This window comes from Mus musculus, chromosome 2 (genome assembly GCF_000001635.26).
Source record: "Mus musculus strain C57BL/6J chromosome 2, GRCm38.p6 C57BL/6J".
NCBI lineage: Eukaryota > Metazoa > Chordata > Mammalia > Rodentia > Muridae > Mus > Mus musculus.
Genome location: NC_000068.7, coordinates 155361584 through 155474349, shown reverse-complemented (window position 1 = coordinate 155474349; position 112766 = coordinate 155361584). Strand labels below are relative to the sequence as shown.

The following is a 112766-nucleotide window of genomic DNA, read 5'->3' as shown; positions in this document are numbered from 1 at the left end:
AGAGGCCAGTGGCCCGCCCACACTTGTTCACTCAACAATTACATTTTGTGAGCACCTACTGAGTCTGCTAAGGTGGTGGTGGGACAGAGTAGGAAACTATTTATAAGAGAATAATAAAGGTATTCTTTATCGCCACTGTTCTTGGATCCTATGTTAATAATGGCAATAATAGCCCGATGTGTCAAATGCTTTCCAAGTCTTTCCCCCCATTTCTTCTGCGCCGGGAAATACTGTTATCGCCATAGTTGGGATGATCAAACTGAGGCATGGAGCATTAACGTACCCAGCATACACATCCATCCGCTGGGACTGCGCTGAACGTCTAACCAGACCGAGATCGGACCCAGCACCGGAGCTCGCACGCTCGCTCGCTCGCTCGCTCGCTCTCAGGCTCGCGCGCTCCACCTTGCGCGCCAGGGGACGCCCGATCACGTGGGCAGGGGCCCCGCCCCTCCGGCCCGCCCCGCCCCCGCCGCGCTCCCTCCCTCTCTCCTTCCCTCCCCCTCCCTCCCCGGCCCGGTCCGGCCCATCCCCCCCCTCCCCACCGGCTCCCTGAGGCCCTGCCGGGTCGGGCTGCGGGCGGCCGGGCGCCGACGGCCGGACAGACGGGCACACGCGAGGACGGGCGGACAGACGCGCCGAGGGCGCTGGCACGCACGGCCCGGGCCGGCGCTGCGAGGCCCGCCCGGGAGGGCCGGGGCCGCGCTCAGGTGAGGCGACGGCGACGCTGGCCCGTAAGGGGTGGGCCTGCCGGGCGTCCCGGGCCGGGCCCGGTTGGCTTCGTGGGGAGGAGGCGCCGCCCGGGCCCGGCGCGCGAAGATGGCGCCGGGCGGCCGTGCAGCTCGGCCCGAGTGCGGCCCGGGCCCGCAGCCGCCCCACCCGCCGCCGCGCTCGTGTCCCCGTCGCCATGTTGGGGAGCGGGCCCGGGGCCTGCGGGCGGGGCGCGGGCGGGAGCGGCGGGGTGGCGGTGGGGAGGGTGCGGGGCGCGGGGTCGAGGCACTGCGGGAGTGCAGGGTGGCCGGGGTACTGAGCCGGGTGGCGCTCTGGCCGAGCGGCGGGCTGCATCGGGGTGTGAGGTTGGGGTTAGGAGCGCGGATAAAAAGACCCCGGGAGCGAACGGGACCCGCGTTGGGGTTGGTGGGCTGAGGGGGTGGTGGGTGGTGGAGTTGGGTTAGGCCGTGCGCAGTGCTCCGAGCCCCCGGAATCATACCCAGGGGCAGGGGAGGCGGCTTGGGGGCCGAGTCCTGGCTGTCAGAGCTCGAATAGTTCTTTGCATGCACAGGAGGTGATTGCTTAGAAAAGGGGGTTGCGAACGCTAGGATCAGAGTGGGGTACTGACGCGGGAATCAGTCTGGAAAGGTCCTGGCTCTGAATGGCCAGCCTTTATGACTCCCAAGGGTCTCAGGACCTATGAGCCCCGAGGAGCCTGAGGAGTCCGGTTGGAGGCAGCAACAGGAAAAGGGAAGAACTTGATGAGGAAAGAAAGGGTGGCGGGGGTTGGATGTAGGAGCTGGGCAGACAGCAGAAGGTACAGAGTGGAACTGGTTAGGAAAGGAGAGAACCTCTAGCAACTTAAGCAGTTGTCTTTAAAAGGAGGGACCCGACTGTTAGGGGGCGGTGACCCAAAGTGTCTTTCCTGGAAGGGGACAGGCGCTGCTTAAAGAGCAGGGTCACCTGAAGAGGTCATCTGAAAGGTCTTGTTGAAACCAGTTAGAAAGGTGAAGCATGAGTATGGAAAAACTACTGTGCTTTGGATATCGTGTCATGCTTTCAGATCAAGTAGTGATTTTAGCCTGAGACCTAAAAGGCAGCAGCTGTCTGCCCAAGACAGGTCATGTTGGTGAATGGGGCTCCTGGATGGGGCCTACTACTTCCTCAGTAACATGTTTCCTCAAAGAATCTTACTAAGCCAAAAGATACCATATATTAGAGAGCCTTTAAGTTTTGTTTGAGCACGTTTGTCAGTACACAGGCAGAGTGGGATACAAAAACTATAGATAATCGATTATTGGCTATTTCCTAGATCTCCATTGGTACAAAAAAGCATCAACAAAGAAACTCTTTGTAGAGTTAAAAGATGGTAATTGCACAGCAAAGAACACGAAAAGCCTACAAGAAAAAAAAAAAAGAATGATGATACAGACCTAGGCTCTCCATCATGTTCTCTTTGAGTTGTGTTATAGGGAATTCAAAGTTTAAATGGACCAGAAGATCAATCACCCAATGATATATAGTTGACTTTTAATGTCCCTGAGTTTTGCATCTACAGCTTCAACGAATCACAAATTGAAAACATTTCATTTTTAAAAATTACATCTGTGCTAAATATACCTTTTTTTCCTTGTCGTTCCACCCTAAACTAGACAGACAGCTTAATAACTGTTTACATGACATCTATATTGTATTGGGTGTTACAGGTATAGGGGATATACAAATATTATACCACTTCAGAAAATGATTTTGATATCTTAGGGGGTCCAGGAATCCATTGTCAATGAATATAGAAGGAATGACAGTACAGAGCCCTACATAGTCAAAAGTTTTAGAAGCCAGGTGCAGTGGCTCACATCTATAATTTCTGCACAGGAGGCTGAGGCAGGAGACTGCTTTCAAGGCTGTGTCTCAGGAGGAAAACAAAAAGACTTTCAGGGGTTAGTGATGTAGTAATGGTACAGTATCTGCCTAGCATACAACATAAGGTCCAAGCACAAAAAGGACTTTTAGCCAAAAGAACTTGTAAGGATTTTAAATGCCTTAGGTATATTCAACAGCAACTTTTCTGAGCCTTCCCAACGCAGAGGTCTGGTCTTATGTGTGCCATGTCCCCTGTAGCATCTAGTGAACCATATGGACCTTTCTCAAAATAATATTTTTAATTGTACAAAATAAAGTACATTGGATTACAAAGAAAAGCAATTACATTATAATAGTTACTAAATATAAAAATGATCTATGCTGATGTATCTGCATATATAGCTTTCTGTGACTGTGGTGGTGCGGATGAACCTCAGGCCCTTGCTCAGTCTGGGTTACCACTGCTGTACCCTTGCACTAGATGGGTGTGTATATAGTATGTGAGTATGTGTGCATGCGTGTGGAGACCAGAGGTTGGCTTTGGTGTCTTACTTGATTGCTTCTCTGCTTTATTATTTTTGTTTTTACCTTGACATTTTATTCTCTGTTCTCTAGTTATTTGTGTATGTGGGTGAATGTGAGGGCATACGTGTGGAAATATGAGGACAGCTTGTGGGAATCACTTCTCTCCACCTATGTCAGTCTGCCAGACCGAACTCAGGTCATCAGATGTGACATCTAGTGCCTTTAACCACTGAGCTGTGTTACAGTCCTAACTACTTTATTTTCTGAGACAGGGCCTCTCACTAACCCTCTATCCTATTGATCCAGGTAGGCTCAGTAGCCAAGGAGCTTTAGGAACCTGCCAGTCTCTACCCTCCAGCAGTGGGTTACAGATGGGCACACTGCCTTTGTTAGGACTAGGATTCCAAACTCAGGTCTTTATGACCTGTGGGACAAGCATTTTACCACCTGAGCCGTCCGTCTTTCAAGTCTTATATATAGTCTGTTACCAGCACATTAAGAAGTACTTAATTTCAGAGACAATAAAGTTGAGAACAGTATATATGCAGGTATGATCAGAGACAAGACAAGGAAGGTTGGTAAAAGACTCGACTGAGGAATTTAGCCTGACTCTTCCTCACCTGAGGATGGGGCAGTCAAGATTTTTCAGAGGGCGAGTATATAATGAGGTTTAATTTTTAGGAGATGAATGAATGCTCCCCCCCCCCCCCGTGTGTGTGTGTGTGTGTGTGTGTGTGTGTGTGTGAGAGAGAGAGAGAGAGAGAGAGAGAGCACACACACATGTGTGCTCATACTTGTACAACCCAGAGTTCAGTCTCTGTTGTTTTTCTTAGGCACTGTTCAGTTTGGCATGCAGCCATCTGTCTGTCTATTAGTTGGTCTATCTATCACTCTGTCCATTTATTAGCAGGGTCTCCTGATGGCCTGGAATTTGTCAAACAGGGTAGGTTAGCTGGTCAGTAAGCACAAGTTTACTGCTTGTCTGTCTCTTCAGCACTGAGATTTCAACTGTGCACCAAAATACCTGTGTGTGTGTGTGTGTGTGTGTGTGTGTGTGTGTTTTACTTTGTTTTGATTCCTGGGATGGAACAAAGCTCCCCATGCCTGGGAGACAAGCACTTTACAAACGGAGCTATCTTCCAAACACAAAAAAATGTTCTTTTCAGATATGGAGGATAGACTGAAGAGAAAGGAAAGAAACAATAAGGGCCAAAATTAAGGTTCAGAGAGAAGATACTGAGCAGAATTAGCTATTTCAGGTGTTGATAACTGGTACTGTGAGTGATAAGGGAGTATTTTATACTATAATTTGAATGATGACTGTCAAAAACATTTCCCCCCCCCCAGTGAAATAAAGATGAATAGAAAATTGTCACAGATAATAAGTTAGAGGGTTTTTGTTTTGTTATTGTTGTAGGTTTTTGTTGTTGTTTTCATTTTTGTATTTTACCATTCCAAAGTTGTTAAATGAAGTATAGTTTTTGGTTAGAAATTAGAGGTGTCAGCTGACATAAAAGGTAGTGGTAGGATGCAAAGAGTAATCCTAGAGTGTAGGAGTCACAGTTTCCTATCTTAGGGAACACCAAACTAGCTCATAGGTTAAATCTTGTCGACCAACCTGGGTTTTGTAAACAATGTTTCATTGAAGCACAACCACACTGATTTACATAGTATCCATGGCTGTAAGTGCTTCCAGTTGCAGAATTGAGCAGTTCTTACAGAGAATTTGTATCAGCTCACAAAGTTGAAAATACTCTTTTGCAAATGTTTGTTAACCCCTGATCTATTTTGGATGCATTAGTTGTTCAGCCTTTACTTTGCTGTCCAATTTCTACACCACGGAGAATTGCCATCTTACCTTTGCTCTTCTGGCTGGATTCCCCTTCCACCCTGTGTACCTGCAATATGATAAAGACCCCTGGCTACTTTATATTGATCAGTGATAGCAAACTGACTGTCTTGGAATCTGCTGAGTGGGTTAACTGAGGTAGTCTCAGGTTTGTACAGTTTATACCTGGCTGGGGCTTGTTCTGTTAGATTATATGTTTCTGTTGGATTATTTTTAAAAATATTTCTTTATATATTCATTTTAAAGATAAAGCTGAGGCACAAAGTTACATAAATCTCTCCCAGGTCAGTTAGTAAACAGGAAAGCTGAAATTAGGAACCCAGATCCCACCAAGAAGCTTACAGTTTGCAAGCGGGTGCTGGTCAGTATTGGGTATTGAGAGAAGTGATTATACCTAAATGAAATAATAAAATTGCGCCTAATCGTAGTAGAGTTGCTAAAAGGATTAAATTAACTCATGTAACACAGAATAGTGCCTGGCACTTACAAAATGTTCAATAAATGTTAACTGCTATTTATAGCCACTGTTCACGTCTCACTCCCCAGCACCTGGCACAAAGTGGGGATTCACTATAGTTCACTAAATTGTCACACATATTTGGCTCTCGGATTGAGTCAGAATGATTGAGACCTAGGATGAGATGCTTGGAAGGAATTGCTTGTTTAGGGCTCCTTAACTCCCAAATTCCTCACTTTCGCAGTAATTTTGTAGCAGAGGATACAAACTAGCCACCTGTGGCTGGCTTTGACCTGCACACATATTTTGTTTGGCTCATGCAATAATTTTAATGTCTTTAAAGTTTTACACAAACCCCTGAATTTCTGACTTGTCTTGAAAACCTGGAAGATCTGTCAACACTAAGCTCATATTCTTTCATAGAAAAACTCAGCAATACTTGTAGGCAGGTGTATTTTCTAGTTCTTCATGGTCTGCAGTATTTAGTTTTATGCTTCTATAGACATTTGAGTTTCTGATTCTTTCTTTTTTGGATTTTGAATATTGTCTCCTAAACTAAGATATAGCAAATGGGATAAGGTCAGAATCACTAAAAGTAGACATGGATTTGTGGACAGGCCAAATACTAAAATATATTCAAGAGAATGAGTTTGAACACAGTGAATAAAATGAGAATTTAATTTATAAGATGAGGTAAAATTCAGTTCAATTCTGTGGATATTTAGGCATCTACTATTTTTGGGTGCTGTGCTATATTAGAAATTACCACACTGGTGATAGAAAACTTGATAGCCAGCTTTAAAAAATATTGCAAAACAGAGGTCTTTGTACTTATGATATGTCTTAATAGTTCCACACGAGAGAGGAAGGAGGAGTGCATTCTTTGAACATTTTACTACCTGCCATGCACGCCACAAACTGGCCAGAACTGTAGAGTCTGTAGGACACCAGGATGATTATGTGTGATAAGTGTCTGTAGTGTGTTAAGGAATATCAAGAATGGTGAGGATCTTAACTCTTTTTTTTTAAAAGATCTCTTTATTTATTTTATTTATATGAATACTGTAGCTGTACAGATGGTTGTGAGCCTTCACGTAGTTGTTGGAAATTGAATAGGACACATATTTTGCTTGTTCTAGTCAACGCCTCTCTCTCTGTTTGGCTCCGCTCACTCAGTCCCTGCTCGCTCCGGCCCAAAGATTTATTTATTAGTATACATAAGTACACGGTAGCTGTCTTCAGACGCACCAGAAGAGGGTGTCAGATCTCATTACAGGTGGTTGTGAGCCACCATGTGTTGAGCTACTCAACAGTAGCTCAACAAGTAAGTGTGCAATCCTGTTCTTGCAGAGTGTGAGGACCTGAGTTCGATTTCCAGCACCCACATTAGGCAACTTCCAACTGCCTATAACTCCATTTCCAGGAGATCTGACAGCCCTCTGAGCTCCTTAAGCATGCATACATAAACCAATAGTAACTAGTAAAATATTTTTTAAATTAATAAATGTCTAGAGAGATTTGAACTCAGGACCATCAGAAGAGCAGTCTCTTACCTGCTGAGCCATCTCCCAGCCCGATCTTAATTCTTGAAGATGATACTACTATACAGACTGATGCATCATGAGTATAGTGGTGTGTGCTTAGCAAATAGTAAAGAGTCCAGTTTGTGACACAGCTTAATAGATAAAGGCACTTGCCACCCAAGTTTGATGGCCAGAACTCTGCCTTAAAGTAGGAGAAAACTGACTTAATAAAGTTTTCCTTTGACACATGCACCCTAACAAATAAAAATAAGAGTCTAGTTTGTCTGGAAACCAGGTAGTTACACAGTGTTTTTGGAGATAAGGCTCAAAATGAAGAGTGAATGGAAGCAATAGTGATAGATAAACTTCTCCGAGCAGTACTAGTGCTCAGGGTTTGCTGCACAAGTGCTGAGCACTTCACAAGTAGTTTGCTTTTTTCTCTTCTCTTCTCTTCTCTTCTCTTCTCTTCTCTTCTCTTCTCTTCTCTTCTCTTCTCTTCTCTTCTCTTTCTCTCTTTCTCTCTTTCTCTCTTTCTCTCTTTCTCTCTTTCTCTCTTTCTCTCTTTCTCTCTTTCTCTCTTTCTCTCTCTCTCTCTCTCTTTCTTTCTTTCTTTCTTTCTTCTGATTTTTATAATAACTTGAAGAAACTTTTGGTTTTTAAAAATCACTTTTTATAGACTAAGCAAGAAATATAGGTAATAGTTGATAATAAATTTGCATTCAGGCAGTCTAGTTGCAAAGCCTGCCTTCCTAATTTGTGCATTGTATGCTAATGAACCATGGAAGACTGTTCTGGTTGTGTTTGTTGTTTTGTTTTGAAATATCTTCTCTCTGGGCCAGGTTAGTGTTGAATTTGAGATACTCCTGACTTCCTCCAGAGTGCTGGGATTGCAGGTTTATGCCACACACCTGGTTCATGGAAGACTTTGTTCTATTTCTTCTTGTTTCAGGCTGCGGAGTTTGATTTGATTGACTAAACAGTGGGAAGCCATCAAAGGTTTTAGTGTTGCAATGAAAACTGTAGGATGAGAAGCCCTTTTGTGAAGTACTGGACCAATGCAGGGAGAAAGAGAAGTGATGGAGCTGGGTTGTTCCCTGCCTGCTCTTTAGATTGGATGCTTCTTGAGGGCTGGGCCAAGTGTTGCTCCTACATTCTGCCTTTGTCTCCATTGTCTACCTATTGTGTAATCTAGCATATTTATTTACTATTAATTTTCTTTATCTTTTTCTATTTTATTCTAAAAATATATATGGTGGGTGTCTAGGAGTTAATTAATAAATCGCTAGACCTGGAACAGTAGCTCAACAAGTAAGTGTGCAATCCTGTTCTTGCAGAGTGTGAGGACCTGAGTTTGATTTCCAGCACCCACATTAGGCAACTTCCAACTTCCTATAACTCCATTTCCAGGAGATCTGACAGCCCTCTGAGCTCCTTAAGCATGCATACATAAACCAATAGTAACTAGTAAAATATTTTTTAAATTAATAAATGTCTAGAGGCTTATATGAATTAATACAGAAAGGGAATAAAACCCTTTGATGGAGTAATGGCAGCCATACAGTTTGATAAGCTAAATTTTATATACAAATCAGAACACATAATTAACTTGGGAGGGATTTTCTATTCTGTATCATTTAGAATAGGAGTAATCAGTTAATATTATTGATTAACTTGGGTCAGTTAGTAATACTAATGATCACCAAATTTAAAGGGCACTTAAGCTATAAATCGGTATTTATGTTCTGCAGATATCAATGTCTAACTTCAATATTCTCAGTATGCACACAAAAAGTTCTCATTAGCCAGCTCATTTACTAATACTAAACTTGTTGAATGTATATTCCATGGTGCCCATTTATTTACATGTTTTTAAGATCAAACAGACATCTCATGGGAAGAAATAGTGATGAATTTGTGTATCAGATTCCTTTTTGGGAAGTTATTCTTTGGGTTAAGTATCTTCCAATATTATTAATTTTTTAAATTATATTTGGTTATGAATTTTGTTATGCTTGTGTGTATGTGGAGGTCAGAGGATAACTTGTAGGAGTCTATTTTCTCCTTTTACCGTATGGCTCAAAAGGATTAAACTTAAGTCATCAGGCTCGGCAGCAAGTGCCTTTTCCTGCTGAGTATCTCACAAGGTCCTTTTCCATATTTATTTAATGTTTTATGAAAGTAACTCCATGGCCTTCCTATAAAATATAGACTTAAAGACTTTTTTAAAGATTTATTTACTTATTTTATGTATTGAGTACACTGTAGACACTTCTTCAGACATTCCAGAAGAAGGCATTGGATCCCATTACAGATGGTTGTGAGCCACCGTATATGGATGCTGGGAATTGAACTCAGAGACTCTAGAAGAACAGCCAATGCTCTTAACTGCTGAGCCATCTCCAGCCCCAGACTTGAAGAACTTTAAACAGTTGGAGAAATTCCAAAGCACCATTGTTTTCTACCGATTGCCAGCAATGCTGGGAAGATTTTAGGTGAACTGCATTTTAGTAGACTAAGAGAAAATCAAGGCTAGGTAGGGGCCATGCACATGCCTGTAATCTCAATATTCAGGAGCTGAAGGCAGAAGGATTTCTATTTCCTACCCAGTCTGGCCTAGATAGTGAGAAGAGAGTAAGGCAAATTAAGTACTTCCCACAGAATGTATTTTTAAACATCCCTTTAGTGCCCATTGTGGAATTAGCTAAGAGCAATAGGTGTGCATATCAATATTATATGAATTTACATAACAAGTGGCTATGAATGTTTCCTATGATATAGTGTCTTTGGAACTGGATATGTAATTCAGTATTAGAGTGGTTGTTTCAAATGCTCAAGGGCCTGGCTTGGGTCCCCAGCACCAAAAAAAACAAATATGGATTTTCAGTAGAAAAATTTTGTGGTATATTTAACTTGTCAACATATGTGGAGATGATATATTCAGAACTATTCAGATGAAAATAAGCGTGTTGGGGCAGGGATTGTGACTAGTAGTCAGTCTATAATGAATGCACACCAGGTGTTGAGATACACACACAGTTAATGAGTATGTTTAGGCTTCAGTTTCCATGGAGGATTTATTTCAGATCCTCTTGGATACCAAAACTCATAGATGCTCAAGTTCCCTATATAAAATGTCTCATTTGCATATCTTTAGATTATTTATAATATGTAATACAATATAAATACTATGTAGTTAGTTATACTGTATTGTTTAAGAGTAATAAAAAGAATGAATACATATGCATTTTTCTGCTTACTTTTTTGAATAATTTATTTTATGTTCATTGGAGTTTTGCCTACATGTATGAAAGTGACAAAAGTCTCAGACAGGTCTGAGCTGCCATGTGGGAGCTAGGAATCGAACCCCACATCCTCTGGAAGAACAGCCAGTGTTCTTAGCCGCTGAGCCATCTCTCTAGGCCTCTACCATTTTAATGCTGCATCCTCAGGTACAGAGGACCATCAATAGTTTCTGCCTTCAATAAAAAGTTCATCTAGCAAGGTCCTGTGAACATAAAAGGAGGGGAGAGAATCACAGCACTTAATAGAATAGAGCTAAAGAAGTACCACAAGTTTGAAGCTATTCTGGACCACATGGTGAGTTCTGGTTCAACTGGACTGCATTACAAGACCCTTTCTTGATATCAAACAACACAGGTGTGTGGGAATTCAGAAAATTAGATCACATTTTGGAAAGTTAAAAGAGAAAGTTTTATGAAAAAGGTGGCATATTGGTTTTCTTGGGCTTCAATTACAGAGAAGCAAATGCAGTGACCTAAAATACCTAAAGTTTATTCTCTTATAGTTCTGGAGGCTGAAACCTAGGCTAGACTCTGAATGCCAACAAGGCATGGTTCCTCAGAGTTTGGTACAATCCTGCCTTTTTACCTCAGCCTCAAATGCCAGGATTGGAGGCTTATGCTACCCTTCCCACCTTACATCAGTTTTTGGTGCTGTTTGTTCCCACCACAATATTCTAGTTTCTTCCTTTGTTGACATGTGGAAGTATCCCAGTGTCTCTATGACCAAGTGTCCTTAAAAAGATAAGAATCATTGGATTAGAGCCTCCTCATCCTAACTAGTTTTCTATTTCAAATTAATCCCCTTTTTGAGAATAAAGGCTTAAGTGGATCTGAGGACACAATTACTCTTTGTTTTGTTTTGTTTTGTTTTGTTTTTCCAGACAGGGTTTCTCTGTGTAGCTCTGCTGTCCTGGAACTCACTCTATGGACCAGGAAGGGCTCAAACTCAGAGATTCACCTATTTCTGCCTCTGAGTGCTGGAACTAAAGGCATGTACCACCACTGCCTTAATAGGTAGCATTTGAGATGACACAGAGCTATTAAATTAAAATTTTCTAAATAAGCCAGCAAGATATCTTAGTAGGTAAAGGTGCTTGCTGCTTTCCACAAATTTGTCTTCTGACCTCTACATTGGCACCATGGCATATATGTCTCATACACATCACACGTACACCAATCAAAAAATTGACTAAATAAATGAATGAGAGAGTAAGATTGCAACAAAAGAAGAGATGAATCAAGGGAATGCTGGATTTAAAAAGTTGAAAGTTATTTAGGCAATGGAATGGTGAGGTGTCTGTTTGCTGGTGTATTGAGTTGTGGAGATGAAGCCAGAGCAGTTTGTTGGTGGCATGGGTTTCAGGTCTAGGACATTTGCACAGTGGTGACTTTGGTGGCTGTACAGTGTTTGTGAGCAGGATGCCACTGCAGATTTTTTTGTTTGGTTTGTTTGGTTTGTTTGGTTTTTGTTTTTTTGAGATGGGGTTTCTCTGTGTAGTCCTGGCTGTCTGAGAACTAGTTCTGTAGACCACACTGGCCTCAAACTGTTTTTATTATTTGGTAACAAAATTGATGCACTTTTAGTCATGTCTGTGTATCTCACTTTTAGTGGATATAAAATAATCCATATATCAATATCTTGATATATTTGATGTTTAAGTGTTTTTTTCAGTTTGTTTTTATTTCTGTTCTCAATTGTATTTTTGTAATATCTGTTTATATGCCCTTCCCATTTTTCTGCTAGGTCATATTCCCTAAAGTGAGTTAAACTAAGTGAATTAGGACTAAGGATATTACTTTTAGGCCACATTGTCATATTATTCCTTAGAATGACTACCAGTTTCTATTGCTACTAGCTACTAGTTAATATTGGATTTTACAATTTTGTTTTACTTGTAGCACAGTTGCAATATATCACAGTTTAGCAGGGGACTGGCTGATGCTTTAAATACTTTGTCATACAAATTTTCATACATACAAAACCTAAATAGTGCCTGCCATCTCTGTTCAACATGTTGCTATATTCCTTTTCTTTTAATTTTATTTTTTATGTGCATTGGGCATTGGTGAAAGAGTCAGATGCCCTGGCACTATTGTTACAGACAGTTGTGAGCTGTCATGTAGGTGATGGGAATTGAACTTGGGTCCTCTGGAAGAGCAGCCAGTGTTCTTAACCACTGAACCATCTCTCTAGCTCGTTGCTATATTCTTCTTTTGGGGGGGGCTATATTCTTAATGTGTTAAACCATACAAAAATAAAGACATCTTGGGTGAGAGAGATAGATGGCTTAGCTGTTAAAGGCTAGGTTCACAACCAAAAATAAAGACATTTTGATACCATGCTGTAAAGTCTTCAGCATGCATCTCTTACAAATACAGACATCTTTTTTTTCCTCTTAAATAATTGTTCGGTTTTAATTAGAGAATTAGATTATTTTAAGAATCATTTTAGGCCTGGCAAGATGGCTCAGCAGGGAAGGTGCTTGCCACCAAACCTATGACCTGAGTTTGCACCCCAGCACCCACATGGTGGAAGGAGAGAACCTACTCTCAAAAATTACTTCATTCACAATAGCCACAAATAATATAAAATATCTTGGGGTATCTCTAACCAAAAAAGTGAAAGACCTGTATGACTATAATTTCAAGTCTCTCAAGAAAGAAATTGAAGATCTCAGAAAATGGAGAGAGCACCCATGCTCATGGATTGGCAGAATTAACATAGTAAAAATGGCCATCCTACCAAAGGCAATCTACAGATTCAATGCAATCCCCATCAAAATCCCAACACAATTCTTCAAAGACATGGAAAGAGCGATTCTCATCTGGAAGGATAAAACATCCAGAAGAGCGAAAACAATTCTTAACAATAAAAGAACTTCTGGGGGAATCACCATCCCTGACCTCAAGCTATACTACAGAGCAATAGTGATTAAAAACTGCATGGTATTGGTACAGAGATGGACACGTCAGTCAATGGAATAGAATTGAAGGCCCAGAAATAAAACCACATACTTACAGACATTTGATCTTTGACAAAGAAGCCAAAAATATACAATAGTAAAAAAGAAAGCATCTTCAACAAATGGTGCTGGTCTAACTGACAGTCTGTATGTAGAAAAATGAAAATAGATCCATATTTGTCACCTTGCACAAAGCTCAAGTCCAAATGGATCAAGGACCTCAACAATAAAACCAGATAGATCCCACCCATCTGGGCAGCGGCCATGGCTGAGTTTGAAGAGCGGAGCCTGGACAACTTCTTTGCCAAGAGGGATAAGAAGAAGGAACAGAGCAGTCAGGCGGCCAACAAGAAGAGAGACAGTGGGAGCTTGGGTTCTGGTGCCAGGTTGGGAGATGGCGGGAGTACAGGCCTTGCCAGCAAGACCATAACAAAGGATGAAAATGAGTGGAAAGAATTTCAGCAAAAAGAGTTTAATTTCAGTGGATTAAGAGTTCAGACAATGCAAATAAGTGAAAAGGAAGATGATGATAATGAAAAGAGAGAAGATCCAGAAGATAATTGGGAAGAAGGTAGAGGTGGCAGTGGAGCAGAAAAATCTCCAGGTCCCTGGAATAAAACTGCTCCGGTACAAGCACCTCCTGCTCCAGTAACAGTTACAGAAACCCCGGAGCCAGCAGTGCCTAGTGATGTATATAGGCCTCCTGGAGCAAGGCTAACCACAACAAGGACCACCAGAAATACACAGTGACTCACAGTGCCCACCCCTGTCGTCCACTGCCAAGCATGTAGAGAGCCGGAACAGGTACTTAAAATGAGAACTACCTCAAGTTAAATGACCACATATGGCACATCTACATCTTATTAGGGACATGAATTTCAAAAGTAAATAAAATGGGAAGAAATGTAAATGGCATCAGATGGAAAAGTTTTTTGGGTGTTTTTAAAGTAAATCCCAGCCTTTTGTCTTGTTGAGACCACAGCTGGCTTGAATTTAGACCTATACTTGGACTTGCTTCTCCGTTCTGTCTTCATGTGTGGGGGATAGCAGTGACTTGCCACACACATCTTTCTCTACCTGATCTAATCAGACCACTCCCCCAAAGCAAAAGGGAGGAGAAATTGTTGAATGATGAGAACATTACTTGAATGAGGGAATTGTTGCTCTTTATGCATAAAGACGTATTATCTACTAACTTTGAAAACTTAGAAGTGAGTCTGAGAAGGAATGTCATTATACAGCTTCTTTCTGGTTTACTTCAAGTTAGTCCTAAAATATTTAGAAGATGGGACCTCAGAGCTTCAGTACAGTATTACATGTTTTCTGATCAATTGAAGCCTTAAAATGGTTTGATAAGGATTTTTGTATTCCCTTCCTGTCTCTCCAGGATTAATCTTGGGTTGTTTTGTTTTGTTGGTTTTTTTTTTTTTTTAATTTGAGGAAGAATACTTTCAAAATTCCCTAATGAAGAAGAAATATTTGCTGATTACATTTCCTTTTCCTTGGGATAAAGAAATGAAGAAGAGCTTTGAAGTAGTAAGACACAAAAATAGAGGTAGGGAGGAGGTTTAAAAAAACCAGGCCCTTAAACTTCAGCTAGACAACCAGTATGCCGTGCTTGAGAATCAGAAGTACAGCCACACACAGTACAGCTAAGGAATGGTCTTTGCTAAGCCTTCCAAGGTAACTAGACCACAGATAACCACCAAGAACAGCCATTCATCATTTTGATTTCTGGATCTACAGTGACTGACTGAAGACCTCAAGTCCAGTGACTGTCCCTGTTGCACTATGGAAGTTCAAGAGTCACAACTGATCTTGATGTGTGTTGGATTTAGGGGTGTTTTATTGTCTTAAATATTTGTGAATTAGATTCAACAGTGTTTCCATAGTTGCTCTGCGTATAAAACCAAACCTGCAGCCATTGGCCATTTCAAACATCTTTATGTTCAGATGCTGAGCCTTCGCAAGGTTGACTAGCTCAGATTTGCTGCACTTAGTTGTGGATTTCATGTGGATCACAACTTCTACATGAAGTTACAGCTAACTACTAGTGTCTGTGTGAACCTTGAAACCAACTCTACTGGATTCCTGTCAGAAAGCCTTCAGAAGTCAGCCATCTGGGTTCTGATCCGCTGTAAAAGATGAAGAGTTAAGTGACCTAAATTAACCTGTTCTGTGCCCCATCCTAAGGCATACTCTGTAGGCTGTGGCTATGTTAGACTCCCTGGAACAAGCCGCTGTCAGAAATGATGTGTTTGGATCATCTGTGTAGGGCTTATGATTTATAATTTAAGTTTTTAGTTGTATGAGGTGACTATGGATTTAATTCAACCAAACTCGGGTCTACCAAATGGGGAGTGGGTGGGAGGTAGTCTTGTTTCTTTGAATAATTTTTCATTCAGATAGTGCTTGTTTGGTTACACATTAAGGCCTTGCTTCGACTTGTAGTAAGTTCTTTAAGGGCATATTGTGTGGAGAAATAGTCTGAAAGAAACATTGGAATTGTGAAATGCCCTATGAATTTGCCAATTCTTAGGTGGAACCAGATAGCCTTTGATACATATAAAGGACAGGGGATCCACTCCACTCCAGATGCTGCTCAAGCCTCCTAATCAGGTCTAAATTGAACTGCTGTGGATGGAGTGTGGTGTCTGCTCACTGCTGTGGATGGAGTGTGGCGTCTGCTCACTGCTGTGGATAGTGTGTGGTGTCTGCTCAGGAGAGGGTTTTACTGAGCTGGCTTTTAACTGTTCAAAGCAACAGGAACAAAACATCAAGTTGTGTGTGAATCTGGCATGGTGTCTGATAAATTCTTGTGTGTGCCCCAGATGTGAAGGTTATGGGCTATTCTGTAGATCCATTCGTTGTTTAGCCAGCTCTTGACATTCACCTTGGGAGTATGTTTGGTATTCACTTGGAGAGGCAGGGGAATAGCCAGTAATGTAGCATTTCTGTTGTTAGTAATTACAATTTAACTATCTAGTAGTACTTGGCTCTTAAAGAGGTTACTGATAAATTTCTTTCCACCTAATGAAATAGCCTGTCAGTTACCTACTTTGTCACTACAAATGGTTCAGTACACATACTCTATATTGGCATATGACTATGTGATACGATGGCAGTGCCTGGGTTTCTCTCTGTAAACGAATCCCTTTGCCACACACAGTTCAGACTTGCTCACTACTGACAGGAGTGGAACGGGTAATGGGGGATGTTTTCCCAGCTTGAGAGCATGTCTTGCAGTTTAGTAGATCAGCAGTGTGGGAAGCAGGAGGTGTAGGCCAGTGTCTCCTACCAGACTGTATGCCACTTCTGGGCAATAATGTTGGCCTGATCTGAACCAGCCAAGAGGAGGTGGGGTGATTAGAGGCTTGAGATTCTTAGTTAAACTGAAGACTTCATTTGGGCACCAGAAATCTTAACAAGAAATCTCACACCTTGAGCCACAAACTTCCCTTAAAGTATGCTTTACTCCAGCTAGACACATACACACATTCTGTTTGGGGTTATGGTTTAAGACTTGAACAGAAACATCATGATGTTTGTTTAATGGCACACTGTACTAGAACGCTGAAGACCTGCAGCAGATGTTAAATTCCAAGTCTTGTTATAATTTTTTAAGATTGCGAATTATCAAAATGCATATGAATCAAGTTTTAATACACTGTCTGGGTGTATGAGGCTGTCCATTGCACCATTTCTTTCTTTGGGTTCTCAGGCATGGTTCGACAGTGTAAGAGCTCTTTAACATTTAGCATTGAATAAACAGCAAACCTAAAATAAAATAAAAGCAGATAGATAAACTGAATCTAATAGAAGAGAAAGTGGCAAAGAGCCTTAAACTCATTGGCACAAGGGGAGATTTCCTAAACAGAACTCCAATGGCTCATGCTCTAAGATCAAGAATTGATAAATGGGACCTCATGAAACTGGAAAGCTTCTGTAAGGCAAAGGACATAGTCAATAAGACAAATCGGCAACCTACAGATTGGGAAAAAAAATCTTCACTAACCTCACATCTGATAGAGGGCTAATATCCAAAATATATAAAGAACTCAAGAAGCTAACCTCCAAAAAAACCAAACAACCCAATGGGGTATAGAACTAAACAGAGAATTCTCAACAGAAGAATCTCAAATGGCTGCGAAGCACTTGTTCAGAGTTCTTAGTGATCAGGGAAATGCAAATCAAAATGACCCCCGAGATTCCATCTTACACCAATCAGAATGGCTAAGATCAAAACCTCAGATGACAGCAGATGTTGGCAAGGATGTGGAGAAAGAGGAAGACTCTTCCATTGCTGGTAGGATTGCAAACTGGTACAGCTACTCTGGAAATCAATCTAGAGGTTCCTCAGAAAATTGGAAATAGATCTACCTGAAGATCCAGCTATACCGTTCTTGGGCATATACCCAAAAGATGCCCCACCATGCCACATGACTACGTGTTTCACTATGTTCATAGCAGCCTTGTTTGTGATAGCCAGAAGCTGGAAACAACCCAATGTCCCACAACAGAAGAATGGATACAGAAAATGTGGTTCATTTACACAATGGAATACTACTCAGCTATTAAGAATGAGGACATCCTGAGTTTTGCAGGCAAATGGATGAAACTAGAAAATATCATCCTGAGTGAGGTAACTCAGACCCAAAAGGACATGTGTGGTATGTACTCACTAATAAGTGGATATTAGCACCCCTCCCCCAAAAAAGTACAGAATACCCGAGATACAATCCACAGAACTCAAAGAGGTCAACAAGCTGAAGAGCCCAAGTGAGGATACCTCAATCCTATTTGGGAGGGAGAAGAAAGCAATCACAGGAGGGGAGTAGAGGAACCTGGGTGGGAATGGGGACAGGGAGGGGAAGAGGGGAAGATGATCAGGTATTGGGTAGGGGAACAGGACTAAAGCCCTGAGGGCCAGCAGAAAGAATAGAAACAGGCAACCTCTGGAGGTAGGAAATGGAGAGATCCTCAGAATGTACCAGAGACCTGGGAGGTGAGAGACTCTCAGAACTCAAAGGGAGGGACTTTAGATGAAATGCCCTAGAGTGGGGAGAGGGAACTTGTAGAGCCCACTTCCAGTAGAAAGACAGGGCATCAAGTGAGGGATGGAGTTGCCATCCCACAGTCAAAAACTCTGACCCATAATTGTTCCTGTCTGAAAGAACTGCAGGGACAAAAATGGAGAAGAACCCAAGGAAAAGGAGACCCAGCTACAAGTCCAAATTGGGATCCAGCTCAAGGGGAAGCCCCATGGCCTAATACTATTATTGAGGCTATGGAGCGCTCACAAAAAGGGGCCTATCGTGCCTGCCTTCCAAAAGACCCAACAAGCAGCTGAAAGAGTCAAATGCAGGTATTTGCATCCAACCAGTGGACAGAAGCGGCTGGCCCCTGTGGTTGAATTAGGGAAAAGCTGGTAGAAGCTGAGGAGGGTGACCCTGTAGGAAAATCAGCTGCCTCAACTAACCTGGACCCCCCCAAGATCTCTCAGACACTGGGCCACCAACCAGTCAGCATACATCAGCTGATATGAGGCCTCCAACATATATACAGCAGAGGGCTGCTGGGTTTGGACTTAGCCAGAGAAGATGCACCTAACCCTCAAGAGACTGGAGGCCCCAGGGAGTGGGGAGGTCTAGTGAGGTGGGGGGTGGGAGGGTGGGAACATCCTCATCGAGATGCGGGGGTGGTATGGGATGGGGAACAGTCAGAAGGTAGATAAAATCTGACTGTAAAAAAAAAAAGATTAAATGGGGCTGGAGAGATGGCACAGTGGTTAAGAGCACTGACTGCTCTTCCGAAGGTCCTGAGTTCAATTTCCGGCAACCACTTGGTGGCTCACAACCATTTGTAACAAGATCTGGTGCCCTCTTCTGGAGTGTCTGAAGACAGCTACAGTGTACTTACATATAATAAATAAATAAATCTTTAAAAAAAAAGATTAAATAAAAAGAAAAATAAAGTTATTCTCCGATCTCTATACGTATACATGTGTGTGCATGTGTGTCCACAATTATAATAGATAAAAATTTAAAATTACTTACAGTATTTTGTTTTTGGTGGTGGTGGTGGTAGTTTGATTTTTTGTTTGTTCATTTTTGTTGTGTTTTGTTTTGTTTTGTTTTGTTTTGTTTTACTAGACAGGGTTTTTTTGTGTAACAGCCCTGGCTGTCTTGGAACTCACTTTGTAGAATTAACAGAGATCTGGCTGTCTCTGACTCCTGAGTGCTGGGATTAAAGGCATGGGCCACCATGCTCAGTTTAAATCTTTTTTTTTTTTAATGATCAAAACATCAGAGTCCACACCAAAAAGATTTTGGAGGATCTTGTAAACATGAACATGTTGTTGGATTTTCAATTCCCTGACAATCAGCAAAATTATTGTCCTTTATATTCATTGAGGGAAATTTCTTGAAAAGCATCAATACTATTGATAGCTATTTTCCTTGCAAAGGAAATTCTATCAATAACTGTGCCAAAAGAGCTATAACCCCAAAGTAAAGCTACATATATAAATTCAACCGGAAGCTCGTGGCATTTAACTTTATGGAAAGAAATAGCCTCCCAGCAAGCCCAGGCTCAGTAATGTTATCCAGTGTGTCAGGCTGAAAAATGCTTTACAGCTTAGTCAGACAAAAAAGCAAGGTGCTGAGGAAATCCTATGCCAATAAGTGAGCATTTGAACCTTGAAAAGAAGAAGGGCAATGTAATGTGTTGACATTTTTTAAAGATGGGCTATATCTAAAACAATGTGGTTTATGTCATCAGTTTTATGAACAAATAGGTATGGTGCAAACCTGAATCTAGGCAGATAGTGCAGTAATAGACGCTAAGTTTAGTGTCTTCAGAGTCTTGATTCAATTTTTTTTTTACATAATGAAAAATATTTTTTACTACAAAGTTCAAGTACACAGAGAATGAAACCAAGGGCACTAAATATTTCTGTAGTTTTATAAATGTGTGTACATGTGTAGATACACAGACACATGCATAGATGGATCCAGGCTTGTGAATCAGGTCATCTCGATGCTTCTCTCCTGTGGGACCGTGCTGGACTCCTCCCCTGTTTCAGTCTTCACAGGCTGGGGTCTTCTTGGGCTTGACTACCATGCTGCGCGTGAGGCAGCAGCACCTCAGACTCTTTCCAGAGACTCCAACCTGAAGGCAGTCTTCTTCCTGGTCTCACTGGGTTTCCTCTTCAGCCGTGGTGAGAGCTGGGACTCCATAGCTACATTCTTGGTGCCTTTACAAGCCCCTGTACAGCAGTGTTGCTGCCAAGGCCTGGTGCGTGTAAAGACTGCATCTGGGCCTCCCCTCCCTCCCCCGGAATCAAAGCTGAAGTCAAGGATGTCTTTGCCAGCAAACTAGAGTTCCCAGGCAGCTTTGCAGCTCTTTTTCTGGGCCCCCCTCTAGGAATCCTTCTTAGTGCCAGGATGCAACACGGGCAACCTCTGTTTGTCAGCTTTAGTCTTCTTGGGTAGAGCTTGTTCTGGAAAGCCTTTCCTCTTTAGATCCCGGGCTCCTCCTCTGGCTACTCCGCTCTCGTTTCTTCTTAGTAAGCTTTGTCTTCAGAAGATCCCTTTGCTCTCTCATTTAACCATAAGCCATTAGGAGCAGCCACGCCACAGCCTGGACACTTTGCTGCTTTGCTGTCTCCTCTGCTAGGTACACTGGTTGAAGTTCAGTCTTCCAAGATGCCTCTGGACAAGGATACAAGGAAGCCAAACTCCCTGCCACAAGGAAACAAGGGTGGCCTCTACTCCAGTTCCCAAAAGAGTACTCCTTTCCATCAGAAACCTCATCTGCATGGCCTTCAGACGACACATTCTCAGCAGCCTTCTGGGTCTCTGAGCCCCCACCCACACTGCCGGCGATCTTACAGTAGCCTGCAGCTCCAAACTCTTCCTTTCCCTCCTAACCAGCCCCAAAAGCTCTGCCACGCATTCACGGGCAGTGAAATAAAGTACATTTTACTTTAGAAAGAAAAAAGGAGGTCCGCTTCACTCTTGCCTTTTTGAAGGCTAGAAACCTAAGAGAGAATGTGGAAGGTGCTCTCTCTGTCTGTCCTTGATTAGATCTTAATAGTAGGTGGATCACAAATAGGAAGATGATTAGAACTTCATCTTGTTTGTTTAGGAATATGTTTTTGGGTTTGCATAGTTATGCTTAAGGGATTATAGAGAAATGGTTTTCCATTCTCTATAATCAATGTTTCTAGCTTTCTTTAAACGTATTTTGAATCTTCCAGAGAGTTCAGTTAGTTTTACAGCTCTATTAATTTTAGTTTTTTTCAACTAGACTGATACAGCTTTGATCAACATATTCTTCTATGACATATTCCAACAACCTTAAAATATGTATCAGGCTACTAGGCTTCCATTTTAATCCTCCGTGGTTCAGGAGCAATTTATTAGATTTAGTACTATAATAAAAGGGTGGCATATCATTCAAAGTTGTCTCCTTGCATTGAAGAGACTTGTCTTCTGTTGTAAAATTAAGTGAGCTTAATTCACCTTTAAGAATTTCCTAGCCAGCCATAGTGCCATGCACTTTTAGTTCTGGTATTTGGAAGGAGGCAGAGGCAGGTGGATCTTTGAACTCAAGGCTAGCCTGATCTAAATAGTGGGTATTCAGGGCTACACAGAAAAACCTTGTCTGTTCTCTCATAACTTTATGTCTTTCAAGTTCTTCATATTTTTAAAAGATTTGTTTATTTTATGTATGTGAGTACACTATTGCTCTCTTCAGACACACACTAGAAAAGTACATCGGATCATATTACAGATGGTTGTGAGCCACCATGTGGTTGCTGGGAATTGAACTCAGGGCCTCTGGGAGAGCAGTCAGTGCCCTTAACCACTGAGCCATTTCTCCAGCCCCACCAAGTTCTTCATATTTTAAAAAATGTATCTATTTTTATTTTATGAGTATGAGTATTTGCCTACATGTATGTATGTGTGCTAGCTACTCATGGAGGCCAGAGGGTATATAGAATCCCCTGGAACTGGAGTTACAGATGGTTGTGAGCCACCATGGGTGCTGGGAACTGAACCCAAGTCCTATTAAGAAGAGCAAGTGCTCTTAATTGTTGAGCCATCTCTCCAGCTCCTAATCCATATTTTTAAGGAAATGTCATACTACTTAGTACTTGGTCCTGCAGTGCTTAACTCTGATGATACATCCCTGTTGCCACATTGTTATTTTTTGAATGATCAAAGGGCTAAGGTGGTAATTGCCAGATCCTTCTTTTGTAAAAGTTGCATTTTTTTCTTTTGTGGTTTCTTAGAAATGTATATCTGAGAGAAGATATCATGCTAATGAGCTCATCTGCCTCATTTACTTTTCATCTGAGTTGGCCATTTGTTCAGTATGATTTGACACTGTCCATTTATATTTATATGATGCACATAAAGTTGTATTCAGTATAACCAAAACTGGTGTTATTAAAGATAAACTTCAGTGTCAGGAGGTAGCTGAAGGCAAAGCTGGAGTGGAGAGGTTACACACAAGCACGTGAGAATAGAATGAGAGAGACTTCTTTCACAGGACTTTGTGTTAGTTTATGTCTGCCTTTTTTTCTTTGTGTGTGTGTGTGTATACACGTGTGTGTGTCTATCTGTCTGTCTGTCTGTCTGTCTGTCTGTCTGTCTGTCTGTCTGTCTGCCTGCAGACACCAGAAGAGGGCAGTAGATCCCTGGAGCTGAAGTTTTAGGAAGCTATGAGTTGCTTAACATGGGTATTGGGAACTGGACTCCAGTCTGCTGGAAAATTAGCAAATACTCAACAACCCAACAACTGAACCCTGTATCTGCTTTAAAACACACATGCGCGCGCACACACACACACACACACACACACACACACACACACAGACACAGCCCCCTGCAAGTAAATTTTTAATTCATAAAAGGTCTTTATGTGCCTACCTAAAAGCATCTAGAATTTATTTTTATTCTGTAGTCTCTAAGAGTTTTATTTGGCTACCTTTTATATAACAATATCAGTTTAAGTAATTATCATGTTTATCATTTTCTTATTTCTTTTGTTTTATGAATTATACTTAAAGTTTTTTTTTTTAACTCCCATAGCAGTAGTTTATTGCAACAAACTGAACACCTGTCGTATAGGCCATGAAAGCTAGCATCTCCTTTTCTCCAGTTCCCAGCTCCAAATGTATCATATGATTTGAATAGCAGAATGTGATTCTCCTTTGTTTTCTCTGTACTCTGAAAATTCAATATATATACTGATATATTTTCTCTTAGGAAGTTATTTTATGAATTGTTCTACAACTTTTTTTTCTTGTCTTTTTTTCTTTTTTAAGAAAGTCTTACAAACCTCCTTCCTCTTCTTCTGAGGTGTGGGTTGCATATTGGCACCACCACACCTAGCTATGATTCCCCCCACCTTTAAGATACCATACATTTCTTTCTAAATCTTAAAAAAATATCTAATTAAATTTTATTAATGGCATATTCTGCTTATGTGTTACTCAATGGATATTTCTGATTTTTTCTCATTATAAGTATTCCTACAATATTGTTTATGTATACGAATATATCTCTGTATAGCTTTCGCTGTCCTGGAACTCACTCTATAGACCAGGCTAGCCTGGAATTCAGAGATCCATCTACCTCTGCTTCCTGAGTGTTGGGATTAAAGGCGTGTGCCACCACTGCCCTGGTGTTTATGTGTGTTTTTGAATGTAGAATTTTTAGTTCTATAAATCTCCAAATGTATATTTGTACAGTCGCGTGAGCTCGCGCGCGCACACACACACACACCATTCCCCTGCATGTGCAGCCTAGCTCTCTCTCCATTTCACAGTGATGCTAGTGTAACTGGTGCTGGTCAAAGTCAGATGAGATGGGACACACTTGCAGCTCTAGCTCTTAGATTAAGAGTTTTAGGTTAGCCTGGGCTACACAGCTAGATTCTGTCTAAATAAATAAACAGTAAATAAAGCTGTATTTTCTGAATATGTACACGAGCTGATGTTACTATTTGAAAAGTGACTACTAAGGTTAGGAAATGCTTGCATGGGCTCTAGGCTTTATTTCATTTCCATGTTTGAATGGTAAAGTAGCTGTAATGGGGAAAAATTGTGAACTTAGGACACCTGTGTTTCTATGTATTTGTTTCTTTGTTTTTGCAGTTGCCATTTAGAAAATAAGTTTTTCAGAGTATGAAGTAAATACTAACTTAAAATGTATGATGCTATCAACTTATTTATAGTTTAAAACATGAACAGTGTTTTAAACTACTCAGAGCATATGGGTGAGCTGAGGCAAGTCACCTAGACTGTGAGCTGACCCATAGTGAAGATCCCTTAGGGGTTCCATTCTGGACGAACACGCTGCCTTTCTCTGTCTCCCTCTTTCTTCCTCTCCCTTCTCTCCCTTTCCCTTCTCCCGTGCTCTTCCTCTTTTTCTTTCCTTTGAGACAGAGTCTCAGTGTAGTTCACAGGCTAGCCTAGAACACATTGTGTGGTCCAGGCTATCCTCATTAAGAAAACTGTACAAACCATGAAGATCATGACATAGAGAATGAATTTACATGTGTAAGTAAGCATTATACAGCTGTTTTGAAAATACCTTTATTTGCTAAAACCCACTGTACTAAGAGCCTATATGTCTTTATTCTTTTATAGCTCTTTCTAGAGTAAATTGACGAAGTAATGATAAGTGGAATTTGGCCAGACATCAACATTTACTTAGACTCTATTTGCTGGGTTTATTTAGTCTTTTCATCTGATGCTTCTCTCCTTCCTCTTTCTTTTCCCCCTTTGTCTAGGTCCTGGGAGGAATGGAGAGGGGTCCTATTGACTACCTTCTCTGAGAGTGGTCAGAGAGTTCTTAACAGGTCTGTCAATTATGTAGAATGAAAATAAAAGTTTGATTTTTTTTGAAAGACTTAGTTTTAACTAAAAGAATTTAATTGGAAATAAACTTTTAATTTTTTTGTTAGTACTAGGAATTGAACCTAGTGCCTCATATATGTTAGGCAAACACTAAACTAGGAACTATATGTGAGTCCATAAAGTCCCTTAAAGTTTTGTAAACATTTTGACACATGTATATGTATGTGGATGCATGAGTGCCATGCATGGTGTGTGTGTAGAGGTTAGAAGGAAGTTGGTACTCTCCTTCTACGATCTGAGGTTCAAGAAATTGAACTCATATCACCAGATATGGCAGCAAGAGCCTGTACCCACTGTGTCATCTCACTGACCAAATCTGACTTTTAAGAAGAAGTTATTTTGAGCTTAATATAAGCAAAATATTTCACTTTGGCGAGCTGCCGTTGGCATGTAGGTTAACTAGTTAACTAGTGATCTGTCTGATGGAAGAGCATTTGGCCGTGTCTGGGTCAGTCTGTAATCCCAGCATTTGACTGAGGCAGGATCGTGAGTTTGCACATACTAAGTTCAGGGCCAGCCTGTGGTCCCAAGAAGACCCTGTCTCAAAAAGTCATCACCAACAAAGCATTTGAGTCATCAGTTGTGCTGAATATATGAAATATGGATGGATTTACTAGATAAAGAGGTGAATTTGTCAGTTGTCTATGGTTTGGGAAGAGAATAGAAACATATATAAAACCTCCAAATTAAATTATTTACTTGCCTCTTCAGAATTCCCAACAACAAGCTGCCCTATAGATCTGAGAACGTCTAGTGTCAGTAGCTGTAGTTTTGCTACCTACTGTGTGTGTCATCAACAATAAGCTTCATTATGTAGAGTGCAAACTCTAGCTCAGTGAGCCCCTAAATTTGTCTTTACATTGAAATCGCCTGGTATTCTTGAATTTTTGATTACAACCTGTACCCATTTTTAGACAAAGTAATTGTTCAAATTATTGAATTTTAAAAAAATATTTATTTATTTATTTATTTATTTATTTATTTATTTATTTATTTAATGTATGTGAGTACAGTTGCTCTCTTCAGACACACCAGAAGAGGGCATCAGATCTCATTACAGATAGCTGTGAACCACCATGTGGTTGTTGGGAATTGAACTCAGGACCTCTGGAAGAGCAGACAGTGCTCTTAACCACTGAGCCATCTCTCCGGTCCAAATTTTTATTTTATATATAAAAACATACACATATAATTTACATGCCTATACATACCTCCCCTCCCCACCCCCTTCATTTGCTTTTTCTTTTGTTGTCCTTGCTCAGGCTAAGCCTTGCATCAAACATCAGCCCTGAGATTTGCTTTTTTTGATGGTGATAATGATTGCAGGTGTTTGTTTTTCCTCTTTCTTATGTTGTCCTTTTTTCTGTGTGTGTGTGTGTGTGTGTGTGAGAGAGAGAGAGAGAGAGAGAGAGAGAGCATCATCCTCATTGGAGACAGGGTCTCACAAATGTAGTCTTGCTGGCCTTGAACTTGCTGGCTTTGAGTTCACTGTGATCACTGCCTTTGCTTCCTGAGTGCTGGGATTAGAGATGTGTGCTATCACGCCCAGCTATTTGTATTTGATCAGTTTTACAGGGCTTAAATTTTGAGTCATTAGAAAAACTTTCTCCTCTTGAAAGTTATAAATATTTTCTCTGTGCTTCTATACTATTAAAATGTAGAGTTTTACTTATTACATGTAAAGTTTTTGGTCTGTTTGGAGTTATTATATAGTGAAAGAAATGAATCACTTTTATTATCTTCTAGATAGCTAACTACCTTGTTCTAATATCATATAAGGAAAGGAAATCATTTTTCTTCACCTTTATGAGATATTAAAATTTCAAAATTCTATTAATCTCCCATCCACTTATAAAAATGTTTATAGTAGTTTTAACTACTGAGAATATAGTGTGGGTCAGTGTTTGTTAACTTAACATGTATTGCATTGTGTGTGTTGTGTATGTGTAAGGCCGAACACAGAACCATTTTCTCCTAGAGGACAGAGATGACTTTAGCTGCCTTGTTCTGTCACTCTCCACTGTATTCTCTTGAGAAAAGGTCTCTTAGAACCTGGAACTAGACTGGTAGCCAGCAAACCACAGTGATCCTCCTGTCTCCGTCCCGCAGTACTAGAGTTAGAGGTGTGCACATGGCCATGCCCAGCTGTATGGGTGCTAGGGATTTGGATTCCAAATCTATCAGGCTTGCCCAACAACCACTCTCAGCCACTGAGCCAACTCATCAGCCCCTCATAACATGTTTTAATCTGATGGGGCTTAATCCCTCTCTATAATCTGTTTGTTTTTTCAGAGTTTCCCTACAAACTTTAAAGTTAGGTTGTTATAAAATTATAAGTTAGGGAGAATTGAAACATAGGAATCTTTACCTGTGAGGGTATCATTTTATCCATGTCTTTAAAATTCTTTTTGTCCTTCATAAAGTATTTTAAAACATTTCATGTATACAAATATTTTGCCTGCATGTATGTATGTATGTGCACCATGTGTGTGCATGGTGCCCTAAGAAGGCCGAAGAAGGCCTCAGAGCTCCTAGAACTAGACTTATGGATGGCTGCAAGCTACCTTGTGAGTACTTGGAATTGAACCTGTGTCCTCTACAGGAACAACAAATGCTCTCACCAATGAGCTCTTTCTTTCTCCAACTCCCTTCAAAAGTATTTTAAGGTTTTCTTTTTATATCTTGACCTTTCTTTTTTGTCAATTCTTAAAGGTTTTAATTTTTTGTCTCTATTAAAAAGTGATATGTTTCCCCACCTGTTGATGATTATATGGGTAACAATTGCTATTTTTCTATATATTAATTTTGCATTGTGCTGCTTTGCTAAATTTTCTCATCTGTCTTTTGTTTGACTTTCAAGAATACAGTGTAATAATAATTTTTTAAATCAGTCTCAGCAGCAGGTTGGTTCACTGCCTGCCCCAGTGGTTTCCATCCTCGAATGAAATGCACACACACAGCCTTTCTATTTTAATATGCCTTAAACAGCACAGACACTGCCTCACCTCCACTACTGAGAGAACCCACCTCCTGCCCATAATTCCGAGTTACTACTTACTAAGTTTTATCTTCTGTCTTGGCTGCCCTGGACCTAGTTGGGCAGCCCTCTGGGCCGTGCTCTCCTGACTCCTTCACGTGGTGGCCATGCCTCTCTGTCCTGAAGTGGTCTCAGGCATGGCATCTCTCCTCTCCTCCACACTCACCAGTGTGGTGTGGCTTATCCTTCTTCTTCCTGCTCCAGGTCCCAAGCCCAGGAATCCTAAAATTCCACCTCGCTGTCCTCTTCAGCTATTGGCTGTTGACATCTTTATTTACCAATCAGAACCAACTGGGAGCAGGTTCCCAGAAGCTACGTGCAGACTTCTCCTGCAAACAGTGTTTTTGGGGAAACATAATTAGCATTAGAATAACAGCAACTATAATATAGTTCTATTGTTCAGATTTTTTTTTACCTTTATTGCTCCTGTTTTATTTTACTGATTTTTTTTTAATACATCTGTGTTCACTGATAGACCCCTATTCTCCTATGAAGCAGACTGCTGATCTGTATTTGTTGGTTTCTGTGTGTGTGATGTGCTTCATATATGCAAGTACTCTGCCACAGAGTTACATGCTAGCCTTCTGTCATGTTAAGAAAACATTGCATGGGACTGGAGAGATGGCTCAGTGGTTAAGAGCACTGGTTTCTCTTCTATAGGACCCTGGTTTGATTCCAACATCCACATGGCAGCTCACAACTGTCTGTAGGCAGCATACAACTGTCTGTAACTCTAGCTTCAGGGGATTTGATGCCTTATTCTGGATTATACAGGCACAGCATACACATCCTGCACAGACATACATGCAGGCAAAACACTCATATACACGATACAAACAAACAAACAAGAATGGGATAAAGTACTTAGAAAAAAAGAAAAGATTGTATTTTTTTTCAAGTTTAGAAAATTATCAAGAATGAATGATTAAGTCAGACAGATGAGGTAAGCATAAAATCCAGCTATGCTGGAGGCTAAGACAACAGGATCAAGACTTGAAGGCTAGCCTGCCTTACACATTGCTAGTCCAGCCTAAGATGGAATGGTGGCATATACCTTTAGTCCCAGTACTCAGGAGGCAGAGGCAGAGGCAGGCAGATGTGGTGTACATAATGAGTGAGACCCAGTCTCTAAATAAAGAAGTAAACTGCCACCCTAATAGTGTCCCCTCACTCCCAAATAAAACGCACGTGTAAAACTCGAGAGTCAATACCCAGTATCGGAGGCAGGGGTATGTTACATTAATGGATATAATCACATAACATCTTCTCTCAGTTTTTTGATACGGAGTTTGCTTTGAATTCCATTAACAAACTTCCTTTAAAGTACTGCCAAGGTCTATTTAAAATTTGATTTAGAACCTCACACATTGGTGTAAGAGCACATAATTTAAAAAAATGGACCTATAGCTTTCTGCCTACAGATTGTGTTGGCTTTGAGTATATTTGCTTCATTAAATGAATTGGGGGGCTGGCAAGATTGCTCATTCAGTGAAGGGGCTGCTACTAAGTCTCATTACCTGCACTCAGTCACTGAGCCACATAAAAGTGGAAGGAGAACAGTGACTCTGAAGCTGTCCTCTGATGTCCATGTGAGTGCTGTGGCATGAGTATGCCCACATAGAAACAAATCATAAGTGCAATTTTAAAAAGCACTGAAAGGTTTTTATGGATACGTGTATACTCTGGAACAACTTCAGGCCATTAGACATCTGTCCTCTTTAAAGAAGTATTTTGTTTTTCATTAAGTTTGTATATGGTGCTTAGGGGTGAAGGGGACCCTGAAGATGGTCATGGCAGGGAAATGAACTGTAAAGAAGTGAGAATGAAAAATTGGTTCAGATTTACTTCATTAACCTAGATCAAGACTCTGGGGAGTCTGTTGCTGTGTGGTGTATTCCCAACAAATTTAAACGGTATAATTTGGAATAGCTTTCCTGATGTAATACAATCCTTGGTGCACAAGGAACAATTACACTGAAACTTAATTCAGGGTACATGTCATTTTTTCCGAGAAGATGGGTTCTAAAGACAGGAGGCTACCTGTACAAGCTTAATGGCCTAAGGAAGGGTCTGGCCTGTCTCCGTCATACTGACAGCAGAGAGGTCATCTGTGCTATAAGCCATCTCTGGTCCTGGTTGTGGGAGCTTGGAGGAGCCTCTGGCTATACAGATAATGTAAGGGTCATTCCTACTACTGAGTATCGCTGTCTGGGTTGTGGGAGCTTGGGGAGTCCCCTAGCTGTGAGGATCATTTAGATTACTAACTACTTTTGTTCCTGAGTTTATATTGGAGCTTGTTGTGGTCTGGTCCAACAGATACCACTGACCAGCAGCTTAGTCACTTCCAATTCCCAACTTTCTGGATGGAAAAACAGGTTTTGAGTCTTTCCCCTTGGAAAGACAATCCTGTGTGTATAACATTCCTGGTCTCCCTGGAGATCTTTGGGCTTAAAGACCTTCCTGCTGTGCTCTCAACCTAAGAATATCAAAACATTTATATTGTAGCTTGGCAGTAGCACGTGCTTTTAATCGCAATAGGCCAATGAAAGTGGATCTCTGAGTTCAAGGCCAGGCTGGTCTAGAGTGAATTTCAGAGCAGCCAGAGCTACACAGAGAAACCCTGACTCAAAAAAATAAAACAAAACAAAAATTTATACTATGAGGAACAAAATCTTGGCCAAAATAGTCACAGTCAGCAATCCTTTTTTGTTTCTGTTTTGTGTTACTTTGGTTGCTTGCTGTTTTCTCTTTTTTTCCATGGTGGGGGCAGTAAAGGGTTGTTTTTTTTTTTAAATAGTTTTGTATGTAGTCCTGGCTTTCCTAACTCAGTCTGTAGCCCATGCTGACCTCAAAAGGCATGTACCACCACTGCCTGGCTTGTTTTCCTTCTTTACTTTCTTAAGTTAACAAGTTATATAACTTTAAAATAGTCTTCCAATATTGACGTATTGGACCTGAGCATGGTAGCATATGCCTGTAATCACAGCACATGAGAAGTTGAGACAGGAGGATTGCCAAGAATTCAAGGTCAAGAGGCACATCCTGCCTCAAATATTTTTAATAATTTACCTGTTTACTTTTGTTTTATTGGATTTTTTTTTTTTTTACTGTTTTATTAACTTGAAACACTGTCTCATACAATGCAGGCCTCAGATTCTCTTTGTTCCTGACTGGCCTTGAACTACTGATCCTCCTGTCCTAAGCGCTTCCTCCTTCCAAGTGCTGAGATTACCAACCTGAGCCGCTGGGTCTGACCCGTTTTTTGATTATGGCCTTTAATTTGTGCCCTTCTTGCCTCTGCCTCCTGAAGGCTAATTGCAAGCAAGCCCCACCATGTCTGTCCTTCTGTTTCTAATTGAGTTCTAGTTTACTGATGTCGTCACTGGCTCCCTTTTAGCGCATTAGCTCACTCTAATGATTTTTTTCTAACTTTGAGGCAGCTATTTATTTACTTACTTCCCCCTATAACTCATGTAGATATTTTATGATTATTAATTTTCTTCCTCATTAATTTGCCTGTATTCTTGGGTTCCTATAGTTGTATTATTTATAGTTCTCTAGAAATATTGCATTTCTGCTTGGTATTTTTTTCTTAACCTGAATCTATAGGTTTTGCTATTGCTGTTAGATAGAGCTCTGTTTGTTGGTTTTCTTTTGAGATAATCACGTAAGTGCATTGTTACTAGAGTATTTGAGTACTCACTCATTGTGACTAGAGTATTTGAGTACTCACTCATTGTTAGTAGAGTATTTGAGTACTCACTCTATTGTTGTTTAAGATATATTGAGGTTTTTTCCTTATGGCCTAACTTTAAAAGTACCTTTTTCTTTAATTAAAAAAGCAATTAAATAACAGTTTTTGTTATTTATTAGTACATATTCATCTAAAGTTTCAAGATTATAGAAATCAATATTGAGCTCATAAGATAGTTTCTCTGAGGAGAGGGACACTTGGCCACCAAACCTGAAGACCCTAGTTCAGTCCCCAGGCTGGTGGCAGTGAAAAGCTGATTCTCACAAGTTGTCTTTTCACCTTTGCACAGTTACACATGTATGTATGTATGCACACATTAAATAGATGTTTCAAAGATTTTAACCAGTATGTGGCAATAACAAAATTGTAACACCAAAGTTAAAAATGTTATAGTCTGATACTGTCTTATTAAGATAGGTAATTTTTTTCTGAAGCGTGCCAAAAAAATTAATTTCCCATGTATAATTTGTATGTTTGCCGTAAAGAATGCTTTAAAATTTAAACTAAAATTTTAATTAAAACTACAAGATGGAGCTGGGCGTGGTGGTGCACGCCTTTAATCCCAGCACTCAGGAGGCAGAGGCAGGCGGATTTCTGAGTTTGAGGCCAGCCTGGTCTACAGAGTGAGCTCCAGGACAGCCAGAGCTATGCAGAGACACCTTGTCTCAAAAAAAACAAACAAACAGGGACTGGTGAGATGGCTCAGTGGTTAAGAGCACCGACTACTCTTCCAAAGGTTCCAAGTTCAAATCCCAGCAACCACATGGTGGCTCACAACCATCCGTAACGAAATCTGATGCCCTCTTCTGGAGTGTCTGAAGACAGCTATAGTGTACTTACATATAATAAATAAATGAATCTTTAAAAAAAATAAAACGCCTGACAGTAAAGCGACTCTTCTCACAGACCTGCTTTCCTCTCAGTGCAGGTCGGGCCCTCCTTAACAAACAAACTACAAGATATTGTGAATAAATAAGGAAAATATTTATACTTTATGGATTTTAAAAATAAGTTTGAAATTATGTTAGAAGATGTGAGTTTTGTATTAATGTGAATAGAAAATATTCTGTGGGGCTGGACAGATGCTCAGATGTTAAGAGCGCTGGCTGAACTTCCAGAAGACCTGGATTGCCTCTCAGCACTGATACGGTGGCTCACAACCATCTGTAACTCCAGTTCCAAGACATTCGACACCCTCTTCTGGCCTCCATAGGTACTAAACACACATGTGATACACATATATACATATAAGCAAAATACCCATGTCCACAAAAAAATCTTTTAAGACTTGTAAAAAGAAAAATATTTGTCTCCAAATATCTATAGGTAGTTTCCTTGTTTAATTTGGCAAGGTTAAGAGTAAAAGTCTGGAGGGTGCAAGAAAGCCAGAATTCCCAGTTCTGTGGCTCTTACATGAAGCTACTTGGGGTTCCTGAGTTTTGCTTCTTCATTCTACATGTGGGATAAGTTTTCTAGTGAAAACTGATTTAACAATCTCTAGAGTTTATGTATTTATGTATGTATTTATTTATTGTTCGTATTTTTAATCTTATTTCTTTATAATACTGTTTCTCTTCCTCCCCTCTCCTCCCCTCCCCCCCCCCTCTCTCCCTCTCCTCTTCTCTCTCTCTCTCTCTCTCTCTAAAAGAATTCTGATTGGTTGCTACTTTGACCTATAAGCCCTAAAGATGCCACCTTGCTTGGACTTAGAGGATGATCTGGATAAATGATAATTAAGACATTTTGGTAAGTGAAAGTTTATGTAAGAAATTCTTTTTTTTTTTAAGTCTACCTTTTTGGTTTTTCTTTTATTTTAAATTTGTTTTATATGTACTGTGTATATTTTGCATTCTTGTATGTCTGTATAACACATTCATGAAATTTCCAAGGAGGCCAGAAAAGGGTGGGTGACAAATGCCCTGGAACTGAGGTTACAAACAGTTGAAAACCTCCATGTAAGTTCTAGGAATTGAACCTGGGTTCCTAATTTCTTTCCCAGCATATTATCAGTACATAGAGAACCTAGCAATTTACTTTTATTTGCATGTGTGTTTATTGGTGCCTGTGGAGTCTAGAAGAGGATATTAGATCCCCTATAGCTGGAGTTCTAGGCAAGGTTGTGAGCCACCTGACATGGGAACTGAGCTTCAGTCCTCTCAAAGAGCACTTCACTGATGAACCATTTTACTAGCCCTGCTACTGGGTTTTCTAGGTTAATTTTATATCCCTGATATTTTCTTGAAAGTATTTACTACCTAACTCTTAATAGTTACCTTGAGACGTTCTTAGTATGTTTTAAGTAAGTGATCACATCTGTAAGTAGGAATGATTTGACTTCTGCCTTGCTTGTTTCTATGCTTTTTATTTACTACAGGCACTAGCTGGGCTGATATAATAGCACATACTTTTATTTTATTTTATATTTTGCATACACCTTTAATTCCAGCACTCCAGAGGCAGAGGCAGAGGCAGGTGGATCTCTATGATGAGTTTGAGGCCAGCAAAGTCGACAAAATGAGTTCCAAGACAGCAGAACTACACAGAGAAATCCTGTCTCAAAACAAGCAAACATACAACAAAGAGTTCAAGCACTATAATCAGTATGACCAGGGGTGAAGTGGGGCTGGAGAGTTGCTTAGGGGTTAGGATACTTGTTATTTTTGCAGAGAAGCCAAGTTCACTTCTTAGCACCCACACAAAACTATTGGATCCTCTAAGAGCAACATGTTCTCATAACTGCTGAGCCGTCTCTCCAGCCTCCACATCTTATTTCTATTGTATGTGCATATCTTGTAGGTGCATATGCCACCATGAGGTACAGAGGTTAGCAAACAGCACACAGAGGTGGTTGGTTCTCTCTGTCCTCACAAGGCGTGGCTACAAGTGCCTTTACACACTAACCCATCTCACCAGCCCTCATTGTATGGTGATCATTTTTATTTTTTTTTTAATTTTTTTTTTTTAGGTTATATCCTTTTGGTTTAATTTTGGTAATTCATGTATTGAGAAACATACCAGTTCCTTCTAGTTTTAACAACTTACTGGAAGTTTTCAAAAATTCCTTAGAGATCCTCTTTGAATCTCACTGCTTTAATATCTCCTTTTTAGTCTATGTATTATGTATATAATATATATTATGTATGTATACTTATCTTTTTTGAGGCCAAGCCTCTTTGTATCCCAAACTGGCCTTAAACTCCCTTTTAGCCAGATATGATCTTGGGTTTCTGAGATCCTCCTGCTTCCATCTTCCATGTGCTGGAATTATAGGTATGTATCGCTATGCCTGATTTGTGTGATGGTGGGGATCAAATCCAGGGCTTTGTGCATGTTAGGCAAGCTCTATAGCAACTGAGCTGCATCTTCAGCCTCCTCATTTTCTTAATTCATGTCTATTTATTTTGGTCAATTTGGTTATCTTATCAAAGAACTCTTTGTTTCGTTAATCTTTTATATTTTTCTTTTAATCCATTTTATTAACACCTATCCTAACATTTATTTTATCTTCCCCTTTTTTTTTGAAGAAAATGTTTAAACATCTGTTTATTTACTGTTGTGTGAGTGGGCTTGGTGTGTGTTTAAGTCAGATGACAACTTGTAGTTTAATTCTCTCCTGCCGTCATATGGATCTTGAGGGTCAAACTCATCGGCAAGCTTAGGAGCGGTCCTAGTCACCTGCTAAGTCAGCTCACCCGTCTGTGTCATGGCTTTCCAGCTACTAATTTTGGTTTGGTTTACTCTTGTTTAACTTTAATGACATATATCATTAAGTTATTTTTCTTTCTGTCCTACTTTGAAATGGTTGCTAAATACCTACAGTTTTTAGGCAGTTTCAAAACTCAGTCTTTCTCTTGCTAAGTAAGCAGCAGCTTTTTAGCCTTAAAATTTTTTTGTTAGTTTTATTTATTTACTTTTAATATTATTAGAAATTCTTAAATGTAGCTGGAGAAGTATAGTTATTTTATAAAGGATTTTTCTGGGTGCTGTTGTTTGAGACAAGAGCTTACTTCTGCAGCCTGGGGTGAGCTCAACTTATGATCTTCCAAAGCGCTGGGGTTGCAGGTGAGCACTGCTAACACTCAGATCTATTGATTTTCCTGTGTCACTTTGTATATTTCTCCCAATAGTCTAGTCTTAACAAAAAAAAAAGTAGCAAATAATATTATGAAAGGAAATTTTATCTGGTAAATAAATTACATCTTTTATAGAGGTATGGATAACATATTAAATAAAAATGATATGCTGACTATATAATGATAGTTTATAATACTCTGCATCCTCTCTTTTTCTGAAGGTTTACTTACTGTTCACTTTGCATATACTTCTGGAATAATACACCATGGTTTTGGATGACCTTCCAAACTTTGAAGACATCTATACTTCCTTGTGTTCATCTACAATGGGCGACTCAGAGGTGGAGTTTGACTCTGGACTAGAAGATGATGACACGAAAAGTGATAGTATTTTGGAGGATTCCACAATTTTTGTAGCCTTCAAAGGAAATATAGATGATAAAGACTTCAAATGGAAACTGGATGCAATATTAAAGAATGTGCCCAACTTGTTACACATGGGTAATTAATCTTTGCTTTCTTCTTGTTGCTTTGACATGCTTACTTGCCTACAACCATGATGCTAGGATTACAGGTTTAGGCTACCTTGCCTAGTTTTAAAAGTTGCTAGTAAAGTATATTGTAATTAAATAAATTTCAAATATATTAACATTAAAATTAGTATAGAGCTATCTGATGTGTGTGCAGAACACAGATAAGTTTCCAGTAATCATTAGATTGGAAGAAACTTTAGTGTCTTTGTCCTGTGGAGCCAAGATCTAAAGTTTTTCAGTGTATTGAAACATGTCTCCAAATGTGATGGAAAAGCAGGCTTAACACTTAGAGCTTGTCTGATTTCACTAGGTTTCAACTCAGCTTGCTTAGCCTTTCTCTGGGTCACAGTTTCCTTACCTTTAAGAGCACTTTGACTAAACATAGTCTAAGCATTTTTAAAATTTGTAAGTATATTAATCCCATCACCCTTAGCAGGTGGTCTGCTTTGTTCTTGTTTTACATCACAACAATAAATTCTGTGTTAATATTTTGTATCTAATGGTTTAAGAGCTGGAATGGGCTTAGGTGGCATATTGAAACGCTCTTCATGGATATCTGGATTTTGAGAAAGCATTTTCCTATAGAGCTATTTTATTAATATTGAAAGATGTAATTTGGGCAGTGTCACATACCTTTAATCCCAGCATTTGGTAGGCACAGGCCAGCCTTGTTTACAGAGTGAGTTCCAGAACAGCCAAGACTACACAGAGGAATTCTATCTCAAAAGAAAGAGAGAGATATAATTGAATAAAGGGTATGAACTGTTTAGTTGATCTGAGTTTATAACATAAGGGAAAATATTTTGTTTGGAGTTGCCAGATAGCTTTTATTTCCTTTCTTATCTGTGAAATGTAATTACAAACAATACTACTACCTCAGTTTACTTTGTAAATCTTTAATTGTAAAATACATATAGTAGAGTTTGCCATCTTTATGATTTTTATATATGGCTCAATGATTCTTAAATGCAATTAAAATATTATGCAACAATTACTAGTAGCTATTTTTATAACTCTTATAAAATTAAGATCTATAACTATTATATAATAACTTCTCATTCCCTACCTATTCAAGCCCTTAATAAGCACCATTGCACTTTTTTTTTTAATTTAAAAAATTAGATTTATGTGTATGGGTATTTTGCCTGCATGCATGCAATGTCCATAGAGGCCAGAAGAGGGCATCATATCTTCTGGAACTAGAACTACAGCCAGTTGTGACTTCCCTCTTGTGTGCTTAGAATTAAACCTTAATCCTCTGGAAAAGCAGCCAGTTATCTAACTCTCCAGCCCCCTTGCTTTATTTTTACCTACCCTATCAAAGCAAAATCCTGTATCTTTATTTCCTGTTTTATTTCCTTTAGCATAATATTCTCAGTGTTTGTCCATGAGCTGTAGCACATGCTAGGATTTCCTTCCTGTTTCAGGCCAAATATTCCACAGCATGTATGTATATACTACATCGTCTTACTGTTTATCTGTTGCTGGGCACTTGAATTCCTTCCGTGCTTTAGCTGTTATAAATAACGCTGCTGTAAATGTGGATATACTCTTCCATATTGTGCTTTCAATTCTTTGGACTGTATCCTTAGAAATACAAGTGCTGTATTATATTGCTGGGGACCAGCCCTGATATTCAGTTACTGAGGTGGGAAACAGCATCAGTCAAATGCCAAAGGCTGATGACCTCTGACCTTCTAACTCTCTCTTACTGTCTTGGGGGCCAGAAGCTGATGCAGTTTCATAGGGAAAAAAGAAGGGGGGGGCAGGCGCACATGTATGCACACATTCACACTTTGGCTGGGCCTAACCACCTGTTTCATCCATTTCACAAGTGTACATGCATACACATGTACCTACATACATATGTATGCCCAGACATATATAACATATATATATTTATATATATGTATGTATGTATGTGTGTGTATGTATATATATATATATTTTTTTTTTGGGTGGAGGAGCAGAGCCCCAAAAGCCATACTTTATTTCTTCTTTCCACCTTTTTATACCTTCTTACACAAAAGTTCTTTATAAAATTACCTCATAGATAAAATGTTACACAAATGGGGAGTTACAGTAGAATGTCAAAAGCAGTGTTTCATTCTATAAGCCCATTATAAGTTCAAAACAACAGTTTCACATAGCCTTGCTTTATCATAGTGCTCACCTGTGGTTTCATCTTTGGACCTGACCTAGAATCAATGTTTTCCTTGATCACAAATCTTTCTCAAATCTATTTCTCTTCTTAGTATAATTTATGAAAGCTTATCATACAGCCTTTACTTACTATTCTATGAAGAGGGGCACATTCTATTCTTGACTCTAACACTAAAACCATCTCCTTAAACTTTCTTCCTAAAATTATTTGAATTCTATAAAGTCATTAATTCATCTAAACAGCATTAATTCATAAATGTTTCATCTTCATGTTGAAGTCTGTAGGAAATTTGCTCAATAGAGTGGACTGATGCCCAAGAGTCATTAGGCTATGTAATAATGGCAGGAATCAGCCATTATTTTGCTGAAATGGCCAGCATATCAGCAGTGAGAAGCAATCCTGGGGCGAAGTCTCTGGGGCTGTGCCTCCTAGAAGGTCTATCACAACCATGCAAAATGGTGGGCCATCTCCAGGAAACTCGCTTGCTATAGCCTTTCCTAGATGTCTGGCTACTGTCATTATATAACTTTCTTTTTTAATTCCTCACCATATAGTTCTCTTAGTAGTTGTACTTTTTGTGTATTCCCATCATTAGTGCACAGGGGTTCCCAATTTCCCCCATATCATTGTCAACATTTGCTGTATTCTACTTTTATAATGACCACCCTAATGTGATATGGTATGTAGTCATTTGATAGTGTGTTAGGTTTGTTTGTTTATTTAGTTGGTTGGTTGGTTGGGTTGGGTTTGGTTTGGTTTTTGTTTGTTTGTTTGTTTGTTTTTTTCAAGACAGGGTTTCTCTGTATAGCCCAGGCTGTCCTGGAACTCACTCTGTAGACCAGGCTGGCCTCGAATTCAGAAATCTGCCTGCCTCTGCCTCCCAAGTGCTGGGATTAAAGGCATGCGCCACCACTGCCCAGCTTGATAGTGTTTTTTTAATGCACAAAATCACTAAGAAGTCCAGTGTTTCAGGCCAGGCAGGAGTGATGCACACCTTTAATTCCAGCATTTAGGAGGCTGAGTCAGGTGGGTTTCTGTGAGTATGAGGCCAGCCTAGTCTATAGAGTGAATTCCAGGACAGCCAGGGTTACACAGAGAAACAATGTCTCAAGGAGAAAAAAAAAGTTTATTGTTTCTATTTTTTTCTTTTGTTGCCTGTCCCTTTGCTGCCACATCCAAGAAATTACTGCCAAGTTCAAGGTAGTGAAGGTTTGTCAGATATTTTCCTCTAAGAGTTTTAGGTCCAAATTTAAGTGTTCCATTTTCGATTAATTTTTGTACATTATATTAGGTATAACTTCACTCCTTTGCATATGGACACACACGTTCCCTAGAGTAAGTTAGCATTTGTGCATTCTTAAGAATATGTCCAGAAGTTTGTATAGGTTTTAGAGTTGCAGAATGCCAAATGCTTTTCTGTCCTAAAGGAAGCTGACTTGTCAGAGTGTATGTTTCCTCCCTCTGTTGTAGTTCAGTGAACTCTGCTCTTATTTAAAATAGGGATTTTTTTTTCAGTTGCTCATTCTCAAATGCCTTCAAAATTAATAATGTTATTCTCTTTTCTTCGTGACCAAGAATCCAGCAAGCTAAAGGTACAGAAGGTGGAGCCCTGGAACAGCGTGCGAGTCACATTCAACATCCCCCGGGAAGCAGCAGAACGGCTACGGATCCTGGCTCAGAGCAACAACCAGCAGCTTCGGGACCTGGGGATTCTCTCCGTTCAGATTGAAGGTTCGTTACTTTGCCATGTGCCTATCTGAACCACAATACAGTAACAGTAGTACCCCTGCGTAATTTCTGATGCTGCCTTGTCTAGCAGTTAGGAGAGACTTCTCTGCTTGCCATTATATGACATCTCTACTAAAAACCTGTAAGGATCTTTTTGTTCTTTGTGGTTTTGTTTTTTAATTTTTGAGAAATGATTTTGTGTAGCCATCGGCCTCCAATACCCTATGTAGCTGAGCACAATCTTGAACTTCTAAATCTTCCCTCTACCTCTGATGTGCTTTGATAACAGACATGTTCTAACACACTGGGTTTATGCAATGCTGAGGACAGTACTCAGTGCTTTCTGCATGCTAGGCAAGGACTCTGCCAGCTGACTTATATTCGCAATACCTGGAAAGCTTTTTATAGTGCAGTTATTGAAAGAAAATGGTAATTTCCTCACAAATACTCCAGAGACTCTACACTCAAGTGTTACAGTGTCCGTATTATCCTGCCTTCTTTCCACACTGAACTTCATATCTCTTATCTTCTAATTATAAACTCCCAGAAGGAAATCAAGAACTTTGAGTTTCTGAGTTTCTTCCTGCTCTCTCCCTTGTTTTCATCCTGCCCTTGCCCACACACAATTTGTGGGTCAGTTTTGAAAATAAATGTTGAGACTTTGAAGCCCTCTGACACTAAGCAACTTGATTAATGATTGTGAGGACTGATTGTGATCGCCTTGTGCTTGCTAAGCTGGAACAAGCTGCATAGGCTAGGATTTGTTTCTTGTAGTTCCAGCTTCTAGAGGGCAAGGCTGGGAAGTCATGAATCCAGAGCTAGACTGAACTATAAGGGGTTAGGTTAGGGTTAGAATACTGAGCTATCCCTTTTTGTAGTGGTAAACTTGGTATAATTCTTCAAAATCAGGAAAAGTAATTCTTATGTATCTGTCTTTAAACTAAATCTGCATTTTACTCTGGCTATTTCCATTTTGTAACTCTACTGTCATTTTCAGGGGAAGGTGCTATCAACCTGGCTTTGGGTCAGAACCGAAGCCAAGATGTGAGAATGAATGGACCTGTGGCATCTGGAAATTCCGTTAGGATGGAGGCAGGATTTCCCATGGCAAGTGGTCCAGGTGAGATCTCCTGCTCATTTTGTGTGACATTTTGCCAGTTTCCTTTTGGGAGCTTGATTTCTTAAGGTAATAAGTCTTGTCATATAGGTGAGGTGTATAGCATACTCACTTTTATTTACTCAGAAAAATGAGTTATTCTCAGAAAGGTTACAGTAGCAAAGCATAAGGCTGTTGTCTTTATAGTCTTTAGCTTATAAATCTAATGAACACTAAGACAGGGAGTAAACATTTCCTTTTCTTTTTTCTTTTTTCTTTTTTTTTTTTTTTGGTTTTTTGAGACAGGGTTTCTCTGTAGAGTCCTGGCTGTCCTGGAACTCACTTTGTAGACCAGGCTGTCCTCGAACTCAGAAATCTTCCTGCCTCTGCCTCCTAAGTGCTGGGATTAAAGGTGTGTGCCACCAGGGCCCAGCTTGTTACTTCCTTTTCTAATAACCCTAAAATTTCTCCTTCAGGGATTAAACTCAGTACTCTCTGCTTCATAAGACATTAGATTGAGCTCTTACTTTTAAAGCTGGGAAGTTGTGGGATTCATAGAAAGGAACCTGTTTGTCCCAGGTCAAGTAGAAGTGGACTTACGTTCCAGATGTCCTCACTCTTAGATCCTTTGGTGGTGGTGGTGGTGGTTTTTCTGTTTTTACTGCACTAGTAGCTTTGAAACCTTAGAAGCTTATGAAGTCTTTATTCAAATAAAACAGGGATGCACAGCTGCTGTGGAGTAGGAGCATAAAACTATACATAGTCACTCACTCCATCACTGACAACCATAGTACTGTTTGAAAAAGACAGCAGGTGGGGCTGGAGAGATGGTTCAGTGGTTAAGAGCACTTTTTGCTTTTGTAGAGGGTTTGATTCCCAGCAACCACATGGTGGCTTACAACCAACCATCTGATTCCAGTCAGGAGATTTGGTGCCCTCTTCTGACCTCTACAGGCACCAAGCATACATTTGGTCCATAGACACACATACAGACAAAACATTCATACATATAAAATACTTTTTTTTAATTTTTTATTAGGTATTTTCCTCGTTTACATTTCCAATGCTATCCCAAAAGTCCCCCATACCCATCCCCCCACTCCCCTACCCACCCACTCCCCCTTTTTGGCCCTGGCGTTCCCCTGTACTGGGGCATATAAAGTTTGCAAGTCCAATGGGCCTCTCTTTCCAGTGATGGCCAACTAGGCCATCTTTTGATACATATGCAGCTAGAGTCAAGAGCTCCGGGGTACTGGTTAGTTCATAATGTTGTTCCACCTATAGGGTTGCAGATCCCTCTAGCTCCTTGGGTACTTTCTCTAGCTCCTCCATTGGGGGCCCTGTGATCCATCCAATAGCTGACTGTGAGCATCCACTTCTGTGTTTGCTAGGCCCCGGCATAGTCTCACAAGAGACAGCTATATCTGGGTCCTAAAAAGTAAAGGAACTTCATTTATAAACTGCTATTTTGAACTGTAAGTAAGAACTTGACACAACTGAGCGTAGTGGTATATGCTTTTAACCCCACTTAGGAGTTAAAGGCAGGGGATCTCTGTAGACCGAGCTAGCTTGGTCTACTTACTATACTGGCTAGTTTTGTGTCAACTTACACAGGCTGGAGTTATCACAGAGAAAGGAGCTTCAGGTGAGGAAATGCCTTCATGAGATCCAACTGTAAGGCATTTTCTCAATTAGTGATCAAGAGGGAAAGGCCCCTTGTGGGTGGTGCCATCCCTGGGCTGGTAGTCTTGGTTCTATAAGAGAGCAAGCTGAGCAAGCCAGGGGAGGCAAGACAGTAAAGAACATCCCTCCATGGCTCTGCATCAGCTCCTGCTCCCTGACCTGCTTGAGTTCCAGTCCTGACTTCCTTTAATGGTGAACAGCAGTATGGAAGTGTAAGCTGAATAAACCCTTTCCTCCCCAACTGGCTTCTTGCTCATGATGTTTTGTCCAGGAATAGATACCCTGACTAAGACAGTGTACATAGTGAGTTTCGGGACAGCCAGGACTGTGCAGAGAGATCCTGTCTCAAAATACCAAAAACAAAAAACAAAGATTTTGGCATAGAGTTGAAGTTAGGTTTTTATACTGCCAATGCATTTTCTGTTTACCTCAAGTATTTATAGTATTTCATGCAAATACACTATATATTTTTGTTTCCTTGAAATATAATAAATATATTTCATCTTTATCTTTAAAAATGAGATAAGGCCTGGAGTCTTTGGAGCTTATGCTTGGTAGTAGATGAGTTCTCCCATAAAGCAAACATTTCTTAATTTCCTTACATATACGTGGGCAAGCTGTCTCCTGTGGAACTACATCTATATTCACAACCCTCAAGATCTGTTTTCTGAATCTGTCACAGTCAATGCTCCTGGACTGATAATGAAGTTCCATATAAGTAATGGAAAATATCTAACCTAGAAACTTACATGTAGACCTGTTGCCCCATACAGCTCTGAGGGAGTCTGAAGGCAGTTTGATAAGAAATCACAGGTTGTACAGTTGCTTCTGCTCATCCTAGCTGAAGACCCTAGCTGCCTTACTTGTCATTAGTCAAGACATTTGTAAAGAAATGCTCCCAGGAAAGCAAGCCAGGGACTCTCATCTGAACTCCTCCTGCCCTCAGGTATTCATGTTTTCTGGTCATAGGTGACCATAAACATCTTTAATTATATCTCAGAAACAGTGTTAGAGATTCTATCAAGTCCTGAAATGTTAAGATACCTGTAGCACTAATGCCTGCACCTTGATTATAACATGTAGTGTCTGGCCAGTGTTACAGTGCTGTAAGTTCATTACCACATAGAAAACCTTGACGCACTAGGTTGAAATTGGGTTAAATTGGTATTTAATGACGGTTACTGATTATAATCATTTGTAACACAAAGTACCAGGATTAATCAGTTAGTGATGACTTAGAGTTACCATGACATTTTAACCTCCAGGTACTTTTTACACCAGCAATATTTTATGATTCCTTTTCTCACTTGTCTATTAGGCCTTAATGGAGGCAAGTGAAGTTTAATAGTAGGTTACATCAGAGAAGTCTTCCTAGAAAAAGAAACCTTATATTTCCTCTGAAACAGTATTAACTTTAGAATTACGTATCTAGAACATCTCAATGTATCCGTTATCTCAGTACTACTTTCTTCTCTTAGCATTGACAATAGAAAGCAACTGCATCTAAATTTATAGTTTATTTTTTTCATCCCCGTAGAGAATACCAAGATTTGTGGAGATACCATAGTAATCATTGAATCAAAGGTTTTCATTCTTGGCTGTTGGTATTTGGGCCAATAATTTTTTGCTGTGAGTAGCTATCTTGTACATTGAGGTATATTTAATAGCATCCTTAGCTTTTACCTACCAGATGCTAGTAGACACTGTGCATTTCTTTCTTCTAATCGTGCCAACTAAAGATATCCCTGGATATCTCTGGGCTATCAGTTTAGATGTACTTGCATTCTCTTGTCATTGCTAAGAGAAGAAAGTAGTGCTAAGATTAAAAGATTAACTGATAAATTAAGATGTTCTAGATATCTCCTGGATGTTACCTGCAGTGGGAACCACGGATCTAGTTCAAATTCCCACATAGTACCATAAATGCATGTTAGCATGTTACTCCTGAGCATGTAGTTAGTCTATAGTGGAAAATTTCTGGGAACAAGCAGCTCATTGTAGTCCAATACGATCTGTTCTGGGTCCCATGAGAGTGTCCTTGTTTATTGTGTTTTGTTTTCAGTCAGGTTCTCACTATATAGCTATCACTATCCTTGAACTTGCTATATAAACCAGGCTAACCTTGAACTTGCTACTATCTTCCTGCCTTTTTTCAATCTTCTGAGTGTTGAGGTTTCACGTGTGTACCATCACATCTGGTTCATGAATGTTCTTTCTAATTGCCATCTTTGAAAATGGGGTGGGATTTCACAGAAGTAGATCTGGTTTCAACAGATGACTGTTTATCATGTTGTCTTTAACTAGAAGTTTTAATGTATAACTAAGATATTAAGCAAGCAAAAGAACTTCTCAAAGAAAAATCAAAATTAAATCTGAAACTGTAAACAGTGATGGCCAGCTGGTGTTGAGACACAAGACTTTGTAACCCTGGTGTAGGGACCATGTCAAGGCCAGGCTGAGCTCTATATCAAGACCGCATCTCTGAAGAAGGGAAAGGGGAGAAAGGAACAAAACATAAAAATCACAGTCATGAAGAATCTGAAGAACCAAGTGACTTGAGTTGCTAGGAAGACTACGTGAAGAATAATGTTAGAATTTAAAAATTGCTCATGAAGCCAGACTTTCCAGGGAAAGTAGATTGTAAAATTGTTAGTTACCTTTGAAATGGGGAGACCCACGGGTGTCTGTCTTCTGGGCCTGGGCTCCCTTTGGAGGCTGGTGGTTGGGGTTGTCTTCTCTAACCATTTGCATGTTGAACATATGTTAATAAAATGGTCTGGAACAGCTAACCTACCACTAAGTAACTGACAGTAAGTAACTCTAGACTGATAAACTCACTGATGCTATGGAGGAGAACTTTCTCAACCCAGGCTGTTACAGACCTTGGTTCAGACTTACTATAATAAACAAGTTTGCACTAAATTCATGAATTTTAGGATTAAACTTCCAGTTTTTGGAATTTTAGATATTAAGAATATTCATGTGTTTGGGAGGCAGGCAGATTTCTGAGTTCGAGGCCAGCCTGGTCTACGGAGTGAGTTCTAGGACAGCCAGGGCTATATTTTAAATTTTAACTAAGTTGTTCTGTCCAAAGAAGTGGAACAAAAGAAGTTTTCAAAGACTTAAGAGCATTTACTAGCCGTGCTTGCTAGCTGACCTGCCACTGTGGGCCCTGTGGTAGGAAGAAGACAGGAGCTGGTTCTTTGTACTTTGCGCCTGCATGCTTTGGCCTTTATACTAAGGGTACCATGAAGGACATCCATTACCTTGTCTGCTGCTCTCCCTTTGTGAATGTGGTCCTTCATGTTCCCTACTGATTTAAGAATCAGATGGAGCTAGTTATAGCTACAGAGAGAATCCACACTGGACAGTTTGTGTACTGCAGCAAAATGTCCAGCTCAGTATCAGCAGTGTTTTCTCTGTGGGCACCATGCCTGAGTGTACTATTGTGTTTTCTGGGGACATGCCTGGAGACAGAGGCAAGTTTGTGTGAACCCTTGAGAACTATGCCATAGTCATCTCCCACACCCAAAGACCAAGAAGACCTAGGTAAAGCTGCCTTCAGGGTCTAAGGTCATTTTTGAGGCCAACAGAGCTATTATTGGTATGGTGGCCAGTGGGGGTAGAATTGACAAACCTATCTTAAACATGAGCCCTGCATACTACAAGTAAAAGGCAAGAGGAATTGCTAGCTACATATGCAGGGTGTGGCCATAGATCCTGTGGAACATCCCTTTGGAGGCTATGACCACCAGTACATTAGCAACCCTCCACTATCCAGAGAGATGTCCCTGCTGGGCACAAAGTGGTTCTCATTGCTGCCCACTATACTGGGCGACTACATGGAACCAAAAACTGCAGAAGAAAGAAAACTAGGACTCAGGGGCCCAATGTAGTAGTTCAGTCACTAGTACCACAAATAATAATAAAAAATAAAAATCATATAAATGAAAAAGACCACTTTATTTAACAAAAGAAATTTATCAAGAATATAGCTAAATTTTTATATACTTAATAACCTAGCCTCTGAATATATAAAAATTACATGGAAATACCAAATCTTGGAGATTTTAACATCTGTTAGTAATTGATGAATCAAACATAAAAAATAAGGGTCACTGGGCGTGGTGGCGCAAGCCTTTAATCCCAGCACTCGGGAGGCAGAGGCAGGCGGATTTCTGAGTTCGAGGCCAGCGTGGTCTACAGAGTGAGTTCCAGGACAGCCAGGGCTACACAGAGAAACCCTGACTCGAATAAATAAATAAATAAATAAATAAATAAATAAATAAATAAATAAATAAATAAATAAGGGTTTAAAAAAAAAAGGCTTTGATAAGTTTTCTATAATGCGTCAAGCCTGGTGGCTTACACTTTTAATTTCAGTGCTTAGGAGGCAGGGGGATCTCTGAATTCCAAGCCAGTCAACGCTACATAGATCACCTGCCTTCCCTAAGCCCCAAAGACCATGTATACAAACTATGTAATCCTAATTCCAGAGGTTTGCTTTGTTTGTTTGTTTTGCTTTTTTTTTTCGAGACAGAGTTTCTCTGTATAGCGCTGGCTGTCCTGGAACTCATTTTATAGACCAGGCTGGCCTCAAACTCAAAATTTGCCTGCCTCTGCCTCCTGAGTGCTGGGACTAAAGGTGTGCGCTACCACACCCGGCTCAATTCCAGAGTTCTTAATCTTTTCAAGCATAAATGGAATATTTGTATGAGTTGACCATGTTTTTTTTTAAGTTTTTAAAAAAGAATTATTTATTTATTTTATGTACTTGAGTACACTGTTGCTGTCTTCAGACACACCAGAAGAGAGGGTATCAGATTCCATTTCAGATGGTTGTGAGCTACCATGTGTTTGCTAGGACTCAGCACCTCTGGAAGAACAGTCAGTGCTCTGACTCTGAGCCATCTCTCTAGCCCAAGTTGGCCATGTTTTCAAAAGCAAGGTTTTTTTTTTTTTATTAGATATTTTCTTTATTTACATTTCAAATGCTATCCCAAAAGTTCCCTTTACCCTCCCCCCGCCCTGCTCTCCTACCCACCAACTCCCACTTCTTGGCCCTGGTGTTCCCCTGTACTGGGACATATAAAGTTTGCAAGACCAAGGGGCCTCTCTTCCCAATGATGGCCGACTAGGCCATCTTCTGCTACATATGCAGCTAGAGACTCGAGCTCTGGGGGTACTGGTTGGTTCATATTGTTATTCCACCTATAGGGTTGCAGACCCCTTTAGCTCTTTGGGTACTTTCTCTAGCTCCTCCATTGGGGGCCCTGTGTTCCGTCCTATAGATGACTGTGAACATCCACTTCTGTGTTTGCCAGGCACTGGCATAGCCTCACAAGAGACAGCTGTATCAGGGTCCTTTCAGCAGAACCTTGCTGGCATATGTAATAGTGTCTGTGTTTGGTGGCTGATTATGGGATGGATCCCCGGGTGGGGTAGTCTCTGGATGGTCCATCTTTTTGCCTTAGGTCCAAACTTTGTCTCTGTAACTCCTTCCATGGGTATTTTGTTCCCTATTCTAAGGAGGAATGAAGTATCCACACTTTGATCTTCCTTCTTCTTGATTTTCTTGTGTTTTGCAAATTGTATCTTGGGTATTCTAAGTTTCTGGGCTAATATCCACTTATCAGTGAGTGCATATCTAATGACTTCTTTTGTGATTGGGTTACCTCACTAAGGATGATATCCTCCAGATACATCCATTTGCCCAAGAATTTCATAAATTCATTGTTTTTAATAGCTGAGTAGTACTCCATTGTGTAAATGTACCACATTTTCTGTATCCATTTCCTCTGTTGAGGGACATCTGGGTTCTTTCTAGCTTCTGGCTATTATAAATAAGGCTGCTATGAACATAGTGGAGCATGTGTTCCTATTACCAGTTGGAACATCTTCTGGGTATATGCCTAGGAGAGGTATTGCTGGATCTTCCGGTAGTACTATGTCCAATTTTCTGAGGAACTGCCAGACTGATTTCCAGAGTGGTTGTACAAGCTTATAATCCCACCAGCAATGGAGGAGTGTTCCTCTTTCTCTACATCCTCGCCAGCATCTGCTGTCACCTGAATTTTTGATTAGCCATTCTGACTGGTGTGAGGTGGAATCTCAGTGCTGTTTTGATTTGCATTTCCCTGATGATTAAGGATGTTGAACATTTTTTCAGGTGCTTCTCAGCCCTTCGGTATTCCTCAGGCGAGAATTCTTTGTTTAGTTCTGTACCCCATTTTTAATGGGGTTATTTGAATTTCTGGAGTCCAGCTTCTTGAGCTCTTTGTATATATTGGATATTAGTTCCCTATCCTATTTAGGATTGGTAAAAATCCTTTCCCAATCTTTTGGTGGCCTTTTTGTCTTATTGACCGTGTCTTTTACCTTACAGAATCTTTGCAATTTCATGAGGTCCCATAGCACAAGCCATTGATGTTCTGTTTAGGAATTTTTACCCAGTGCCCATATCGTCAAGGCTTTTCCTTACTTTCTCCTCTATAAATTTCAGTGTCTCTGGTTTTATGTGGAGTTCTTTGATCCCCTTAGACTTGACCTTAGTACAAGGAGATAAGAATGGATCAATTTGTATTCTTCTACATGATAACCGCCAGTTGTGCCAGCACCATTTGTTGAAAATGCTGTCTTTTTTTCCACTGGATGGTTTTAGCTCCCTTGTCAAAGATCAGGTGACCATAGGTGTGATCAAGTGACCATAGGATTCATTTCTGGGTCTTTAATTCTATTTCATTGATCTACCTGTCTGTCGCTGTACCAGTACCATGCAGTTTTTATCACAATTGCTCTGTAGTACAGCTTGAGGTCAGCCATGGTGATTCCACCAGAGGTTCTTTTATTGTTGAGAAGAGTTTTTGCTATCCTAGGTTTTTTATTATTCCAGATGAATTCGAAAATTGCCCTTTCTAACTCTGTGAAGAATTGAGTTGGAATTTTAATGGGGATTGCACTGAATCTGTAGATTGCTTTCGGCAGGATAGCCATTTTGACTATATTAATCCTGCCAATCTATGAGCATGGGAGATCTTTCATCTTCTGAGATCTTCTTTAATTTCTTTCTTCAGAGACTTGAAGTTCTTTATCATACAGATCTTTCACTTCCTTAGTTAGAGTCACACCAAGGTATTTTATATTATTTGTGACTATTGTGAAGGGTGTGGCACATGCCTTTAATCCCAGCACTCAGAAGGCAGAGGCAGGTGGATTTCTATGAGTTTGAGGCCAGCCGGGTCTATATAGCAAGTTCTAGGCCAGCAAAGGCTACATAATGAGACCCTATCTCAAACGAAAAAAAAAATTAAGAAGTGAATAAAAATTACAATTAAGGAGCAGCACCATATGTTTCTTTATAAAGAGTGACTAAGCTGGGGTGGAGCTCCACTGAGGCAGGGTCTACCCAGCAGGTGCAAAGCCAAAACCCAGCCTGCCAATGCATGTTGATAATCTGAGCAGTTGAGAAGTGGAGGCAGGGGGATCCAGAGTTCAAGGTCATCTTCAGCTATCTAGTAAGTTTGATGCCAGCCTTAGCTACACAAGACCCTGACTCAAATAAGTGAATAATACTTTTAAGAAAAGGACAACTAAAAGTGATTTTTAAAATGTGAAGAGTTTAAAGAAACATATTCTTAAAGGATAAATATTACACTGTGAGTTATTTCTTAATATTAAAAACAAACTGGAGTTAGATTGCACAGCTGTAATTCCAGCATTTGAGAGGATGAGGCAGGAGTGTTTCCCTGAGTTTGAGGCCAGCCTGGGCTATGTAACTCTGTTTCAAAACAGCAGTTGAGAATGCCTGCTTTTTCGGAAAATCAGAATTTAGTGTGCAGCATCTACATAGTGGCTCATAACCGTCTGTAACTAGTTCTAGGAGATCCAACACCTCTTCTGGTCTTCACAAATACCAGGCATGTAAATGGTGTACATACATATACATGCAGGCAAAGTGTATATAAACAGAAAAGATTTTAATCTAAAAATAGTTCTTAAAAGACAAATTTTTAAATCTTTTAATGTTTCTAAGGTATGTCATTAAAATGAAAAATTTTAAGCTGAGTGTGGTAGCTCATACCTGTAATCGCAACCCTTCCTGAAGCAATTACTATGAGTTTCAGACCTGTCTGGTCATAAGATCTTGTCTTAAAACATACATATACACACACACAAATGTGCCAACTTCAGAATGTTATTTTGGTTTCCTTCTTCTAGGTCTAATAAGGATGACGAGCCCTGCCGCTGTTATGACGCCCCAGGGCGGGAACATGTCATCTTCCATGATGGCACCAGGCCCCAATCCAGAACTGCAACCCAGGACTCCTCGCCCTGCTTCTCAGTCAGGTAGTGTCTTCTAGTCATTGGGAATTAAAGACGCTGGAATTACTTAACAGATGTCATTGAGATTCAGCCCCTGAGCCTGAATTCTATCTGCTCAGTTCCAAATTTTACCATGAATTCTCACAACTAAATGTCAACATTTCTTTTCAGAATTTTCTGTTATCTTATCAGCTATTCTCCAATGTTTCCAGGGCCGTCCTTGTTAGGATTTCTATTGCTCTGGAGAGACACCATGACTACAGCAACTCCTATAAAGGACAGCATTTAATTGGGGCTGGCTTACAGGTTCAGAGGCTTAGTCCATGGTTTAGAGCATGGTGGTACTCAGGCAAACATGGTGCTGAAGGAGTAGCTGAGAGCTCTAGAGCTGAATCAGCAGATAACAGGAAGAGAGAATGTCACTGGGCCTGGCTTCAGTACCTGAAACCTCAAAGCCCACTCCTAGTCATACTCCCTTCTTCCAACAAGGTCACATCTCCTAATTACGTGCCACTCCCTATGAAGCTGTGGAGGCCATTTCCATTCAAACTACCACATGCACCTTGGTATGCTTAGTCCTATAAGATACATCATGACAGAATTTTGAAGTCCTATGAATTGGTAAATGTTTTTTAAGTTAACATGTTACAGCACAAAGCTTCCTACAAACTTGTCTAAAATCTAAGTCTAGCATTTCCCAAACCTAGTTGACTATTTTATCTTGTTTTCCTATAACAATAGTTGCCCAGAATAAAATTTTGAAAATGTTGTTTTCTATATTTTATGTTTGATGCTCCTCGCCACTAATGAACCATAAGTTGACTTTAAGGCAGGATTTTCTTTATATCTGTTGGTACTTAGAAGACACTCATGAACATGGTGGTATCAGTGGTATCAGTAGACCCAAGCCCGTGTGCTGAGATCCGGGTCGCAGTAGGTTAATTATTGCTCACTGTCTTTAACAGATGCAATGGATCCACTTCTCTCTGGACTCCATATACAGCAACAGAGTCATCCCTCAGGATCTTTACCTCCAGCGCATCACTCAATGCAGCCTGTTCCTGTGAACAGACAAATGAACCCAGCTAATTTTCCCCAGCTGCAGCAGCAGCAGCAGCAACAGCAGCAGCAACAGCAACAGCAGCAACAGCAACAGCAGCAACAGCAACAGCAGCAGCAACAACAGCAGCAGCAACAGTTGCAGACAAGACCTCTACAGCAACATCAGCAACAGCCACAGGGGATTCGACCACAGTTTACTGCTCCAACTCAGGTGCCTGTTCCTCCAGGCTGGAACCAGCTGCCTTCTGGAGCCTTACAGCCTCCACCAGCCCAGGGATCTCTGGGCACAATGACTACAAATCAAGGGTGGAAGAAGGCTCCCTTGCCTAGCCCAATGCAAGCGCAACTTCAGGCAAGACCTTCCTTAGCTACGGTACAGACACCTTCTCACCCTCCCCCTCCTTATCCTTTTGGCAGCCAACAAGCCTCACAAGCCCATACAAACTTTCCTCAAATGAGCAACCCAGGCCAGTTCACAGCTCCTCAGATGAAGGGCTTGCAGGGAGGGCCCTCCAGGGTCCCAACCCCCCTGCAACAGCCCCACCTCACCAACAAGTCTCCTGCCTCCTCACCCTCCTCCTTTCAGCAGGGATCTCCTGCATCCTCCCCAACGGTTAACCAAACTCAGCAGCAGATGGGACCAAGGCCACCTCAAAATAACCCACTTTCCCAGGGATTTCAGCAGCCTGTCAGCTCTCCAGGTCGGAATCCTATGGTTCAACAGGGAAATGTGCCACCTAATTTCATGGTGATGCAGCAGCAACCACCAAACCAGGGGCCACAGAGTTTACATCCAGGCCTAGGAGGTGAGGAACACTGAAGCTATTTGTGTTGGTAAATTTACTGGAGATAGATTTGAGTGGAATGTCAGTTTTTAGTATTAATGGAGGGAGTGAAATAAGGATATAAACATTTTGTTTTGTGATAATGGTAATGACACTTGGTAGAGCTTAGTTAACGTAATGTATTTTTATCTTGATATACTATATAACATCTTACTGGTTAAATATAAGCTAGCTCTCTGGATAAAAATGCAGGTAAAATTGAAAATAGAGATGTTCATTCTGTTTCAAATTATTTTTACTTAATTTTGTACTAGTAATGTCCAGACCAAACATGTATTTTATTAGTAATTTAAACTTCTTGTTTGTTGACGGATTAAGATTATAATAAGTAGAGCAGAAATGAAAGGATAAGTACAGGTTTTATTGGGGACAATGCCCTTCTACGTAGCAATCTTGATAATCCTAGTTAGTAACATAGTAAGCATGGTGGTTTTTAAGTTTGATTAAAGTATTAAAGGGGACTAAGTTCAAAAATCATTACTTATGTAGTTTTATAATGCCAATGCCTGCTCCTTAGAGAGGGAATTCCACTAGTTATACCTAAAGGAGATTTATTTATTTATTTTGTAAGGTGCCTCTTGTATGAAGAAAAAGCAATGGAGCTTAATGTGTGAGAGGTAAAACGATTCCAGTAAAACTTATTCATCTCCATGTTTATTATTTATTCTTATTAATCATGACCTCGTGCACATGACTGTGCTTGGAGCTTTTCAGTGAAGTATAGAGTTCAGTAAAACTGCCATCCAATAAGCATATCCCCCACCAAAAGACACCCATTGCCTACCCAGAAAAACCCTCGCATCTTCAGTGCAACATAGTAGGCATGCTCCCATGGTTCCCGGTGAAATTAAGTTGCTCATCAGTTCTCACTCTCTTATAATTGATTTTGCTGAAATACAGGCTCTAATATTACTTCTAAGACGTTTTTAGAAAATGTAAGAACATGGCTGCTGCAAACACAATTACTGATTTAGTTAAGTGGAAGCATGTAAATGGGGACTTGCTGCTAATGGAAGGACAAGTGCATATTTGTCTACAGAGAGTTTTTGAGGGCACTAAAAATGTGGCCCTAATAAATTTGAAGTGAGCTTTAGGTATTGTTGCTTTCGTAGAGCAGTGGATACCTCACCGAGGTGGTCTGACCACATCAAGACCTGTGGTACACACACAAGTGGATCTGAGATTCTCTTTATTGCAAACTTGCTTTCTGAAATTAGGCCTTCCTAAAAGGATATAAACTTGAGTAAGATTATATCAGAGCATGGTTTCTGGTACTGTAGCCATCAGTCACAGCAGATGTTAATGAGAGAAAGGCATAAATTGATACAGGCCTCACTTTGAAGTTCCTGTGAACTCTTGTCTTTTCCAAAGAGACAAGCCCGACACTGGAGGGAGGGAGACTTTTCTGCAAAGATTGTTACCCATTTCCCTCAAAGGAAAAAAATTATTACCCATCTATCCTTAATTGGGACCCTACTCTTTGTTTTATTGTATTTCATATCAATTTGTTTGAGTATGAGAGAATTTAGCATACTCCTTTGGTGCCTGTGTTACAGTATATAAATATTGGGAGTCCATTGTACTACAGAGAAAAGTGAGCCCTCAAACCTTGCTATGATATGGCTCAGATCATATGTAGGGAGCAGATTGCCATTTTTTCCTTGGCATGTTCTAAGTGTAAATTTTTTAGTATTTCCTTTTCATTTTGACAGAGTTCATGTAAGGGATTGTGTTGTTTTTTTTAACCATCTTTCCCAACCTTATTATTAAAGATCCTACCAGTGTGACAGAGAGAGCTAAGCCACTGGGAACTCCATGCAGCTCATCCTTCCTTATCCATTCCATATCTCAGCACGAGTATAAATTTGCTAGGTAACCGCCTTACTCATTGTTTTCTATTAAGGAATGCCTAAACGCCTCCCGCCTGGCTTCTCAGCAGGACAGGCCAATCCCAACTTCATGCAAGGTCAGGTGCCTTCCACCACAGCAGCCACCCCTGGGAATTCAGGAGCCCTTCAGCTGCAAGCAAATCAAAATGTCCAGCACGCAGGTTGGTTTGCTTTCGTTTAGTCATGTGTGTTGAGTGAGCGTTGCTTCGGCGGTAAATTCCTTGAAAGACAATAGAGGTATAAAAATGAACAAGTCATGGTCTTTCTCTTCAATTTCAAACACATAGATACACTTTAGGGGTGATGATTGAAATATGGAAAATAAGTTATTTCTCAAGAATCAAGAAACACCTTTGGAAAGGAAATGAAACTTTAGTTAGAACAGGAGTCACATATGCACACACTTTCTTTCTATAAAGGGCCGATAGTAAATAGCTTAGATCATTTGAACTGTATTGCAACTATTGAGTCTGCTTAGTGAGGCAATAGTGCTCCCACTCCTTTCCTGTTTCCAAACCAGCATGGCCTGCCTTGCTGACCGGAGATTAGAGCATGTGGAGGCAAAAGACGTTTCTGGGAAAGGAAACCATAAATTCATGGGTATGTAGATATATGGCATGTTTGAACATCTTCAACTCTTAAAATCTCTATATAGTACATATTAGCTTCATTTATGCTGAATGCCTAAATTCTGATATGCAGTGTGGCTTTTTTCCAATTTAATCAGTACCAATAGTATAGTATATATAAGAAAGTTTGGAAAGGAAATAACATATAGTAGATTGGTTAATAAGTACTCTTCGAAGCAGCTTTTAAAGCCCAAATTTCATGTTGCTGGGTTTCTTTTGTTTGCTTAGGAATTAAGTGACTAATCTTTTTGCCCTTTCTCATTGAAGTAGTTTACACTAAGTTAGCTTAAAATTTCCTGAACTTCCAATGTTCGTTATAAATTGCTTAAAGAATGGGAAAAAAATCTAGAGCTCACAAGATGTTTCAGCAGGTTAAAGTGTTTGTTCTGGCCTTCCTTGCCAATGGGAATATTTGCCTACACTTTCATCACATGCACACACAATAATAAGTAAAAATTTAATTTTTTAAGAAATAAAAATGAGAGACAAGTGATGGCTTACTCCAATTTCAGGGGATTCCACAGGCACCAAGCATATATGTGGTGTACAGACATATATAGGCAAAATACCTGTACACATAAAATAAAAATAATTTTTTTAAAAATGTATAATTCTTCCACCCTAGCACAGCTATTTACTTTTTAAAGGAAGACTTCCATGTTTATCTGTTGTTTTCATTTCTCCATCTGGTCTGTTTAAAGCAGTTCTCCTCTCGTCTATCATTTTCTGTTGTTACCTGTCTTAATGTTCTGTTAACTTTTAATACTTCCTGAAAAAATTAGTTTTTAATCTCTTGCCTCTTAAACCGTTTTATTGATACTAAATCAGCACTAGATTTAGTATCAATAACTGAATAATCCTAACTGCTATTGGATACTGAAATAATTGTTGCTTGGATGACTGTATACTTGTATTTATAGTGTTTATGGAGTTCAAGTTTGACTTTATGAGGCTGGTTTAGAAAGCCTTTCTGAAACTCAGGAAGAAGTGTGATGTGTAACCAGTGGGCAGTTTATGCTTCTCTCTCAAGCTAGAGCATGGACTGGTCTGTAACTTCATTAGATTGCCACTTTATAGCTCCTATTTAAAGTTATAAAAAAAAAATCAGAGCTAGGACAAGGTTCGATAGTTAAAGAGCTTGCTGTGAAAGCATGAGAACCACAGTTTGGATTCCAAGAAGCCACATAAGCTGAGAGAGTGTGGCAGCTACCCACAATCCCAGGGGTTGGGAAATAGAGACCTGCACAGACCACACATATTCAAATGTGCATAACACGTACACACCATGCATGTATACATATATACACCAAAAATGACAGGAACATGCATTCAAGGTATATATAGCTCAGTAGTAGAGTACCTTCCCAGCTTATAAGAGGCCTTAAATTCATCGGTTTTATTTTTGGTGTTTTGAGATAGGATCTTACCATGTAGTTTAGGCTGCCCTTGAATTTATGACAGTTCTATTGCCTCAGCTTTCCAGGTGCTAGCATTACAGACATCGGCCACTATGCCCAGCTGAGAAAACTTTCAAGTCAAGCATAGTGGTACAGTTCAAGGCAGTGGAGCACACAGTTTCAGAGCAGCCTGCTAATATCGATGTCCTGTCGCAACAGAACAGACAAAATAAGCCAGATGGTTTCTCAGTTGAAGTGGGTGGGGTAGATTGTGAATTTAACTCCAGTAGACTTCATTCTAAGTATATAGAAGGTTGTGGGTTCGATGTTCAATGCCACAGTAAGATTTGGAGATAAAGCAAGTAGCTATAGGAAAATTCCAAGGCTCTAACAATAAACAATTCATCTGGCCAGACAGTACCAACAGTGCCTTTGGTTGAAAGAGAACTTAGAACAAGTCCCATATGGTCCAGTAGGGACTGTCACAGAGTAGGATCACTAAACTTTCAGCATCTTCCTGTTTCTAGGTCTCTTAAGCAGAGGTACCCTGTCCTTAGGCTATACTGTAACTATCTTCTTTAAAGCACAGCATCCAGATCTCACACACATAGTCTTTGAAAGGCATAATTACTTTTCAAAGAAGCATTTTTGAAATGTCTTTTCTGTGTTCCTGAGTTTTTTCTAGAGGACACTGGTACATTCTTTGTTTCCCTTGTTTACTCATAATGAGGCTCATTTTCTAGCCCATGATGGTTTTTAAGTTTTATTCACAGTAAGGTAGTTACAAACTATGCTATAAAACTGATAATACTTCATTTAATATGAAAGTAAACTTTATTTTCTAATGTTGTCTTTAAGTTACTATGTAAAATAAAGACATGTTTTTCTTAGTGTATGAAAATGTAAGCAATTACCCCCACCCTATATCATACCTCCAGAGTCTAAAATACTCACAGAAAGTGTGTTAAACATGTGCATTTATGTTGGTTATTATGTATATGTATGATAGGTGCCTTTCTAAGTAATGTAATTGGAGTACCTTAATATGATGATAATTTTTTGTTCTTTGGTTTTGTTTCTTAAGGTGGTCAAGGAGCTGGTCCTCCTCAAAACCAGATGCAGGTGTCTCACGGGCCACCAAATATGATGCAACCCAGCCTCATGGGAATTCATGGCAACATAAACAACCAGCAGGCTGGTAGCTCTGGGGTTCCTCAGGTGACCCTGGGCAACATGCAAGGCCAGCCCCAGCAAGGCCCACCATCTCAGCTGATGGGCATGCACCAACAGATTGTGCCCTCACAGGGCCAAATGGCCCAGCAACAAGGAACTTTGAACCCTCAAAATCCTATGATCCTTTCAAGGGCCCAGCTTATGCCACAGGGCCAGATGATGGTGAACGCTCAAAACCAAAATCTTGGACCTTCACCCCAAAGGATGACCCCACCCAAGCAGATGCTTCCCCAGCAGGGCCCACAAATGATGGCACCACATAACCAGATGATGGGGCCTCAGGGGCAAGTTTTGCTCCAGCAGAACCCAATGATAGAGCAAATAATGACCAATCAGATGCAGGGGAATAAGGCGCAATTTAACTCTCAGAACCAATCCAATGTCATGCCGGGACCAGCACAAATAATGAGGGGACCAACTCCGAATATGCAAGGAAACATGGTGCAATTCACAGGACAGATGTCAGGACAGATGCTGCCTCAGCAAGGACCTGTGAACAACAGTCCATCTCAGGTTATGGGGATTCAGGGGCAGGTTCTGCGGCCACCAGGACCCAGTCCACACATGGCCCAGCAACATAATGATCCAGTTACCACAGCAAATAATGATGTCAACCTGTCTCAGATGATGCCTGATGTCAGCATGCAGCAAGCCAGCATGGTCCCCCCACATGTGCAGAGCATGCAGGGAAACAGTGCTTCGGGAAGCCACTTCTCGGGCCATGGAGTGTCTTTCAATGCACCATTTGGTGGTGCACCCAATGGAAGTCAGATGTCTTGTGGTCAAAATCCAGGCTTTCCCGTCAATAAAGATGTAACGTTAACGAGCCCATTGTTGGTCAACTTACTACAGAGTGACATTTCTGCAGGCCATTTTGGTGTAAACAATAAACAAAATAATACCAATGCAAATAAACCGAAGAAGAAGAAACCGCCTCGGAAGAAGAAAAATTGTCACCAAGATCTAAAGTAAGTTATGATCAGTTTACCTCAAATGTGACTCAGTTGTTTCTGTGTGGATATTTGTTGACAGATTTTTGTTTTGTTTAAGATTTATTATTTATTTTATGTATATGAGTACACTATATATAGCTGTCTTCAGACATACTAGAAGAAGGCATCGGATCCCATTACAGATGGTTGTGAGCCACCATGTGGGTGCTGGAAACTGAACTCAGGACCTCTGGAAGAGCAGTCAGTGCTCTGAACCACTGAGCCATCTCTTCAGCCCTTTGTTTTGTTTTTAAGACAGGATTTCACTGTGTAGCCTTGGCTGTCCTGCAACTCACTCTGTAGACAGGTTGGTCTCAAAGTCACAGGAGATCTGTCTGCCTCTGTCTCTTGAGTGCTGGGATTAAAGGTGTGCACTACTCCCTTAGCCTGAAAAGTGACCAGTGATATCCCACTGCCATTCTATAGAGCACAGACTTGAATGTTATGCTGGCTGTTGGGGTATTCGGGGAATGTGTTTGCTGAAGCAAAACTGATCGTGAAGACACCCTGCATCTAGCCAATAGGGGAAAAAATTTTTACATGTGTGCTTTTTCTCTAAAAATCTCTTACCGTCCCTAAAAGCTTCAATCAGTTTCCCTTATGTAAAAGTTCCCCAGAGGAGCTCTTTCATAAAACACAACAGGAAGGATAATTAACAATTATGTTTCATATCCTAAAACTACATATTAAGTTATGTTTCTGATTTTTGGCTAAGTGTTTGTGGTAGATTTTCAGTCTTTAATCATTAAAATGAGTTCAGAGACATTATCAACAGGGACTAGTGACTGGTGACTACAAAACAGTTTGAGATAAATTGCTAGGCCAATTATGGTGGCTCACACTTGTTATCTCAACACTCAGGGAGCTGAGACAGGAGCCTAGCTTGAGCTACCTAGGGAGACCTCAGAGAGAAGGGGAAAGATGGAATGGGGGAACTAGAGACAGAAAGAAAACTCCAACAGGGGAGCTTTGTCTAAATGAGCTTAAATGTTCAAACTAACTCCAGCTGCCTTTATCCAGGCTTTTCTACAACGTGCTTTGGTTTTAGTCTATCACAGTAACTTGCTACTTCTTGAGTCTTAAATATTAAACGTCAGTCACTATATATTAACAGCATATATTTTCCTGAATTCAGACTTATTTTCCTTATACCTCAGTTAAATTCTTGCTGTTATCAAGTTGTCTGGCTTACCCCACCCCACCCCTACCCCTAATGTGAGTGCACTGCAGCTGTCTCAGACACACCAGAAGAGGGCATCGGATCCCATTACAGATGGCTGTGAGCTACCTCTGGAAGAACAGCCAGTGCTCTTAACCACTGATCCATCTCTCCAGCCCTATTAACCTGTCTAAATAACATTTTTTTTAAAGATTTTTATTTATTATTATATGTAAGTACACTGTAGCTGTCTTCAGACACACCAGAAGAGGAAGTCAGATCTTGTTACGGATGGTTGTGAGCCACCATGTGGTTGCTGGGATTTGAACTCTGGACCTTCGGAAGAGCAGTCGGGTGCTCTTACCCACTGAGCCATTTCACCAGCCCTAAATAACATTTTTTATGGTAGTAATTATCTTATTCCCCTCAGTATGCTAGAAATAAAATTATACTTATTCATTTGCCATTAGTATGTTTTTGCTGTCTTCACCAGCCTTCTGGTGAATTGTTGATTCAACACACTTCTAAAAGGGTCTTAAACAGCATCAGGCAGGGCTCCTAAGAAAGAGAGGCTTAGGAGGAAGCTAACCTACCTCCAGTTCTACCATTATCTTACCATGAAACCTGTCTTAGACTATTAGTGTTTCTTTCATTGTTTTAGCTATAAAAAATTTTTAAGTGAAGGATACCACAAAATCTTCATTTATAATTTGAAATAACTGGAAAGTTATATAAGGAACAAATTGGCATAGTGATTTGGTTGTCCTTAGGACCTGTTAAATGCTTGGGGGGGGGTCTCTTATTGTTTATGTGTGGGTATTTTGGCTGCGTGTGTCTGTACACCACATGCTTCTGTATCTGATGCTACCGGAGGCTAGATAAGAGTGTCAGGTCTCCTGGATCTACAGTGACAGGTGGTTATGAGCTGCCATGGTGATGCTAGGAATTGAACCTGGATCCTCTGGAAGAGCAGCTATAGCTCATAACCTCTGAGCCATCTCTCCAGTCTTATGCTGCTGCTGCTGGTGCTGTTTTTTAAAGGAATTTGATGGTTTATAAAACTATACAGAGTGTTATGGGACAAAATACTGTTTACAAGGGGGTGACCATAATCAAATCAAAGGGAAATTAGTTTAGGAAAGGAAGATACAAATGGGAATAAAAAATAAACCAAATGAGGAATATAAGCACACTGGATCCTCAAAAATGTGGGCATGAGTAGGAAAAAAAGAATGTTTTCATTTTTTTCTTTCCCACTAGAATTCTTTTTTTATTTTTTATTTTTTGGTTTTTGTTTGTTTGTTTGGTTGGTTGTTTTTTTGAGACAGGGTTTCTCTGTATAGCCCTGGCTGTCCTGGAACTCAGTTTGTAGACCAGGCTGGTCTCGAACTCAGAAATCTGCCTGCCTCTGCCTCCCGAGTGCTGGAATTAAAGGCGTGTGCCACCACGCCCGGCTTCCCACTAGAATTCTAAGTTACAGAAAGAATCCAATGGTTAATGTCTCCAAGTCTTCGTTCCACAGCAAAGCTAAGTAGCTTTGTTGTGGTATTTTCCACCTTTATTGTTTGAGTACCGTCTCCATCCAGTTGGCAGACATGTAAAGTTACCTTAGGCTGCTGAATCCCTGGCATCTGGGTTGCATTAATAGCTACACTGGAGTCGGTATCACAGGAGTGACACTGCAGAGTACTGGAAGCTCAGAGTCCTGCTCAAGCTAACATCAAAGGTCATTATATAAAACATAGTATCAGGAATTAGAGAGTGACACTGAGTAAGGACACTGCTAAGATTAAATGAACTGTAAGGTTTAATGAAATGGCCAGGTTACTCTTATGTCACTAGTAAGAATCCAGACTAGAAAGATACAAATAATGGTAAGAGCAATATATAAACACATTGTTGTTGTTTAAAGTAGGAAGAGGTTGCACTAGATTCCTGTGTTCCTTATACAGCTTACTCAATCTGTGCTACTTGTGTTTTAGCACCCCAGATAATCGTCCAACTGGTCTAGAGGAAGTTGATCAACAGTCATTACCTGGAGAACAAGGAATCAACTTGGACACCACAGGCCCCAAACTGCCAGACTTTTCAAACCGGCCACCAGGTAATAAGATACTAGCTAAAATTATAAACTTTGCACTGCATATACACCTTTACAAGGCTTCTTTCCTTCCGTCAAACAATAATGCTCTCTGTCTACTAACTAGACTGCTTCAGGAATATACTGTGCAAGCACTGCATTGGTTAAGTAAATACTTAAATATAATGTCCATAGGTACATGTAAATGCACACACATGCAGACGTGCTTAAACTGTCTTCTTCATTAGTCCTCAAACCAGACTTAGTGCAAAGTGCCTTTTTTGGTCAGCATTGTAGTTTTAGTTGCCATCAAAATAAAATATGATAGTACAGAGATCTACTCACTGTATCCTGCTTGTCTGCAGTTCTTACTTCCTGAGACGTTTTCAAAGCAGAGAACTACTGCTAGGACTTAAAGCAAGATGACTTTTTTAGTAAAAGAAAATTTATTCTGACTCTTTAAAACATAAGCAATAATCATGTGATTACTGTCAGCTCAATAGCTTAAAATGAATAGTTTCAATAGTATTGAAGCCCCTTCACTGATTATAAAATGTTATCTTTTCAATGTTAAAGAGCATGGTTTTATAAAAATCAGAAATTGATTCTTTCCAACCCAGGTATCATGGCACCAAGACCAGATATCACAATTTCTCTGCACCCATTTTTTTTCTTGGTCTAAACAATGACTTATAACTTTATTCCAGAATTCAAGTCAAAGTTTCACAAGCCCTCTCCTATAGATATAGAGAATTAATGCTTTGTTTCTTCCTCTTAAGTAATTTCACCTATTCTTTGGCATATTAATGAAAGTGACATTATTTTTTAGAGTTAACCTTTTATCTGCTTTTAATTTATAAATTTATATGTTTCAAAAGTACATCATCATGATGTCAAGACTTGATGTTATTTATTACAAATTGCTTAGCATACTACAGTCATCTCTAGTGAGCCAATAGCACTGTTGAAGCTACTAGTCTCCAGTCCTGGGTGAGTACGTTCAGAAGACATTGTGAGCAGGAAGGGAGGTATCCTCTTATCTCAGGCATAACTCTTGCGTGGATTAAAGAGTTCTTTCAAACATTTATTGCCTCCTTTCTGCAAACTGGGAACCTGAGGCTCAATTTGACCTTTAACAGATTTGAATCGCTAGTGGTGTCTAAATAAATCCCTGAGTTTAATTGACTGTAGAAATAGGTGACTGCTGTGCAGTTGGGCGGGCAGTGTCTGCAGGACCCTGCTGTCCTATGCAGTCTACTTCTCTCTTTACTATCTGCCTGGCCCCTAAAGGCATCAAGGCTTTGTACCCCTTGACTAATACATATAGTTACTGTGTGTACCTGGCTTTCCTCTCAGCCATCTATCCCAGTCTGTCTTCTTAGCACTAAGCCCCTTCGGACTGATTCCTCCAGCTTCTGGACCCTTTGTAACAGCTGAGCCTTTAGCTCTTGCTTTTGAGAGGCTGCCTTGTCATCCTATTACTTGTCTTTGTATTTACTATGCTGTCTGATAAACTCATTTAAAGATCTGAGAGGCATCTGTGCTAGCACCCTGACACAAACGAACTTTTCCAAAAATTACACTTTTCTTAATGTTGGAACCCCAAAGTATATAAGAACCTGTTACGTTTGACCTGTTGGAATGCCAAATTTATAAGTATCAACAAGTGACTCGGACCTAAAACAAAACAAAAGGATTTTAAAGAAAACCTTCAAAACTGTATTCCCAGCATTTGCAGGGTGGAGGCAGCAGGGTTAGCAGTTCAAGTTCATCCTCAGCTACCTAATGAGTTTAAGGCCATCCTGGGCTATTTCCTGTCACCAAAAAACAAAAGATAAACAAACAAATCAAAAACAACTTCAGAACTGGATTCTGCTCGTTGGTACCATGGAAATCTTTGACTAGAAGACAGTAACTCTGTTAAGCACAGAGTCTGGCCAAAGCATTTGGTAGCTGCTCTGAAAAAAATCTTGATCCAGAATTTCTTCCAGCTGCCAGAGCTAGTTATTTGTGTTCTTACATTTTCTGTAAAACTTCCAAGTTATTTTTCATGTAACAGTTGAATAAATATAATTATGGAATCACATCCCATGTTTCCACTTTCCACACTAAACCACCTTTATTCTTGGCTTAATTTGATTCTTCTCTTATGCTGATTGTGTAAGGTTTTTGTTCAGAAATTCGCATATACCATCACAAAAAAGGGAATCATGTATGAGGATGCCTTCTGCAAATTTAGAAGGCATTGTCCTCAGAGGTTTTGTCCCAAAATTATTTTTTACTCCTGAGGTCTGTGCTTCTGGCTTACTTATTCTTCAGTTGTTGATTCATAGAAAATACTTTTCCAAATAAAGACTTCTCTATATGACGGAACATGGAGATGAATATGCACAAAAACTTGAGTACTTTATTTTATTTTCACCATAGTAATCAGCCCCATTGCTCCTCTGTTTATTAAATTGATACACACTTAGGAGCAGTATAGGTCATTTAGTTTTCTTCAGAGGATCAAGCCCAAAGGATACAGCATAATATATGGAAACCATGGACCAGACTAATTGAAATCCTTTTTAAAAGAACTCAATCATAGAATTATATATTTAATTTCACTGAAGGAATAAAAAGGCTGTTTGCATCAAAATCAAGTCTTGAGAAAAACAAGTCCTCTGCTCCGAGAAAAAGCGATTTCTTAAATGTGTTTTTTATATGCACAGTGAATTACTGATTATTTCTACATGAGACCTAAATGCTGGGCAGCCAGCCACTTACTGTTGATAGTTTCTCTCTTTATATGTTCATCTAGTAGATCCAACCATTTATAGTGCGTAGCATAGTCTTAATACAGGAATGCTTCATTTGCAGCCTAAACACCAAGGGGCTTGCTTCATGTTCTTAATGCTTTGCTTTTTGCTTCCTTAAGCAGTGTGCCCCCCTCCCTTGCTTGTGTCAAATAATGAGGGGCTGTCCTGGGAGCAGCATGCCTGAGCTGTTTGTACACAGTCTGCTACCTATGAGTACTGCTTAGCTATACTCTAAAGGTAGCAAAGTTTTCTCACTGAAAAATCTAACTTCCCTGATTTTTGGGGGGCTTGTTTTAGGTTATCCTACACAACCAGTTGAACAGAGGCCACTACCGCAGATGCCTCCTCAGCTCATGCAGCATGTCGCACCCCCACCACAGCCACCACAGCAGCAGCCACAACCACAACTGCCTCAGCAGCAGCAGCCACCACCACCTAGTCAGCCACAGTCCCAGCAGCAGCAGCAGCAACAACAAATGATGATGATGCTCATGATGCAGCAAGATCCTAAATCCATTAGGCTTCCAGTCTCCCAAAATGTCCATCCTCCACGGGGTCCTCTGAACCCAGACTCCCAGAGAATGCCCGTGCAGCAGAGTGGCAATGTACCTGTCATGGTTGGTTTGCAAGGACCTGCCTCTGTGCCACCATCACCTGATAAACAGAGAATGCCGATGTCTGTGAATACTCCTATGGGAAGTAATTCAAGGAAAATGGTATACCAGGAGAACCCACAGAATTCTTCTAGCTCACCGCTAGGAGAGATGTCCTCACTTCCTGAAGCTAGTGGCAGTGAAGTACCATCTGTTGCAGGAGGCCCAAATAACATGCCCTCACATTTAGTAGTTTCTCAGAATCAATTAATGATGACAGGACCCAAACCTGGACCATCTCCCCTTTCAGCAACTCAAGGTGCAACTCCCCAGCAACCTCCTGTAAATTCCTTGCCTAGTTCCCATGGCCACCACTTTCCAAATGTGGCTGCTCCAACCCAGACATCTAGGCCTAAAACACCAAACAGAGCCAGCCCCAGACCCTATTATCCTCAGACACCCAACAACCGCCCTCCCAGCACAGAACCTTCAGAAATCAGTCTATCTCCAGAGAGACTCAATGCTTCCATAGCAGGACTCTTCCCTCCACAGATTAATATTCCTTTACCTCCCAGGCCAAATTTAAATAGGGGCTTTGATCAACAGGGCTTAAATCCAACAACTCTGAAGGCCATTGGGCAAGCACCTTCAAATCTTACTATAACTAATCCTCCTAACTTTGCTGCCCCACAAGCTCATAAATTAGATTCTGTGGTGGTGAATTCTGGAAAACAGTCTAATCCTGGAACAACAAAACGGGCAAGTCCAAGCAACAGTCGCAGGTCGAGTCCTGGGTCCAGTAGGAAAACTACCCCAAGTCCTGGAAGGCAAAACTCAAAAGCTCCTAAACTTACTCTGGCTTCTCAAACAAGCACAACCATGTTGCAGAACATGGAGCTGCCTAGAAATGTGTTGGTTGGTCCCACTCCACTTGCCAATCCCCCTTTACCTGGAAGCTTTCCTAACAATACTGGGCTTAATCCTCAGAATCCCACGGTGCCTGTGCCTGCAATGGGGACTGTCCTTGAGGATAACAAGGAGAGTGTGAATATTCCTCAGGACAGTGACTGCCAGAATGCCCAGGGTAGGAAGGAGCAGGTAAACACTGAGCTGAAAGTAGTCCCTACCCAAGAAGCTAAAATGGCTGTCCCTGAAGATCAATCCAAAAAGGATGGGCAACCATTGGATCCTAACAAACTCCCCAGTGTTGAAGAGAACAAAAATTTGATGTCTCCTGCCATGAGAGAAGCACCAACATCATTAAGCCAACTTCTTGACAACTCTGGAGCTCCTAATGTGACCATTAAACCCCCTGGGCTTACAGATCTGGAAGTAACACCTCCAGTAGTTTCAGGAGAGGACCTTAGAAAAGCATCTGTCATTCCCACACTGCAGGATCCGCCTTCTAAAGAACCCTCTACTTCTTTAAGCTCACCTCACAGTAGTGAGCCGTGCTCAACACTTGCGCGTTCAGAATTGAGTGAGGTCAGCTCTAACACTGCACCAAGCATCCCTCCAGTAATGTCAAGACCCGTCAGCTCTTCCTCCATTTCTACTCCCTTACCTCCAAACCAAATAACTGTATTTGTTACTTCCAACCCCATCACCACTTCATCTAACACATCAGCAGCCCTGCCAACTCACTTGCAGTCTGCATTGATGTCAACAGTCGTCACAATGCCCAACGTGGGTAACAAAGTTATGGTTTCTGAAGGACAGTCAGCTGCTCAGTCTAATGCCCGGCCTCAGTTCATTACACCTGTCTTTATCAACTCATCTTCAATAATTCAGGTTATGAAAGGATCACAGCCAAGCACAATTCCTGCAACCCCATTGACAACCAACAGTGGCCTGATGCCTCCCTCTGTCGCAGTTGTTGGACCTTTACACATACCTCAGAACATAAAATTTTCTTCAGCTCCTGTAACACCTAATGTCCCCTCCAGTAGTCCTGCTCCAAATATACAGACAGGTCGGCCATTGGTCCTTAGCTCACGAGCCACTCCTGTTCAGCTGCCTTCCCCTCCTTGTACATCCTCTCCAGTTGTCGCTCCTAATCCTTCTGTCCAGCAAGTAAAAGAATTAAATCCAGATGAGGCTAGTCCTCAGACGAACACCTCAGCAGACCAGAGCACTCTGCCTCCTTCACAGCCAACCACAGTAGTTTCTCCCCTTTTGACCAATAGTCCAGGCTCCTCTGCCAATCGTCGAAGCCCAGTCTCATCCAGTAAGGGCAAAGGAAAAGTGGACAAAATTGGCCAGATTTTGCTGACCAAGGCTTGTAAGAAAGTTACAGGCTCTCTGGAGAAAGGGGAAGAACAATATGGTGCAGATGGAGAGACTGAAGGCCCAGGGCTAGAGATCACAACTCCTGGGCTAATGGGAACAGAGCAGTGCTCCACAGAGCTGGACAGTAAAACCCCAACACCCTCAGCACCCACTCTACTAAAAATGACCTCTAGCCCCATGGGCCCAAGCTCCACCTCAACAGGACCCATCTTACCTGGCGGTGCTCTTCCCACCAGTGTACGCTCAATAGTAACCACATTGGTACCCTCTGAGCTCATCTCCACAGCGCCAACCACAAAAGGCAATCATGGTGGCGTAACATCTGAGCCACTTGCAGGTGGCCTAGTGGAGGAGAAGGTGGGATCCCATCCAGAGCTTCTACCCAGCATAGGTATGTACTTGAGCTTGGCATCAGCTCCTCATGTCAGGTTTTTGCTGGCCTGTCCCACAAGAGAGAAAGCACAGCCCTTTTCTACTTAAAAGAAGAAAAATGGCAGTTGTAGATTTACTTACTGAAAGTACATTGAAAAATATGCTTTTAAATGCCATGTTCAGTTTATATTCATTAACATGGTTCTTTCCTGGCTTCTGAACTGATTCATGTTTCATTTTCATGTGTATATATGTTCCTCAGTTTTAAAAAGCATTTTCATACATACTATCTCACATCATCTTTATACCAACCATTGATATAGTCTTATTCCTTCCTGTGGGTGAAAAGATTGAAGCTCAGAAATGTCTAATATTTGTTGAGCCTATACTCTTTTATGTCTCTGGCCTGGCATCATCCCTTGAGTGTGAACAACAACTTCTTTATGCCCCTCCCATTGTACTTCTTGCCTTGTTCTCACTGTATGCTAACTCAGGGGCCTTTCTGTTTGGACTGCTCCAGAAAAGCTTACCAGAAAACCAGATTTCATGATAAGCAAAGGAAGATCTGAGTGGGGAAAAGTCAGATAGACTTGCAGTATTTGCCAGCTCAATGGGCTGGGACAAGTCTCACTTCCTCCTTTGTAATGTGGAGACAGTCATAGTCACAAGATTTCAGTGAGGTAATGAATGCTTAGCACATGCTTAGCACAGAACCTAAAATACGGTAATATGGTTTAAGTGTTATTGCCTGTTTCCTTTGGACATGGCCTCTTAGTAAACTGCATTAGTGGACATCTAGTTCAAGTTATTTCTTGTGCACTAGGTCAGTGGTTAGTACTGGAAACAGGTGTCTTTATACCTCCTTTCTCCTGTATGGCTCAAGTAGTGCAGAAGCTCCACATACCTAGAGATAAGTTAGTCATAGCTAGGGGCCTCTGCAGTATCTAAGCCAGCTAATAATACCTCTTTTATTTATGCAGCTAAAATACTTTGAGTGCCTACCAATTAGGAGGAGGAGCAGAAAGGATACCAGCTTCAGGTTATGATCAGAGTTCAAATTTTAGCTCCACTGGTTGCCAGTTACAGTCTGGTGAGTTCCTCGTACTTCACCTGTAAAGTGGAGATTATAATTTTACCACCCAGGATATGTAGGATTCAGTGAGAGAACTTGAATATCAAGTGCCAGCTTACTGCCCCAGACATAGCTCTAGAAAGGTTCCGTCCCTTCTTTCTCCCTCTTACCTAAAGAGATACAAGAAGGGGTGAAGACCTGCAAAGAGTTCAATGTCCCTACGAGAGAGAGACTTTGCTGGGGACGGCTCTGTGTTTCAAGGTTGAATTTTGTTGATGTAGGTGACTATAAGAATTAAAAAGAAAGCTGAGCATGGTGGTGCACACATGCAGCACGTGGGAGAGGAGGTAAGATGGAGAGCAGAGCCACTCTCGGCTACAGACTTGAGTTTGAGGCCAAGCTAAGCTACATGAGACCTTGTGTAAACCAGAAGGAACTGGTGTGGCTTAAGTATGTTCTCTGATGCTTGATATTTCCATTTCTGTTTCCTTCTAGGGAACTTTTTCCTTTAATACTAAGAGAATAATGATGAAATAATTAGAAAATATTTTTATTTGAATCACAATTGATAGTAGAGAAACATAAGTTTTAGGGAGATGAACCAGCAATTAAGCTACTAAGCAGAGAGAAATCTACAAAATTCAGTTTCCATCAAAGGGTAAAACTTACTGTTGTAGTTTATCAAGAATTTTAAGCTATAGTGTTAAGATGGAAGGCATACCCTTGATAGCCCTGGCATACTTAAGCCTTAAGTCTTTACTGTACAGTCCATAAAGTTGTGTTCCAGAGTGTCTCGTGTGTTCTAGTTCTAGGGTCTAAGTCTGTTCTGTCTTTCAAAGACTCATGCTGACATTTCTACCTGAAATATTCCTTTACATTTTCAGCCTAGAGTATTCTTTTCCTTTGGACTCCCATGGCACTTTATATTTTATGTGTCTCTTTCCATATGACATCATAGTGGAGTACACTGTATGTATCTGTCTTACCTTTCATAATAGGGTGAGCTGCCTATAGAAAGTTCTTATAGCTATTTGTTAGAAAAGTAAATAATACTATATTGATTTATTTATTAAGTATATATTTATTGTCTGTTTTATGCCCATCACTCTTGCTAGTTGCTATAGAAAAGTACAGAATTGTGTGTTTTGGTAATCAAGGAGTGTGTGTAGAATCTCTGCTGGGGTTACATAATTTTTTTTTAAATGTTGAGATGAGTGGTATAGCCATTCTAAAAGAAGCTAGCTTGCTTACTAAGATATAGTTTTCAGCTTTTTAAGAAAACAGCCATTAGGCCTAGTGTGGTGGCACATGCTTATAATCCCAGCACTGTGGAGACTGGGGTGGGAGGATCAAGAGTTTCAGACCAGGCTGAGGAAACTGAGATAGACCCTGTCTGAAAACCACACGGAAACAAAAGAGTCAGAACCTGAAATTGGTCCTACAGTTGTGGCTGCAGTTGTTCTTGTGGCCATCTCCTTCCTGGCTCTTTCTAGTGTAAAGGGAGGAGCAGATCCTTGCTGCTGAAGGTTAGAGGAGTTGTTTTGTTAAGTACACATTGAAGATCAGCTTCAAGCCTGCAAGCATGGCCTTCTAAGAATATGCTGGTTTTGTTTCTAGTTTAGTTAGGGATTTAAAAAAATAAAAAAAAGTAAAAGACCTATTTGTTTGTTTCTTGCCTTAGCCCCTTCACAGAATTTAGCCCCAAAGGAAACTCCAGCCACAGCACTGCAAGGGTCTGTTGCTAGACCAGGTAAGGCACTGTTTAGAATATCTTGGAGTGGGATGGGTTACATTGAAGGAGGCAGTGCTGTTCTCATGAGTAAGAGTCTCGAACTGTCTTACCTACTTGTTTTCCAAGCCAGCTTCAATTGTGTGGCAGAACCTGTGTAGTACTCTGGTTACTTTTCTCAACCAGCTTGTTCATTTTCATATTTGTAGAGTTAGCAGAGAACTCAAGAAAGGTATCTCTGTGCTCATTGTCTGCAACCCTACCCTGAGTTGTTTTCCTTGTTCCATAATCCTGCTAGCCACAGCTGGCTGCTAAGTAGTTCGCATATGCTTGCTTACTGGGTGACAAGCATGAATGTACCAACTGTAGTTGGATTATCATGGTGGATGTAGAAGCATAGTCCAGCCCTTCTGCTTACAGTGAATCATCCTAGCCATTTATGCATGACTGAATTTCTCCCCTTGACCAAGATATTGTAAATAGCCCTAGTAAACAGCAGTAGCGATGGTGTTTCCAGAAGGAGAACTCAAGTATAATAGCTGCTGTAAGATGCTGAGTCAGCTCTAAACACACAAGTACCTTGATGGTAGTAAGAGCACTTCTGCCTTTGCAAAACAGACACCGCAGCCAATGAGTATCATAGACATTTTCATAGTTTTACTTGGTTCTTTGTCACAGAAGGTTGTTAAAAGTACAAAAAAGAAAGTATGACTGGTTCCCAAAGGAAGTTGGAATATCGTTGACGGTGTATGCTTGGGCTAATGACTCAGTAGGTAAAAGCACTTGCTGCTCTTTCAGAAGACCAGATCAGTTCCTGGCACCTACATCTGATGGTTCATAGGTGCCTATAACTCCAACTCCAGGGGATCTTGAGGATCTTGTGGCCTTCTCTTTGGACACTCTAATGCACATGGCACATCTCACATGTGTTTATGTGTAAACACACCTTAGAAACTTCCACTTACAGAAATTAGTGTAAAAGTTCTCAAAACCAACTTCTTTGATTCTTTCAAAAGGGCATACAAGCCAGGTCTAGTGGCACATGCCTTTATCACAGCACTTAGAAGGCAGAAGCAGGCAAATGTTTGTGAATTTGAGGCCAGGCTCCTCAAATAGTGAGGTCCAGAACAGCCATGGCTACATAGAGAAACTGTCTCAAAAATAAACAAACATAATTTATTAATTAAAATTAAGAATAAAATAGCAGAGTAGCCTTTTGTAGCACATGTCAATAATGCTAGCACTCAGGAGACTGAGGCAAGAGGTTCACTACTCTGAGGGCAGAGCAGGCTACGCAGGGAGTTCAGGAAGCGAGTGCTGCAGAATGAGATGCCTGGGGGTGAAGCTCTTCAAGGTTAGCACCTCTTTTTAATTGAACTATTTTTTATTATTGATCGAGCACCTTAGACTGTTCATCCACATTGTTATTAATTGAGTACATATTAGGTGAATTTGTATGCTCTAGCTGACCCAGAAAGGAAGTAAAGACCCAAGAAGGAGTTAGTGTCTGTTTCTTGTGGTATTACATCAGGTTTTATGGAAGAAGTTCTGGGAACTAAGCAGAAGACAAAAAGCAAGGATTCCCTACTGTGAGCCTTTTGCAGTGAAGGACCAGCCTCCTTACATGAAAAGTGCAAGGTGACCATCAGCGTAACAGATGGTAATGGTTGATGGTGCATTGTTATTATTAAGTACCAAGTACTGTACTAAAACTCGAGTGTTTTATTTCAATTTAATCACAATGCTAAAGCAGATAACGTAGTCAGCTATACTTTCCATATGAGGCACTGAATCCTGAGAAGGCAAATAATTTACATATGAACGCATGGATAATAAGAAATTACAGCAGGGATGGTAGCTCATTCCCTGTATTTTCAGCACTTAAGCTGAGGCAGGAGGATTGATATGAGTTTGAGCCTCAGCTTGGGCTGCATAGTGAGTTCCACAACAGCATGAGCTACAAAATAAGGCCCATACACTGGGAGGGAGGGAGGGAGGGAGGGAGGGAGGGAGGGAGAGAGGGAGGGAGGGAGGGAGGGAGGGAGGGAGGGAGGGAGGGAGGGAGGGAGGGAGGGAGAGAGGGAGGGAGGAAAGGGAGGGAGGAAAGGGAGGGAGGGAAAAAAGGAAAAAGTTGGGGTTAAAAAAAATTAAGCCAAGTAACTGCCTTCAAAAGATAACCATGTGCTTTGTCTGACAGTTTGAAGCACTGAATTCTTTAAGTAGGAAAACAGGCACAGGGCCAGGGAGGGCACAGCAGGGGACATGGTTGTCTACTACAGTAGAGAAAGGCCTTTGACCTTTGTAAAAGAGCCACCTAGAGGTATACTAATAGAATTAGAAGGGTTTTTTTGTTGTTTTTATTTCATTTCATTTCTGATGCTGAAAAGAAGTATATGATAAACCCAGAGATGCTCACTGATGCAGTCTGCCAGACAAACTGTTTCTGTTGTTTCTAGGTCAGTGCTTGGTGGTTGATGAGGTCTATCAAGTATCTCAGAAAGAAATATAATTTAGTCTGTGGGCAGTATCTCAAAGCAGGGCCCTCTAAGGTTCAGTGAAAATGTTAAGGGGGGAAATGAATCTTTAATAGACATTATATTATATTTAAAGGTACTTGCCTTTAAAAAGAAAGTGCAGAAGGGTGGCGCTATTTTTGAAATGAAAACAATCTCTTGTACATGACAGGAAGAGGCTTCTTTCACTAACCGAGGCTTAACTGGATGAAATCGGAGCCAGGCAATATGAATTTAGTTTTGTTGATCCAAACAGGATTATTTCACAGTGGACTATAAATAAAAATAAACCAAGTAAGTCCCCCCAACAAACCAAGTTGGGTCAGTGCCGCCTTTGTCTCCATATCACACAGGATAAGACTCCTGCAGGACATGGAGAGCTGTCAGTATAAATGTGGCATTCTGGATTCTGTAGATTCCTTGTTCTCCCTGTGGACACATAGAACCACAGCTTCCACATCTCATTCTCTCCTTGTATTTTTTTACAGAACTTGAGGCAAATGCTGCCATAGCCTCTGGACAAAGGTAAGATGGCCTAGCATGACCCTGGCCTAAGCTTCTTTGAAGGATATCAGCTTTCTCAGTCTTTAAACGTCTCACCTTGTCCTTCTCCTGTACTCTGGCACCAGTTTCTTTTCACTGCTCACATAGAGAGCTCCTATGAGTCCTCATTCCTCAGGGAAACATTCCACCTAAGGAAACTTGATGACTGTTTAAAAACTGATGATGTACTCAGCACAGTGAGGAGATGAGTGTCATGTTGATGTTACCTCCTTTACCACTCAAATGTATCTGCTGAGCATAGTTGTTTGATCCTGGAAGGTCAAAGAGGGGAAGCCATGTAGATAGGGTGTAACCCCAAGCCCACAGTGTGTTTGGTTAGCTGTGCTATCCTATATAACCAAACAGATGAGGCACATCTGTGCTTTAACCTCACTAGCCCTAGAAAGGAGTTTTATCTCCCAAAAATCACCCTTTTTTTAGTGAAGGAATGCAATAACATTTTAATGAATATCTCATATTTATATAGAAATTTAGTTGTAAAGTATCTTCACAAATCATTTCTCACTGAATCTTCATATCAGCTCTTAATATCAGCTAACATTTTTTTGAATATTATTCCTTGCCATACTCTGGGCTATGAACTCTCTAGATGTATTACCTTACTTTATTTTTTACATTATCCATTACGATAATAAAACATATCATATCGATGAGAAAGCTAAAGGTCAGAGAGCTTTAACTAAACTGCCCAGAGTCACAGATACAGCAAATGGTGAAATTGAGTTTCCAACCTATCTCTTTCTGACACCAGAACCCTCACATTTGACCTATGTATTACAGTAGACAAGTTGGGATTTTTTTAGATAAGACTCTACACTCTAGAGAACAAGGAGTTAAATATTGTAGCTGATAAATGCACAGGTGCTCCAACTTGACCCATATTATCTAATTCCAAATTCACTGCTATTCCAATTAACCACCCATCTGTTTTTATTTGAGTTGAACAAATACTTTTCATTTGAGTTTCTTAAATATATGCCAACTATTTATCTAGAAAAAGGGTCTATAGCCGGGCGTTGGTGGCGCACGCCTTTAATCCCAGCACTTGGGAGGGAGAGGCAGGTGGATTTCTGAGTTCGAGGCCAGCCTGGTCTACAGAGTGAGTTCCAAGACAGCCAGGGCTACACAGAGAAACCCTGTCTCAAAAAACCAAAATAGGTAGAGAGAGAGAGAGAGAGAGAGAGAGAGAGAGAGAGAGAGAGAGGGAGAGGGAGAGGGAGAGGGAGAGGGAGAGGGAGAGGGAGAGGGGGAGAGGGAGAGGGAGAGGGAGAGGGAGGGGGGGGAGAGGGGGAGAGGGGGAGAGGGGGAGAGGGAGAGAGGGAGAGAGGGAGAGAGAGAGAAGAAAGAAAAAGGAAAGGAAAGGAAAGGAAAGGAAAGGAAAGGAAAGGAAAGGAAAGGAAAGGAAAAAGGGTCCACTGTTAGGAACTGTCTTCAGAAAAGTTAATTATTTTCTAAGTTGGAAGAGAAAGCTATCCTTAGGATCTCTAAAAGGTGATGTAAACTTCTTTACTTATAATTCTACCCTAGCTCCAGTCTGGCCTCTCTGCCTTTTCTTGGTTTGTGGTTTGATATGAGGTAGATAAGGTAATAAATGAACAGTTATGGCCCAATTCCCAACCATAGTGTTACTAACAAAGGGTCTTCCAGCAAGAGTGAACAGTGAAGTAGAGATAGTTGATAATCAAACCCTGACTTGTACTTTTAAGGAACTTACAGTCTCATGAAAGGTCAAGACATTACAAGAGAACATTCAGAGCTGAAGAGAAGGCTCAGCAGTCAGGAGCACTGACGTTTCTTCCAACACCGCACGGTGGTGATTCAACTCTCTGTAACTCCAGTTCTAGAGGATCCAACATCCTTTTCTGGCCTCTAAGGGCACTGCATGCATATGTGTGCAGACATACATACAGGCAAAACACCCACACACATTAACAAAATAAATCTTTAAAACCCCTATTAGAGCATCCAATGGATGCTTTACAAGGTCACAGTCATATATTTAGACTGTGAACCCAAGAGAAGAAACAAGTCCACAGGGAGAGAGAGGCAGGCAAAACTTCCCAGAAGAAATGGGCTTTAACTTTTGTTGTATTACATTTCAGTTCTATGCCTTGCAAGCACATTTAATCTGATTTTAAAAAGTGATCTTAATAAGTATTTTGAACCATGGATATAGTAAAAAGTTTATTAAAGAGATTTTCAGATTCATATCAGAATTAAGCCTAGGAATGGTAGTGCATGCCTATAATCCCAGCACTTGGGAGGTACAGGCCAGAGAACTAAAAGTTCAAGGTTATGCTCAGCTATATAACAGTATGAAGCTAGACTACATGAGACCTTACCTCAAAAAAGAAAAAGAGAGAAAAGAAACATTAGAGAATTGCAGAGTGACTCATCTTGTGGTTTGTTTACGGAATATACAGGGAAGTACTATTCCAAATGTGTTGTCAAACTATTCACTCATTTATCGAGAATAGTGTGTCATAAGTAATCTATCACAAAACAAATTTTTATTTATTTAATATACAGAAGTACACTGTAGCTCTCTTCAAACACACAGAAGAGGGTGATAAATCCCATTGCAGATGGTTGTGAGCCACCATGTGGTTGCTAGGAATCAAACTCAGGACCTCTGGAAGAGCAGTCAGTACTCTTAACCTCTAAGCCATCTTTCCAATCCCACAAAATAATTTTTAAGACTGCATATAGATGTGCCATAACTAAGTAACCAATCATTATTATTATTAAGATTTTTATATCTGTCTAAACTTGCCCCTGTGTCTTTAATAACAACAGTATTGCCAATTTTAAATCTTTATATACTGGCTGGGTGGTGGTGGCACACATCTTTAATCCCAGCACTCTGGTGACAGAGGCAAGTGAATCTCTGTGAGATCCAGGGCAGCTTGGGCTACATGCAGGAACCCTGTCAATCAATCAATCAATCAATCAGTCAATCAATCAATCAGTAAATACCTTTTTCTACTAAAATTCTAGGGTTGGAGTCAGGGCATCCAGTTTATCTGCAGTGGATTATGAATGTGTTCTTATCACTTAATTACTGTTATTATCTAATACCAATATGTACTCAAATATTCCTAGCTACCCCCAAATAATAATTTCTTTTGAGACAGGGTCTCTCTGTGTAACCTTTGATGGACTATTAACTCACTATGTAGACCAGGCTGACCTCAAATTCACAGGCATCATCAGCCTGCCTTTGCCCTTAAAATGTTGGAATTAAAGGTATGCACCTCCACATACAGATTTTAGGTATTATTTTGGGCTAGTAGAAGCTTTCAAACATCTATTAAATACATTCTGTAGCTAACATTTGACAAAGTGATGTTTGAAGTGGGACCTGTTCTCACCTTAGGAAAGCAGTGAGGGTTGGAGAGGGGCTGCTGCAGTTCTTTATGGCTCTCAGCTGCTTTCCCACAATTCCACCAGCATTGTGCTTTCTTACTTTATTTTTCTAATGTAACAAGCCAGATTCATTTTTAAATTCTCAGTAACATTGTTTTGTTTCTATCTAAAATAACTGTGGCTTGGTTTGTTGTTGTTGTTGTTGTTGTTGTTTAATCAAACCCAGGCCTTATATTTACTAGCTAGACCGAGCTGAATCCCTGGGCTTGAATAGCTGCTAATAATCTACTTTCTGAATGAAACTGTTCATAAAGAGTCCCTTTTTATATGTGTTAATGCCCTTAACCTTCTTGGAAACTTGGTACTTTTCTCTGTCAGCTGTGAGCCAAAAGAGATAGTTGAGAAGTCCAAAACCCTGACGAGCCGAAGAAACTCTCGAACTGAGGAGCCAACTATGGCTTCTGAGAGCGTGGAAAATGGACATCGAAAAAGATCCTCTCGACCTGCTTCGGCCTCCAGCTCTACTAAAGGTTAGCAGTGGGCCCTGGATGTTTGGTCATGGGGACATTAAGATAGGAGAGGATCCTCATCCCAGAAGTTCCTGTCAAGTCTCTGTGCTTCTTCCTCGATGTCCTTTGTCCACTGTCAGTTCGTTAGCATACGTGTTTCTGTGTGTGTACACAGCAATGGACACTGCTGGGAGAGTAAAGAACTGAACATGCTAGGTTGGTCTCATTTTAAATTCATATTTGCACCTAAATGTGGCTTTAAACTCATAGAGATCCACCTGCTTCTGCCTCCCAAGTGCTGGGACTAAAGGCCTGTGTCACAACACCAGGAAAGAAAAACAAAATTTTAGCCAGGCATTTTAGTACATGCTTGTAATCCCAACACTTAGGAGGCTGAGGCAGAAAGATCATATATTCAAAGCCTGACTTGGTTCTGGGCCATGTTCTAGGTCACCCTGGACTACATCTGGAGACCTTGTTCTAAAAATAAACATTTATATCTCATGATAGCATAAAGGTACACTGCTCGTCATTCCCACCAGTCTTCAAAAGAGGTTTTTGTTTTTAATTTCTAACCTTAGTCACTTGTTTACTTGCACTGGTTAATGCACTAAAGATAACCTCAACACTAAACTGTGTTAATGTTGTCAAAGAGTGAAAATGAAGCCACTTTCTCTTGTGTTAATTTCACCAAGAGTTCGCTCAAATTTGAGTTTGCCACTTCTCTCCCTGTGTCTTCTATCTATAGTCTTTGGCTTATCTGCAATCTGTTATGTGAGTCTGACTCTGTGCCCCACTAGTTGTCCTTGTCCTTAACAAAGGACTTTGTTCTGTATTTATCAAATGGCACAGGAATATGACATGGAAAAGACACAGGGGATTCTTTACAGAAATCTTTCACAGAGTTTTACAAGGGAAGGCGGCATCTTACTGGCTGCAGACCGACATCGTCAACCTGTAGCTGCAGCTGTTTGCAATTATGGTGGATATTTGTTTTAGGGTTGCTTTCAACCTGTTGGCTGTTTTCAGCAAACGATTACCACACTGTGCACATACACACATATTCTGGGCCGGGGCATAGAAAAGTACATAATTTAAAATTAAAGCTTTGCATTATCTTAGGTTGTAAAAGCTGGTTGCATGGGAAATTCAAGGCTTAATAAGGTTGGTTACATTGTTTTTTAAGGGCAGGTTATATTTAAACATGCTGAGTTCACAGTAGGATAGCAAGTTAAGTAAATATCTTAACTGACCTCCAGGGGTATTGATTTTGCTGTAAGGTCTGTCAAAAGTTTAGTCTTTTGGGACCTAAAAGACATTTTTCATAAAAATATATCACCACCTTTACTGAGGGCCTCATACATTGATTTTCTTCGTCAAAGGCAGTATTACAGTTCACTGGGTGCCTTTAAGTGACTTGGAACAAAAGGGGGTCAAACCTGACACTACTCACCCTCCTTCCCGAACCTCATTTTCCAGCCATATCTAAGTCTCAGATCCACCATCTGATCTTTCTATCACTCTTTCTTTACTTACTTACTTCCTCCCTCCCTCCCTCCCTTCTCTCTCTCTCTCTCCCTCTCCCTCTCTCTCTCTCTCTTTCTTTCTTTCTTTCTTTCTTCCTTCCTTCCTTCCTTCCTTCCTTCCTTCCTTCCTTCCTTCCTTCCTTCCTTCCTTCCTTTCTTTCTTTCTTTCTTTCTTTCTTTCTTTCTTTCTTTCTTTCTTTCTTTCTTTCTTTCTTTCTCTTTCGATGGAGTCTTTCTGTGTGTCACTGGCTGTTCCAGGACTCAATACTTAGACTGCCCTCAAACTCAGAGAAATCCTCCTGCCTTTACCTCTTGAGTGCTGGGATTAAAGATGTGCACCACCTTACCCACCTACTATTTGATTCTTAATACATAAGGGTGATGTTTCTAAAGTTGACCTAGTTGATAGATATTTTTATGTGTGCACATGAGTTCTTTCAGGTATGTGCACATGTGTGTGCATGCATGTGGAAACCAAATGTCAAGGCTGGGTATCAGCTACTCTCCCCCTTATTTTTTTGAGACAGTATTCTATCATTAAACCTGGAACTTGCTGATGACCCTAGCCAATGAGCTCCATGGAACTGCCTGTTTTTTCCTCCCAAGCACTGAGATTACAAACATGCACAACTGCTATTGCTTTTCATGTGGCTGCTGGGGATCCAAATTCAGGATGTCATGTTTGCCCTGCCAGCATTTCACCAACTGAGCCATCTCCTCAGCCCAAATATTTTTCTTTTTTTTTTTCTTTTTTCTTTTTTCTTTTTTCTTTTTTCTTTTTTTTTTTTTTTTGGTTTTTTTTTTGGTTTTTTGAGACAGGGTTTTTCTGTGTAGCCCTGGCTGTCCTGGAACTCACTCTGTAGACCAGGCTGGCCTCGAACTCATAAATCCGCCTGCCTCTGCCTCCCAAGTGCTGGGATTAAAGGTGTGCGCCACCACGCCCGGCTCCAAATATTTTTCTAAGGATGAACAATGTCAAAATAAAACCCTATTTAATATATAGAAATCTATTTCTTTCTGTACAGTTATTTTCACTCCAAATAACAAGTTTGCTTGCAGTGAAAATCAAACTTAAGAATTGATTATAGGGACAGGATAGTGACCCATGCTTGTAATCTCTGCACTTGAGGGGCTGATGTAGGAGAATGGACCACAAGTCTGAGGTCAGACTAGACTAGTAGTGACTTCCAGGTAGCCTGGACTACAGAGTGAAATCTTGTATAAATTAATAAGTATTTGATTATGGAGAGTTGTGTGTGACATAAACACTACCATTATTAACGTCCTTCCTGATCTGTGAATATTGGGAGATACTCTCCACACGGTACAAGCAGTGATCACCCAGTAAGAAAACATGTGGAGGGAGGGGCTGGAGAGATGGCTCAGCAGGTAAGAGCACTGACTGCTCTTCCAGAGGTCCTGAGTTCAATTCCAAGCAACCACATGGTGGCTCACAATCATCTATAATCGGATCAGATGCCCTCGTCTAATATGTCTAAAGATAGCTACAGTGTACTCATATCCATGAAATAAATAAATCTTTAAAAAAAGGAAAGAAAGGATTAGTAAAAACTGGAGTTTTTACTAACAGAAGCCTGGAAATACATTGGTCCATCTTAGAAAATCATATAGGTATATCTGACAAAGACCAGAGTTAACAGCAGTAAAATTTTTTGCTTTTTTTCATCTGTTTCTGGTGGCTTGGCTTCTTCAAAATACTATTAAAGAAAGGCAGTTTTTCTTAGAACACTGAACCTGGTAATGTAGCATCAGAAAATTCATTCCATCCACAAATAATTTAATCTGATTCATCTTTTGAATTAATATGTGAGAAGCAATTTTTTTACCTCCACAAGAGGTATATAAAAAACATTGTTTGGGTTTGGAGTTTGCTCTCCTTATTTATAACATCTCATAGCCCCAAGGCTGTGCTCAAGACCATGTATGTACCAAAGATGACATCTTGTCTGTACCTTCCAAATGCTGAGATAACAGGTATGATGGCAAGACATGTGCCACCCTACCAGGATAGAATATGCTTTTTCTTTTTCTTTTTCTTTTTTTTTTGGGGGGGGGTGGGTTTTGGGTTTTTTGGTTTTTCGAGACAGGGTTTCTCTGTGTAGCCCTGGCTGTCCTGGAACTCACTTTGTAGACCAGGCTGGCCTCGAACTCAGAAATCTTCCTGCCTCTGCCTCCCAAATGCTGGGATTAAAGGCGTGTGCCACCACTGCCTGGCAGAATATTCTTTTGTACTATTAAAACTAAAATACCTATTGTGTAGCAGCATGAATACAATACAGTTAATGAGATATTAAAGAAATGTTTACATTTGCAGAACTTGAGAGCACTACTGTACTCTGCCGTAGAAGACTGGAAAAGTTTTGAATAAACATTTAAATTGAGATAAAGAGAAACTTGAGACATTGATATGTACAAGGGAAATTAAGGGAATTGAAGCAGTCTTTCCCTATTATGTCACCATTATTATGTATAGATCACTCAGTTCCTACCTACGCAGCCCTCAGGTTCAGGGAAGGTGTTTCCTGTTGTGAAAGCTTCCATGTGTGTATTCACTACTGTTTGGAGGGTGTGGGTCCTGAAGATGGAGCTCAGGGCCTCATGCATGCTAGGTAGGTGTTCTACATTCATAATCATAATAAAGGGTTTTTTTCTACCCCAGCAGTGTCAATTTTTCTGGCCAGGTGCATCTCATATTTTGTGCATGTGTATGTGCATGCCAGCCAGTTGGTTCTCAATGTCTTTACCCACTGAGCTGCCTCTATGGTCTTTATCACATTTCCCCACTTGGCAGGCTCTAGTATCAGGGGTCATTCTCACCACAAGTTAGCAGGCAAATCCTGTGACTGTTTTCAAATCATTGTCCCTTAAACTGATTTAAAGCCTAATGAGGCTTTTCTATGTCAATTCTCGTCATCGTGGATGCCTAAGGAGGACCTCTACTTGCATTGAACATGTCCTTCCATTTTCCAACAGATATAACTGGTGCCGTGCAATCCAAGCGAAGAAAATCCAAGTAAGCGAGCTGGAAGATGACTTGATACTTGTAAATGTGTGTGAATTTTACAAAGAGCAATTTTCAGCTGTGACTTTTTAAATCTATTTCTGTACAGTTAGTCATTTTAATAACGCGGTCCTTTTCCTAGTCCCTGAAACCTGTCTCATAAAGTTTAACGGGGAGCAGCCCTTTTGGTGTTGCAAAATGAAGTTCAAGGCTTCTAAAATGTTGCCATGTATTGAAAGGCGCTAATGCCATTGTAAATGTTATTAGTTTCACATTTCTTAAGCAGCCTAGAGTACAGGGTGAACATTTGTAGATCTTCTAATGATGTATTGTGCTGTGGAAGTACTGTGTGTGAATAGCAGTAGTGGGGCAAAACGCAATCTTGTCATTTGGAAATGTTGTAAATAATTTTATTATATAGTGTTTTGGATGTATTTGTTGTAGAAATGGACCAGTGAATAAAGAGAATCTAAGGGTTTGTACAATGTGAAATACTGAACGTGTTAAATAAATGTTTTTGTCATAGAACTTAAAGGTATGTTATTGGAAAGAATGAGCAAGCTTTTCTTGTGGGTCAAAGATGAGTAAACAGAGCTTTCATTGTAACTCAGACACATCACACCTGAAATGCCCTCCCAGCAAGCTGAGGAAAATGCATCTACCTGCTCATTCAACTCATTCTTGGCTTTGAACAAATCAGATCTGTTTAGCAACATACTGGAGGTGTGTGTGTGTGTGTGTGTGTATGTGTGTGTGTGCGCGCGTGCACTAACTTGGTTTGTCTGAAAATAATCACCAAGTATGGTGGTATACACTTGTAATCATAGTGCTTGGGATGTAGAGGCATAAGAATCACAAGTTCAAGGTCACCCTCGGCTACAGAAAGAGTTCGAGGCCAGGTTGGACTTTGTCTCAGAAAGTAGAACCAGCCTTCCATCAAAGGTTTTAGAGGTGAGAGGCTGTCAGCAACACAGATGGTGCTTCCTCCCACGCAATGCTTGTGCTGCTCCATCAGGAGATGCACTTAACACAGTTCTACAGTTAACTAGGTAGCTCTTGGACCTTGTCATAGCCCAGTGCTTGGGACTAAAGAGTGGACCAGTGTTTGCTGTGCTTTCTCATTTCTGTATCCAGGTATCTTCATATATGTGCCTTATAAGGATCTTCTAAAAATATTTATGAGTCAGACCCTATATTGTCCTTTTCTAGTGAACTATTTGTCCTCTTGCTTTCTTATATGACAAAGGAGAACGAAGATTAGCCTAATAATAGTATCCTCTGCCTTGATGATACTTGAAATTATAGTGTTTCTCATACTTTAGCTCAGCTGAGGCAGAAAGCATAATGTGCTTTAAATAGATTTTTATTTGTTTATATTATTTTTTCTCCCATACAGGAATAGCATTACAACCTAACATTCAGAATCCTGTTACACACATACACAGGCATGCCACATGACCAGGTCGAGGTGGTTGTGTCCTTGAGTCTGTCGACACATCACAACATGGTCAGTCAAAGATTCTTCACTTCAGCCAGTCTCAACACAAAACACCCAACAGAGATGCACTCAACTTGTTGGTTCCATTTGGAACTAGGTGGTAGGGAAAGAAGGTATTAGAAGCAGGCTGTGGTTTGTCTGCGTTCAGTCCCCTCACACAAAGCCACCCAGGAGCTCTGGTAGGGTCCTTGTTGCACCTAAGACGTTATAGGTCCCAGCAAGTTGATCAGAGGGTTCCAGGCTGGGGGGCAGGCACACTCCAAAACAGCACCAAACCACACTCACACACACGGTGCCCTGCTGGGGCTAGACTGGCAAAGGTTAGAAAGTGACACCAGCTCAAGAGAACCACTCAGACTTATTGGAGAAAGCGCAGGTTGCCCTTTGATGTAATTGGGACTCACTCTAGAAACAGGTCCCTCTGACATCCGTAGTTTTGGCAAAGTGCTGGTAGTACTGACTTTAATACAAACTGGTACAAATTTCTCTAGGGTCTCTGAAACCACAAATCAAGACAGACTCTCTAACCTCCTCCTGTCTAGGGTTGCATAGGACTTTGTGAATTCTGGTTCCCTTGTGTATTCAAGTTCTGTGGTTTAAGAAAAAAAAAAATTCCTGAAGCATGCTCAAGGTGAAAGGCACATACACAGTCAATACAGTATGACAGGGTCTGATGCTTCAGGAGTCAGACTAGCAGGAGACTGAGTAGTGTTGGTTCTTAGACATCTATACACAACAAAAATATTGCCACACTCAAATGCTATAGCATCTATAGGAAAGTACAAAAGAAAAATAAGCCTTGCAACCAGATGAGAAATTGGAGGGGTCTAGAACTACCGGAGCTTTGAGAAATTAGGTCAGGAGCGAGGCCTTCTGAAATTTGAGCCAAATGCCCTATCAAGCTTCCTACAGCAGCAAGATCATGGACATTTGCCCAGGACTAAGCCTAGGCCCCAACTGGCAGTGAGGAGTAGACAAGAAGGGCAAGAGGGAGCTTCAGCTCTTAAAAATGCTGAAGATCCTAAGCTGGCTGGGAAGTGACCTTAGGACAGTTGGAAGAGTAAGTATACTACTAGGTTGTAACTGAAGAACTTGGGACAGGAACTAATAGGGCTCTAATAAGCTAGTGTAAAATTTTGATCTGCTTATAGTTCCCATTTGGCTTACTGGGCTAGGAGACCCTAGCAGGGCTTCCTCTGTCCCCATCCTGGGGACATCCTCTCCCATCCCACATGAAGCCTAGTAAGAAAGGATCAAAGAGGGCAGCTACTTTTACCCTCGTAGGAATGCAGTTTTCTCCAACCCTGGCTTGGCTCTGAGACCTGAAACCTGGGGTTGGAGGGAAGGGAAGACCTGTGTTAGTGTAACAGGACATCTAAAGGTTTTAAGGAAGGAAGAGCACACACTTTAAAAAGGACAGCTAGAAAGAACCGGAAACAACTTGGGGCATCCCAAGAGGCTGTTGCTGGTGTCTGAGCCCCACCACAAGAAAGAAGAAGCTGGCAACCCCATCCCTGTGCCCTACCCAAGAATTCCTTACTCCAGATATTGAATTAGAAAGGGGGGAGGGATTATAGGGCACTCAGAAAGAGCCCTGTGGGAGAACATTAAGAAGACTCTTGAAGGCCCTGAATCTCTGTAAGAAAAATTTGGGAATTGGGACAGTGAGGCTCCTGGCCTCCTCTACCCAGGAGTGTTTATTATCCAGCCATATTGAACAAAGTATGAAATATAAGGCCAGAGGCAAGATAAAGGCAGAGCTGTCAGTCTGGGGATGGCTTTACCTCATAGTTGTCCTCCTTAGCATCATGCCTCCTCATTCTTGCCTTGGGGTGTGTTTCCTTTTCCCTGCCTGGAAATCCTCTGGCCTGCATCTCTCCTAAGCTAATTCTAGCACCTTGGGCATATGAACAGAGATGGTCAGGATGATGGGGCCTTACCCAGCTTCTACTCCTGGGGTGGCATGACAAGGTAAGGTGACAAGGTACAAGCCCTTCGGACTCCAGACTCACAGGGACAGGGGTGGGTAGGGGTTACTCCTGAAGGACAAATTTCAGGGAGGGGGGAACCCTGGAAGGCAGGATTATAGGAAAAGGAAATGGGGGCAGACTCCAGGCTCAGGCCTAAGACCAGGGCTTAGCTACTCTGACCAAGCACAATACCAGCTCCCAAGATGCCCTGCTCCCTGCTACTTCTCAACCCACCTGTCCCCATCTGCGGCCCCCACTAGGCTGCCTGTTTCCCTCCATTCCCTTCACCTTATCTAACTTACAACTCACTCTCCTCTTCCACATACTTAAACTTTCTAGGCCTAAGCAGCAATAAGGAGCCCAGCCCCCAGGGCAGAGAAAGGGGGAAAACTGAAATCAAAACCCATGCCTGATCCCTGACTACAGGATGAGGACAATGGCCCAGGCCTGGCAGGTTGCACCTGCAGGATTGGGAGGGAATTGCCAGGAATGAAAAAAAGGGAACAAGAGTGGGAGCGATCCCAAACAGAAGAGTAAGTCTTGGAAAGTAGGAGCTGAAGCGGAGAAGGTGCCAAGTCAGGGTCTTAGGAATCGGGTGGGCTAAGAGGGAAAAGGTGAAGGGGCGAGAGACAAGAATAGAGGTCCTAAAAAGAAGCATGGGAGAGTGGGTGTGGGGAGTGTGAGGGTGGAGAATCAGACACTGAGAAAGGAGGGAGGATGACCCAGGATGAGAGAGGTTAATAGGTGAGTTAGACTATAAACAGGGAAGTAGAGGGCCATCACCCCACCTCAAAACTTAGGAAGGAGGGAGGTTGTAGTATCCAGATGGAGGCGGGTGGACCCCCCAACACCCTCGAGCAGCACACTGGCTGCTGCAGAGGAGGCGGATGGGACCAGGAGTCGGCGAGGGATTCGCGGTGCAGCAGGGGCGCTCAGTAGTTGAACTGGCGCTGGCACGGCTGGTAAATAAAGCTGCCCTGGTGCTTGGGCCGGCGCGAACGGCTCTCCCGGGCGCGATTCTGCCGTTGCAACACTTTAGCACTCAATGTGTGGCGCTCAGCCCGCTGTCGGGCTCTCTGCAGCCTCCGCACCTGGCCAGCCTTCTCCAGCAGCACAGCTCGAGCGGGCATAGGAGCAGCTGCGTGGTGCAAGGCCCTGGGTTCCCGGAGGGCAGGCGCCAGCTCTCTGCAGAAACAGAGTACAACTCTGTCAGAGAGGGAAGAGATCAGGGTTGGCATCCCACACCCTATTTCTGCGGGGCAGACCACTGAGGGGTACAAATTCTTCCTTTAATCACAATTAGAGTTGTGATTAAGCACCTGGCACAGGTAACTAGGCAGAACAGGGAAAAAACCCTGACCCCCCAATACAAGTCCTACTCTGATTCTGTCTGGCAGATCAGGCTGGTCCCTCCCAATCCTCTGAGCCAGGGCTCTCCCAAGCCCCACCTTAGCCACAAGACCACGCCTCTTTTCCTTCAGCCCTTTATCCCAAGGACACGCCCCTGCTAGTCTCCTAGACCCTAGCCTCCAGTCTCCACCCTCAACCCACTCACCCATCGCTGAGGTCCTGATCAGGCAAGGCAGCTTCAGGGTGAGGGGAAGGTGGCCCAGACTCCAGCACTATGGTGCTGCCGGTGACATAAACGGACATGCTGGGATGCTCAATGAGGAGGTCCTCCAGCGGATTGCTCTGGAGGCGGGCAGGCCCAAGGCCGGGCCCCTCTGCAGTAAAACAGGCGGGAGGGGTAACAAACCAGCTCTCATCCATCAAGGAGGGCGCGGGTGGAGGGCGGCCTGCAGGAGCAGGCGAGGCCCCGGGGTCGGGAGGAGCTGTATAGCTGTCTATAGGGTGTGGGAATGGGAAGCCATGCAGAGGAGAGGGAGCAGCAGGGTGGGACACACATACACACACACACATATGCCAGACACATGGGATGGGGAGAGAAAGGGCATCGTTAGTCAGACCTGCACCTCTATCCATCGTGCCCAGAGAGCACCTGAAGGCCAGGATCCTTAGCCCACCGCCCTAGGTGTCCCAGGTGTGTGCCCCAACAAATGGCAGGAGCCAGAGCTTTCAAGAGAAGGGTCTGTGTTACCTCACCTCTGGGCTCACGGCTTCTACTTTAATTTTTCCAGTAGGCCTAGGGGGACTCCAACATCCAAATAGCCCTCTTCCCCTCTATATTGCAACACCTCCTGTCCTCATTATGCTCATAGACTAGGGAATCAAGAGTGCTGGATCCTGACTCAAGCCTCACCCTGTAGGTCGATGATGAGCCAGCCATCCACTTCATCCTCCTCAGAGACAAAGGCCCCCGGACAGTTGGAGTCTTCAGGAGGCGCAGGGGTGTTGAAGAAAAGGCTGGTGAAGCGCTGGAACATGGTCAGCGGGTGAAGCAACCTCAAGGGGGCGCCCTATGGCAGTTTAAAGCCCTGAGAAGCATAGAAAGACATTAGTAGAAGCACGAACTAAAGTCAGCCCTTCAGTTGGTAGCTGGAGACAAGGCTATAGCCCCTAGCTGCCAGAGCAGTAATAGCAGAGAAGCTCTTGGTGTGTGTGCTTTTCTGCATTCAGTGGGTGTTCCTGTATGCACTTAGAAAGGTGCTGGGTCTTTGTTTTCTCATCTGTCAAATGACAATCGTAATAAGACTTAAATGAGGAAACACTTAATGACATGTTTAGAACAGTGCCTGAGCACACAGTAAACATTCAATAAGCTAATAAACTTGGTGTTATGACAGGGTGCTTTGGGGATATGGAAGAAGTGATATATATGACCAAGCTTTGCCAGGGTAAGTCTCTAGAGGAAGATAACAGCCAACCTGGGCTTTGAGGAGTAAATAGGAATTTTCCATTAAGGGAAAAAAATTGTTCTTATTACCATCATCATAATTAATATTCCTGTGTCAGTAACATACAACACTATACTAAGAAACCTGGTCCATTTTTCCTTATATCCTCACAGTGTGTGAAAGGGCAAGCCTGGAATCTTAGGACTTAGGGGCTAGAGGCAAGAGGACAAGAGTTCAAAGACATGAAGACCTCCTGTCTATTATCCTAGCACTTAGAAGGTAGAGGCAGGGGGATCAGAGTCCAAGTCCTGCTTAGGCTACATAGTGAGTTAAAGGCCAGTCTGAACTACATGGGGCCCTACCTAAAAAAAAAAAAAAAAAAAAAAAAAATAGTTCCTGGCTACATAAGATCCTGTCAAAGGGACTGAAAAGGAGTGGGAGGAAGAGAAAAAATTTTTTCTGATAGAGAGATAAATAAAACAAAGCCCAGAGAGCTGGAGAGATGGTTCAGTAGTCAAGAGCACCGACTGTTCTTCCAGAGGTCCTGAGTTCAATTCCCAGCAACCACATGGTGGCTCACAACCAGCTGTGATGGGATCGGATGCTCTCTTCTGGTGTGGCTGAAGACAACAACAGTGTACTCACATACATTTAATTAATTAATTTTTTTAAAAGGCCCAGCGAAATAAGATAACTACCTAAAGTCTCACAGCTAGTGAAAGACACAGGTAGTATTTGAACCTAATAGCATCCGTAATCACTACAGTTCTACAATCTTTTTTTTTTTTTTTTTTTTTTTGGGTTTTTCGAGACAGGGTTTCTCTGTGTAGCCCTGGCTGTCCTGGAACTCACTTTGTAGACCAGGCTGGCCTCGAATTCAGAAATCCGCCTGCCTCTGCCTCCCGAGTGCTGGGATTAAAGGCGAGTGCCACCACGCCCGGCTCAGTTCTACAATCTTACCATGAGATTGGGCAACCCTCAGATGAGGAGGACCTGTGCCTACAGGTCTGCCCCACTACTCTAACTCCCCTTTCCCCTAGACTCTTGTTCAAACTCAGCATCACTAGCCAAGAGAAAGAATCCTGTCCAGTGAGACCACATGTCAGTGATAGACAGTGGAAGAAGGAAGCTGTCAGATCCAGGGATCCCTTGAGGATAAACACAAGCTTTGGACCAAGATCCAAGCCTTCAAACCCAAGCCTCCTTCCCTGGACCAAGACAACAAGTCTCCTGTTTTAGGGATGGTGATATCAAATTGGGAACATGAATCTACCCAATAAAGCTATAGCTTAGTGGTGGTGTGGCAATGCAGAATACATACAATCAGAAAAACCTCAACAGGTAATATCCAAAAATATAATACACAGGAAACAGGGAAATCAGACACAGGCCCTGGTCTCTGGTCCCTGTAGATCTCTGGTCCCTGGCATCAAACTTTTGCATGCATTTCCCAGGGTTCACACTGTGCACCAGTCCCTGCAATGAGCCTTTTCAACTGTTGACATGTCAAGTGAGAAGCTCCCTGGTGGAGATCATACAGAAGTGAGTGACAGCCAGGAGAGATGGTAGCAACCAGCCAGCTATGACTGCCCCCCTCCTTTGACCACTAGGAGAGCCTCCTGGGTTTTCTTTCCTAGCCTGCTGGCTTCCTGGTTCTCAGATTCCTGGCTCTGCTCCAGGAAGAACCATTCCCTTAATACTACAGAGGCTGTGCCTAGAATAGCACTGGAGGCCTAAGCCAACCCTAGCCCAGGCCATTCTTGAGCGACCCTCAACCTGGGAAGGACTCCAGATCTACTTACTTGGAAAGTAAGAGACATCCTTCTGTCACTCTGGAAGCAGCCTCAGGAAACAGCATAAGCTCTGCATCACTAATGCCAGGGAAGGGTCTGGTTCTCCCAGCTGACAGCTCTGATGGGAGGCCCACAGAGGGAACTCCCAACTCCCTCTCAACAACATCTGCCCTGGAGACACCTGGAGGCAGGCAACTAGTGACTCACCTTTCTGTGGTCAAAACAGCTGGGAGACGGCCATTTATTGGGTTTTGAAGTAGAAAGAAGGCAGAGGAGGTCAGGGCCTTGTAAGAGACCCAATTTTCAGAGACCTCCTGGGAAAATGTCCAGGATCATGAAGACTGAAGCATCCCATCAAATTGTGGTTGGTGCTGAACCCAAGATAGGGTCCTCAGTAGATGTATGTAAGCATGTAGCTTATACTTCAGCTAAGGAATCTACCACTTAGTGAGTGTGATTCTAATTGGCTGAGATCTCCAGTAAACTACGTCTCTCTGAGTCTCAGTTTCCTCTTCCGTGAAGTGGGGCTTAAGACCCTCAATATTTGTAGGCTGAAAATGACATCAACTCAGGCTCTGCACACATGTCAGGGATTAGAAGGATGTTATTATGTTAGGGGGCGGAGCCTGAAGACAGAGGGGATCCGCTACCATCTGGTAGTGTCTCCAGGACCTGGAGTCTGAAGCTCCATCTACTTACCGCCCTCTCAACTTAAATCGAGCTTTGCTGTCCTACCCTCTCTCAGGTCACAAGGAAAAAACAAATGAGAGGCCTGACCCCAGTCCCTAGATTAGCCCAGGAAACCGCCGAGTCCCTTCGGATCCCGCTTGTCTTTCAGCGTCTCTTCAACCCTCGGCCGGCTGGGCACGACATAGCGCCCACCGGGTCACCAGAGGACAAGCACCCATGCAAGCCTGGAAGGCGGGGCTGGCCTTGGTGACGTCTCAATGTCATATGCAAATAAAGCAACGTCATGGCCTACCGGCTTGGAGCAACCAATAGGGAGCCAAGAACGCAGCTCCGGCTGCCGCCGGCGGAGACAGACAAAGAACGGGAGAGGGGGGCGCAGGGCGTGTCCTGGGGGTGCCCGGAGCCCCCAGCCCGGAGGTCGGGACTCACCTGGGGCCGCTGCAGCAACCGCTGCGCTGAGGTAGTTGTGCGGCCGGGCGTCCCCGGGTCGCCGGTGCTCACAACTGGAGCCGCATACCGGGGACGGGCCGAGAGACGGCGGGGCTCCCGAACGGACGCCCGGAGCTGCTGCGGCCGCTGCGCCCGGGCTCAGGGCACAAATCCGAACGCTTCAACAGCTGATTGTGACGTCACAAAGGGGCCCGCCCGCTCGCGTCAGCGGCCGTCGGGACGGCAGCCAATCACAGGCGCCGAATGCTCTTTCCCCGCCCCTCCGCGGTTTGCCAGCGGGTGGCTGTAGCCCGGGAGCTGCTCTCGGAGCCTCTGTCTGAGTGGAGGTGACGGCCCGAATTCCCTGCCCCCAGTTACCCACAGACCTCACACTGAAAGCGACCCCCCAATTCTTCCTCAAGAATCCCACCTCGCTGCTTTTTCCGCACACATCCCTGCTCCCTCACTTGCCCCAGAGCTCCGCACATCCCTTCTCCTGCATCTTAGGTGCAGGACACCCACCCCACCCACCCCCGCCGCGCTCCATCTGTAAGTCCCTTTTACCCTCCTTGTCCTTTTACCCCACTTCTCTACACTGCCCTACTTGCCTGCTCTCCCTCCTCTATGTTTTTTGTTTTCCCCGCTCCTTTTTACGGTGGGCTTGAGCGGACCTTGCCCCTTCCGCGGTTACAAAGGAGCACCTGCGAGTGTTAGAGAATTGATGGGGCTGACAGGAAATCTGGCCAGCGTAGGACTTGGAAAGAAATTGCTCTAAGCTGAATAAACATTGACCTGGAGACAGCTCGGCTTAGAACGTTTACATACCTTATTTAGTCCACGTTGCTACCGGAACAGGTCAGGGGGGAAAGAGTGACAGACAGGGCAGGGATTGTTAGTCCTGATTTACATGTGGAGAAACTGAGATTACATGTACCTGCCTTTCATCTCACCACTTGGTAGATAGAAATGGGTTCAAGAGTTTGAAAGGCAGCTTGAGCTACAGGAGACTCCGAGGGAGGGGAGGGAAAGAAGAAGGGGCACCTACGGTTGCTTCTTCCAGACTGCCAGCTGACACTGAACACTTACCATATGCCAAGCACTGTGCTGCCTTTTAATCTTTACAATAAACCCAAAAGGTAGGTAGCATCCTCCTTTTACAGTTAAAGAAACAGACCAGGAGAATCTAAGCAACTTTCCGAGGTAATTAAGGAATAGTCCTTGGCAGAGCCAGGAGTTTAACTCACAGGTACTAGCCTTGACTCTGATCACACCCTACACCAGAGGGACTGAACTCCAGGGTTCTAAAGGGAAACCTGGCTTCCAGTCCTGTGTCTCAACCTGTGTGATTTCAAGTTAAATCCTTACTATTCTGGGCCTTAGTTTATCTGTCACGCTGCCATGGATATTCACATTTAGAACTGACAGGGTTTTCCAGACCCGTCATCCTCCAAGACTCTGCCAGGTTTGTGCTCCAGGCCCCAGCTCTTGCAATGGCCTGTGAAATACTTAGGGGATTTCCATGGCTAGAGCGTCTGGGTCTCTGGAACAGAGTTGGGAGATGAGGTTCGGAGGGTTGCCCATCTGGCCAGCAGGAGCTAGTTCAGAGCTTCATGCTCTGGTGGTTTCAAGAACCCTGCCCCAGCCTGGTCAGAAAGCCATTAGGAAGGACTGAACCCTGCCCGGCAGAGGAGACAGCCAGAAAATAATACCCAGAGGCTTGAGGGGAGGTGATTAGCACAGTGCTCCTTACACTAGGGTTTCCAGGGTGCCCTCATTTGTGCAAACCTGAGCCTCTGCCTAGCACAGCCACTTCCCACTAATCCCAGACCCTCCCTTGACCTCCTTGCTGACAAACTAATCCCTAACGTGTCCCTCCTGTTACACCCCTTGTTTGCTCTAAAACTGTATATTCTCACAAAGCCCCACAGTCCCAACAACTATTGATGGCTCTTCACAACCCAGGCCGGCTTCTTGCCAGCAGCTTCTCCTTTCCTCTCAGTGTACCCTGTGCTAGCAAACGTCCTTTGTCTTTTCAAAACTCGCTCGTCCCCATGAGTTTGTTTAAGCTCTCTCTGTCCAGATTGCCTTCTCTGAGCCTTTCTAACATTCTTTCCTGTCTTCAAAATTAGACTAGTATTTCCCAGGAGAGGCCACTCTTGTCCTACCCGTGTGACAGTAATGACTTTAATGGACAGTCTCATTTGTTTTTTCAATAAATGGAAGTAGTTGAGTATGTTACTTGCACTTGTACTTCTACCTGCCCAGTGTCTGGGAACAGCCTGGGCTACATTGTGAGCCAGAGCACACATGCTCTGTGAATGTGTGTGTGTGTGAGAGAGAGAGAGAGACAGAGACAGAGACAGAGACAGAGAGACAGACAGAGAGACAGACAGACAGACAGACAGACAGACAGAGAGACAGAGAGACAGTTTCACCATGTCTGGCTGGCTTGGAACTTGCTATGTAGATCAGGCTAGCCTGGTTTCACAGCTAACCACCTGCCTCTGCCTCCCAAGCATTGGGATTAAAGACATGTGCTACCATATTCAGAGAGACCCAATTAAAAATAAAACATCTGACTGGATGGGCTGGAGAGAGGGCTCGAGCAGTTAAGAGCACTGGCTATTCTTCCAGGGACCGACTGGGAGTTCAATTTCTAGTACCCACATGGTGGCTCATGACTGTCTAAAATGGGGTCCAATACCCTCTACTGGTATGCAGACAAACATGCAGACAAATCACCCAGACACGTTCAGTAACTTTTTAAAGATTGGCTGGAGAACTGGCTCAGCAGTTAAGAGTGCTGAGTAGTCTTCCAGGAGACCCACGCTTGACTCCCAGCATCCACATGGCAGCCTATAACCATTTAACTCCCAGGGAAGCTGATGACTATTTTCCTGATCTCTCCGGACACCAGGCACGCATGTGGTGCACACTCATGCATGTATGCAAGCAAAACATCTATACACTTTAAAATAACTAAAAAATACTTTTATACACCTCATTCAAAATATTTTTTAAAAATCTGGAGCTGGGCAGTGGTGGTTTCTTAACAAGTGAATGATTGACATCCCAAAGATAGGGTCTTTGTCCACATATTTTCCCAATCAGGATATATGTCATATTTGACATATAGGGGATTTTGATCAAAGGCTTAGTCACTGTAGCCTAAAGCCCACCGAGAGAGTCTGGCATAGGAGTCTCCCCATGGGCCAAAGTTCTGGTTCCCAAAATCTAGAGACTAGGGCTCTTGGCATACCCTCTGGTACCCTAATTGACCTGTATTCTGTTCCCAATATTGGCTGTACCCAATGTTCAAACTGCTAAGCCAAATTCCAGTCTACTTGGGACTCTAGCCTGGGTCTGGCAGCTATCGAAAGGGGGTTGGGGCTCGGGCTTTAGTGGTATAGCAGAAGCCCCAATGCATGATGCCCTAGCTTTAATCCCCAGTACTGCCAAAATAAACATACAAATAAAAAGGAGCTGAAGAGAGGGCAGGAGAAATGGCTCAGTGGTTAAGAACACTGACTGGTTTTCCAGAGGTCCTGAGTTCAATTCCCAGCAACCACATGGTGGCTCACAGCCATCTGCAATGGCATCCAAGATCCTCTTCTGGTGTGTCTGAAGATAGTGACAGTGTACTCGCATATATAAATTAAATAATTCTTTTTAAAAAGAGGTGGGGAGCTGAAGAGATGGCTCATTGATTGACAGCACCTAGAAAGGGGAGAGCTGAAGAGATTGGTTGAAAGCACTTGTTCCTTTTTTCAAAGGACCCAAGTTTGGCTCCCAGTACCCACTCAGTGACTCAGAACCATTTGTAACTCCAGCTTCAGGATATATGACTCCCCCTCCTGACCTCCATTGGCATCAGGCATGCATGTTGGTATGCAGACATACATGCAGACAAAACACCTATACTTGTAAAATAAATCTCGAAAAACATATCATGCTATGAGCCTTCCCTGAAATTTCATATCCAATCAGACAATCCATGGATGTATATGAAGCTATCTGTGAACAAATATCACAAATGTGTAGATGGGTTTACACCCTTGGAACAAGCAAGTGCTCATGTCTGTCTAACCTAACTCATTCCTATGCTCATGTCTGTCTAACCTAACTCATTCCTATGCTCATGTCTGTCAAACCTAACTCATTCCTACTCATTCCTGAGTAGGAGCACCTGCCCAATTTTATGGGAGTTAGGACTGGAGGTCAAGAGGCCACCCTTGTGTTCATGTATAGGCCTTGGGTTTGCATTTACCATGCCCTGAGGACTCTGAACTGAATTGGGGCCTCTAAAGGGCTGAGATGTGTCAGCCTGGGTGTGCCCCTCATGGGACCTTAGATGTATAAAGCAGGTCTGAGCCTGTCTGTGATGAGAACATGCTGGCCACTCCCCACCTCTCTTTCCCCCTAACCCTGGCTTTAAGATAGTCAGTGAGAAAGAGCAAGGAAACTCTCAAGTGTAGATTGATTGATTGATTGATTGATTGGCAATAAGGGAAATCAACCCAGGACCTCCTGCATGCTAGGCAGGGACTTTATCATTGAGTCATGTCCTCTCTTCTCCTTTTTTCTTTTTCAGCATCTTCCAAAGCTGCCCAGGTTGGCCTTGGACTCACTCTCTACCCCAGGCATGCCTTCAGTGTATAATCCTCCTGCCTCAGCTTACCAAGATGCAGAGATTACAGGCCTACACCATAAACCTGGTCAGTAATATATTCTATTTTTTGTTGTTGTTGTTGTTGTTGACGCTAAGACTGAAAGGTAGGAAATATGTTTCTAAATGCAATCATTCAGGCCCTTATCCATGTCAGCTCTAAACAGTAACTGCTTCTCCTTTAGGAAGAGACCTAGAACGTTAGTGTGTTTTACGTTTATTTATGGGGGGCATCTGTGCCACAATTAGGTGGAGGACTCAGAGACAGAGTTGTGGGGTTGCTTCTGTCCTTTCCACTTAAAAACGGGCTCTAGGGATTGCACTCAGGGTTGCCAGACCTGAGTGTGAAAAGCGCCTTTTTGTCTATTGCTGTGGTAAAGCACCATGACCAAGACAACTTACAGATGGAAGGGTTTCAGAGAGTTAGGGCCCATGACCATCATGTCGGGGAGCATGGCAGCAGGAAGGTGCTGGAGCCGAAGCTGAAAGCTCACATCTTAGCACCAGGCAGAAGGAGCTGAGTAAGAGTAGCACTGGCTTGTGAAACCTTAAAGCCCACTCCCCTTGGAGTACCTACTCCAACAATGCTACACCTCCTAATCCCTCCCGAACAGTTCTACCAACTGGGGACCAAGTATTCAAATATATGAACCTATGGGGCCTATGCTCGGTCAAACCACCACGCCCACAGACATCTTCATACCCTGCCCCCCCCCTTGTTTTTTTTTTTTGCTTTCTTGAAAATAGTTTTTCCGTGTAGCCCAGGCCATCCTGGAACTCACTCTGTAGACCAGGCTGTCCTCCGACTCAAGAGATTTGCCTGCCTTGGCCACCCAAGAACTAGGGCTAAAGACTGTGCCACAGCCGCCACTGCCGCCGCCCCCGCAGCCCGGCACCCTCATCGTTTCCTTTAAGACAGGTCTCTCTCTAGCCTAGGCTGGCTTCCCCGTTGCCACACTGGGTTTTGAATGCAGCACAGTGGTAGAATGTTTGCCTTCTGCGTTACTCAAGAACCTGTCTCCCAACCCCCAAAGGCCAGTGCTCAGGAGGTGGGAGAAATTGAGTGCTAGACAACCAGGTGTGTGTGTGGGGAGTGGTAGGGGAGTGAATATTATCTTTACATTGAGACATCTCTGAGTTGAAAACGAAAGGTGAGGCCCCCGTGGTGGCATGCACCTGTATTTCCAGCATTTGGGAGAGGGATCTGGCAGAAGGATCTGTAATTTAAGGTCATCCTGGGCCACGTAGCGTATTTGAGCCTAGCCTGTGCTTTATGAGACACCTGCCTCGAAATAAATAAATAGGCTACCACATGATTCAAAATCTCAAAGAACAAAGGGGGCAGGATTCTTTCCCACCTCTGCCGCCAGAACCTTACAGTATACTCCCACTTGCCAGAGGAGACTGCCCTTACCAGCCTCCTGAGTGACCTGGCAGAATATCTTCTGCATAAGCAAACATGCACACCTTTAATCCCAGCACTTGAAGGCCTAGGCTGATGGATCTCTGAGTTTGAGGCCAGCCTGATCTACAGAGGGAGTTCCAGGACAGCCAGGGCTACATAAAGAAACTCTCTCTCAAAAAAAAAAAAAAAAGAAAGAAAAATAAATAAAATGATCTCTCTCTTTAAAACACCTGTTAATATACTACACACACATTCTGATGCTTCTTTTCAAGGTTTATTTCTGTTTGTATTTGCCTGTGTGTCTGTGTATTTGTCCACATGTGTGCCTGGTGTCCTGGAGGTCTGTTGGATCCCTTGGAGCTGCATTAGGGGCAGCTGTAAACCGTCTGGGTGGTGAGAACTGAACTCAGGTCTTCGAGAAGAACAAAATGGACTCTTGGCTGCTGATCCATCTCTCCAGCCTCATGAAGTTTTTGTTGTTGTTTTGATTTGTTTTGTTTTTAAAGACAGGGTTTGTAACCTGTCTTGGTTGTTCTTGAACTTTCAAGACTCTTCAGTTTCCGGAGTAGCTAGGATTACTGTCTAGTGCCACCATACCAGGTCTGCTTGGAATTTTCTTTCCTTTCCTTTCCTTTCCTCTCCTCTCCTCTCCTCTCCTCTCCTCTCCTCTCCTCTCCTCTCCTCTCCTCTCCTCTCCTCTCCTCTCCTCTCCTACCCTACCCTACCCTACCCTACCCTACCCTACCCTACCCTACCCTCATCTTCTCTCCTTTTCTCTTCTTTAAACTTAGTAATACCGGGGCTGAAGAGGTTAAGGACACTGGATCCTTTTCCTGAGGACTTGGGTTCAGTTCCCAGCCCCTACATAGTGGCTGTAACACCAGTTTCAGGGAGTCTAACGCCCTCTTTTGCCCTTTGTGTATACCAGGTACAGATGTGGTCCACAGACATGTGCAGGTAAAACATCCATATGCATAAAATAAAAGTAAATAAGTTTAATAATATAACTTGGAGATCAGTCCCTAATTATGCATATAGGCTACATAAAGAATGCTTCATTCTTTAACAGCTTTATGACATTTCACTATGGCATAGTGTTGGCAGATTAATGTCTTTCCATCTGCCCCTGCAGGTAAACATTTAGTTTGTTCCCAGCACTTTGCTCTGTAAACAGCTGGTCTTGAATGTGACATTGAAGGTACTGGGCCTGATGTGTGTGGAACCCTGGGATATTGATTTGTTTTGTTTTGTTTCTAAGATGGACTCTGTTATGTGGCCCTGGCTGTACTGGAACTTGCTAAGTAGACCAGGCTGGCCTTGAACTTACAGAGACCCATCTGCCTCTGCCTCTGCCTCTGCCTCTGCCTCTGCCTCTGCCTCTGCCTCTGCCTCTGCCTCTGCCTCTGCCTCTGCCTCTGCCTCTGCCTCTGCCTTTAGGCATTAAAGGTATTCATCACATCTGTCCCTGTTAACTTGATCTACTTTGAGGCTGGCCTTGAACTCATGGCAATCCTCCTGCCTAACCATTCTGAGTGTGGCATTACAGGCATTTGCATTGAGTAAGTGTTCAGCGGTATCTTTGCAAGGCTCGATTCTGTTTTCAAGGTCCACTGTGAGACTTGATTCTGTTTTCTAGGTCCATCTCACCATATCCCCTCCCCTTGTTTGCAGTTACCTTTCTATTCAAGCCCAGCTTGAACCATTTCCCACAGTCTGCTTTCTGAGGTTCTCAGAACCTCTCCTACCCCATACAGCCCTCCTGGTCTGATTCTCTTGATTCCATCTAAAAGGCTTCCACCAGGAGCTTTGGAGGGAAAAAGCCAGGGAGGCAGGTTCTGAATACTGTGCAAATATTGACTGGTCGATCTTGGACCTTGCTTATTGTCTGCCAGCTTGTCTGGTTCTATTAATTGTGTCATCTCTTCCCACTAGAGGAACTAAGTCTAATTTATATTCATAGAGGCTGGCTTTAACCTGTGAGACTTTATTACTTTTACTTATGTCTATGAGTGTTTTGCTTGAATATCTGTGCACCATGTGTGTGCCTGGTGCCTGTGGAATTCACGAGATTTACTCAAGTGTTGTGAACTCTATGTGGATACTGGGGACAGGACCTGGGGTCTTTAAGAGCAAAAAGTCCTCTTAATTGTTGAGTCATCTCTCCAGCTCCATTCTGTTAACCTATATTTGGAGGAATAGCCTAAAAGCCTGAAGGCGCATGAGAAAATTATTTAGAAATCATCTGATTCCTTATGTTTGCAGGGGAAGAGTGTGAAGCTTGGCCAAAGGGGAACAGGGTTTCAGCCTTCAGTGTGTGCCTTTCAACCGTCTCCTCCTAGAGCTCAAACTCAGTCAACCTTTATGCTCTCAATACCTAGCCCCTAAAGCTAACAGAACTGTGGTGTATTTGTGCAACAGACTCCTACTCAGAAAAAAAAAGAGGAAGGCTCTTCTAATGCCTGCCACAAACCTAGATGAATTTAAAAAAATGCTGAGTAGAAGCCAGACACAAAAATGACACATTGCACAACTACATTTTTATGAAATTCTAGAGCAGACAAGTTATATAAACAGACAGACAGCAGATCCCTAGTTGTCCAAAGGTGGGCAGAAGGTGATGGTATAGGGAGTGAGGACCACCACAGTAATGCCTGTATACATATGTCCACATGTGTGCATGTGTACCCACACATGTGTGCAACCACTCATATACCTATACCCACACACACCCAAACACCTGATGTAATATCCCATCATAGCCTCCCAATAACCCTATGTAAAAGCAGATTGGGAAACTGAGGCAGGAGGTTTATCTAAGGTTTGGCAGCTGCTGAGTGACAAGAGCCTGGACTATGACTCTACCCATCCAGCTCCAGGGTCCACCATTTTAGGCACTGTGCCTTGTTGCCTAGAAGTCTGACTTAATAACAGTAAAGTCTTGTTTGCCTCTAAGTACCTTCTTCTCTGGTAGCAGAAAGTCCAGTGTTGCATCTTCTTTAGTAAACCATCGCCCCGTTTAGAAGCCTCCTAGAACACTAGCTAGCTAAAAGACTGGTGTGCTGACTCCCTGTTCATCAGTCCAGTGGGGTTTTCAGAGGCCTCCACTACATGGGCCCAGACAGAAGCATACACTGGAGGTGGAGCAGGGGGCAGAGTGGCTGGAAGAATAAAGGAGCGAGACCAAATGTCCCATTTTTTTCCTGGCCTGGCTCTCCCCAGCCTCCTGGACCTCTGGAAATACGACCCCTATAATCAGTTGGCTCTGGTCCTCAGCCCAGAACACTGGTAACAGGAAGCCAAGTGGGTGAGAGGTGATAGGAGAAACTGCTTGGAATGATGTCCGTTCTAGCCCAGGTGCCTATCTCTAAGTCCAGTGTCCTTGGAAAGGCTGGTGGAACAAAGAGAACATGAATCCTTCATAAAGGAGAGCTGTTTTCATTTCGTTAACACCTAAACTCTATATTATTGATTAAAATAGATTTTTAAACAGTTCAACAGTTTACTCATATATTGTATAATTTTAAAGCATAAATTAAAATTTTAACCAAGGTAGAGTCAAGGTCACTTCTTTTCTTTTAAGAGATTTTTATTTTTAATTAGTTATGTATGTGTGTCTGTGCACACAAGACCAGTAGAGGACATTGGATTCCCCTGTAGCTGAAGTTAGGGATGCTTGTGGGCTGCTAGGTGTAGGTGCTGAGACCCAAACACAGGTCCTCCTCAAGGGCAATGAATACTCTTAATTAATTACTTCATCATCTTTCCAGCCCCCGATCTTGAACTATGCAGCCATAGAAGACCTTAAACTTCTGATCTTGTTTCCCCTTCTTGAGTGCTGGGATCCGAGGCCTGTGACATCACACACATTGTATTCAGTACCGAGGATACAGCTCAGGGTTTCATGCATTCTCCCCAGGTGTGTCTTTTGTTTGTTTGTTTGTTTGTTTGCTTGCTTGCTTGCTTGCTTGCTTGTTTTGATTTGCTTTGGGTTTTCAAGGCAGACTTTCTCTATGGAGACCTGGTCATCCTGCTCTGTAGACCTGCCTCCTGCCTCCTAAGTGCTGGGATTAAAGGCATGCACCACCACTGCATGGTCCCCATGCATTTTTTTTACAAATAGAAGCATTGCTCTATACACTTCATTTTACACTGTATCTTGAAGACTGTTCATCAGCAATGTACAGAGCAGCTCCACTTTATTTCACGTAGGTGTAATATCCAATGGAAAGGAAGGTTACTTCCAATCATTTATCAAAACCACTGTAATTCATATTTATCCACATAATTTGACTTTAAAAAAAATGTCTCGCCAGGCGTGGTGGCGCACGCTTTTAATCCCAGCACTCGGGAGGCAGTGGCAGGCAGATTTCTGAGTGCGAGGCCAGCCTGGTCTACAAAGTGAGTTCCAGGACAGCCAGGGCTATACAGAGAAACCCTGTCTCAAAAAAAAACATAAAAAAAAAAAAAGTCTCGTTACATAGACCAGGCTGGCCTCAAACTCACAAAGATCCACCTGCCTCTGCTTCCCAAGAGCTGAGATTAAAGTCATGTGTTGCCATGCCAACATTGCATATTTATTTTAAGGTATCTTTAATCAGGTCTAAGCAGTTGAAGCAATTTTTTTTTGTTTTGTTTTGGTTTTGGGTTTGGGTTTTTGGGGGGTTTTTGTTTGTTTGTTTTGGGTTTTTTTTTTTTTTCAAGACAGGGTTTCTCTGTATAGACCTGGCTGTCCTGGAACTTACTTTATAGACCAGGCTGGCCTCGAACTCAGAAATCTGCCTTCTTCTGCCTCCCAAGTGCTGGGATTAAAGGCGTGCGCCATCACTGCCCGGCCAGTTGAAGCAATTTTTAAAATTTAATTGGCATTTAAAAACGAAGGCTAGCCAGATGTGGTGGCTCAGGCAGGTTGTCATAGCACTTGAGAAGTCGGTGGCAGGAGGACCATTCAAGGTTTGAAGTCAGGCCTCAAAAAAATCAAAACTAGGGCCAGTGAAAGAGTTCAGCAGGTGAAAGTGGCTGCTGCCTTGCCTGGCCACCTGAATTCAATCCCCAGGAAGGACTGAGAGACCGAGGAGTCCCTGGTGGAAGGAGAGAGACATCACCAACACTCCAAGCTGTCCTTGGACTTCCTCATGAGTTCCCATCACTAGAGATAACCAGGTGGTGGTCATGTCTAGACACATACAATGAATATACATTAAAAAGATTAAAAATTAAAATAAAAATATTAAAGATATAACTACACAGCTTCCATGATGTAATGGATGCTTATACTGTTCAGACTGCCTGGAAGTTGTGCCATGTGAATACACAAACTCTGCCTCATTAAAGAAGACCCTCCCCCCTAAAAAGTTAAAAGATTTATTTAAGTATATGAGTACACTGTTGCTGTCTTCAGACACACTAGGAAAGGGCATCAGATCCCATTACAGATGGTTGTGAGCCACCATATGGTTGCTGGGAATTGAGCTCAGGACCTCTGAAAGAGCAGTTAGTGCTCTTAACTACTGAGCCAACCCTCCAGCCCCCAGAATTCTGTTTCATAATGTAAAATCATTTCCTTAGTCACTTGTTGAACATTTGGGTTTTCCCTGACTTGCCCTGACAAACAATGCCTCAGGGACCATCTCTGTTTAGAATAGAGTCAGAGATAGGGCTGAAGAGGTAGAGCACTCGCATGCACTAAATCCTGAGTCCAACCTCCAGCACTGCCTAAAAATAGACATGGTGATAAATTCCTGTGATCCCAGCACTCAGAAGCTGGAGGCAGAAGATTCAGAAGTTCAAAGTCACCTTTAGCTGTATAGCTAGTTTGAACTCAATGAGCTACAGAAAACCTGTCTCAAAATAAAACATAGAATAAGAGGTATCCCTTTAGACCTATAAAATCGATTGGTATATACACTTTGAACGTAACCATGCCAGTTTAGACTTCTATCAGTGATGCATTCCTGTCTCATGGTTACACCCAGACTTGGCCTGTGTGCTTCCTCCTGAGCCAAAGCTCAGCTGTTCCCTTCTGCAGAACCTGGGTGTTGGACACCTGGGTAGGAAAAGATGCACATGGAGGAGGAGGAGGAGGCCAGTCCTCGCTGACTGTGAGTCCTCATCACTAGAGCTATCCAAGTGGAAGCGCAATATCAATATTTACTCTGTCCCAGGTCCTGGGATGGTGTCCCCAGAGATGAGTCAGCTGAGTCCCTGCCCTCCCAGAGCTTGATACTCACGGAGAAAAAGTAAACAGACAGCTAACGATGCACAGTTCACTCAGCACTGAGCTGGACTTCCTTTTCTGACAATATCTGGAACTCCTTGCTACGTAGCCCACGGAAATGCAGGAACAAAAACAAAACATTCTGTTGAATACACAACTGACCTCTTAACAAACAACTTTGGCTTTTTAACAGACATTTGGACTTAAGAACTGTTAGGGGTTGGAACTAAAGCCCCAGATACAGCTGGGAATTTTGAAGGCCCAAGATGAGCCTGACTGGTTCATCTGGCTCTTGGCAGAATGCCCTGTAGCTGCACCAGAACACCAGAAGGCTTGTCAGACAGGAAAAGCCTTCTCCCCAGGGCCTCCCGTGTCCCCTGGGAGGCTGGCAATAGATGGTTCTATGGCTTCTCGGGATCTAATGAGGTGTAGTGTTTTGTTTTGTTTTGTTTTGTTTTGTTTTTGTTGTTTAGATTTTATTGTGTGTGTGTGTGTGTGTGTGTGTATTGGAGTTGGAGTTACAGACAGTTGTGAGATTCCTGACAGGTGCTGGAAACCAACGTCTGGTCCTCTGGAGAAACAGGATGTTACCTCTCCAGCCCCAGGCACAGGGTTTTCTGCCCATCCAATTTAGGGTGTAGTTGAGAATATGTAACTTTGCGGCCTCTTAAGAATTGGCACCAGGCAGTGGTGGCTCACGCCTTTAATCCCAGCACTTGGGAGGCAGAGGCAGGCGGATTTCTGAGTTCTAGGCCAGCCTGGTCTACAGAGTGAGTTCCAGGACAGCCAGGGTTACACAGAGAAACCCTGTTTTGAAAAGAAAAAAGAGTTGGCTCCTGGACTGGAAAGATGTCTCAGCGGTTAAGAGCACTGACTGCTCTTCCAGAGGTCCTGAGTTCAATTCCCAGCAACCACATGGTGGCTGGCAACCACCTGTAATGCTGTAATAGGATCCAATGATGCCTTCTCTTGGTGTATCTGAAGAGAGCAATGATGTACTCATATACATAAAATAAATAAGTAAATCTTTTCTTTTTTTTAAAGGAGATTGTTTACACGCTGTTTAAGTCCACAGGTGGCTCGCTGTATCTGAGTAGAGCTGTTCAGACTTTGGCCTTGTTTTACGTCTAGGAATAAGCCAAGAGGTTTCCAGCTGCTCTTGGAGTCAGACGTCTTCTAAACTCAAACCCAAAGGAAAAGATGAGATTCATTTCCCCAAATGGCTCATCCAAAATCTCAGAATTGAGTTTTGAATGCCCTGTGGGTCACGTGTACATCCCCCAACCCGTCATGATGGCGTGGTCTTAGTGTGTATTTGTTAGTTCAAATTATTTAGGCCCTATTCCTGGAATGAGGACTGAGGAATTTAAGATTTTGCTAGGAAAAGAAAGCAGGGCTAAGGGGGACAGATACCAGGGAAGAACAAATCAAGACTATGAATATGTTCCTCCTTTCCCGAGCAGGGAAGGTTGTGTGTATTTGGGGCAAGGAGCCTGGGTTCACAGCCATGGAAACTGTGGGATCCTAGGGAGGGAAGGAGGAGCCAATAGAGGAAGAGGAGCGGAGCTCCAGCTTTGGGCTTTAGGCATAGTGTGACATCTTAGCATTGTTTTCCTAACAGGATGACTTTGGTAACTGTGGGCCGGTGTGGGCTCAGAGTAGGAAGGAAATCTCTAGAGCCATGGCCACACCGGTCTCTGAAATCTGAGGAATTACATAAGCCTGTAAGTTCAGATCTTTGTTTCTTCTTCTTTTGGGGGGGATGGGGGCTTACAATAACAGGGTGAAGGATTGAGGAGGGAACTAGTTGTGAGCTTTCTAGTGAGCCTCATCAGAGACCCTGGTCCAGAAAAACGGAACCCTGGTGTCTAGGCCTAATGTCACCACTGATCTGCTGTTAGTTCCTGAACCAGGCACTGTCCCTCTTTAGCCTCTAGTTTCCCAGTCTGTACACAAGACTAGGTCAGGCCCTTCCTCTTTCTTCAATCTCTGGGATGCCTTTGATTCTCTTCCGTCATGGGGTGCTATTGCCCACAGCCCCTCCCCCACGGTGGTTGTTTATTTTCAAGATAGTAAAGTTCCTTGATCCCTGGTGGGAAAAAATCATGCTCACTATAGATCACATTAAGATTTCCTTCCTAGCTCCCTAACTTCTGCTATGATATGCTTGACCTTATGTGGTCTAACCTTATGTAGCAATTCTCCTGCCTCCAGAGCACCTGGGACAATAGCTTGTTATGATTGTTTCTTTTGACGATTTCTTGTTTTTTTTGTTTTGTTTTGTTTTGTTTTGTTTTGTTTTGTTTTGTTTTCGAGACAGGGTTTCTCTGTATAGCCCTGGCTGTCCTGGAGCTCACTTTGTAGACCAGGCTGGCCTTGAACTCAGAAATCCGCCTGCCTCTGCCTCCGGAGTGCTGGGATTAAAGGCGTGCGCCACCACACCCGGCATTCTTTTGACGATTTCTTGAGTTCGATCAGTTTGATATATCTGGAAAGCCTATGTGTGGGTTGGTTTTTCTGCATCATTCAAGGAGTTGTCAATTTTTGTTGTTGTTTGAAGCAGGGTCTATATGTGTAGTCTGGGATGGCTTTAAAACCTTGATGCTCCTGCCTTCCCATCCCAAATGAAGGGATTACAGGCATGAACCACCATGCTGGCAGGGACTGGTTGCTAACTTGTCAAAGCTTCTTTTGCTGTTAGCAAATAGTCTCTTGTAAATTTTGATTTAACTTCTGAAACTTCTGGCTAGGTCCTATTGCTTCCGAAGTGTAGAGTACATGTATGGTTTATGTGGGTTTTAGACTTCATTTGTATCTTGGTCTTTTTTTTTTTTTTAAAGATTTATTTATTTTATGTATGTGAGTACACTGTAGCTGTACAGATGGTTGTGAGCCTTCATGTGGTTGTTGGGAATTGAATTTTTAGAACCTCTGTTCACTCTGGTCGTCTTGCTCCGGCCCAAAAATTTATTTATTATTATACATAAGTACATTGTAGCTGACTTCAGACGCATCAGAAGAGGGTATCAGATCCCATTACAGGTGATTGTGAGTCACCATGTGGTTGCCAGGATTTGAACTCAGGACCTTCGGAAGAGCAGTCAGTGCTCTTACATTCTGAGCCATCTTGCCAGCCCTGTATCTTGGTCTTATTTTCTTAATACAATTGTCAGTGGTGGGAATGTCATGGACACTCACCCTCTCTTCTCATTGTTCTGTCATTCACAATGGTGGCTGGTTGTCAGGCATTTGGGAAGTTAGTTTCTAGTTGTGTCTAAAATGGTTATACAGGGGGCTGAAGTCTCTTCAGTTAAGAGCCATGGCTGCTATTCCAGAGGATCCAGGTTCCATCCCAGCATCCACAGAGCAGCTCATAAGTCTCTGTAATCGCAGTTCCAGGGCATCTGAGTTTGAAGTAGCTAAGACTACAGGAGACCTTGCATGAAAAAAAAAATCTAATTTGTGATGGTTTTCTTTATTTTTTATTTTTTTATTTTATTTTTTTTAAAGATTTATTTATTTATTATATGTAAGTACACTGTAGCTGTCTTCAGACATTCCAGAAGAGGGAGTCAGATCTCGTTATGGATGGTTGTGAACCACCATGTGGTTGCTGGGATTTGAACTCCAGACCTTCGGAAGAGCAGTCGGGTACTCTTACCAACTGAGCCATCTCACCAGCCCTTGTGATGGTTTTCTAACTGTATTTGAAAACCTTTCATGGATTTCCTGTTCTTTCAGAGATAAGAATTCAGCTTAGCATCATGGTCTGCAAAGGGTACCTGATTCTTACCCCCTTCTCCCGTTTCTCTTCTGGCTTCCATCACTCCAGCCACACTGGCCTCTCTGGTTGCAAACTCAGTGACTTTAGTGCTTTCACACCACTGCCAACTCTTCACACTAGCAATTCCTCGACCTTTAGACCTCAGATGAGCCATCACTTCCTTGCCCAGCCAGTCTCTACAACAGTTCTTCCACCCTTCATTATCCCTGCTCTTGTCTCTGACCAGCAAAGTCTAATTACTAACCCTAATTATTTTGTCTGCTTTTATTCATTTAGTATGATTCCCTGGTAGACTCCAATATAGGAAGAACTGTGTCTCTCTTTCGTACCACCATCATTAGTGTTTGCCCGACCCCAACGGAGCATAACACATCAATGAACTGGTTCCACCCAACTGCTTTCAGAGCGTGCTGTTCTAGGGCAATGATGGTAAATTCCTCCCAGATTCTTTTCTCTTGCTGCCATGTACACAGCCAAGAGGCAGGTATCGAACCTGATCATAATCAATACCATCATCCTCTTTCTGAGCACAATGCCTCTGGAGTGAGGTGTACAAGGTCATTAACTCTAATTCAAATGTCCTTATTCTAGTGATGGAAAGGTTGGCCATCTAGATAGTTCTGCTAACCAGGGCCAGCAATGTGGCTTTTCTGTGTCTGGATCCCCAGTCTACTCTTTAATAGTGTGTACTCCCAAACAGCATTCTAATGATTTCTTTTATGTTGAAGATGAACAGAATGGATTTGCTGTTTGGAATCCACAAACTGTATTAGGTAGGTCCTATTTCCATCATGCTTAGCACAGTGTCTAGTGGTGACAGGTGCTCAGTAAATGGAAAGTAAAAGTCGACCCAGGCATGTGGCTTAATGCTATGTACTTGGTATTTCAGAGCCTCAATTTCTTGCTCACCAGGTGGCTCACCCATCAAGTGGGATGTTTGGTTTCTCGGGCGAGGAATCACCTTGCCTATGACTTCCTTTCTATTAAATACCCTTCCTCTTCAGCTCCAACTACAAAACAACCCAACCTACCTCAACCCAACCCAAATTCCTCTCATTGATGTTTTATGCTTCACTGGGGCAGAGCAATTAGCCAGAGTATTTAGAGCTTACATAAACATCCTGGTTGTGCCACCTGCCATGTGACTTTGGACAAGTTACAAAGTCTCTTTATGCCTCAGTTTCCTTATTGCTGCTGGGGACACAAAGGCAGCTGTAAGAATGCATATACATACAGAATGTGGCCCATAATAAGCACTATTTACTAACTTATTCTTCTTTTCAGCCTTTTGTTACATAGACTAATGGATGTGTATGCCTTTCAACATGACGTTTTTCAAGGTATAGATTCTGAGTCTGAAATATCAGAATTTCCTGGAGAAATAAGGAGTGCAGATTACTGTAGTGAATCACAGTTTTTAGGGTAGACTGGAGGAGTTTACATTTAAAAAATACATTCTTGAGCCAGTGGGATGGCTCAGCAGATATGGGTCTGATGCCAAGCCTAACCATTTGAGTTCAATGCCTGGGACCCAGATGGCAGAGGAAAGAGCTGACTCAGTTCAGTGGTTTTCAGTATCTTCACAGTGTAACCATCACTACAATCTCATTTCAGCACATTTTGGTTATTTCACAAGGAAGTCGTACTACCTTACCTGGTAGTACAGGTCTGTAATCCCAGCTTCTGGGAAGACTAAGACAGGAGGATTGAGAGTTTCAGGCCAGCCTGAGAGACTTGTCTCAAGATTTAAAAAAAAGTAGCTGTCATGGTGGCACATGGCTGAAATCTCACTCAGGAAGCTGAAGCAGGAAGATTGCTAACAGTTGGTGCTACATCTTGAGTATCTAGTCATCAGAGCATCAGAGGTGCACAGCAAGATGCTGCTTTTAAAACACACACACACACACACACACACACACACACACACACACACACACATACACACACACACACACACCACACCACACCACACCACAGAGAGAGAGAGAGAGAGAGAGAGAGAGAGAGAGGGAGGGAGAGAGAGAGAGAGAGAGTAAAAGAAGTCAAGGGGACTAGAAATATGGATAAGTTGATAGCTGTAATAGCATGCAGGAAGGCCTGGCTTTGACCTCAGCACTTTGTAAATTGGGTGTGGTAGCTCACACCTTTACTTCCAGCACTTCGGTGGCCTAGGCAGAAGGATTGAAAGTTTAAGCCATTTTGACTGACTACTGAGTCTGAAGCCTAAAAGAAGAGGGAGGAGAAGGAGGAAGAGAGGGGGCAGGGAAAGAGAGGGAGGAGGGCATAAAGGAGGAAGAACTGGAGGAAGAGGAAGAAGAGGGAAGAAGGAAGAAGAAGAAGAATGTGGGCAAAGCTCAGTGGTAGAGTACTTGCTCAACCTGAGAAAGACCGTAGACTTAATCCCCAGTACCACAAGAAGGAAGAGACGCAGAAGAAATTGTACTCTTTCCTACCCTCTTAGCCGCCCTTAGTCCTGAACTTTCTGCTGTACATTTGCCTATTCTGAACACGTTGTATAAACGGAACTGTGCAATAAATGGTTCTGTGGTTTGGTTTACTTCATTTAGCAAATATTTTCACGGCTCATGAATATTGTGGTATATATCAGCACTTCATTATATCTTATTGCTTAGCTATGTTTCACTGCATAGATATACAGCTCTATTTTGTTTACCGAGTTATGAGTGTATCTGCTTTGGCTTTATGACTAAGTTGTCCACACTTGTGTAGACATATGTTTCCACTACTCTCAGGTACATAGCAAGAGCTCTACCACAGAGCTCCGTGCCCAGCTCAACTTTTACCATTTCTGTGGAACTGCTGAACTATTTTCCAAGGTGTCTATATTTTGTCTCCAATTGCAATGCACAGAGGCTTTTGTTTTACCAGACTGTATTATTTTGTTTGTTAGTTTGTTTGTTTTCTTCAGCCATCCCAGTGAGTGTGAAGTAGATACGTCATTGGTGACTTAGATATGACTTTCCCCAGTAACCAGTGAGGCTGAGCATCAGGGACTCCACTCATTGGCAATCTGTGTATCTTCTTTGCAGCTATGTCTGTTGAAATCCTTGGCTCATTTAGGAATTTATCTTTTCTTATGTCTTTTCATAAGTGAGTTGTAGGTGTTTTGTTTGTTTGTTTGTTTGTTTGTTTTGAATATACTCTCAGGTCAGCGAGATGGCTCTGCAGGTAAAGCCATCTGCTGCCACACTGGAAGGCTCCTGAATTCAATCCAGGAACTCACATGATAGAAGAGGAACACTGACTCCCACAAGTCCTTTGACCTCCCCATGGATGCCATGTTATATGGCTGACCCTTTCACACCAAATTAAATAAATGTAAAAAAAAAAAATTAAGGGCCTGGAGAGATGGGTCAGCATCTTAGAACCCTTGCTGCTCTTCCAAAGGACCCAAGTTTGGTTCCTAAGTGCCCATGTCATCCAGCTCACAACTGCTTGTAGCTCTAGTTCTAGGGGTCCACCCATCTTTCTTTTGTAGGTACTGTACTCATTTGAGGCTATATTTACACACAAATAAAAAAAATGAAAACTAGTTTTGTTTTGTTTTTTCACATATTTTGGAAAAATTCTGGTCCATGATTTTCTGTAGGCTGTCTTTATTTTCTGGTGGTATCTACTGGGGCACGAAAGTTTTCAATTTTGATGAAGTCTGCTATGGAACACTCGCTACAGGGCATAAAACAGTTATTTTATGAGCAGCTGCGCCATTCAGGGGTGGCCCTCAAGGTCAGGTGGGCAGACCCTCATAAAAAGAGTCTTACCTGAGATTCCAGTCCTTCCTTCTGACCCCCTCCCCCACTCTCCCAGCTGCATTCATTTCAAGAGGTACTAACATCTATAGAGGGGGAACTGAAGGGGGCATTCTATCTACACAGCTTTTGGAGGTTGTTACCCATGCTGGGTGAGGCTTTATCATGATGCAGCTGTTTAGGGTCATGCATGTGCTTCTAAGTGTGCCCTGTAAATTCATTGGTCCATCAAGCCAGGCTTGGGTGGAACTGTTCCTTTGCTCTGTCACAGGTGCTGTCTCATGAGTGAACAGACATTCGTTCTCATCTCACCAGGGAAAGTTAATGCCAGAGTCCAGCTTATTCCTTGTCTTGTCGCCTGTGTATTTGGTGCTATAGAAAAAACATAGTACTACCGGAGGATCCCGCAATACCTCTCCTGGGCATATATCCAGAAGATGTCCCAACCGGTAAGAAGAACACATGCTCCACTATGTTCATAGCAGCCTTGTTTATAATAGCCAGAAGCTGGAAAGAACCCAGATGCCCCTCAACAGAGGAATGGATACAGAAAATGTGGTACATTTACACAATGGAATACTACTCAGCTATTAAA

At 42.1% G+C, this 112766-nt stretch overlaps 2 protein-coding genes and 2 pseudogenes across 12 annotated transcripts; 3 read left to right on the top strand and 1 right to left on the bottom strand.

The window, feature by feature from the left end:
* The first annotated feature begins 438 nt into the window (after positions 1-438).
* Positions 439-83694, top strand: Ncoa6 (nuclear receptor coactivator 6). 6 transcript variants are annotated; one of them, XM_006499928.3, is made up of 16 exons: positions 502-710; positions 24999-25067; positions 33565-33662; positions 36211-36490; positions 40262-40417; positions 41412-41534; positions 51411-51539; positions 52481-53383; positions 55326-55472; positions 58422-59538; positions 62704-62825; positions 65900-68875; positions 71610-71678; positions 74659-74695; positions 78479-78630; positions 83130-83685. In XM_006499928.3, exons 4-16 carry the CDS (start codon positions 36256-36258, stop codon positions 83171-83173), a joined length of 6210 nt encoding a protein of 2069 aa, XP_006499991.1. In that variant the 5' UTR covers positions 502-710; positions 24999-25067; positions 33565-33662; positions 36211-36255; the 3' UTR covers positions 83174-83685. The 6 variants fall into 6 exon arrangements, with proteins under 6 accessions (XP_006499990.1, XP_011238011.1, XP_011238010.1 ...); XM_006499927.2 differs by lacking the exon at positions 24999-25067 and having other exon boundaries at positions 439-710; XM_011239709.2 differs by lacking the exons at positions 24999-25067; positions 65900-68875 and having other exon boundaries at positions 439-710.
* Positions 13436-15765, top strand: Gm14239 (predicted gene 14239; annotated as a pseudogene).
* Gm17959 (predicted gene, 17959) lies at positions 46427-47066 on the top strand (annotated as a pseudogene).
* Positions 83695-84502: 808 nt separating the features above from the next.
* Trp53inp2 (transformation related protein 53 inducible nuclear protein 2) lies at positions 84503-92539 on the bottom strand. Of its 6 annotated transcripts, none has more exons than XM_006500114.4 (4): positions 92333-92539; positions 88886-89060; positions 88181-88349; positions 84503-87810 (listed from the first exon to the last, which is right to left on the bottom strand). In XM_006500114.4, exons 2-4 carry the CDS (start codon positions 89007-89009, stop codon positions 87558-87560), a joined length of 546 nt encoding a protein of 181 aa, XP_006500177.1. In that variant the 5' UTR covers positions 89010-89060; positions 92333-92539; the 3' UTR covers positions 84503-87557. The 6 variants fall into 6 exon arrangements, with proteins under 6 accessions (XP_006500177.1, NP_835212.1, XP_006500176.1 ...); NM_178111.3 differs by having other exon boundaries at positions 88181-88469; positions 92333-92494; XM_006500113.4 differs by lacking the exon at positions 92333-92539 and adding an exon at positions 91421-92136 and having other exon boundaries at positions 88181-88469.
* Positions 92540-112766: the final 20227 nt, after the last annotated feature.

Excerpts from the sequence above, each read along its gene's own strand:
- Trp53inp2 (XM_030252040.1), bottom strand. The coding sequence starts at position 88,608 with ATGGATAGAGGTGCAGGTCTGACTAACGATGCCCTTTCTCTCCCCATC. Across the intron at positions 87,811-88,180 it reads GATCAGGACCTCAGCGATGG|AGAGCTGGCGCCTGCCCTCC; the intron begins GTGAGTGGGTTG and ends CTGTTTCTGCAG.
- Ncoa6 (NM_019825.3), top strand. The coding sequence starts at position 36,256 with ATGGTTTTGGATGACCTTCCAAACTTTGAAGACATCTATACTTCCTTG. Across the intron at positions 36,491-40,261 it reads GCCCAACTTGTTACACATGG|AATCCAGCAAGCTAAAGGTA; the intron begins GTAATTAATCTT and ends TTCGTGACCAAG. Across the intron at positions 71,679-74,658 it reads AGGGTCTGTTGCTAGACCAG|AACTTGAGGCAAATGCTGCC; the intron begins GTAAGGCACTGT and ends ATTTTTTTACAG.